Source organism: Agelaius phoeniceus, chromosome 18, assembly GCF_051311805.1.
Source record: "Agelaius phoeniceus isolate bAgePho1 chromosome 18, bAgePho1.hap1, whole genome shotgun sequence".
Lineage (NCBI taxonomy): Eukaryota > Metazoa > Chordata > Aves > Passeriformes > Icteridae > Agelaius > Agelaius phoeniceus.
In genome coordinates this window covers 5192987-5314882 of record NC_135282.1, presented here as the reverse complement: position 1 = coordinate 5314882, position 121896 = coordinate 5192987, and the positions used below count along the sequence as shown (strand labels likewise).

The following is a 121896-nucleotide window of genomic DNA, read 5'->3' as shown; positions in this document are numbered from 1 at the left end:
CCGGGGCAGCCCAGGGTTAACCGCGATCCGCGAGTGAAGGATTTTGCTTGAAGCAGATTGTAAAAGTGTAAAAGGGAATTTTAGTGAGGCAGAGGAGCGGGCGCGCAGCGGCACAGCGCCAAGGGCGGTGTCGCCAGGGCAGCGGAGCCGGTGTGACAGCGGAACGGGGCTCCCAAAATTCACCAACTGCAGCTCCTCACGTCCCGCACACCGCGGGTGACCCCATCCGGCAACGGCAGCGTGAGGGCCCGGAGCGGCCAACCGGGGTGTCCGGCACCGGCCCGCCCGGCAGTGCGGAGGGTCCGTCCCGCTGCCCTGCAGGGTCGCGCTCGGTACCGGGAACCGCCGGCACCGCGCCCTAGACCAGCCCCATCCCCGGTCACGGCCCCGTTCCCAGCCCCGCTCTCTATCCCCGCTCCCCGCCGGGCCCCTCACGCCCCGCACCGGCGCCCGGCGATGACGTCACCCCGTCAGCAACGACGGGAGGGCGGAGGCGCACCGGAGCCGGCCCGGCTCGTTCTGATTGGCTGCCGATGGGTGAGGTGTGAGCTCGCGGGGGCTGCGCGCCCTCCGATTGGCGGCGCCCGGCGCGTGCGCGCCTCCGGGCGAGGCCCGAGCGCGATTGGGCGCGCGGGCGGGGGCGGGGCCTGGCCGGGGAGCGGCGCGTGCGCGGAGCGGCGGGAAGATGGTGCTGATCAAGGAGTTGTGAGTGGGGGCGGCGGGGCCGCGCCGGGGCTGGGCCGGGGGGAGCGGAGCGGGCACCGGGGCCGCCGCCACCGCCGCAGCGCCCGCCGCCGCCCCGCTCGGGCCGAGACCCGCCGGGGCTTTCCCGGCCGCGCCCGCCGCCGCCGGGGCCCGCCCGCGCCGCTACTGCCGTGTGGCCCCGGGGTCGCCGCTCCCTCCGGGGCGCGGGGCCGCTCCGTGCGGCGGGGCCGCCGTGACGGGAAAGGGCGCTGGGCACTGTTCGAGCGGGGCCGGGCGGGCCCTGCCCGCAGCGAGAGCCGCGGCCGCGCACCGGCTGCTCCGCGAGCTCCGCGCCGGGCCGGGCCGGGCCGGGCCGGGGCAGCCGCGGGGGCTCCGTCCCCGTTCTCCTCAGAGAGCGGCGCCGATGGCAGCGGGGACAGCCCCGAGCGGGGCCGCAGCCCTGCCCTGCTCCCGGCTCCCTGCTCGGTGGCGCCGGGAGCTCCTTGGCAATGGGTAGATCCGTGCCCAGGGGGCTCCTGCCAGCACCGCTCAGGCTGGTTTGTTCCTCTGTCCCACCTTTTGCTAATTATTTCACAGGACAGTGACTGTCAGTTGTAGTACAGGTAATGTGTAGGTTGAAAAGTTTGTAAACAAATTTGGCATAACACGAAGTTATTGTGGCAGAGCTGGAAGTAGATCTCAGATTTCCTGGCTCTCTTGTGCGGGTTCTAACACGTTCCATCCCTTGTGTTTCTTTTTGTGTCTGGCATTGAACTTTATTTGGGTTTGTTGGGTTATATCCAAAGCCTTCCTATCACAGAGATTTCTGAAGAGGAATTTTGAATTGGCTTCTTTTGACACTTCTTTCTTTAGCATCTGTGTTATATCTGTTATCTGCAGGTGAAGTCCAATCACTCATTTTACTGAGTTTTCTCTTTTCCTCTTTCAGCCGAGTGGTTTTACCTTGCTCCGTGCAAGAGGTATGTCCTGCTCATCCTCCCTGCTTTATTCAGGGCTGGGAGGGGGTTTTGTGTCAGAACTGTGGCCAGCCTGAGTCCAAACATTCCCTGTGCTGTGGCTGCACTGACAGAGATGAGTGACACAGGTGTGATCCCTGTTCTGAGCAAGGAATTTCCAAGGAAGCAAATGCAGCATTGAGCCTTGAGGTGTTCTGAGCCTTCCTCTGCCAGCAGTACAGCTGTGCCCTGTGGCAGCACTTTGCTGCTGATCCAGCACTGAGGGACTCCAAGCCTTTTCCTGAAGCCACAGGTGAAGGAATTGTCTTCCCAGACCTAAAGCCAGCAATTCAATGGCACTGAAGTGCAGTTAAATGAGAGTCATGATAGGATCTCTGTCATGACAGGTTGTTGAATGTGGTTTTGAGAGAAATATCACATTTGTTCTGTAGTGTGCATTTCCTGGGTCCTGTAAGGGCAGCATTTAGTTGGTTGAAAGTGTGAACTGGGAAGGCTTAGAGCTGGAAATCAGTCACTCCAAAATCTGTAAACTCAAAATTGATATTTCTTGGTGCAGTGAAGGACAACAAATACACTTAGGTCTTGGCATAGGAAAAATGAAGTTATGGTGTGCACCAAAGTGTTGGGTGGCTGTGGAACAGCTGGGGTGTAGACCTGGTGTTTGTGAGCTGCAGATATGTGTTGCCAAAAAGTTGTCAGAATTCAGTAAATATCTTTTCTATGCTCTGTTTTACTTTGCTAATAGTCTTTTTTGCACTACTGAATTGTCAGAGGAAACAGCTAATTGTTTTTAACGTGTTAAAAGGTTTTGGCCAACTTTGGTGCTAACATTTGACCTCTCTTCCTTTTGCAGTATCAAGTTGGGCAACTTTATTCTGTGGCAGAAGCTAGCAAAAACGAAACAGGAGGTGGGGAAGGAATTCAGGTCTTAAAAAACGAGCCTTATGAACAGGATGGCGAGAAGGGACAATATACTCACAAAATCTATCATTTAAAGAGGTGAGAAAAGCCTTGATGTATGTTGTAGTCCCTTGGTATCGAGCAAGAAATGGTGAAAGGTGAGGTTTAATTTGCTGAATTGTGCATGAGTGCTCTGGTGAGTGGGGAAATGTGAAATACTGTGGATTTTAAATATGGGGGATACTTGTTTGGGACAGCTGATGGAATTGTTGCTTGCTCTGGACAGGAGTCAGAGATGAGTGGGGCATAAAGTTCCTGCTGTAGGTCAGGAGCTGCTTGCCAGGGAGCTGGAGGTGAGGGCTCTGTGCTGTGCTCTTCCTCAGCAGGTGTCTCTGCTGCTCTGCAAGAGGAAGGATAGCACAGCATTCCTCATGGTCACACAGCTCACTCTCAGTTACCTTATCCTTACCTTTCCCATTTTTTCTCAAACATGTCGTGATCAGGAAGGTTTCTGTGTATTTCACTGCAGGTGACAACGTGCATCATAACCCCTCAAATGCTTGGGTAGAGTGTGCCTTTCTTGTTGGAGCAGGAGGAAGCAGTGAGGAATTTCAGCTGGCAGGATTTTAAACACATTGTCCATGTTTGTTTTCCCAGTAAAGTCCCTGGGTTTGTAAGGATGATTGCTCCAGAAGGCTCCCTGGTGTTCCATGAGAAGGCCTGGAATGCATATCCCTACTGTAGAACAAGTGAGTCTCCCCCTGTGTGTTCTTCTGTTGGTGTTTTTATATGTGAAACTCTTCAGAAACAATTGTATCTAATAACGATCTGTGTTTTCTTTTCCTTTGCATTGCACGTGTTTTCCTACAACTCCAGTTGTGACAGTGAGTATTTGAAATCCTACCAATCATATATTGGGGTTTTTTGAGATATATTTTATCTGTTAGTACCCATTACCAATTGTCTGGCTCCAGCCTGTCAGATGTGCCTTGCTAGGACTCCTGGTGTAGAATATAACAAAGTAACTCCCTTTACTTTATTTGTCTGCACGTGGCTATAATTAGAACTGTAATTCGTCAGAGAAATTATTTCATTTTTTATGTCTTCTTTTATGCCTTTAATTATGAAGCATAATGTCTGTCCTGGTAAGGCATAATGCTAAGAAAAGTGGGAGGGGGAAAGGTGACATATCAGAGGCTTCTACACTCCTGAATGCAGGAAGAGCAGGGAAGAGGAATCAGTTCCTGCCTGTCTGAAATGCCATTGCTGTAAAATGAATTCCTGCCCCAGTTAAAATGGGGTAACTGGGAGCCTAAGTGGATCAGCACAGCTCAGGATTTGGATTTGTTTTTTTAAGATGCATGGGAGACACATCATTAAGATTTTTTTACATGTTTTGGTGACCTGTTTAATGACAACTTTTAGTTAAATGTTAAACTGCTTTATCTGCTCCCTTGCAAACATGGTTTAGATTGTTACCATGTGGATGTGACACAAGTGAGTTTGAGCTGTTGAGCTTGACTCATCCTGGTACCTGTGCACACAGGTGTGTGCCCTCTGACTTTTGGAATCAGCAGGGCTCTGTCATTTTCTTTAGATGCACAACTTGGTGGCATCTGGACCACTATGATCCAGCTTTATGATTGTCATTGTGCTGTACAGTAACTTCTAAATGCAGGATTGATAATTTGAAAATTACTTGAACACTGAGGTAAAGAACTTCAGGGTTGAGGACAGCAAATGGCAGGGTTATTTCTACTGGTGTGCACAGGTAGAGCTGGATTTCTTAAACATGACTGGTTTTAATTTAGTACTCAGTGCTCTAGTTTAAGATTATCATATACTTATTTCTGTGTGTAGGTAAGGGGCTGTTTCTCTGGTAATTTCAATATATTGTGTTGCTAGTCAGGGATTAGTAGTGGTATGTATGTAGATACCATTTATCTAAACTTAGAGCAGAGAGGTGTAATCAGACTTGTGCCCTTTGCTTTTAATTCTTACAGAATGAATACATGAAAGATGACTTCTTCATAAAAATTGAGACCTGGCATAAACCAGATTTGGGAACAACAGAGAACGTGAGTTGGGGTTTGGATACCAAGGCTTAATGCAATTGTACAATTAGTACAGATAAAGTATTTAATACCTGGTGATGGTGAGTAATTACTGCATAGAGTCAATGCCTGACCAGTGAGTAAAGCAAGAGCATTTTTCAGTCCTTGCAGGGTGGTCAAGCTGTCTCATCTAAGGAGATCAGGAGAAGGGGTTTGGTTTTTATGTTTAGAAGTCAATACAGATGCTTGATTTTCATGCAAATACTTAAATAGCTTTTCAGCAGGTCCTTTTGGTGATTTCATGTTCTTTTACCATAGATGTGCTACTGAGAGTTAGGCTGAGAGATTTATTTGAAAACAGGTTTCACAAGAGCACTGGAGTTGATCTGTGAATGCTGTAGTTAAATATTGAAGCTGCCTCTGTGAATTGTCCCAGCTGGTGATGTTCTTGTTTTCTCCTCAGACAATCAGTTTGGTTCCTGTGTCTCTTCAGGAAATTTTTGATCTGTAGTGGCAAACATTTATAAACCATCCAGAGAAGAGTAGTTGTCAGACTGTTTCCAGTGCCTGGGTGAGCTGTAACTCTGGATGTGCTACACAGGAGGGGGATTGTTCTTGGACAGCTCCCCTGGCTGTAACTGAGTTTAGGTGTGCTGGACAGACCACAGGTGTGGAGCTGATTCCATCCTCTGACCCTCACACACCCTCAGACTGCACCTGCTCCACCTTCAAGGCAGTCCTGTGATTCTGGGAACCTGTGAGATCAGGTTCCTGTGAGATCAGTAACCAAGGTTATTAAAATCTGCATATTTGCACTTGGAATTTTTACACCTTCTTTCTAGCTCCAAAAGTTCATGCAGATTATAGAATGGGTAATGGTTGTAATTAGAGCTTGATTTCATTAGTGCTAACAAATGTGACAGATGAATAGAGCTTAATCTTAAATCCAGGTTTCCTGAATGCACAAGAAGTGAAGGCTTTGTGCTGGTTTAAAGTTGATTAGTGAGTGAATTAAACTGTAATTGTGGAGATCATTCCCTTTGAGAAAGGCAGAGGAAGAAGGGGTAGGTTTGGAGAATGCTGCCTTTACAGCATCCTGAATAACTCCCTGGCACACCCATGTACTGCACAAAGTGATTGCTGTGTGATTCCCAGCATGGGAATGATTCCTTCTTTTTTTTTTTTTGCAGGTTCACAATTTAGATCCAAACACATGGAAGAGTGTTGAGGTTGTCCATATTGACATTGCAGATAGAACTCAAGTAGAACCAGGAGTAAGTGAATGTTCTACTGTTGGGATTGGGGTGTAGCATGCAGCTGATTCCTTTTGTGCTTTGTGTTTTTGGTGAATAAGTTTAAATGGAGTGGATTTCACCCAATAGAGACATGAGAAGTGTCTTTGACAGAACCATTCATTTATGTGCCTGCCTTCCTTCTTTGGCTTTACTGCTGATTCTTTCTGCACATCTGGATCTGCTGGGGCTGTTGCCTGGTTTGTTAAATTGTAACAGCTGGACTGTTGATGTGTAATTTTTTTTGGACAGTAGGGAAATGGTAGGCACTAATATGGAGACTGTGTTTGCACAATAAATATGATTGTCTTGTTTTTGTACAGGGAGAGGCTCTTTATACTGTTTAACTGTTATTTTCTGAAAGTAGATACTTGGATATCCTACATTCTGGGAAGAGGACTCCTTTGCAGGAAGTCCTTGGAACTGTTTTCAGTACAAAATCCTCTTTTTTATTTTGTGTATTTGACCTACAGAGTATCAAAACTGAATGCAGAGTGGTCTCATCCAGAGTCTTAAGTCTCTTCTGATGTACATGTCTACATTGTTACATTTCTACATTTCTGTTTCATTTTTATAAACTTCTAACACCATTTCCATGTTTAGCAAATATTTTAGAGGATATTTGTAGATTCAAGCTCACAGTGTAGTCCATTTTTGTGTAGGAATACTTGGGATTCATTTTCACCATGTGATTGAATTTTTTATTTCCATTTCATCTCCCAGAAACTCGGTTTTGCTAAGTCCTGGCTTCATTAGCCAAAGCCTGGCTTTGTGATTAAACTCTTAACAGACCCTGGTAACTCTGAGTTACCTGCAGACTGACATCCTTGCTGGTTACTTGTTTTCCCCTTCTGGGATGACACACCAGGAATCCTCTGGGACCCACACTTGAAGTCTCTTCTGTTATAAAAGTCTGAAGTTTCTGGCCTTTGTCTTCTCTCTCTTTACTTCTTAGGACTTCAGGAGAGACACTTTCTATTTGTGCTGATATCTTTATCAAATTTAGGTAATGGAACTTGATTTTTTTTTTTCTTGGAAGTTCAGCTATATCATAACAAAATTGCCAAGACTGACATGCTGACTCGTGCTCATTTAAGTATGTATAGAAATAATTTGGGTGACAGTTGTGACTTTCTTTAGATACACATTTAACCCTGCCTTCTCTTAATCATCTCCAGCATGCAGTCTGTGCCACTTTATGTTGTTTGTATATAAAAGTGACTTGCCAGGAGAGAAAGACTTTTTAAAGTGTAAGCAAAAATGAGCACTTGATGAACATCAGGGGAGGCTGTGGTTTTGGAAATAATTTGTAGAAAAGTAGAGTGTAGTGAAAACAATTGAAATCAGGTTTATAGCTATTTTTGTACAATGAAGACATTGAATGTCTTGTTCATAGTGGATCTTTATTACTTGAAAGAAAGTTCTAAAATTACAGTTTTGTATGAATCAGTCAGATTACACATGGATTTGGATGTTGGAGTTGGCATTTCTGTGTGCTGTCCATTTTTCTATACTTTGAGGAAATATATTAGAATATAGGAATTGCTCTTTTGTAGTCTGTAAGGAAGTGTTAAAAGATTCTCAAGTTGCAGAGCTTGATAGGTGGATCTCTCCCATTTCAGACTTAGTTTATCACAATGGGCAGCTAAACAGCTCCACGTTGTTAGTGCTGAACCTTGGAATCATCATGCAATGACACATCCCATGGGACAGCCTATCTGTGTACAAATATGATGTGCTTTTAGTTTTGTAGCTCTCTTTTGATCCTGTTTATAAATATTCATCTCTCCCAGCCTGTTCCTAGTGACCTTTACCTCCTGGGCCTGGCACCACGATGTGTGTCCCTGATAGCCAGGCTGCTTCCATTTCCCATTTGAACCTTGGCATTCTTTCAAAGGTGATCTCAGGCAATGGTTCCCCTGATAGCTGTGCTGCAGCTGCAGGACTCCTCAGGAGATGGCAGTGATTGCAAGGCATTTTTTATTAAAAGCCATTTAGCTAAATCTGCCTAAAACACAAGTGCCTGTCAGGGTGGTGTACAGTGGTGCTGGTGACTGCTTCAGTTCTGAGATATGGGAATCATGCACTGAGCTGGGAGTATGGCATACTTGGATAAACCTGATTCTGGTCTTCTGGTGTGCTGTGAATGAGCACTCTCAGAGCTGTGGATGATGTTGGAGGGGAGTTCTGGTAGGTGGTACCTTCCTCAGGATCTGTATGTGAGTTTTTTGCTTCATAACACCAGTAGTATGTGCATTCTCTTGCTTAAAACACTAATACAGTACTGAGCTGGAAGCCAGTTTTGTATCCACCTGCCTAGTTAGTGTGATGCCACTCAATGTTCAGTTCCATTTTCATGGGTTTGAAAATCAGGCATCAAACTTGTGTAATTTTCATGTTAGGTTTTAAAAGTTTTCTTAAAATCCTTCTGTCCTGTTTGAATTTTTATACAATTTGATAGTGAACCATGAGTTCTCAGGAGCTCTGTTACCACTCTGAGCAGGTCTAAAGACTGAGAATGAGAATTGTAAAGAAGTGCCCAGGGTTTGTTGTGATACTGCTTTATTGTATGTGGCTCACAGTCTCTCTAAACCATTCTTTTTAATAGATGGTTGCATCCATGCATATTATACTAGATTTTGAGCAGAAACTGCCTGGGAAATGGTATTTGTGTATTTCTTTGAAATGGTTTTGCTCCTCTGTCCTGTTATGCTGCTGCAGGCTGATGTTTGCCTGTCCAGCTTTCCAGAGGGCTTCAGGGGTTTGAGCTGTAATATTTGCTCCAGCAGCTGCCTGTTTTTCTTCCTAAGAAGGACTTGTTGTTGTCAGGAGTTAAGCTCTTGCTGCACAGATATTTTCCTTAAACTCTGCAAAGAACTGTTGTTTATTTGTACTTTGGCTCTAGTCCAGTCTTCTTCCCTGCATGCTTGTAGGATTTGTGTGTAGAGATGAGTTCCTACAATGCTCTCCTGTCCATCTAGGCTTTAGTCTAGAAAGGGTTTTTCCTGTCCTTAATAGGATTTGGGTTAAGTGAGTTCTAAAAGGTCTTGGTTCAAAGCTTCTGTCTCTAGCATAGAAAACTCCACCTATTTCCTTGGAATTTCTGTTTTCACTCCTACATTTTACTCACAGACAACAATTTCTTCCCCAGTGTTTCCAGCTGTGGTTATTTTTATGTGGGTCCTAAATGCAAGAGCACAGTTGCTTTTTAGCAGTCCCTGTGCAGAGGGAGGTAGGATGGCAGGTAACAGCATCATGTGGACTTGAGTGTCCCTGGGGTAGCCAGACAAATCATTCCACTCCATAAACCAGGCAGATCAAGGCTGCACATGTAGCTCAGCTTAAATGCCTCATGCCTCACACCACTACAGTGAGCTCTGCTTTGGCAGGATGTTCACACAGTGAAAATAAATTCAGGCTTGTCTCAATGCAGTACCTGCTTTATTTATAAAACTGGCACTAAGAGGTGGAATTCTTGTGTTTCTGTTTGGCATGTTGCTGCCCCAAACCAGCAGCAGTTCTGCCAACAATTAGTTACAGAGAGCAGAATTGTTTGTCCATTGCTATATCTTGACTCACTTCAATGTCTTCTATCCAGTGGTTGTGTGAAATTTTTAAAAGGCAGTCCTGAGCAGGATTCCCTCCTGTTCTGTTCTGCCTCCCCAGCAGAGGCCATGTGTTGCAGCCTGAGTAGCTTTGCTGGTTGCTGAATTATTGCCTTCTCCTCCTGTCAGGGGTCACAGACCCAGAGGGACAGTGCAGATTCACAGAGTGCACAGCACAGGGCAGCCCTGGAGAGCTCTTGTGTTGTGTTGTGTTGGGAGCAGGGGTGATGGAGCCAGCCTGGCAGCTGTGCTGCACCCAGCCTGCTCCAGCAGAAGCTTTACACAGTGGGATATTGAATCTGGTGGTGTTTTCTGACTCTCAGAGTGGTTTATGTTGCAGGACTACAAAGCTGATGAAGATCCTGCATTATTCCAGTCAGTTAAGACAAAGAGAGGACCTCTGGGGCCAAACTGGAAGGTAGGAATACCTTCTATTCTAGGAACTGTTATTACAGCCTTAGGAATTCTTTATCAGCAGAAGAACAAAGTTCATGGCTCCTTCAGAGCTTGGCTCAGCTCCAGTTGAGGAACAAATTTTCTGTGGCCCAGCGCATCCCTCATGTGACCCCAAAAAGCAGCACAGAACTTGCCAATACCCCCTGCCAGCCCTCAGAATCTGTCCTAGGAGGGAATGGGCTGTGTGTGCACACCAGAGAACCCCACAGGAATTGAGCATCCCATTGCTGTGCCCTGGAGTGAATCACAGCGAGTCTTTCAGGAACAACCCCAAGTTACTGATTAGAATGTTGTTTTTCTGTAATAATGCTTAGAATCACATTTTGTTATCATAACAACATAGTTAAATGTCATTAATTTACTATAAATTATACTATTTATCATTCTAATGCACTAATAATAATTATAATTTCTAATAATTAAACTTTTAAAGTATTAAAACTTCTTTTCTATTATCCCCTAACAGAAGGAGTTAGCAACTGATGAGGAGTGTCCCAAAATGTGTGCTTACAAATTGGTGACCATCAAATTTAAGTGGTGGGGACTGCAGAACAAAGTGGAAAATTTTATACAAAAGGTGAGTACTTCTGCCTTTTGGGGCTGTGTTGATGTGGGGGTTTGAGCAGGAACAGTGGTGTAGTTTCCTATTCCTCACAGCCAGGAAATTCCTGTCCTTTTCCCCAGCCTGTCAAACTATTTGTGTCTTGGTTTGCTGCAAGTGGGGTTTCACTGGAATTACCAGAACAATTCTCTAGGGAAAAAAAAGTAAGGCCTTCAGGAAGTGGCTGATCTGGTTTGATTGCTGCCACCTTGGAGCTGGAACAGATTTTAACAACATTCTTCATAATTCTCAAGTAATGTGAATGGCTGAACTTTCTTGAAACTCTTTTTTGATAGTGAAATTTGTTCATTCTTTCCATGTTAAAGCATTTGAGAAATGAGATGAATTTAAATTGGATCCAGGGGTGTGAGGTGGCTGAATCTGTAGCAGTGTGAAGCAGCACTCACTTGAAGATTTTAACTCTTCAAACTGAGCAGCTGCTATCACTTCAGCAGCCTTTAGCAAGTCCTAGCTGTGATCTAATGCCTGTTTATCTTCTTAAAGCAAGAAAAAAGGATATTTACCAACTTCCACCGCCAGCTGTTCTGTTGGATTGACAAGTGGATTGAGCTGACTATGGAGGACATCAGGAGGATGGAGGATGAAACCCAGAAGGAGCTGGAAGCGGTAAGAAAGCTTTTTTTTAAGGCTGTGTGTGCTTCTACCTGCAGATATATCTGTGCAGAAACTGAGGCAAGTTGTGTGGTGTCCATGCCTTTGTGTGTGTGTTTGGGCAATGGCTGATGGTGGCCCCTTGGGTGCAGCCCCATGGGCTCCTGCATTCTGTGCTGATTTAAGGTAAGTACCTCTGATGTCATTAACTGCAGGATGTCTGCCCTGACTACCTCTGTGTTTCTGGCACCACACCCACTGCAAAAGTCCCACTCAGGGCCCTTCTGCCACTTGTTGGTTGGAACTCAAAGCTGTCACTGTCCCATTCCATCTCGTGTCCTGCTTTGTTTCATTTCTGCTCATCATTAGATCTGATTACTTTTTCTCTTCAAGCAAGTTTGTGTCACCTGTCAGCTGTTCCACTTCTGATTAGCACACCAAACCAAAGTCTTACTTCCAAAAAGAAAGTCAGTAAAGTCAGCTGAGATCATGTCAGTTTTCCTGCTTTAGTGGCTGTGAGGACCAAATCCACGTGGGCTGATGTCTGGGAGAAAGCTCAGCCTTAGGGCACTGTCCCTGCTCTCTCCATTCAGAGGTGGAGCACCACCACAGGCTGGGAAGGAAGCCTTCTTCTGTAGAGTCTTTACAGAGCATGACCTTTGGCATGAGCCTTTCCCATGTTCAATCCCATTGGCATTTTTGCCATTCTTGGATTTGCATTTGTATTTCCTTCCCATTTTGACAATTGCTTCATGCCTCAAACCCAATCAGGTTACCCAGACAGTTCCAGTGTCTTGGTTCTTCCAAGACACAATGTGTCTTCAGCTAAAACTTGCTGTTTGCCTGGTTTGAGCCATGCCAGACACCTCTGACCTGGCTGCCCAAGGCTCCAGACCTGGACAGGAGCCCTGGGGCACATTCTGTGCTCTGTGCATGGTGAGTCTTTGCTCTTGGTACCAAAGCAGCTGCAGCTCCTCCCTCCCCACTTGTGCTCTCCAGGGGCTTTCCAAGCAGTGTGGAACAGCCTGTGTTGTGTAGGGGTGTTTCCTGCATTTGGAAAAGTGTTTCTTCACGGTCCTGTGCTGAGCTGTAGCACCAAATGCTCTTTGCCCATAAGCTGGAGGGTTTGGGTCAGCAGCCCCAGAATGTGCTGTGGACAAGGTTGGTGTTCACTCACTCTTGTGAGCAGATCTTGTGCTCTTTCATGGGCATTTGGGTATTTTTGGCAATTGTTTTCTCAAATCATGGGGATTTCTTCTTGAATTCTAATTTATGCTTGATCCTGTTCCTAGAGCCACCAGTTCCCAGGTGTCTGTGGAGGAGGAAGCATGACAGCTGTCCTCTCCAAACTGACTTTTGCCAGAAGGGTTCCCTTTTGCACATCCATAGTTCTTAATTTGGACTGAAACAGACTTTATCCAGTTTCCCTGAGCAAGGGTAGTGGCAGTGAGGAGTGCACACCAGAGGTGTGCTGGAGAAAGGCAGCAGAATTTTACATACCTGTGTGCATGGTGAAATTGTTCCTTTGTGTCTCTGTGGACTGTGGATGTTTTATTTCACATTTCTCACTGGTAAGTAGCTCCTTTTAAATATTTTTTCCAAAATATTTGCTGCTCTTTTAGTTCTTACCTTAAGCCAAACCCAGCTCACATGTGTCTGGCTGTAACATTTATCCTCATTCTTAAACATCAGATATGTTTACTTAATATTTTCTCATTTTGCAAAGGCAAATTGTTTTTTACAAATAAATTGTTGTGTAAGATGTTAGTGTCAGGAATTTCGAATTTGTGTATTGTTGAAAAAGTTGGGTTGTTTTGGTTTGTTCTTTTTCACAAGATAAATGTATGATGTTACACTAACCCAGATTTCTGTGAAATGTGAGAGGAGTGAAGACCTACTGTCTTGGGGTTTTTCCAGTTGTTGCACAAGGGGTATCTACAAACATGTATAAATGATGTAATTTCCATGGGTTTATGGTGCAGTGCATTATTAGACAACCTAAGGGCAAAAATGTCACTGCCAAATAATATCAATGCTAGTTTTATCCAAAATAATTTGTCATCTTGTTTCATATTCAATTACTGCATCCATTGTGCTCACCAGTAACTGCCATTACATCCCCAGTGAAGTCTGTTCTATGGCCAGGACCTCTGGGCAGTGAGTGCTCAGGGGTGAGGTGCTCAGTGTGACACAGATCCGTCCCTGCAGTGGTCAGGAGTGGCCAGGGCAGCCCTAGGCAGTTCTGTGATGCTGAGAGCCAAACCTGGCACAAAGCAGGGCTGGCAGTGCATGTTCTTTCCCCCACAGTGTCCTGCTTCTCTTCCCCTCCTCATGAACACCCTTTCTTCCTTCTGCTCCGAGCTGATCTTTCTCTGGGTTCTGTGCACATTCCAGTTCTTTTGTTGCTCCTGTTCTTCATCTTCAGTCGATTTTTATAGTCAGGATCTCTGCTTTTGTTACTTTCTGTTACTCTCTGAATCCTCATCAGTGTTCTTCCAGAGTTCCTCTATCCCAGTCCATCTTTTTATCACTGTTTATGTTTCACTTGGTGGATTCTGTCTCTGGCTGCTGGAGATGAGAAGCACCTCTGCTCCATGAAACATGCATCAGCTCATCAGTGCAGAGTAGGAAAGCATCAGGTCCAGCCAGAGCCCTGTGACCAACCTCTCTCATGCCTGTCTGAGGGTAGAGATGCCACACTGGGTACCCTGAGCAGTGATTCCATACTGGAGCATCGTGGGCTTGATAAAAATTCAAGCAGCATTAGTTACAGCTGCTCTCCAGTTCCCAGGTCTCCTTGCCAAAAAGAAATACCATAGCCTGGCCAAACCCCCTGAGCTGTAGCTGGAGCTGGCCCTGGCCAGGGAGAGGCAGATCCTGGCCCTGCAGGTCATTCCTTGTCTCATACTAACCACAGCATGGCAGGTTCTGTGTGTGGAGCTCACCTTTTATTTCACTTCAGATGCGTAAGAAGGGTTCCGTTCGAGGCACTTTGGCTGCGGACGTCTAGAGGAGTTCTCTGTAGGTTCTGAGGCAAAGCGAGCTGTGTAAGTCAACTGCTGGATGGAAAAGGAGAAGAGGGATTAATGTTCTTTTGGATGGGAATTGCTAGCAGAAATCATCTTAATGTCCACATAACCCGTGTGGGCCTTGCCTTCCTCCTGCTCAGTAGCGGTGTGGTGGTCAGCAGGTGGGGCTGACCCACGGTGCCCAGGACAGCAGGTGGGCACTGATGCAGGCACTAAGGCTGGGATCAGAGTTCCTGCAGCGTTGGGCACCTGCCCTGGTGCCTGATGCTCGCCCAGTGCAGGCACCCCAGGTGTGGGATGTGCTGCTGTCGTGGCAATGCTCGCCCCTTCTGGGCTCCAGTCACACAGGCCAGCATCACTTTGCTGCACACACAGGAGCAAAGTGGTCTCTGGACTTGGTCCATGTCACACAGGGAAGCTGTGGAGCATCACCTTCCAAACACTTTCAGTTCTTAGAAATCCAGTTCCACCCAGAACACCAAACTGTGTCAGAGGTGTTACTTCAGGAGCAGCTTCTCCAGGAGTTAGAGGCTCTTGGTGCTTGTGCCCAGCCCTTTGGTGCTGCTGTTCCTCACAGGGACTGTTGTAACATCCCAGCCCAAGGGCTCCACATGCCACTGATCCGTGTGGGCTCCCCAGTGAAGGGAGCTGCTCCCAGCCCTGGGGGCAGGTCCTGACCAAGGACAGCTCCCACTGAGATTCCCTCAGGAGCCGGCATTGCTTTGGTGTGACTCTGAGGCCCTGTCCTGCTTTTCCCTGGAGATAATCTCCCTGTGTGTTTGGAGCTGTGTGTGAAGCAGCTGCTGATGCAGAAATTGCCCTTCCTCTCTCCACAGCTGCGTAACCAAGGCCAAGTGAGAGGAACGAGTGCTGCCAATGACGAGTGACGCCGGACGGACGCCGGTGCCGGATCCTGGCTGTGTGTGTGGGTGCATGACTCTGTATATAACTACACACACACATGCAGACACAAGGGGTGGTTACAGTGTCTCTCTCTGGGTGCTATACCTGTCCTAGCAAAGATTCCAAGGAAAACTTGCTTTCATTATGTATACCCCAAGCAAATAAAAAAATCAACTGAGTAGTGTCATTTAAAGGATGAATTTTGCTAACTGGTATGTTCATGAATGTCAATACTGGACCAATTTCTGCCCTACTTGTTTTCTCTCCTGTCCAAGTCACTCTGCTCTAACTTGCCCATCTCTCATTGTAAAGGAACACTCAAACAAGTTAATTTCAGTTTTATGTCTTCCCTATGTGATGAGTTTTTGGAATAGGAACAATGAATGTATTTATAGCTATTTATTTCTGGATTGTCATTATCCTCTAGTCAAATCAGAAAAAAAAATTTCTATTAGTGGAAATTGGAAGACTTTTACTGTTGAATAAATTTAACCCAAACTTTACCCACTCACTGATTTAAAAGAAAAAAATCATGTTTTATTGGACTTTTGTACATTGAAATGCTAACAGTTTTCTTCATTAAAATTGGCAAGACTAAGGAAAAATGGCTTGTGATTTATAAAGTAATTTGCAACTTGAAATTTTTCAGACCTGCTTTTTAGACAAGTACACTGACAGTACCTGTAGAGCATTTTCCAGTGTATCTTAGGCTGGGCAGTGAGGACAGGGTCAGCCCTTCCCTCCAGGAATTCTCCTGCCAGTGCAGTGGCTGTTTTCCAGAGCTTCTCTTTGGAAGCCATGCAAGCATTCTGGATTTCACACACAGCAATGGAATATAATTGTGATTTTAGCTGTTTTCATGTTGGAAATACACTTTGGGAGATGTAGACTTTGAGATATGCTGACAGTTTCAGCTGTAGCCCCTGACACATTCCCCTGCTGTCTGTGTGGGGCTGATGTGAGAGCCCCTGGGATAACAGATGCCTCCTGTAGGAAACTCCAAAGGGAAAAGGTCTTCAGCATGTTTGAGGAACCATTCAGAGCACATAACAGGGGGACATTAACCTAACGCTTGTTAGATCAAAGAAAAAGTATTTTTAAAAGCACTAGTTAGATAAAGATCTATTAATGCCTGGTTTCTTCCCAGCAGCCTTGGCAGGGCAAGCCTTGCCTGCCTTCCCAGGAGGGCTCTGATTTCTGTTACCATCAGTGACAAAACATTCCTGCACTGGCAGCAGGGGCCAGGTGTGCTGTGCACCTTGTCCTGGTGCTGGGCACGCTGGCACTGCCACACCTGCCTGGTGCTGTGCCTCACCTGTGTGCTGCACCACCCTCCCTCCAGCCCCACAGTATTTCATGTGCTTGGTTTCCTTTCTGGGTTAGTTCAGTGCTTATTTGTCCTGTACCACCAGGAGGTTGGGCTGGTAAATGCAGAGGTCATTGAAGTACCCCTGGAACCACACACAGAGGTCGTTCAGTACCCCTGGAACCCAAGAGCTCAGGTCTCAGTGCTGGAGTTTGTGTCCTGCCATTTTTAATGTGTTGCAATGCAGAGGGAAAGGGGCCCTGTGACTTCCACGGATTTGGACTAGTTGTGAAAATTTGAGAGAATCTTGTAGTGAATGTACAATGTTTTGTTTCCTTTGGCAGTCTCTGGTGCAACTGACAAGTAAAGCAGGCAATGAAATTTAATTAAATAAATTTGATCATAAAAAGCTCTGTCTCTTATCTCAGGCACTCACATTTTGCTCCTGAGCTGGTGTTTGGGGTCCCAAAGGCTGGGTTTGGTTTGGAATTTCAGGCTGAGCAGCGCCTGGAACCTCGACCCTGCTGAGCTGGGAGGACTCAGTGCTGTGGCTGCTCACTGTGAGGTGCTGGGCTGGCACAGGTGGGCCTGGGCATGAGGAGGGGCTGCAGCTGGGAAGTGCCTCCCACGGGGCACCAGAGGTGCTGAGGGGCTCCTGGATGTCCCTCCCTGGGGTCCCATTCCCGGGCTGGCTCTGGGGCAGGGCTCTGCCTGCTCAGCCTGTGCAATCACCTGCTGCAAATGAAGGCTTGCACAGCTCCTTTGGTAAATGCAGAATTGAATTCTGTCTTTACTACCAGCTTGTTTAGCTTCCAGATGGTGAGCCAACAGGAAGCAGTGGAAGTGTAACGTAGTTTTGATGTAATGGATATGTAAACGTGATAGTTACTCACTGCAATAGACTGCTGGGAACCATATTCCAGCAGTAACCTTTGAAATCCATCACTTGGCTGTACACAAGTGTGATCTAAAGGAGACTTGTAAGGAATTTACTTTTTATTCTGGAGGATTTTTAATCACTGAAAAGAAAGGAGAATGATTCCTGTCTTTTGCATGTAGACTGAGAAATATCAGGGAAAAAAATTCTGCTGAGATTTTCGGTCTTTTGGGATTTTCCACCCTCAGGTCTTTCTAAATACTCTCTGAGCAATCTGAAAATGTCCTGTAAGACAACTTACTCTGCATTTCCAAGCCTCATTTGATGCAGCCATGTTTAGGGGCTCCATCGTGTCCTTGAAATGCAGTGCCATGGTTTTATGGCAAAATCTGAAGCACGGGGCTGTTGCTGTGGTTTTTATTCAGTTCATACAATTCAAGAGTCTTCTCCGTTGAATTCTGTCTTGATAAAGTCATTGGGAAAAGATTCTCTTTGAAGTTTTGTAACTTTTAATGAAAGACTTTCTACTTGCTTGAATTTATATGAAAAATTAATTTTAATCAACAGCATATAATTGTAGGGAAGCAGAGATTATCCAGAGTGATGGCTGCAGACATTTTATTCCTGGGAGCCTCCTCTCCTCCTTGATGCCTGCTGTGGGCAGAGCTCAGTGTGCAAACCCTACCACAAAGAGAGCTCTGGCATGCACAGTAGTTTTAAAGATTATGGTGATAATGTGTCAAGCCCAGGTTTTGGAGGCAGATTTTCAATTACTTCCACCTGAGGCATCACCTGCACGAGGACCTTAATGAGAGTTATGTGAAATCCTGTGCTGCTGTCCCTGTCTCCTCAGCAGAGGCTGTTTGAGGTCCCAGCCCCTGGCAGCAGAGCCAGGAGGGTGCCTGGTGTGAGGGGAGGTGATTTCTTTGCAGTTCACCTGAAGACAGAGTCTGGAGGTATTTCTGCCACTGCCCTGTGCTGTTTTTTGCTGGTATGCTGGTGCTGGTTCTGATACTTGTAGTCATTTTGTTCTGGTGCTCTTTCCCCACTTTTGCTACTTATGCTGTATTTTTTAAAAACCTCTCAGCAGGCACCAGCACAGCCCCAGATGTGCTGCTGTTACCCTTTAGGGACAATATCTGCTGTCCATGCTTCAGAGCAGCCTTGGATTTCTTATTGCTATAAGCACAGGAAGCTCTAATTTAATTTAAAAACTTTATTCCTCAGGTTGGAGACATGTTTCTTTCCTGAACCCCATCTACCTTTATTCTTTAATTTTTCTCTCTAAAATTACATGGCTTTCTGGTTTAGAATTGCATATCCAAGACACACAAGAAATTTGAGGTATTTGTTGAACCTGAACTATAGAGCTTCTCCAATCCCAGCTAAAATCTTGATATGCTTATTTACCAAATTTCTGTTTTATAAGCTTGGCTTTAGCACCCTCTAGAACAACACCTAATGGTGTTGCTCCTTTTGCAAAAGGCTCTGTCTCCCTTGTTTCTCACACAGTCCAAGGTAAATTAAAGGAGTGTGATTATCAGGACTTCTGAAAAACCCAGTAGTCACTGGCTGAACTATACCATAAAAAGAACTGAGCTACACCAACATGGGAAGTCCCTAAAAAAGGCTGGGAGCAAAATGACCATAATTGAAATCTGAAAGCAGCAACTTCATAAAGAAGTAAGCGAAGAGGCGGCTCTTTGTAAATGATGATCTAAAAAGTGTTCTGGGTTGTGAGACCTCATTTCAAATGTATTCATTAAATAATATTTGAATCATTTAACAGTTTGAACTCTACTGCACTGCTAATATCTTCAGGGGATTTTTTTTTCTCCAGTAACAAAGGTGCCTTTGTTCCCGCTCAGTGCTCGGGCTGTGCCTTGGATATTAGTTGGAAACCTGATCACCCAATATCACTCCGAGGCTGCGAGTACAATGTGAGTCGTCTGCAACCCGGATTAAATCAGGCCCTTTGTACAGATGCTGAGGGGCCGTGCTGGTGGAGGAGCGGTGGTTGTGGGCAGCAGGAGATCGTTAACCCTTTGTGCCTCTGGCGGGGACATGGGAGGTTTGGGCGAGGCTTCGGCGAGGGCCAGGGGCAGCCGGGCCAGCTGTGAGGAGCAGCCAATAGTGCTGGATAATTCCTGCTGGAAAGCAAATCATTCTTTAGGCAGGGCAGGTGAATTCATGCTGCTGGACCGGGTGCTTGCTGCCTTGGGATGCCTCTCCCCCTGCAGTGTGTGGGCAGGAGCACTTGATTTAAATTGGAAAAGTCAGGACTGTGAGCCAAGGTTGACCAGTGGCTCAGGAACGCACGTTGTGCTGTTAAATCTTATGAAGTAACACGATAAATAACAAACACAGGAGCAGCTTTATTTGCCTGCTGGTTTGAGTTCTGGGCCCTGTGGACTCGAGCATCAGTCACCCCAGGATGTGCAGTGTGCTCTCCAGGAGGTCAGGGGCCGAAGGCAGGGAGCCCTGGAGCCAGCGTGTCCCCAGCCCTGATGGAATGGGAAGGATGGCAGCGGTCACAGGGCACCAAGGAATGCAGGGGATGCTCAGAGACACAGCCCTGGGGGAGGCTCTCCAGGAGCAGCCAGCCTGGTCCCCAGGGATGGGGGTGACCTCCTGAGAACCAATGACTTCCAAACCCACACCAGTGGCCTCACTGTGCCCTGCACTGTCCGGGCAGGACGGGACCGCGGTGTGTGACATCCCAGGGGATGGCAGGAGAATGGGGAGAGGAACCACCAAGGCAAGGGCTCTCCTGATGCTAATACTTAGGGGAAGTTAAGTCATCAGGACTTTATAAAACACCCTCTGGCTCTCTCCTTCCACAGTAATTCAATTTATAAGATGATGAAAAATGAATTAACTTTGGTGGTTTTCTGGCATCACCCACAGTGAGCCAGACTTTCCAGATGCTCAAAAATTGTTCTTGCTCCACCACACTTGTATAAATTCCCACCTGGTTCAAGTTTAGGAAAACAGCAGAACAAAGTTGGTCACACAAACTCCCACCATGAAACTCTGTATGGATAAACACGGTTATCCATACAGAGAGGTGCCATTTTGTTATTTATGCTTCACTGAGCTATTTTAGGAAACATAAAACTTTTGCTTTTCCTGCAAACTAATTCACTACTTCTGTCTATTTCTGTTGTGATATATATATATATATATATATATATATATATATATATATATATATATTTTGTTTGTTTGTTTGTTTTTAATATCCCCTTCCCAATACCTGATCCTACATGTGTGTTTTAGGGATGGGAATTTGAAGAGGAAAAATAAAGCCCAAGACTTGTGCTATGGACTGGAAAAATTGCTTTAGGGTTTCCTATGTTTTTACTTACACACACTCTCAGTGTTGTATGATTTTAGCACTATCCTGTTTTTCGGTCATCCAAATTATATGTTCAATCAAAACATATTTTTGGTGTTCATTATATATACACCAAAGTGCCCTGTGTGCTGCAAAAGTTTTCACCTAATGGGATAAAGGGCACCCAATATATCAAATTGGTTAAAAAAAAGTGTTTGCAACAATGGAAAACTCTACTGATATTGTGAAAATATCATGATCCACACTGAGGCACCTGTGGAACCCAAACAGGAAAGATAAACAGCTTAAGGTTGTAGCCATGTAAAGGAACTAAAACAAATTGAACCAACCTTGCAGAAGAACCAAACAGGAAAATCCCTGTGAAGGGCTAAGTTCTGAAATTGCTGTCTACCCCTATGGGAAATGACTGAGGTGGTTTTAGTCCCTTAACTCTGTTTATTCAGCTATGCATTTTTAAAAATGGGAAGCAGTCAAGTGTCTTGAAGGGATTTGGTTCAGTCTTTTTAGAAACCACATTGTTGGTAAAACTAAGCATGAAATTTTTACACCGGCAAGGTGAACTTCCCAGAAACTGAATGCAAATCAGGTTTCGCAGATGAAATTGTCTTTAATCTCAATTACAAACCATGTCACCTCCAGACACTCAAGCAGGGAAGGAAAAGGAGTGGCAGAGGTCAGATCACTGGGAGTGCCTACATGTCTCTTTGTAGCTGGAGCCTCCCAGCTCAGCAGTGTGACCGTGCTGGCAGCAAATCCCTGTGAGGCACCATGTGCAGGGAAGGTCTGCCTGCTCTGGGCACAGCTGGGCCTTGGGACCTGTCCAGAACAGAGCCCTTCCATACCCCAAACCCTTCTGTTCTCAGGAGCTTGAGCAGATGCACACAGACAGACAGACACATCCCCTGTGGAGTGATGCCCTCCCTCGGGAGCTGGCTCTGCACTCCCTGCACTCACAAGCTCGTGTAATCATTTTACACATTTTCCTCCTGCATCCGTCCCACCACCACCTGCGCTGTAGTTTGAGAGACAGGACATACAATAGTTTCCCTAAACTGTTCCAGGCAGAAATGCTGAAAACTTCCCTGAAAATGTCAGCTGCCAGATTTGGAGACCTGTCCTTCAAAATATTACAATTCCTTTCACCGAACATCCCTGCTAGGAAAGGAAATCCCTGCCAGGAGAAACCCCTCAGCTCTTTAGTGCAGTGGCTGTTGGGAGCCTCAGCTCCAGGGACAGAGCCCATCATGGGGTGTGTGACACGGAGCAGGCGTTGGTGGCAGCACAGGGGACAAGGGAGTGGCTGCAAATGAAGTATCTGGAGCTGCACTGAAGACAGGACACCTTTGGAGAGCTGGGAGTGCAAACTGAGCTTGGGTTGGTTCCCTCCGTGTCAGGGTTTAAGAGGCTCTTGCTAAGGGCTGGCTGAGCTAAAGTGTCTTGAGCATATGGGCTTATTTTGTGCAGTTTCTGTGGTGGTTTCTTCGTTAGATTTTCAGTGGTAATGAGCCCACACAGTAGATTGCTGGAGGGAGAAAAAATCATTCTGAATAGGTTTGCTGAATAATTATGAACTGAGCTGAACTCTTACATTTGCTTACTAATTGTATGGTCCGTGATGTTTTATGTATGATGCATTCATTTTGTTAAAAAGGAATTTTTTTTCTTTTTTTTTTGCTGAGCAGCAACTTTTCTAAGTGCAAGTTAAACTGCCACAGTGGAAAGAGCTGGATTTAAGTCTGATGAATTGATGTTGTTTGAATTATTTTTTTAAACATCAGTCCCACTATTTGGTTTTCAGAGCTTGCAATATGAAACCCAAAATTGTGCTATTGTCTGGAGAGTTGAAATAAATGAATCCCCTCAACTTTGGATTTGGCAGGCACAATTACTATTGTTAATTTAGAAAATAATCCCCAGCAGCTACAACTATTTAAATAATGCCTTTCCTTGCTTCCCCCAAGATGACCAAAACCCCAAGAATGAAAGTAAAAATATGTTTTAGAAAATACACTTTTCACTGCTTGGTCTGATTGAGAGAGGTTTCCTTCTCCTTGGCTGGGGACTGTGACCCTTTGTGACACGGGTGACCCGACAGTGCTGGCCCCAGCCCAGGGCCATGCTCCCACCAGTGCTCCCAGCTCCGTGCTGGACCCCGGGAGCTGTGGGGCAGGTTGGCAACCCCAGAGCTCATCTCCGGTTAGAAATGGGCTGAGCCACCTTCCCACAAGCACACCACGGGACAGCAGAACACCCCGCAGCTGGTGTCCGACCTTGCCATTCCAACAGCTCGGTTTTTACTGTCAGAATACTTCGGCTGAGATTATTTCCATGTTTGCCATCGTCCAGCTATAGACACCATGTAGCTCCCACAGAAGGAGCGGTGCTGGGCGAGCTGGGCCAAGCCCTGGCTGGGGATGAGATTTCAGCAAAATTGACTCTTCCAGCGAGGCTGGGGTGGCTCTGGAGGGAGCGGGGCCGAGCCGCTGGTGCAGCGCACGGACTCGAGGTGCGGGGTGCAGCCCCGGGGCCGACGTCGCCGCTGGGCTAAGGCCGTTCCGTGCCCACGGCGAGGAGAGGCTCGGGAGGGAGCGGCGGCATCCCGGGGCTGCCGGCCCTGGGCCCCCAGAAAAGCGGCAGGACGGGCCGAGAAGGGAGAGGCGGCGGCGCCGGTGCCCCAAGACAAATCCGGGCATCCTCTCCCGGCGACTCCGCCCGACATCCCCCGCACCCAACCCTGCCCTTCCGCGGCCAGGAATGCGTGCGGGTCCCGGCCCGCCCCGTCCGGCCCAACTGCCCGCCGCCGGAGCGGATCGGGGACACGGACCCTGGGCCGGAGCGGGGGCTCTACGACCGCCGTCGGGGCGAAGGGGGGACGCAGGCACGAACCGGGGCACAGAGCGGGACCTCTCCGCCCGGCGGGGACACGGAGCGGGGACTCTCTGCCCGGCGGGTACACGAACCGGGGCATGGAGCGGGACTCTCCGCCCGGCGGGGCACTGAACGGAGCTCTCCGCCCGGCGGGGACACGGAGCGGGGCTCTCCGCCCGGCGGGGGTGCGGCGGGGCGCGGGCGGGCGCCAGGGGGCGCTGTGCCCGTTCGGAAGAGCCGCTCCGACGGCGCGCACGCAGGCGCAGAGGGGGCGCGACGGCGGCGGCGCTGGGGGAGCCCCGGGCGCGGGGCCGCCTCTGACCCGGAGCCGCGCCGGGTGCGGAGCCGGGGTGCGGGGCCCCGGCCGGTCCGGACCGGTGACCCCATGCAGGGACGCGGCGCAGGGGCCGGCGACTTCGAAGTCCCTCCCTCCGTTGCCGCCGTTCCCGTAGCGAGGAGCGAGACATCCCTTTCGTTCCTTTGTGCCGCGGTCGCGCCGCGCGTGCTGCGTTTTCCACCCCGGTGCCCGCCCCGCAGCTCGAGCCCCGCGCCCCCCTCTTCCCCCCCTTGTCACTTCGCTAAGTAATAATTTCCACGTCCAATTCCATTTCTTCGCCAGTTCTGAAATCTCCAGGCCATCAGCAAGGAGGATAGTTCACATGAAAACTAATTACACAAAATCAATATTTAATCACAGCGCAGCATCCTGATCCTGCAGAAAAAAATCCCGTTAAAACTCTCCTGCCATATACAAACAGTCTTCAGCCGCTTATTTATAGATCTCATTTTTTTTCGGTGGGAGCAATATTCATTACTATTTCTTTAAACTATCGACATGTGCATCCGCGAGCACCTGAAGCACCGTGTCCCGCCGGCGATCTGTGGGCTCCCTGGCCTGCTGGGTGTTTGTCCCTCCGGGGGAACGGGGTTGTGACTCTCCCCCCGCTGCCGCAGCGCCCGCTCCCAGCGAGGCTCCGAGCGGTGCCCGGCTCGGGGCGGGCCGGCGGGGCCGCTCCTGTTCCCCCGGCCTCGGGGCTGCCGGGCGGCTTTCGGCCCGGCGGGCAGTGGCTCCCCACACCCGCCACTTGGTGCCAGCTCCAGTGCCCCCCGCCCCGTTTCAGGACCCCGCTCCGGGACCCCGCGGTACCGCGCACCTCCCCGTCCGCCCGCGCTCCGTGCGCCGCGGGAGCAGCGGCGCCGCCGGGCACGGGGGGCGGTGCGGGGCGCGGTGCGGGCGGGGCACGGGGCCGGCGGCGGAGCCACCTTAACGGCAGCCCCGCCCCGGACCGCGGCGCTCATTGGCGCAGCCCCGATGGCTGAAATTCATCGCTGAAATGCAAAACTTGTTGCTGCTCCGCCAGCGCTGGGTGAGAGCGCGGCAGCGCGCGGGGAGCGCGGCGCAGCCCTCGCAGCGCCCGCCCGGCCCCGCGCCCCGGCCCCGCCGCCGCCGGAGCGCTGCGAGCCGCGGGAGCGCACGGCCGGCCGGCGATGCGGCGCGCAGCTCCCGGGCGCCGGAGCCTGTGAGCGGCGGCGCGCCGCCCCGTCGGCTCTCGGGCAGCAGCGAGCGGCGAGCGGCGGGGTGAGCGCGGGCGAGCGGCCGGTGCCGGCGGCGCGGCAGGATGTGAGCGGGGGCGGCCGAGTGGCGCGGAGCGGAGCAGCGGGGAGCGGCGGGCAGCGGGACGGCGGAGCGGCGCGGAGCAGCCATGCCCTGCTGAGGAGCCGCGCAGGATGTTCGGGCTGGAGCAGTTCGAGCCGCAGAACAGCGGCCGGAGCGGCGGGCAGGCGGAGCGGGGCTTCGGCCAGCCCGGACTGAGCATGAGCGCGCACTTCAAGGCGCCGGCCTTCCCCGGCGGCGGCCCAGCACCGGCGGACCCGGCCCTGGGAGCGCTGGGCGAGCCGCCCCTCCTGGGCATGAACATGAGCCTGGCCGGGGACGGCTACGGCTTCCCGGGCCGCGGCCCCGCCGAGCTGCACGGCGGCGGCATGCAGCCGCCCGTGCACGGCTTCTTCGGCGGACAGCAGCCGCACGGCGGCCCCGGCGGCGCCCCCCACCCGCACCAGCACCCCCCGCACTTCGGCGGCGGCTTCGGGCCCGACCCCGGCGCCTCCTGCGTGCACGGCGGGCGCCTTCTGGGCTACAGCGGTGCGCTGGGCGGGCAGACGGCGTTCGCCGACGGCTACGAGCACATGGCCGAGGGCCAGAGCGGCGAGGGCTTCGGGCAGCAGCGCCCCGGGACCTTGCCCGATTTCCAGCACCACGGCGCCGGCGCCGCCAGCCACGCCGTGCCGGCGCCCTGCCTGCCCCTCGACCAGTCCCCCAACCGCGCTGCCTCCTTCCACGGGCTGCCGGCGGCCGGCTCCTCCGAGCCCCACGGCCTGGAGCCGCGGCGGCTGCCGGCGCAGGGCGGCGTGGACTCGCTGGAATACAATTACCCTGGCGACGGCCCTGCCAGCCACTTCGAGCTGCCCGTCTTCTCCCCGTCGGAGCCTGAGGGGCAGCTGCCGCACTACGGCGGCGGGCGGCAGGTGCCGGCGGGCGGCAGCTTCGCGGGGGCGCCCGCCCTGCCCCGGGCGCCGGGCATGGCCGTGGCCAAGGCGCACCCGCCGCAGCAGCACGGCGTCTTCTTCGAGCGCTTCGGGGGGGCGCGGAAGATGTCGGCCAGTCTGGAGCCGGGGGCCAACGCCAGGCACCCGCTGATGCAGCAGCAGCAGCAGCCGCCACCACCACCGCAAGCACCGCAGCAGCCGCCGGGCTTGCTGGCCAGACAGAACTCCTGCCCGCCAGCCATCCCTAGGCAACAGCAAACAGAAGCCAACGCTCCCAACTCCAACCTGCAGGACAATGGGCCCATAATGCAGAACCAGCATGCACAGTTTGAATACCCTATTCACAGACTGGAGAACAGGAATATGCATCCCTACACCGACCCCGTGTTTAATATGCAGCACCCTCCTCCGCAACAGCCACCAAATCAAAGACTGCAGCACTTCGATGCCCCCTACGTGAGCGTCGCCAAGAGGCCGCGGTTTGACTTCCCCAACACTCCTGGCGTCGAGCGCTGTGCCTCCTGGGGCGGCGGCATGCACGGCCCGGCCATGGAGAGTCACCTTTCCCCGACGGCCTACCCTGGCCTGCCGGGCGAGTTCACCCCGCCGGCACCTGAGGCCTTTGGGGGCCCGTTGCCACACGGCGGCCCTGAGCACCCGGCACTGGCGCAGCGCCAGAACGCGGCCCTGGTGATGAAGCAGATGGCCTCGCGAAGCCAGCAGCGCCTGCGGCCGCCCAGTCTGCAGCAGCTGGGGCACCATGGTGAGGTGGGCGCACCCGGCAGCCTGCCCCCGCCAGCCTTCGAGCGGGAGGCTGGTGGCGGCCGCAGCTTCGATGCGCCGGCGCCGCACCTGGCCCCCGACAGCGCCTGGTTCGCAGGGCCACCGCCGCCCGGGGAGCTGCTGCCGAGGCGCTTGGCAGCGCCCGGGCTACCAGCCGAGGCAGCCCCCCACGAGCTGGGCCTGCAGCCGGGTGGCCCTGCCGTGCTCTTCCGGCCGGGTGCCAGTGGGCTGGGGCTGCAGGAGCCCTTGCGGATGGCAGGCGAGGGGCCAGCGCAGGCCCTGCCGTCGCCCGGCGTCCATCCGCCCTTCACACCCACGATGGGCGGCCTCTCGCAGCTGCAGTCGCCAGGCAGCGGCGTGGCACTGCCCAGTGCCCCTGCTGAGCGCCGTGGCCCCGCCGACTTCGCCGCTCAGCCTGGCTTCCCCTTTGGGGCGGCAGCGCGGCAGCCGGCGGCCCACGGGGCTGCACCTGCCCTCAGCGCCTCGCCAGGTGCTTACCCACCGCCCCCGCCCGAGTTTCCCCCGCCAGCCCCACCGCGGCCCGCTGCCAGCAAGCTGGGTGCCCTCTCGCTGGGCTCCTTCAGCAAGGCGGCCAGCAAGGACAATGTCTTCGGGCAGAGCTGCCTGGCTGCCCTCTCCACTGCCTGCCAAAACATGATCGCGAGTCTGGGCGCTCCCAACCTCAACGTCACCTTCAACAAGAAGAGCCCGGCCGAGGCCAAGCGCAAGCTCAGCCAGGCCGAGCCTGACCCGCCACCTGCTGCCCCGGACTACTTCCCAGCAGGCCCGCCAGTAGGTGGGGGTGGCACGGGCAAAGCAGCGGGCGCTGCCCCGCTGCTGCCTGCGGAGAGCAGCCTCTCGCCCGGCTACGCGCTGGAGCCGGTGGCCGGTGGCGAGGGGAAGGCGGGTGGCGGGCGGGGTCGGGGTCGCCGGAAACGGGACAGTGGGCACGTCAGCCCCGGCACGTTTTTTGAGAAGTTCTCAGCTGCCGAGGGCGGGGGAGCCGGTGTGAGCCCAGGGCAGCCGGCAGTGCCGGTGGCGGCGGGGGCCCCGCCGGGGGCTGCGGGCGCTGAGCGCGGCGGAGGCACCCCTCATGACAAGCCCCTGACCTCACCATCCTGGGGCAAGGGCAGTGAACTGTTGCTGGCGGAGCAGCCCGACCTGATGTCCTCCCTGGACAGCGGCATCCAGAGCGTGACCAAGTCGGACGGCAGCTCCCCGCACGTGGACTTTCCCGACGAGGTCAGCACCAGCTACGGCAACGAGGACGAGGTGTCCTCCAGCTCCGACAACGCCACCTCCAAGCCCACCCGTAGCCCGCTGCTGGGTGGTTCGCCCAAGCTGCCCCGTGGGGAGCACACACTTCTCAACGGACAGAAGCCCCTGGCCCTTGGCCTTCTCAGTACATCTACCTCGACCCCCGACAGCTACGGGCTCAGCACCACGGCGGGCGCTCACCCTGGCACGCCAAGCATGGAGCAGGTGCGGACCCCCACGAGCACCTCGGCCCAGGATGAGATCCACCCCCTGGAGATCCTGCAGGCACAGATCCAGCTCCAGCGGCAGCAGTTCAGCATCTCGGAAGACCAGCCCTTGGGGTTGAAGAGCAAGAAGGGGGAGTGTGCGGGGCAGAATGGGGACAGTGACCTGGGCAGCTGCTGCTCGGAGGGTGTCAAGGGCACCATGAGCACCATCGACCTGGACTCCCTGATGGCAGAGCACAACTCCACCTGGTACCTGCCTGGAGAGAAGGCCCTGATGGAGGGACAGGAGGAGGACAAGCCCATGGCGCCCTGGGAGAAGCCCAAGCCCCCGAACCCCAGCAAAGAAGGTATCAGATGTCCCACAGGGGTGCTGGCACAGGGGTAGGGGTGGTTGTGGGCTGCTTAGGGAAGGGGACATGGTGAGGCTGCAGCTCTGGTACTCTGGGCACACACTGGTTCCACCCCTGGTGGGTGCCAGGCACCTTCCCAGTCGGGCTGCAGGATGCTGGGATGCTGGGTGGCTCTGATGGGGGGAGCAGTGTCAGGGACAAAGTGCTTGCTGCCTGACTGGCCCAGGTGACAACTGCACCGTGGCATCTCTGCTGCCATCCCTGTCCCCATCATGCCTTCTAGAAAATGGGTAGATGGGGGTGCTGAGCAGAGGGGCTCCCAGTGAGCCTCACCTGAGCTCCTGGGCCTGGGATGCTGCAGAAGGGAGCTCCAGCCTGAGGTTCTGAGGAGGGGCTCCCACAGAGCCTGGTTCCAGCTTAACCTTCCAGACACTTTCCCAAAACTGTGACTGAGCTTTTCCCTAACGACAAAAACATGAAATTGGTGGTAGTTCTGCCCCTTCAGGTCCAGGTGCCCCCTGCTTGCATTTGGAGCCCACAGCAGTGTGATACTGAACTGAACGGCTTGTAACAAATTATTTTGATTTAACTGAAAGGCAGTTTAAAATAAGGCTCTGGGTCTGTTAGTGTAAAACTTGCTTAGTTGACAGATGTTTAATTTTGACATTAGTTGTCATTTTTGATCCTTCCTTGTGTCCAGAGGGCATCATAATTCCCCAGGCTTAGGAAAAAATATTTTAATGGAAAACTCTCCATTATAAAAGCTGTTTAAGATAAGGATGATTATAGATTCAATTGCTTTCTATTTTATCTTATCAAATCCCTATTTTACAACCTGCCTAGCTGTATGTGTGATTGTTACAATGGGTGCACATGCTGTACCTGCTATCTGAGGGGAAGCGGGTGGGTTTTGGTGTGCTAGAAATACATGTGTGCAGTTTACACAATATAAACTCATTATTTGTGTCTAGGAAAGGTGGTGTTTTGGCACTGCAGTGTAGTTTGAAATTGTTTTCATTATCTCTGGTAGTAGAAACTGACTTTTTGCAGCCCTTCACATTTAGTAATTTTGCTAAGAAAGTTGTTGGTGAAATTAGAAGGGAGCTGGTTAGGAAACTGGGCTGTTTCTTAACCTGGTTCTGGTTGGCTTTGCAGCTTTGGCTTTCTGAAGCATGAATCCTAGCCCCCACGGTTTGTCTCTTTGTTCATGTTTAATGCCCAGCGCAGGAGACTCTCATTTCGAGCAGAGTGTTTAGCATGCACGGCAGACCCGAGGAAGCCCATCAGCATTCTCCATGCTTCACCCAGGCAAGGACATAAATTGGTTTGTTTGGGGCCCTTCTTTTCCATTTTTAAATGGAGTTGCACACAGCATCCTTCCTGGCCCCTTCTCTTTTATTGTTTCTTGTACACAACATCTAGATCTGACTGGATCAATAGCTAGTTAGCACAAATCACAGTTCCTGTTACTTCTGCCTTGGCAGGCTCAAGCACATACATACGTTCTCTCACACCGCACGCACCCCGTTACGTGTGCACTTTCACACACACACAGATACACACATCTCACACCGTGCTGTGTTTAGAAATAGATTTTGAAAGAATAACTTCTTCTGTAGATCTTCACTTCCTGGATGAAAAAAAGAAATCCTGAGCAGCGATTTAATTTTGAATAGCACATTTATTAAAAGTGTAATTTGGTTTAAAATGATCTATATTTTGTGTGTGTGTGTGTCATATGGAGCGATGCTTCTGCAGCGTCTTTTAACAGCACTCCTCCAGTCACTTTGATCACAGCTATTCTTAGTAACAGCTAGTGAAAGAAGTAATTGCTTTCTGGTCGCGATAACCACAATGTTGGTGTTAAAACAGTTCATCACTTGGAAGGAAAACCATTTAATCAGTGTTCCTATATAAGGATATGTTTTAGTATTTCAGAGGCTTAACATAAAATAGCAAACCAGTTCCACAACAATGCAGAGGCGCTCGGGTTGGTTCATGCTTTAGTCACTTGAGGGATTTGAATGGGCTGGTTCCTCGGATGAGGAAATTTATACAGACTCACAGAGAATTTACTTTAACTGTTGTTAGAGATGATAAAGATACAACGGGTGAGACAAAACAGGCTGTTCACCTCGGTCAGTAGAAATAATTAAACTTAACATTGCCATACCCCTGAGTGTGTGAAACTGTGTTTAAGAAAAGGCTTCCTTTAGTCATGGGCTGAGATTTGAAACCTTCTCAGTCGGCTGGGATTTGCACTGTGGTGTTTGTTCCGGCAGAAACCCAGTGTCTGGGTGGATGCGCAGGCTCCAGACAGTGCTCCTCCGAATTCAGGCAGCTCCTCTGCGTTCCATGCTGGAAGGTGGGCACCGTTCTGGGGCTGGGGAGCATCAATGTGAGCAGCATTAGACCCGGGGTCCTTCCCAGTGGAGGCTTGTTGGGCCTTCTGATTTACACCTGCCGTGAGAGCGGCTGGGGATTTATTCCACTGTGGCACTGCTGCGATTGGCACCGGCGGCTCCTCAGGTGCGGGGAGGTGGAGGAAGGGGAGGTGGGTGCCGGGGGGCAGCTTCCCCTCGGTGCAATGCTGGGGGACTTTGTCCACTGCCTGCCACTCTCCAGGACCAGAGGGTCCGACTTCAGTGCTGGCCATGAAGGAACAGCAGACTCCCCAAAATACAGCAGGATCAGGAACTTCTCAAATACTCTGTTAGTGCGCAGGTTATGGGGGAAAACAACTTGAGTTGTTTTAATGGCTGCTCACATTCCTGGGAGCTCACCTTTTTTCCAATAACGGCATTAAAATGATTTGCTGATCTCCGGCACTTGTGTGAGCTGTGGGTCTGGAGGTTGCTGGGAGCAGACACCGGTGCTGTGAGGTGTGACACCTCCGGCGCTGGCCTGCCGCGAGCTCTGAGCGTGCGTTCGCGTTCCATTCCGGAATGTAGTGTTAGTAATGCTGCCTGGACATGGCTCTGCCCTGAAATGTGTTTTCTGTAAGTTTTCTCTGATGCATCACTTCTTGTACCAACATGTTTTATGTGAAGTAGCTGGTAGGTTTTGGGGTTTTTTCCCCTGAAAATGCTTTCTAGTATATCGTGTTTTCCTCTGCCTAGCAGCTTGAGCTGGGAGTGAGAGATAAATAAAACTGAGTCTAGAGGGGTCGTCTTGACTTCCAACACCACAGCTCTAGCTGACAAAGAATAACCAGTCCAAATTCACTTAAAAATCTGGGGCCAGTTTAATGGGGTTTTGCTTTTCCTGCTTTGACCAAACCAGAACAATTTCCCCTTCAGTGAAATGTGTATTAGTATTCTTTAGAAACCCATTAATTAAGTGCTGGTGGGGTTTTGGTTTTTAGTTTTTAATTGAAATTTTGAAAGTCCCGTACTGCTGATGTCAGGTGAAGACATCAGTATGTACCTAGAACTGTGCAGGTGGAAAGGATGGGAGTATGTTTTGCTGCTCCGTGGCTGTTGGGCTCGTCAGTCCGGGCTGACGGGCACGTGCCACGCGGCACCGTTAGCCTTCATCTGTGAGTTTTTGTTCATATTTCATTGTTACACCGAACCTGTCACTGGAATGAGCCCACAGGCCAACCCTCTTGCTGGAACAGTGTGTAACATCTGTGAATTACTAGAAATACATTAACAAAGGTCAAATTTGGTCCAGATGCGGCCGGGAGCCTTTGTTTTCTTTCCCTTTCCAGTGCATTCTGCTGCTTGCTTTATTTTAAATACTGCTTAGCTCTTTTAGAGGCTTTACCAAGGGACTGTGTTTGTTTACCGGGACTGAGTTTGTCAGACCTCTCGTGAGGTTTTTCAGGCACTGAACCCTCACTGCAAGCGATGTGCTGTGAGCGGCTGTGTTGTAGTGAGCGCTGTGGAAGCGAGTTCAGCAGCAAAGCTCAGCGCCTTTTCCAGCGAGGGGGCTGTGATTCCTGATGCTGCTTTGTCTCACTGGGCTGCTGAAACTTACACAATTTTAGCAATTTAGTGAAAAAAGAAGCTATTGCCTTTGTCTTGAAGTTACACAATAAACTCCACATATATCAAATCTACATCTTTATTAAATCATCTGGATTAGCAATCAGAGTGACGAGGGAAGAACGCTCCTGCTGCTTATCCTGGGAGAGAGTTTGGTGTGCCTTAGATTTGGAATTAATATGATGCTTTAAACTTTTCTAACCTGTTTAAAAAAAATAATTGGAAGGGTTGCCCCTGCTTGGCCTCATGTGAATGATAGAAATTCTCCATTGTTTACCTTGACTGACTATAATTTTTAATACTTTTTACTAGAAAATGCTTCTGTTTAGAAATATTTTCCTTTGTTTTATAAACATTATGTAGCAGTGTGCTTGTCGACCTTTATGGCATATATTAGAAAAAGCAAGGGACAGAATTTTCAGTAGTATTTCCTCTTGCTGTAATATACTAAAATATTTAGTGCAGGAAATGTGTAAATTTATTGGCATTTCAGTAACAACTGTGGCCAGTGTTTGCCTTTGCATCCACCGTCTGTCTGGCTGTTAATTTTTGGTCTCTAGATTTACCTGTTTTCATTTCAGTGGACAATCTAGCTGTGTTTGAATGAATGCAGATTACCTCTCTGGTTTGCATCCTGGTGCTTCCTGGCCCCAAAGTCTGTTATTTTCTGATGCCCACTCAGTTGCAAGGCGAGTTTTAATGGGGTTGTTTTGCACACACTTGGTGTGAGGATCTACATGAGACAGACTTTGAGGGAGATGTTTCTTGAAATTGGTGTGTGAATGTGCTTCAGATCTTTATGTATGATGTAAAAGGAAATGAATTAGACTTAGTATTTATATATGAGCTTGGATGACAGCATAGATTTATTTTGATCTGTGATGTATTACACCAAGTCTCCTCTTACTTTTTATGGTACAGTACCTGTTTTTTTTTACCAATCACCTAGTGGAATGCTCGACCATAGAACTGCAAATAATATTTTGATAAAAAGTGTTACTAATTAGCAATGTCTATAGATACAAATTGTTGTTACTTGTGTAGAACAAAGAATAAGGCATCAAACAAAAGTCTAACCTGAAACTAAATAGGCTGCTTTTATTTGAACCAGCTGACTCTCAGCCTCAGTAGTATTCTATACCAGGGAAAGGTTTTGGTATAGTAAAATGCCTTTATGTGGCCATATAAAATTTTAGTACTAGACAAATTACTGTACATTTTCAGTCAGTGGTTTCTCGTGTATTTCTGTTAAATCTGAGTGTGAGGAGAGTCTCCTCAGAAAGTGCACAGCCAGTTCTAAATTGGATCTTCAGGTGGCCTAACGCGTATGCTTTGTTAACGCTAAATTTACCGAAATATCAGAAGCTGTTTCGTGACATAATTTCTCAAGCGCATTGAGAATACCGAAAGAGACCTGTCAAATTGGAGGCAGAGGCTCATTCCCTGTTTTATCCCTAGTGCAGAATGGGTTGTCCTTGTGTGTGTTTCGGACTGGAGCGTGTTGGATGCAGGCAGCGCGGGCGGTGGGTGTCAGGCGCTGGTAGAGCCACCTCGCGCCGCGGCTCCGGCCGGCGTCCGCCTCCCTGCCCAGCAGCTCCAGCTTTTCCATTGAAAAACCTTGGAAAGAACGATGTTTGCACCTGTAAACACATGATTAAGGTTTGCTGGACACGTTTAAGATCGGTGTGTTGTTTATTTTTAAATATGAAATAGTTTTGTTTTTTGAGAGGCGTTTTTAAATGAGAGCCTGTGTTAGTGAGGGCTGTTCAGAACATGGCTGGCTGTGCACCAGATCTTGGGTAAGGGACATGGGGAGCCTTATGGAAATCAAATAGGTGAGGCTGTGGAATCACCCAGGAAATTCAAGGTCTGCCCTCACCTTTCTGGTCTTGGTTAGATTTCTCAGTTTTTAAAATGTGATTCCGAATTTTTGCTGTTCTGTAGATAGATCCAGTTTACACATAGTGATTAGATGACTGGCTTATATAAAAATACTGTGATTCTTTGTAGTTTGCTGCTTTTCCTTTGCCAGATGCTTTTGTGTTGGTGCAGTTCAAACATTCTGAGTTATTAGTGGCCTTTTAATACAAACGATTTTAGGGTTTTTTTTACAAATTTAAATATATTTAATGGATTATGTGCCAATACTCCAAAGTCAAATACCATCTAAATTTAAAGCTGAGAATTGAACAGCTGGAGGTCTAATCCATTAATTTTTACAAGCTGACTTTCTTAATACTTCAAAGAGAACATCTTAGATGATGCTGCTTTACTGTTCCCCTCTTAAGCACCCCTTCTCCTCTCCCTGCCAGTGCCCTCTTCTCTAAGGCTACATGTTCCGCTCATCTCCTGGCAAGTGACAAAAGCATCTGGATGGGGCGAATGCATTTTCCTTAGTTGATGTAAGAAGTTTCAAGACTCGTTGGTCTAGAAATGTGCCTTAGTGTTGCACTTTCTATCCACACTAATGCAAAAATACGTGGTCACCACTGTTCTGTCTTTCTTTCCTGTACTTGGGTTATTTTTTGTAGCAGCACGGGCATTGCCATAGGAGTACTTTAGTTCTGTGCTTGTGCCCTTTTGAGACGCCTGACTCACACGTAGGGCACATCCCTCTCTGTAGGACTGGGTCTGTTCCATTTGGAAGTAACATTTTCCCAAGTTTTGCCTCGCCCGTTTGGGCAGGAGCTGCTCTGGCGCCGCCGCCGGTGCCGCTCCCCGGGATGCACGTGCGCATCCATCAGGGGCAGCTCCCGAGCAGGAGCTGAGTCCTGGCTGCAGGCTGAGGTGCTGCCCAGACCCTGCAGCAGGGCACTTTGTGTCTGTTTGTTTTCAATTCCAGCAAATCTGTTTGTGTCTGTTCAGTGTTTTAACGTAACACCACCGAGCATGACGCTTGGGCGGTCTACATTTTTTTATTAGCTTTTAACATTTGTCAGAAAAAGCTTTTTTTGGTTTGGTAAGCAGAAATCTGGTTATGTTTAAGTGCTGCTTTGATAGATTTTTTACATTGAAATAAATACAGTTTATTTGAGTTTAAACACGGACAACACGTGTGGGAGCTCGAAGGGCTCTGCTAGCTCTGACTGTGAGCGATGGGAGAGACGTGCCACAGTCCTGCTCCCGCCGCCACTTTGTGTGAACTTTGGGATATTTATCTTTTTTTTTATCCCCCTCTGTGTTTGGAGCATTTAAAATACAAAATGAAGAACTTTGTGGTTTTTTTTTTCCTTTTAACTCTCTTACCTTCAGTTCTGATTGCTGGGCCTTTAGGACTTGATCCCCTTGATCCCAGCAAAGCCTGTGATCGGTCAGTAGTTGGAAGGCAGCAGGGTTTTTTGGTGGTAAAATATATGTTTTCAGAGTTAAGTCTGCATTTAATTAATTTTGTGAATTAGTATTCACAAAATACTCAAAAGCATTCTGTTGCTAATAGAAAGATCATCCTGAGGCTGGGGAAGCACAGTTAATTGAAAAAGCAGCCATTTGTAAAGTGAAGAAAATTTTAAAACATTTCATACCCTAATTAAGAATGTACTCCTGAGTTAAAATTGAGAATATTAATTTGCTGTGCGAAGCAAATACATTACAAAGCCCTGGAAAGAGTCATATCCTTCCTTCCTCCTTAATCCTCTCCCAAAATGCAGTTTCAGAAGAAAGGCATGACTTTTTTCTTTTTTATAATATAGCCTGAAACCATTTTGCTAGAAAGATGTAAATTGATCTATTAACATAGGAAATGGAGGTTGGGCTGGGGTTATTATCTGGTCAGAATTTTAGGATCTCTTTCCTAGAAAAATCTTCCACTATTTTTTCTTTTTTTTTTTTTGGAGGGAGGGGTGGGTAGGTATAATATTCCTCCATAATGGCATTTAAAAGCCTTTTGGTCTCAGGTGAGAGCAGTCAGAAGAGGCAGAGGATGCTGTGGCACAGCTGTGCATCACTGCAAGCAGTGCTGCTCCCTGGGGAATGGGGCTGAGCCTTCCCTCCCCTGCACCGTTGGAGGTGAGGCTGCGAGTGGGAACGGGCAGGGAGGGAATGTGTGCAGAGCTTTTCTGCTCCTGGCTGGATGGCTTGGGCAGGGAGGGAATGTGTGCAGAGCTTTTCTGCTCCTGGCTGGATGGCTCAGGCAGGGAGGGAATGCCTGCACAGCGTTCCTGCTCCTGGCTGGACGGCTCGGGGAGTCCAGGCATCGCCGTCGTACTGACTGACATCGGGGTCTACGTGTGATTTAGAGTGCAGCAGAGTCCATATTCAGGTCCCACTTTAGGATTATTTTTTATTTAAGATCATATTTATTGCACCATAAATTGCCACGGTGCTTTAGAAACCTGGGAGATGTTCCCACTGCTAAAGATTTACTGTCCAAATGAGATAAAAGAGGCGTTGTTGGGCTGGGCAGCTGCTGGTTCATCGCCGGAACACGGGCGGTGCCACCGGGGCTTGGGCAGAGGATGCTGGTGAGGTGCAGAGTGGAACTGGAGGGCACTTGGGTACCCAGCAAAGGCTGGCACACTGGTGCTGAATGATGCTGGGTTGGGAAGCGTGTGTGAGCAGGGAATGAAGGGCTGAGAGCATCTCATCCCACCTGGTGATCTCATTTCTGAGTGGATTCCTTGTTTGGTGAGGATGGCGCGGCTGTACTGCCCTCTCCGGGGCAGCATTTCTCCTCTCATGGAAAAAATAAACCCAAACACCAGATATGGCACTTCTGATCTGTGTGTGAGTGAATTTCTAAATAGGTTTGTCAGTCTTAGCAACAGGAAAAGAGACCTAAATGTTGCAGAAGTAGTTTGGTGCAAGGTTTTCACCTCTTCCAGGTGCCTGGGGTTGGAAGCATCACCAAGGGAGGGCTTCTCCTCCCTGCTCCCCTGGATGATGGGAGAGCAGCACCCAGACCTCAGGTCTGAGCTGCCCAGTAGATCACAACCACCTGGTGTGACTTATTCCTGGAGTGGTACTGAGCTGATAATTAGAAAAAGGGTGTCTCTTAGACCTGCCAGGCAGCCCAGTAACTGTCTGCATCTAATAATACTGGTATTTTTGATCTGACTCAATTGTTTTAATTTTTATTGGTGCCAAATATTAGGCTGAAAAATGTTTTTTGCCTAGTCTGAAAAGTAATCCAAAATTTCAGACCAAATACAATTTTAAAAGCAAGAAGATAACAAATGGGCCTATTGATTGTATTCTACAAAAGAAAAAAAGGAGTTCCCCAGTAATTGTAATAAAAGCTACCACAATCTATGAGACAATAATTCTGAAACTCTTTAAAAATAGTATTATTATTCAAAGTGCAAAGCAGCTGGTATTTTATGATAGAACAGATTTTATTGTTGCTGGATATAGGGTCAAACACTTGCAGCACATTTTTGATTTAAATAAACCAAAAACACAAATGCTTTTTTGAAGATAAAATCAGTAAGATTTATTTCTTTTTTTCCTGGATGCTATAGCTCCCTTGTCTACCTCTAAATATAGGCACATACTTTTCTTTTTGTGCTGGGAGGAACCACACGCAGCCCAGCTCCCTGTGCTCTCCCTACCATACCAGTTCTGGAGGCAGAGGAAAAAAAGGGCTGTCCCAAGTACAATTCAAATCTCATATAACCTACTTTGAAAAAGGCAGATCACAAAAAAGGGAGAATAGCAAAACATTTCTTCATTCTGGATTATTATTATTGAAGTTTCATCCCATCATTTGCCAGTTCTTTGTGCTGTTGGCAGGGTGGGTGTGAGGGTGATGGCTGGAAAATGTTCAGGGGAGCAGGGGAAAGCTCAAGGGCAGCCCTGGTGATTTAGGGTGATTTTAAACTCTGTGCATCAAAGTTGTGTTGTATGTTACATGACAAAGTGGTGTGTCCTGTAGATAAATCCAGTTCATGATCTGTATCCTGATGTTACTTATTTTAGCTGAGGTGAGAATGGGAAAGGCAGAAGGGAATTTGCTGCTCCCAGTGCTCCGGGCCCCAGGGCAGGTGACCACGGTCCTGACTGTACCAGGCTCCTCTGCTCCTGTGGACCAACAAACACCACTTTGGAAATGTGAGGTTTTAACAACACAGTGAAGTCTTACTCCAAATAATTTTCCAGATCCTCTAGTGTTTTGTGTAGTTTTCCTCGAGTGGCTGATGCCAATGGTGCTGCAGTGTTTCTCTTAAGGAAAAAGAACAGATAAAATATCTCTTTTTTGAGCCAGACACGTGTGAGCCTCAGAGCTGGGAACGTGCTTTGGGAGATTGTGATACAATTATGTTTTATGTCTACCTATTAAGCATAATGAAGGGTTGGTTGCTGGCCTTAAATTTGGAAAGAACTTACTGTAGAGCTTAAACCAGAAGTAGATTCCTGTAATTACTGCTTTGCTGTGCGGAGTGTGGCGAGGTAGAGGGAATAAAAACTGTTCATTGTCCAATTGTATTTCCATAACTGCTGCACTTTTAAATGTCTGTTTTGAAAGATAAAATTTTTGTTATACTAATTTTCTGAAGTAAGCTAATAAAAGCCAATGCAGGGGGAAAAAAAAATAAAAGAGGTGAAGAATGTCAAATGAACAATGCTTAGAAAACACGGAGCTTCAGCTTCTTCAGTGAGCCCTGCTGCGGTGCTTGAAAAGTCAGTGGCTTTGTTTGTTAAACACAGGGCCACTGTGCTGTTGTGGTTTAGATTCGCTTGAATACGAGATCCTTGATGATGAAATGAAGAATTTTTAAAACTTTCAATTTTATGGTTGCTTTTCTTTGTGCTAGATTAGGCAAACAGAGTAAAGCTCGAAGCAGTCAGTTCCGAATCTGCTTTTGCTTTTACTTGACGTTGTTCTTGCTGTGTGATGGCAGTATGTCAGGGAAACTTGGATCCCAGCATCAGCTGTTTGGAATTATTGTTTGGATTATATTCAGTTTCAAATGGTATGAAACTGTAGTGAGAAATGAGCATTTGTTTATGCTGATAAAATGAGTCTTTCATAGCATACACTTGTTTTGGTTGAACATACTAGAGCATGTTAGAGCTCAGAATGTCCATTTTTTCAGAATGATAACATGGCCCCATTCTGCTCTTTGTGTGCATTTGGGACTGGGAACTGCATCAAAGTCGAGGTGTTTCTGCTTCAAGTGAGGAAGAAGAGAGGGAAGACCAAAACTCTTCTTGGCCCTTCGGGAAAAAAAAACACCCTAAACCACATCCTTTTTCCTCTCCCCCTCAAAAATTTGGCTTACATCCTTAAGAGGGACGTTTTTTCCTTTTATTTTCCAACCATCCTTTAAGGTGTGCTCTTCTGGCCTTTCTCCAGTTTGTGGAGCTTCTCTTGGAATACGTTTTAAGGGGTTGTATTTGACATGTTACTGAAGGCTGCCTTCCACAGTGGTCTGGCTCAAATAGAAATGTGAAAAGTTCCCACTACTGAGCTGTAAAAGAATACTGGAAATGGGTTATGCTGAAAAAACCATTTAGATAAAAATGCAATTTTCCCTTCCACATATACTGCTAAGAATTAATAGCACATTCTTCTTAAATGGGTAGTTCTGTATTATATTTTCACCTTAATTAAATTCTTTCCAAAACAGGAGAGTTTAGTTTAAAAATGTAGGGCAAAATTGATCTGTCTTTATCTGCAGTGCTCCCTGCTTTAAAATATCACGGGATTGAGTTCCATGGGCTGTCTGGGCGCTCCTTGGAGAACAGATGTTGGGTTCCAAGGCGGGTGTCCCATCTCAGGGTGTGCTCCTTCCCCTGCTGTCACAGCTGGATTTGGGCTGTCACTGTGGTGGTGTGTGCTGTGTGTGCCAGCTGTGCTTTCACGGCTCCACTGCTTGGCCAGCAGCCACCACGCAGTGGGGACATGAACGTGGCACTTACCAAGGCGTTTCTGCCAGAAATACCCAAAAAGGGAGAAGGGCTAAGCCCACTGTGGCCTTAACCTGTGTTGGTTCATTGTTGCACTCCTGGGGCACAGGTGGTGAGCCCAAGTGTGGCATGGCCTGGAACAACGTCAGCAAAAACACAGAGACAGTGTTTCAATCACTTTCAATATGTTCCTTTTCTGCAGAAGATATATAAATGTCTAATGAAAGAAAAAAGGAGGAATCCTCTGTGTAACTGTGAAACAGAAGTGGAGATGCCCCCAGGAAGATTTGCCAGTTCCAGCTAAGAGAAAACCAAAACATATATTCATGCTTTTTAATGGTTTCATTTTTGGTGGAAGGTTTTTAATGTAATGGTGAGAACAGAAATGTGTGGAAGAAGTAGGGCTGATAGACTCTGCTTTAAACAGCTTTTCACTGCTGAGTTACAGTGGAGAAAATGCTTTTATTAAATGAATTGTTTAGTGTTATCATGGTTTTAATAAAATGGTTCCCACATATAAGCAATGCTCATAATGATGGAGAAATGGACAGGATTGATATAACTTGAAGTTTCCATGTTAAAAATATGAATTTTGGTGGTAGTGATGCTGCACAGCTTTTGAATAATTTTTGTGATAAATTGCCCTTCAGGGGGACTGTGCTTGGGCTTTCTCCTAAAAGGTGAGATACAGGAGAGGTGTGAGGCAGTCTGACTGAGTCTTGCACCCAGCTAACACTGAGCTTAATCCAGATTCTGTTTTTGAAAGGGTTATTTATAGTCATCTTCCAGTAGTCTCCTAATCAAACAGCAGCAAATCTGATACTGCTCGTTAGGTGCATTACAGAACAGGTGTTTTTTTAGTCACCAAACTTGCCTTTTGTGATTCATTTTCTGTGAATCACACTAGTTCAGCAAAGAGCGCAGATCACGACTTTTACAGCCAAATATGCAACTTCCTGGAAGCAAATGTCAAAAATTTAAATATTTTAGTGTAGTGCCTTGTAACTTGCAAGTTTTGTATTAATGGGACACTGGCTCTTCGGTAGAACTTCAATCCCTGGATCAAGCATGGCCATCAGTAGGAGTGTTTGCTCCCTGGTGTGAGTGGTTCACACTCAGAGAGTATTGCCTGGTTCCACTTTAGGTGGGACTTTCTTAGGTGTCACTATTTAATTTTTTCATGTCTTTTTGTGTTGGTGCTTAGTGTATCTGCAGGTACTCAGCATGTTGAGTGATGCATTTAAACATTGGCTGCTACAGTAAAAATCTTGATGGCCATTGTTTCAATCAAAAAAACCCTTCTCATCTTCAAAGTCACTGTTGTTACAATAATTTCCTCTTTGAACATGTCAGGATTCTGTCTTTGATTATAGACTGGATTATCTCTTGTCATTGCATAATGATTTTTTTTTTTGGGTAGGCAGAGACCTTTTTCAGTTCCTCACAGTTCATCCCCCATCCCAGTACTTCTTTAAAAAAGAGATTATGTTGAAACCAGGTATTTAAGAATATAGATCCTCAAGAAAATAACTGGTTTTGACTTTGTATTTTCCTGGGAATTTTATAAAACTGATATGAATTACAGATTTATTTTACAATTTGAACTTAGACTTTTAAATTTTCCCTTTCCCCCCACCCCTTCTTTTGCTTCCTATTGGACCAGAAGTCATTATTACAGAGATTTTTCTGCTACTTTTTCATTTTCTCTTTTTGCAGGAACATAAAAAGAATTGATCTCTAATTCTGCCATCCCTTGGATGTTTGCTTGGATGGATGGTTGGGTGAACGGTGGTTTAGGTGGCTGACCTGGGGGCCTGAGCAGTGCTGCCAGACCCTCCCTGCCCTGTTCCCTGTTGAGGACTGATGTTGAGCTTTGGGAAGTGCTTGCTGAGGCCTTTTCTGCTGGAAGCTGTTTTAGGGTTTGGTGGTCTGTCCACTCTATAGGATCCAGAGTTTCCATTGCTGTTACAACCCTCAGAGACCTTACAGCTCTCTGAGCATTGTGGTGGGATGAAGGCACCCTGGAAGCAGAGCTCCTCTCTTATTGCTGCTGAGGTGTGGAGTGACTTTCCAGCTTTGTGGCCCTTCATGGCTGATGGTCTAAACTCTGGTGTTCTGCACTAATACAGCGTTCACCTTGGGTCAAAGGGCAGGGAACCTCCTGAAATGGAAGGTGCCTTGGAAGGTCCTCCAAAGCCTGACAGCCCAGAGACAAGAGCATTTGCAGTTTGTCTTGCTTTATGTGTATGTGCAGACTCTTCCATTGCTGGCATGGGAAAACTGTACAAAAATGGGTGACACTAGTACTGCATCAGGCACTGAAGAGACTTATCCCTTGGGAGATAGGTATTGGGAAATGTGTAAGAATGGCAAAAAGAGTCCAGGTGAGATCTGCAGATCCGTGCCTGGTTGTGATTACGTGTGTGCTGGCTTCCAGCTGGTCACTCTAAAGCTGTCACATGATGGGTGTATTGCCTCAGAGGTATGACTGAATCCAAGATGCTCCCTCAGTGGGGGTTGCCTGCATGTGTCCGTGCAATGGAAGCCTTTGCCACAGATTTAGTAAATCCTGACTGTGGTTTTGCCCTCCTGTTTTGTAAGGAAGGAGCTAAAAAGGATTCTCTGTGTCTTTAAACTTGCAGATCCTCAGAACCTCCCTGGGAAGTAGAAGGGGGAAGGGACCCTTTCAGGATTAATTAAACAGAGATGTCTTGCTGTAGACTTCAGGGTTTACTGATAAATGCCAGCCCCTCACCCACGTCTGGTGGTGCTGCTGTTATTTAATCAGGGTCTTGACAAGGAATCTGAGCAATCTTCCCTTTCTCCTCCTCTGTTCCATTTATCTGTCCTCCCAACCTGTTTGTTTGTGTATGGTTAAGTTTTCCATGCCAGGGAGAAGCAGAGTGGAAATGTCAGGGGTCAGGCTGCAGGCAGGGCAGGCAGGAGCAGGCAGGGAGCAGAAAGCCCAGCTCTGCAGCCTTGGAGTTTCTGAGAAACTGGAGATAGGTTGTTCCAGGCAAGATTAACTCCTTCAGCACAGCTGCCTTCTGCTTGAGACCTGCAGGAAAGGAGGCAAGGTGGGTACATTAGGACACTGAGCTCAGACTCCATCCCTCTATCCTTGCAGTCCTGTGGGTAATGGGTGCTCCTGCTGCCATTTTGCTCACCCTCTTGTTGAAGCCTTGCTGGCCCATCTGCCTTGGCAGCTCTGCTGCTGGGGGATGAAGCTGTGTGGATGCAGACCTGAGCAGGATAGCAGATAGCAGAATTCATTACAGTACTGTTACGGATACCTGAGTTATTTGGCACATTTCCCAGTGCACAAAATGTTCATTCATGGAGGGCATGAAGCTGCTGCTCAGAGACATGCCTTTGAGTAGACACATGACTGGGGTTTGTCACTCAGAAGTTAGCTAAAGACCAGTCTGGATACCCTTGGCTTCAGAAAAAACAATTTTAGTGTTGTATCAGTAGACTTGGTATCTCCCAGGCTCTCAGCTGTGTGCTCTGTGGCTCACAAGTGCATCAGCCCCAGCTGATGCTGCCGTGGTGGCTGGGGTTGGGTGAAGTTTTGGCTGTATGAGTCAAGCTGTTGAACTTGCACTTCACCCCACCTGTGCGAGGGAAAAGCCTCATCAGGGTGGAGTGGAGGATTTTGTTTGTTTGTTGGGTGATGCCTTTGCATTTGTGCTGTGGCAGCAAAGCAGGTGCTGCAGAGCTGAATCCTGCCTGGTTTGGCAGTGTTTGCCTTGCAGGCAGTGCCCTGCCTGGCACAGCTGCAGGGAGAGATGACAAGGTCCTTGCACCCTGCTGGTGGGATGGTCTGTGCTTCTGCACTGACCTGATCTAGACCAGGTTAACAGCTGTAGTTACAGATGGGATAGGAATGAATCACAGAAGAGAATCAGAGAATTGGGTTGGAGGGGTCATCTCATTGCAGCTGTGGGCAGGGACACCTTTCACTAGACCAGGTTTCTCCAAGCTCCATCCAGCCTGGCCTTGAACACTTGCAGGAATAGGGCAGGCACAACTTCTCTGGGGAATCTGTACCAGTGCTTCAGTACTTGCTGAGTAAATAATTTCTTCCCAATATCCAATCTAATCCTGCCCTCTCTCAGATGGGGGATATTCCCCCTTGTCTTGTCACTCCTGGTTAGAAGTCCTTCTGCATCTCTCTTGGTGCTCCTGTGGGCTGCTCCATGCAGGGAAGTCTTGGGAATGTGCTGTGTTCCCTGTGCCAGTGCTTGGGTGCTGCTCAGCCCCGTGTCCCTCCCCTGCCCTTGCCAGGAGCAACTGGGGCTGCTGGCCCTCACTCCCTGGGGAGGTGCTGCAGGGCAGAGCCCACACAATCCCCAGCAGAGTGGGATGAACTAATTGTCTGCTGTTCTTTCATTTTCCAGGAGTATTGAAATTGTTGTGGGTCATAAATCACGTGAGCATATGGCCGGAAGGAGAACACAGGCCCATATTTCAGCTTTGGGCTGGAAGATGAGACTGTTTGTCCTGTGTTGTACAGGCCCATTTTGTTGATTTACTGGCCTGTGAAACTTTAGAGTTAATTTTTTGTTGAAGCAAGGAAAGTCTGTCTACCTGTGACTTTCCTGCTTCAACAGCTGTTTGCTCCTGATTCGTTGCTATTCTGAGAATTTCATGAATACTCTCCACAGTGATGTGACAATTGGAAGTAAAAGATGAGCTTATATTTCTCTTATCCTAATAGTGGCACTTACAGCTGTACCTAAGAATGCCAGGTTTCTTTGTGTGTTTTTTTTTTTTATGCTGAATTTCTCTCACTGCCATTGCTCCTCATTTGGTCGTGCATTTCTTCTAATAATTTTTTTTCTTTCCCTTCAGATAGATTTAATTTTTAAACATGCTATTCTATCAAACTCTGTTCCTCCATCAGACTTCTGGCCCCCAGCTCAATTGCCACACCTTATTGCTGCTTTAGGGGATCTTTCTGAATATGCCAAATCCATTATATGACGACATTTCTATCTCTTTCTGTAGTCAAAACTTAACATATACCAGAATTTGGGATTTTTTTTTTAGAAGAGGTCTAGTAAGAATTTGCCCAGGAGGTGTTGGGTATCAGCTCTCAGTCTGATTTGCCAGCACTTAAATGTTTTCCAGCAGAGATTTTGACCCTTCTTTAAGAAACTCAGGCCTCCTGACAATTCTGCTTTTTTGTAGTTATTCCTTGCAGATTCTTTAGAATTTGCCTGTGAATTACTTGCAAGGGACTTGCAAGCAGTGATTTGGAACCCCCTGTTTTTGGAGTGTCAAGCAGCTGGTGCTGCTGAGCACAGTGCAGGTCAGGGAGTGCCCCATAGCATCACAAAATGGTTTGGGCAGGGAGAGACCTTTAAACTCATCTAGTTCCACACCCCTGCCATGGGCAGGGACACCTTCCACTAGGCCAGGTGCTTAGAGCCCTGTTCAGCCTGTTCTGTCCATCTCTGAGCTGTGTCTCTGCAGGTGCCAGCTTTGACCTGAGCACTCTGGGCTTCCTTTTCTCTTGAAAGTGTAAGTGGTAAAATTCTTGATTCTTCTCTTTTGATGTGTGAGTGGTAAAACTGCTTGAGCACCTTTTGTTTTCATGATCGCTGTTTCTCAAAGTCTCCTTATTCACCCCTGAGACAGAAAACTTCAGCTGGAGGTGTCCTAAAGAGCAATGAGATGTTTCAAGGTAGGCTGTAAATAAATGGCATAAAAGAGCTAATGATCCTTGATACTGGTTCTTCTCACTAATGTTAGCCTTTGGTAAACTCCCACTGTGTTTTCAGGGATATCCTTGAACTTGTGTGGTTTAACCCCAAGCATTACTGCACATGATCACCGTTTCTTGGTGTGCAGGAGCCTCAGATGTGTGAGGCCCCTGGGAGAGATTGACTTTGCCTGTGGCAGTTTTGTGTTACGGGCTCTCGTAATTGTGAGTTATAGATGGGGCAGAGGCACCTCTGGGAGCTGTGGGCAGAGGCAGGGAGGAGACAGAGGGACCCAGCAGATCCCTGTCCCAGCCCTGGCAGCCAGGCTGGATGCAGATGTGGCTTTGGGGTGTGAGAACACAGGGGAGCTCTTGGGGAACAATGTGACAAAATGCCTAAAAGTCTTTGGCCGAGCATATCTGAGCCTCACGAGAGACTGAAAATATTTCAGAGCTAATTCCCTTCTTTTGCTTGGCTAACAAGTGCTCATTTAATTTGCATCCTGAAACTAAATGACTATGAACAAAGTTCTTTGAAGGGAATCTTCATCTTTAATTCTGTTTTCACTCAAGGAAAATAGTTTCCCATGTATGTTCTGCAGAGCTTAAATATCTTACTTATTACTGTAATATCTATTTTCCCCGCCACAATTGTGTCAAAACTCTTGCACAAATCTGATGGAGCGCTGGAATTTACGTGTTTCTGTTTGCTCTGTGCATAATCATGAATTATTCACTGCCTTTAGAAATCCATTGGTACACCCCTTTTGACATTTTACCTTATTTTTTGAATGTCCAGGTGGTGATTTAATGCAGAATATTTAAGTAGAATCTTTTTTCAATTTTGGCCTGCCCTGAAATAATACTAGACAGTGTCCAGAACTGGTTTTATTTAAGTGAGAGCTTACTGAATGGTTTTGTGTGACTTCTTTGCCATCAGAAAATTCCACTTTGGGTTTTATTGGAGATCTTTTGTTAGCTTGTGCGTTCTGGCAGTCAAGAGATGGGTTTTGAATGGGCTGGAGCTGTGTGTAAAACCGTCATGTGATAGTTTGCGTACATATGAAATAAATTTGAAAGCAAAACCCAGCATTTCCTTACTCATCACGGATCTGTCATTTGTCATTCTTGGTGAAAATAGGCTCAGAGCATTTAGTTAGTGCAAGCAGGTGATGTATGCCAGCAGCATGAAAACACAGGATCAGTCAGCCAATATTCTTTCCTGCTAAGGAAGTGGTCTTCTCACACTGGGGGCTGGATTCAGAGGCAGGGCCATGTCTGAGACAGCCACAGCCCTTCAGAAGGAGGGGTCATGTCAGAGAAGCTGCTTGTTGTAGCCTCTTCCAGTGCCAGGTCTGAGTGTCAGGGTGATGGAGCTGGTGGCTGGGGCTTAGGCAGTTCACTCCTTTCAGAGATGAGCAGAAGTGTTCGGGTTTTTTGAGGGGGAAGAGCAACAGACCCTGGAAAATAACTTGGAGCTCCCTGAGGCTTCACTGGTGTTGGATGGCAGCATATGGATGTTGTGAGTGTTGGGTCAGCTGTGCTGGAAGGGGCTGCAATTGCTGGACTCACGTTTATTTTCTGTTGGAAGTGTCCAGACATTATCTGGCTGTTGTTGGCAGTTGGTTTGGTTTGATTTTTAATGCCAGTTTTCCTCGCTTGGCCAGGGCCACCGTTCTCACACTGTGCAGAGCTGAGGAGAGCACAGTGTTGGTGATGGCACCAGAACTGACCAGCAGTTTGGAGCTGTGTGGTTGGGTTAGGCCCTGGTTGGAGGCTCAGATTTCCATGGCTGTCACAGACAAGCAGTGGTTCACCTGCATGGGGTGGGCAGGACCAGCCTGGCAAACAGCAGCACTGCAGCTGGGGTGGGACCTGGTTTGCCAGAATGGTCTTTTGTTCTGTGAGAACCAAACCCCAACATCAGCCACCTCACCAGGGAGGTAGGCAGGACCCCCCTCTGTGGTTTTTGTTTTGCAGGGAAGCCAGCCTGAGAGTCAGTGTGTCAAGCTGAAAAGAGGAACTGAAGGTAGCCAAAAGAGAGGAAGGATATGAGTTAGAAACAGTCCGTTGTCCCTGTGGCCACCTAGCAAGGTACAGGAGCTGGTGCTGTCCCAAGGCCTGGAGCTTCTGGCTTCTCCAGGGATGCAGAGCTTGCCTTTCTTCTGGGAGAGTCATAGAGCTGGAAAGCAGTGATTTAACAGTAGCCTCCAGAGAAATAAATAGGTGTAGGCAGTTTCACACTTGCCTGTGGAGCCATGGTGGTGTGTTGCTCTCCTGCAGGGCAGTGGCAGCAAGGTGGGGAGCAATGAGTTCCCCATCTCTTGTCTCCTCCTGGCACAGTGGATTTTACAACAGCAATGTCATTGTCCTCATCCACACATCCTTCATTTTGTGTCTTCAAGGTCATGCTACATGTGAGATGAGTGCTGCCTTTTCCATTGATAGGGTTAGCATTTTTCCTACTTCACGTTTTTTTCACCAGTTTCTTCTGTTTCTTTGTGTGAGCATGTGGCTCACAGTCTGACTGTAATCCTACAGCCTGACAGCAAACTCTTAACGCTGCCGTGGGTTTGGGCAGCCTCCCTGTCATGGCGTGCACATCCTTCCATTGCTCCTGGTGAAAACAGGAGCAGGAAAAGAGGTCAAGGGAGAAAAAAGAAAAATATGTATTTGCAGCAAGCACTATGTGTCTCCTGTTATCTGAATTCTGTGCAAGCAACGAGCTCTGATGGAGCCCCATGCCAGCTTGGAGACCACTGAAAACAAAATAAACATCTCTGTAGCATGGGCTGATACATGCTCCCTTTAGAGCCTCAGGCACCTCTAATTAATCAAGCTGTCTGTGGAGGAAGGGCCTGTGAGGACCAGAGGATGCTGCCAGAGCTGATGGGCTGATGACAGGGTGGGCAGCAAGCAGCATTAAGGGTGAACAGACTGTGTGTTAGCCTGGGTGTGCCATGCCTTTGGGTGAGTCTTGTCGATATTGCAGCAAAGTCAGAGCTTTAATCCTGGTTTGCAGGATATACGAGTGCTGTGGGAGGGTGCTCAGCTCTGTGCACGCATGTTTGATGAAGAGCCCTTCCTCCTTCCGTGAGAAAGGCTCTCAGAGAGCGCTCAGCTGGCTGGGCATTGACAATAAATTGAGGGGCTGACCAAGCCAAATGGCTTCTTGAAATGTCAAGGAGTGAAATGTGGCCCATACCCTGGAGCTGGGGTGTCTGTGCTGAGTGCTTCTGGTCAGCAGTGTGAGGAGTCACCTGTCCCCATTTCCGCTGAGTGAGTCCTTGGCATCAGCTGCTCACCTCAACCACCAACACTGAATTCTGTGCCTACAGAGCAGAGAGCAGCAGGAGAGAGCAGCACCTTTAAGTGTCTTACAGGCAGGGATTACACAGAATAAATGAAGTAAAATCAAATTAAGAGCAATGTTCTAATAATGGGTAGTTGAGGCTCTTCCTTGAGTGCCAGCAGAGCTGGGCACTGCCAGTCTGGGCTTAGAGGCAGTCTGTGCCCTCCAAGCACTGGGAACAGCAGAGACATCCAGCCCAGAGCAGACACAGATTGTTCAGGGGTTAAGGCACCTGAAAGCCATACAGGTTTATGGTGTAAGCAGGTGCCATGTTTGTGTCTAGGAACAAATGCAAGCCCTTGCCTCCTTGTATTCCAGGGTCAAGAAAATGCCTTTGTCAAGGACTTTGTCAATGCTGCAGAGGTGAGGAAGGAGATTGTTCATTTGTTTATCAACACAAATGAACTAGTTGTGTTTAAAAATAAAATTTTAAAAATACAATTTCAGGAATAAATTAATCTGTGGAGACTAGGTCCAGTGTCCAGGGAAACATGAAATGTTTTCAGACCTTATTTTTCTCAAAAACTGGAAAGAGATGCTTCTGTGCTGTGTACAAATGCAGAGCTATGTGCCTGAACCAATATGTCAAACTGTCATGTGGGAGATTTGGTGAAAAACATCTTGTCCTAAGGGAATAATTTTAAACACTATATGTAGGTTTGCTGCCTCATAAGGGATCATTACTCAAATCTATTCCCTCTTACGGTAGCTCGGCCTCTGCTTAACGGGCACGGAGTGAAGGGAAGCCCATTAACGCGTCCTTTAAGAGTGGTTATCAGATGGTGGAGGGGAAACAGATCTCTGATCAGGGAATATCGTGTTATTGGCCAAATCCTGCGATTCAGCCTTAACAAGATGAGTAGCAATGCAGGGCCTTCACGCTCGGCTGGCCATCGAGGGCGGCGGCGGGGCCGTGCTGTGCCGGGCAGCCGGACCCTGGGCAGCGCAGCCGTGTCACGGCGGTGAGCAAGTGTAAGGGATGAGCCCTGGGGCGAGGAGCCGGTCTAGGGATCTTCACCTCCTGTTTGTCACTTCAATCTCCAAGGAATGCTGACATGTGGAGTGGAACCCACTCCCAACCAGACCCCTACCAGACTGTGTCTGTGCTCTCGCTCCTGTGTCTCGCCGCTTTCCGTCCTTTTGTTGGTGGTGATTTTGGTAAAAATGAGAAGGATGGCTTTAGCAGCACCTGAAGAGCAGCATCAGCTCCTGGTGTCTCAGCATAGCATCTGCAGTTGCCTTGGCTACACCAGCCCTCCCTCAATTAGCCTCCTCTCTGACAAGAAGATGCACTCAATGTGTGGTAGCTGTGCAGGTGAACTCGTTTTTAATGGGATTACTTTACTTAAAAACTGGGACACCTCTGGGTTTGCAGAGTGCTCGGTGGGGTTGTCACAGTAAAGAGAACAAGTTTGTTTTTTCATAATGCATAAGAAGATGCTACATGACAAAAGAGGCTTTATATTGAGCAGCTTAACTGCTCAGGGTCTCATGAAAAAGGGAGAAGGAAGCTGGAGGGGACTGAAGGTGTGTACACATGCTGTCTGCAGAGTAAGGTGAATGCCAGGGTCTAACCTCACTGAAGAAATGTGTTTTTTCTCAGATGATATGGAAAAGCAGCCTGTAGTGTGCGTATTGAATTTTTTTGTGGTGCAGAACTCCTGGTTCTCTTCCTGTGTCCCCAGGCTCCAACGCTGCTGGCCAGGCTCCTGGGTTAGTCACCACGCTGCCTTTAATGCTGTGTAAACAAACAAACAAACAAACAAACAGCAACCTTTTCTTTTTGAAGGCTGTGTGCCTTTGCAAAGTAGAGCAGAACGAAAGAGCAGCTTCCCAAATGTGCAAGGTCAGAGCAGAGGGTCGGGCCTGGAGGGAGGCTGGGGAGCCTGGCTGGGCACTCTCTTCTTGCTGTTTGTCTGGGGCTGAATGGCTGGAATGTGTTTGGCTGGGTAAAGCTGGTCAGAAGCTCTTGTTTAAAAGCAAACTGTCTCTTGAGACCACCACAGCATCATCAACAGCAGTGGGGAAGGACACCACCATGGGGGAGTATTTTCCAGACTTCTTTTGGTCTTTGGTCACTTTACTGCTTTGAGTTTCATGCCTTTCACATGAACATGATACGAGCTTAGAGATGATGTTTGATTTCTTACCTCTGCTTCAGCATTTGCTGTTTCCAAGTGGCACACGCTGTCCTTTGTGCAGGGTGGTTGTGCTTTTGTCAGTCCCGGGTTCTGTGTCATGTCCTTTGGCTTGGAGGGGAAGTCTCCACCCAGACCATCTCAAGATCTTGGGTGTGGAGGATGGCCCTTACTAGCAGCGTACTGCTTTTTTTTAATAACACCAATTTCTTGCAGGAGTTGCTAATAGAGGCAGTTGTGAAGTTTAAAGATAATTTGTTTGAAAATTCCCTGCTTTCAGTGAGCTACTTTGTGACTGACAATGATTTATCTGGAACTTGGCAGCTGTGAGGCAATGATGTGGTGACACCATCTTGCATTACCTGACTAATTTTAACGTGCCGAGTCACGTCCCTCTCAGCTACCAGAACTGCTCTGGACCGTGGACACTGTGCCTGGGGAGTGCCAGGACACTGTGGCTGTGACGGAGGAGGCAGACAGGATGGCTGGTGAAAGAGGTCTGCTGGGAGAGTTACTGTTCTGGACAAGCATCAGGCAGTACCTCATGCTTAAGAATATAATTCTCACCAGGTGGATCAGCACAACTTTAATTTTTTGCTACAAAATTTTTTTCCTGGAAAGCATCATACTTTTGTCAAGACAGAAATAATGGAAAAAAGTAAATTGCACTGAAAATTTCCATCCAGATTGGCTTTGAGAATTCTTGTGCCAGCACAAGCTTTGCTGCAAGCTCTCTTTGTTTTGGATTTGAATACGTCACTTTCTGTGCTCATTAATGACAGATAGGAGAGCTGGAGCTCTCACAGTGGTGTCCCATGGTGAGCCAGGCTTGTGTGGACAGTGTCAGTCAGTATTGGCTTTGCAAACTGAGGTGAGTTCCTGCTCATCTCTTTTACTTTCCTCTCAAGCCAAGGAATCTTGTTCATCCATGTGGGACAGATTTTGTTTTGATTTCTTTATCAATAGTTTGCTTATGGATTTTATCCACAGCAAATGGCTTAGAAAGAATTTGCTGATTTACAAACAAATAAGCCTAATTTTTCATTCTCTAATTCCCTGTGGCACGTGAATTTGTTTATGTAGTCGTTGCTGAGGAGCAGCTCTGTTCTAGGTGTCGGGGTGCCTGCACAGCTGGTGCAGGGGAGCTCTGACTCCAGTCCCAGCCTGGGAATGTGCCACCTCTGCCTTGGCTGTTGGGGGTCCCCTGCAGCCCTTGTAGAAACACTGCTGGGACCCCTGGGCCCCTTGTGGCAGCAGTTCAGCTGTGGGACTCTTTCCTCTTTCTCTGCAGGAGAGGAAGAGAGCTGCTGTCACAAGGACTAATCTCGAGGCGCTGGCTCTTCCTGTGCCGAGCCCAGCATGTCCTGTGCAGTCAGGGAGACCTAAGAATAAAAACAGTGGGTACTGCGTGTCTTGTGAACAAATACAAGTAAGGAAAACATTTCCTGTTCACAATTTTCTGCGCAATCCCATCTGAGCTTTGAATATTTTATAAATTAAAAATGTCTTAGGTATACTTGCATTCTGGACAGTAAGTTTAATTGAACACCTGATCAAATAGTGGTTATTCAGGGAGTCTGGGGTCTTTGCCCTGTGATTTTCCCAAAGCTGTAGGACTCAGGGGTGACAGGAAAGAAGAGTAGAAGCTCCATGTGCTGGGAAGGGATCTGTGCCAACACCTCTTTGCCTGCCGGAACTTTGGTTATCACGCAGCAGCCTCTGCTCCATGCTTCTGCTGAGCCCCTCAGTGCTGCCTATTTATTAAAACTGATTAAAACCACCCATCACCAACTGCAGGGGAGCTGGAATCCCTTTGGGTGTAGACAGTGTGAGCACCTTTGCCCTGCTGCTGCTGGATCCTTGACTGGAGCAACACAGGAGGGTGCCTGCAGTAAAGCAAGCAGGGGGCCGGGCTGAGGAGTGCAGCAGAGCTCTGTGTGGATTTTGCACATTGCAGCACTAACCCAGAGCAGGGCTGAGCAGGCAGCAGTGCTGCTCTGGAGCCTGGTTCCTTCTCCCAGGATTGATGGCATCACATCCTCAGATTCTTGGTAGTTCCTGTGTGGTGTTACACTGTTTTAGATATAAGCATCCCTGACATCCTGTGATAATCAAGCATTGAAAGCCTTTTCCAGTTTAAACCAGGGACTTCTATGCTAGTTTAGCATTATTTTTTAATATTATTGTGATTGTGTAACAAGCTGTTCAGTTCTAGTATTGTGTCTGGTATAGCAGGAGGTTCAGTGAACGTAATATGAGTTGCCCCTTGAAGTGTGGTATCCCCTACACTGCTTGGGGAGGAAAAGGTGATGGGAGGAAAAGTCCTGGGATGTTAAACAGTTACAGCTGGTTTTTGGCATCTTTGTCATGTTCTACCCATTTTAGCTACTCTTCACATGAACTGTAAAAGCTGGAGGAAAAAGTCTTAGAGACATTGTTTAGGATGTTTCAGTTAAAGTCTTACATTTCTGTGGTTAACAGAAACTAATGATAGCTAAAGATCATACCAAGTCCTAAAATGAACAAATTCTTAAGAAAAATGTTATCACGGTGCTCCTTTAAGAGGAGAGAAGGGAGACTGATGCTGGGACTGACCATGAGGGCATGGAGGGTTTGGGGTTGGCTTCCTGCTTGGTGGTGTTTCAGCATCCATTTCCAGCAGGGAAGGAAAGTTCCCAATTGTGCTGCGGTCTAGGACGCACTCATCGGTCCTGGGTCCATTCAGACACATCACTGGTTTCTCTCAGGTTCTGGGTGTTCTTCTGGCCTGGTGAACAAGATCTCCCTTCAGAGCGGGCAGGGGGAGCCATACCTTTGGTGGTGACTCGGAGATGCAGCAGAGGGGCGCGGCCGGGGGGGAGAGAGGTGGTGGCAACACCACTGGCAGGCTGTGAGTGGCTGGGGTCGCAGGCTGTGAGTGGATGGGGCTGCACATCACAGGTCTCCTAACCTCTCTCTGTGAACCCTTTGCAGCCCACGACCTTCCCCCGAGCAAGACCTCGGCGGCGGCGGCGCAGACGGGCGCCCACCTGCAGTGCCTCTCGGTCCACTGCACGGACGACGTGGGCGAGGCCAAGGGCCGGACTGCGGTGCCGACGTGGAGGTCCCTGCACTCAGACATCTCCAACAGATTCGGGACTTTTGTGGCTGCCCTGACTTGAACAAAAGAAAATTTTTTTTTTCTTTCTTTTTTTTTTTTTTTTAATTTCAAAGGGCCGCTACTGCTAGGTGGACTATTTTTCTAGGTTGGTACCTGCTTAGTGGCATATGGACTGGAAAGGGTTAATTTAAAGTAAACCTCAACTTTTTTTTAATCTTCTGCCACAGTATGTTACCAGTGTTAACCCTTCTGCAGTTAGCACACTTTTGCTTAAGATTTTCCTGCTAGACCACTTTTTCCCATTATTCTGTAACCTTGGCATACATTTATAGATGAGGCCTTTTCCTTTTTCATCTCAGTGTGTGTCCAAGTCACGTATGTCATAATAAGACAAAGATTCTCCTCTTCCTCCTCCTCCTCCTTTTCTTCCTCATTTGCTTTGTTTTTCTTTTTTTTTTTTTTTTGTTTTTTTTTTTTGTTTTGTTTTGTTTTGTTTTGCTTTGTTCAGTGCTTATTAGGATGGTGATCCTGAGGAGCAGCAGTTCAGGAATAAACACCAGTGAAAGTGAAATGGTCAGCATTAAATCATATGTTACAGTGACACCCAGCCTTTGCCAGTCTCATACCAACCAAGCAGCTGATGCTCTGTTGAATGTTCAGGCATGGACCTGCCCTTTCCTGAGAGAATGAGGCTCTGTTTTCAGCCTTGTTTTGCTCTGTGCCTCCTGGTGAGGCCAGGATGCTCCTTCCTCTGTGTACCCTGGGATGGAGCTCTGTCATGAATGGGCTGGTTCAGGCACAGCAGGGAAGGTATGGAGAGTTTTTTTTAAATAAGTTTTATGTCATTATCTCTTCCTCCGAAGGCCCAGGCTCCTTCTTGCTTGCCTGGGCCTGATGGTGCTCCTGCATTTCCCACTTTATTGATAGTGGAGAAGAAAATCCCCTGCACCCTGCCCACTTTTTGCCCATTTTAAACTGCAGAAAGATGCTGTTGATTGGCAGCAGGTCCAAGTCCCCTGCACTCGCCTGGGTGTGCCCCAGCCCCTGCCACAACAGCTCCCAGTGCCATGGCAGGGGTCAGGGATCACCCAGGTTGGGAGATGCAGGGGGCTGTGTGCCCAGGGGTGGCATTTCCTAATCTGCCAGGGCAGGGAGACCTGGTGTCAGAATCCCCCAAACTCATTCAAGGCCTCATTTCTGCCACACACTGAAGAACAGCATTGCTGGATGCACACAATAAAAGGAAAGCCATACTTTCCTGCTCGGGCCAGATAATGCTCATTCAAAATGAAAGTTGGAAGCAAACCAGATAAAGCCACAGCTGACACGATGGGCTGATTCTCCAGTGGTTTTATGTCACATTGTCCATGATTTGTGTGTCCCTGTGCCCAGGAGTAGCCCTGTCCTGCCCCATGCCTGCAGCTCACCTCCCACAGCTCCTGGGGCTCAGGAACAGCACTAGAGGGTTTGGTTTTGGTTGTGAAATAAAGGTTGGCCTCTCTAGGATTATTTATTCATGATTTCACAAATGTGTCCCTGCTGAAGGGACAGAGTTGAAGACTGCTTTATATTTTATCTTTGATGATTGTGCTGGGTCTTTAATTATTTTGAGGTAATATTCTTGGTAGACACCAACAGAGAGGAAATTCTGCCTAAAAAGCCAAGGGAGGTCTGGAATCCTCACTCTCAGTCCTATGTGGCTTCAGAGAGACTCACAGTGTTTGGAAATGTGATTTGAATGTGCTCTTATTAACCATGCATGGATTGATTTATGGGTCTGGTCAATGAATTGACTTTGGATAAATTTGGATAGTTTTTAATCTTGGTTTTCAATATTATTTTACTTTGTATTAAAGCTGGAGCTTCCACGAGGATGAGGATTTTTGCCCATCCTGGAGCAACTGGCTGTGGAGCTGCCTCACACCCACTTGGTTTGGATCAAAAAGCTGGGATGGTTTGTACCTCTTGTCAGGGTGTGCAACCAGGAGTGCAGAGCTCCTCCTGCACCTGCAATAAAATGTCACCATCCCCAGTAAAGTATCTCCTAGCAATCACTGTCAGCCCCCTTCCAGAAGGTGCCTCTTTGCCTGTGATTCCTCAAGTCCTGGCTTACCTAAGTATGTGTTTGATTTTAAATCCTGTCAGCAGAGCACATTTGCTGCTGTGGAGGGCTCAGTCTGCAGCAGGGGGCCCTGGGGTGACACCAGTCACTGAGTTCCATCACTTCCAGCTGAAAATTTCGGCCAAGTTCATGGTCTGGTGGCATTCCTGCTCGCAGTGCAGTCCCTTGCCTTGTGCTTTGTTTTTAGTCTTTCCTGCTGCACTGAAGAGAACAGGTTTTTCAGGCTTCCTGAGGTCAGGGATGCACACCCTGTGCCACGGGAAGGAACCTGTCAGGGAACGCCGAGTTCAGATGCTTTTAAAGAGAAATCCCTGTTTGAGTGGAGCTGTGGTGGCTTAGTCTCACCACCCAGTTCTGCTGGCTCATTCTCAGCAGCTTGCACTTCTCTCCAGGAGTGTTGTTCTCATCCCCTTGGAACTTGCCTTCTCACTTGCTTATGGAAATGCAGAGCATAAGCAATTCCCTTAAAATCAGTGGAATCCTGTGAGGTGAGGAGGTGCCCTGAGGCCAGGGGCTGTGTCTCCAGTGCTGAGCTGTGCAGCCTGGAGCCCTGGGTGTTGTGGCACTTGGCCACCCCTGGCTCTGCCCCGGGCAGTGTGTGCAGTGCAGGGTTGGGACTGTCAGAGAGGGAGGATTTGAGGCAGTGGCTGGCTGTGTGCTGGCCTCACTGCCCATGGAGTTTAACTGAATCATACAGTCACACACAGTCCTCTTGCTGACCTCCTGTCTGATCTTGATTGAAGGAGCTCTGCTTGAGGCAGCTGTTAGCCAGGACCAACTAAACCTGTGCTTTTAGGGTTTTGTTGCTTTTTTGCCAAAGATCAGAACAGAAACTCTACATTCTGACCAGGACAGGCATCGTGTCCTGCTCTTCACCTGGGGATGTGGTACTGACAGCATATACAGAAGGTTCAAGCTTTGTCAGCATGGCAGCACCTGCAGTAATTTCATTGTACCCATTTTCTCCATTGATTTTACACTGAATGCACTGATCAGTTTTTTAAACACATATAAAGTGTCAGCATGGCCTGACATGGTAAGAATGGAAATTATGTCATTTTCTAAATAATAATGTTCCAACTGAAACATGTTTGGGAGCTGTAGGTAAAAGCCAGTTGTGGAAGAGGTAAGTTGCACTCTTGTGGGGAGGGAAACTGAGGCACAGACAGCAGTGGGAGCCTGAGGGAACAGTGGCAAGGCTGAGCTGCACTGAGGTCTGACCTCTGCTTGCTGCAGAGCTCTGTGCCTGAGGCTCACTTCCCTCAGGGGCCAAGTTGGGTCAACAGGGGGAGAATTTTATCAGATACATGTTCCCCAAATGCCTGGGAGAAACCTCCAGCCTGTGTGTCCTACAGGGCTTCCAGATGGGGGCAGCTGGACAAGAAGGCAAAGAGGGGTGGTAGGATGCACAATCTGCCTTGGATTGGGAACAGCAGCTACAATGTGGCTTTGCCTTTTGCCCTGGGGATTCTCCCTGGCTGGCTGGGCTGGGGGAGCCAGGACATCCCCCATCTCCTGGCCCTGTGTCCTGGCTCCCTTTGTGTTCCCTAAAAGAAACCCTCTGCTTAGTCTGCAACTTGCAGTGTCGTAGCAAACCCAGCAAAATTCCCTTTGCATTTCAGTTGGGAGGAGCGATCAAATACCTCTTTGCCAAAAAAGGACAGAATAGGCCTCGTTTATTAAATACTCCTGCAACTTTTCTCCAGATCACATTCTCCTGGGGTTACTTGCTCTCTGCTGTTTGAGCATCAGTAAGGGGCTTTAGGCTTGTTACTTAGTTAAGGTTTTCACGGTGTCTGAGGGTGGAAGGGGATGAGCACCAGAATTCTGTCACTTGGATCACCTGGGGAGTTGTGCAGGTCCTGTGGTCCCCATGGTCACTCTGGGGCTGGCTGGCCCTTGGGAACCTGGGGTTGGGACTGGACTTCCAGGCACCACCAACAAGGCAAAACGTTCCAGTTTTGGGAGGTGGAAGGGATGAGGTGAGCACAGCAGTGGGATGGGCACTGGGTGGGTGGGTTGGACAACAGAAAAACTGGTACATTTGACTTATTTTTGTTAGGCTGCAGTGTAAGGTTTTGTCAGCTACTGGATTCACAGCTGTTCAAGGGATGGTGTGTAAGAGCATAACCCATTTTTGTAGAATTGTTTCTTCTTTAATGCTTAAGGCTAACGGAGGAAATAGTCTAATTTTGTCTTAGAAATTCTCTATTAAAATTGTTGCTTTGAGTCCATCCGCTCATAGGTTCTGACTGATGAAACTGCAGGTTCTGATTTCCGGCAGTTATAACTTTATCACTATTCACTACCCAAGAATATTACAGCTTTAAAACAGCCTTAAGCAAAAGGATATTATTTCTTTGTACTAAATTTGGTTCATGGAAAAGAAAAAAAAAGAAACCTCAAAACACTGGTAATCCGTACTGCATTAGCAAACTCTTCTGAAAAATGTTATTGCACATGTAAAATATGAAAACTTGACTCTGCTGTGTGTTAGGCAATCCTGTAATCTTTTTTTTTTTTTTTTTTTTTTTTTAATTCTTGTTAAATTCATTTCCTAAATGCTTGGTTGGAAGACTGTGACGATAGCTCATGAAATTGAGTGTTATTTTTCTTTCTTTTTTTTTTAAATATGTAAAGTGCAGTCTTCTGTATTCCTGCATATTGTACATATCTGTATATGTTTTACTGAGCAACTAAATAACAATAAATATGATGTTAATGGTGGCTACTCTATATTTCATACCAGCTTTGTTGATTTTTTTAGCAACTCCTTTTTCCCATGGGTGTGAAGAAGTGAATGGATACTGCTCATATTCAGGTAAGCCCTGGACCTTGTGATGGGTACAAATTTGCCTATGATCTCAGGAAACCCTCACCCAGGATGGTGGCCCTGTCTGTACACTGAGGTTGTTGATAGCCTCCTTGCTGCTGGGGGGTGGAGATGTCTGTGCAGCTCTGCCCAGATGCTGCCATGGGACCTTGGGGCTGTCCTGTTCTCTGTGTCCCCTCTCTCTGTGGCAGTGTCTCTCTTTCTCCTCTGGTCACTGGAGCTTGTCCAGAGGGGCCAGACCATGCCTGGAGCTGCTGGGCAGTGGGAGCAGCCCCTGGGGTAGCTCCCCAAGCCCCCAGCCCTGCACAGCCCTGCTCCTCCTTTGTCCTAGTTGTTCAGTAAAACTGCCCACGAGCTCTGTTAATGGTTGGATTCACACAGCTCCTCCAGCACACGAGGCCATTTCTTGGCTCCCAGATCTCCCACTGTGCAAAGGCTCCTTTGCTTCTGCAGCAGCTGGAGCAGCCCCTCCTGCTCCAGCAAGGCTCCACCCCAAGCTCTTGCTTCCAAAAAGGCAGCAGGAGCTCCCTGTTCACTGCACATCACATTAACAGATGAAAATCAACTGACTGGGCTTTGATTTCTGCTCTTGACACTGGCTTTGCTTGTCACCTGGTAGTGTCACCTCTGCTGATGCTGGCATGGTGCCTGCCTATCCCAAACACTTGCCTTCATTCCAGGGCACTGTGCTCAGAGGCTCACCTGGTCCATGCCAGAGTTAAGCATGGATTATAGTTTATTAAGTAAAGAAAAGCAAGTGGTTGGTCCTGAAGCTTTTACAGTTCTTGCTCTTCTAATCTTTTCCTGTGGCCTGTGATTGTGCTGAGAGCTGAAATCTGTCTGTAGCTGCATCTCTCTGCCCAAGCCATTTAACTGATTTAATTACGTCCTTTGAGTTACTTTCTGCATGAGGCTTTAGAATTCCTGTCACGGAGGAGACTCTGTAAATATGTCTTGTATGTGCAGCAGTCAGGAATCCATTGGCAGTGCAGCTGGATCCCATGTGCTGAGATCTGCTCGGCCCCTCTGTGGCCACCATGTGTGGCTGCTGGGCAGCTCTGCCCCTGCAATGCCAGCCAACATTCCTGCAGTGCTGCCTGGGGGCTCCTGTGTGTGATCCAGAGCCGTTCAAACCCCCTCTTCCCCTGCTGTTTGGGGGAGCTGCTTGCAGATGGCTGCTGGTGCTATGAGAGTACAGCAGAAGGCACCTCTCGCCATAAAAACCAAGGTAAATAAACACAGGAATGAAAGTTTGAGTCTATGGCATCCTTTTGGCTGAGAAAGTTGTTAGAAAGTAGAATCCCATTATAATGGATTTCTTTTAATATCAACCAATTCCAAAATCCCTAGGTCATATTCCTGAAGTGGTTACTCTCCTGCCTGGGAGACAATTTGGAGCTCCCCCAGCAGTTTAACATTATGGCCAATAACATCACATATATTTTGCTAGTAAAATGTTTATATTTTGCTTGTAAAATGTTTAAAAACTCTGCTCAGGTGAGCTTTGTAAGGCTGTGCCTACAAGGCAGAGGAGTGGATGGGGGTGATGTCTCTTTTAAACTTTCCTTTCTTAGGTGTTGCCAGAGCTCAGTAATGACAGTGCAGGAAGTGGAGGTGACAAGACCTGAAGCAAATCATGTAGGTCATGTTTGGTTCATTAGTGCAGGGCTGTGCCCTGTTTCCTAATGTCCAGAGCTCTGACCAGCACAACCAAAATGAACAGGGTGGTGGGGGTCCTTAACCTTTTAGTGAAAAAGAATAAAAGCAAGCAACCAAACATCCCTTTATTCCAGCTGTGGAGTGGGGATGATGTTTGGGGTGATGGAAGGGGATCCATGGCTGCCTATTTCCAGCACTGGCAGGTAGCAGAGGGTTTGGGCCCTTGCCAAGCCTGGGTGGGAGGTGCCAGGGGTGCTCTTACAGGACCCTGGGGGTCCCTGGTCGTGGGACAGCATGTGGTGGGATATGGGAGGTGGGATCTGTGGCTCCTTTGCGTTCTCACTTGGCCATGGACACGTGTCACCGTGTCACCATTGCTGAGCCTTGTTATTTCCTTTTAGATCATGCTTGTGTCACACCTGTGAAACAAGGAACAGAGGAGGAGCCCTGGTCAATGTTTGCTGTGTCCTCTTAGGGGTTTCTGTTAGCAGTGCACAGACAAAGGAGCTGTTGAAGTGTCACCCTAAATGTGATATTGAAACACTCATTTCAGCCTCCACCTCGAAGGAGGCTGAGAAGTTTGATGCTGTGAGGGCTCATGTTCTGCCAAAACATCCTCCTGCTTTGGGGTTAACTGATGGAGAATATTCAGGGCTGAGCTTCAGGAGGTGGGAACTTTTCTCAATTTCCTTTTATCCTCTGCAAAATGCCCCTGTCTCCCTTCCCCCTTTCTTCCCCCCACCCCCTTTTCTCTTTATAAAGCTGGAATTCTTCCAGACTCTGCTCTGGGCTTGCAAGAAAACTTTACTGTGTAAATTTGCTCTTTGTGTTGGGAGTCCTTTGTTTAAACAGCATTGTGAGCTTGCTGGGGAGGGATGGAAAGAGGGGGAGCTGGGAGGAAGAATTTGAAAAGCCCTGACCCCTGATGAATAAAATCCAGCACATTAACACATTCTTCAATAAATTCATGATTGCAGATAAGGTGGGAGTCCCCAGGGCCGGGCTTTTCATTAACCCCCTGCTGACTAACCCAAACAGACGGAGTGTTTTGTCAGCGCCAGGACAAGCAGAGCCCTTTTGTGGTGGAGGGGCCGGGTGAGCATGGGGAGCGCTCCTCCAGGAAGCCAGGTTACAAAATGGGACTCTATTTCAGAACAAACTCCTTTTGGTTAGTTTGATGAGATTACAGAAAGGAAAAGGCTTTAACAAGGGGCTTATTGAAGCTAAGTAACTGTTCTGAATACAGTGAGGACCAGGGCAGAAAACATATGATTCCCAAGTAAACAGGCGCCTCAACAGCGTGGCTGAAACAACAGAGCTGGACATGGTCCGTGGGGTTCTCCTGAGGGAATGATTGGAGCCATGAACCTGTCTGGGAGCCCTGCAATAACCTGTGCACAGCACCCAGCACAGCAGGGCTCTGCTGGCCAGGGCTGCCCTGCACTCTGCACTGCAGTGCTGGGCTGGAGAGTGGCCTTGGAGGGACACGAGCGCCATGCCCACAGTGTGAGTGAGGTGTGCCTTGTCCAAGGTTTCAGCCTCTGAAACCTTATTGGTTCCTCTGGTGGAAAGCCTGCTCCAGGAAATGTTTTGCTTTTGTGGAAACTTATCCCCAGAATGCTTCCCTCCCACATTAGGGAGGTCTTCTAGGTTAGAATACCTACATTTTTGAAAGATCTTAATTCTGTGCCTTGTGTTCTTGGTCAGCCAAGTAACTCAGAGTATCACTCAGCCCAAAGAAGAGTGTTTTGGGATGAAATGCAGGAAAATCCTGAGTTTGTCTCAGGTTCCTGCTGCCTGCTGGTGATGAGGCTGTGCTTTTCCTATTCTGCCCACCCTCTCAGGAGGTAACAACTTGTGGTGGACCCCAAGCTTTTCACAGAGCAGAATCCTGTCTTTTGGGAGTAAACTCCTGCACACGTGCGCCCAGAACCAGGTGGGCCATGCACGCCCCTCCTGCAGACGTGCACATCCCACTGGAAAGGACATGAGGGCTGCAGTGCTGGGGCTGGGGGCTGCAGGCAGCATCAGCCCTGCCAACTCCCACCTGAACTCTGCAGGCTCAGCCTTCTTCCTCTGCTGTGTTTTTGGTGTGCACTTTCATTTACCTGCAAGATACGATTTTAAATTATTTCCCGTTGCTGCTAACAGATGCTTTTTGCTAATTTCCATGGAAAATAAATTCCTCTCTTTTAGGGGAACTGAAGCGTTCCAGCTGACTGCTCCTGGCCCCATCAGCATTGTGTCTCCTCTCCTAAATGCATGGGTAGGTGCTGGGTTTGATGCCTCAGAATGTGACTGGTGCAGCCTCCACTCTGTGCTGGGCTCCTGGCCTGGGCTGCCAGCAGCTCTGTGGTGATATTGGGGAAGTGGTTGACAATTTAAGCCTACAATCCCTTGTAAACAAACACTGTGTCTGCTGTGTCCTTCTCTCCCAGCAGCAAACATGGCAGGGGCTCCTTTGCAGTCTGTGTGGAACTATTTACATTTCTGATGTTAATGAAGATAGAGAGAGAAATATTGTATTTGTATTAAAATCAAATTATCTCAATTCATGGACCCTCAATGTCCCTTATTCTTGATGTAGTGAGATTAAACATTGTCAGTTTCCCTAATTAATGGCCCACACCCTCATCTCTGAGAAATCTCTGTGTCTGGCTTAATGCTGTGTGTGGGTTTTGGCCTGAAATAACCCAGTGTAATAACCTCTAACCCCTAACCCATGTGCAAACAACCTCCAAAACATGCTGGCCTTATAAGCCTGATCCTCCTTATCAAGGCTCTTGCTTAGGAGCCCAGGTGAAGGCAGTCCCATGTATGAGAGATTATTTCTGCATTAATGCAATTTCATATTTTACTGTTGCTTCATCTCATTGACAAGAAGTATCTGGAAGAGAAAAACCTTGTAGTTTGGGTACATACAAATGATGGGTTCAGGCTCTGGCCGTGGGTTTCTGTGGCCTGTCTGCCTTGTGCCAGGCTGAGGAGCATTTCCCTCTGAATATCCCTCCTCCAAGCCCTCTCTCCCCTCGCTGCTGGCAGAGCAAAGGCAGCAGTTTAATGGTTTGAACACATGGCTCTGCTGGGCTGACATGTTCAACTGGAAGGAGCAGTCACAGCTCCTTCCCATGGAAAATCCATCTGTTCCCCTGCATTCCCTGGTGTGTGGGGTCTCACTGCTGGGGCAGGGGGACAGGGGACTGGGTATTATTTGCTGTGCACCCTGCTCAGCTGAGTGACGCTGTGCATGCTGGAGGTGCTGAAGAGGGGGTGCTCAGGCACGTTTCCTCCCCTTCCTCTCCCTTCATTTACTATTTGAGACTTTGCTTTGTAAGAAAATGCTGGTTTTTTACGTTGGGGCTGTTATTTATTCCCCTCAGCTGTGCTCATGCTTGCAGAGGGCTGTGGAGCCCCTTGGAAGAGCTCCATGGCAGCCTGTGCTGGAGAGCTGGGGCTGGGCTTGGCAGTGGGGGCTGCAGAAGGGGTTTGTTCAGGGTGGAGGTCCGGGGATTAATCTGAAGACAAGGTTTTGTGTTTCTTTTCCCCGGGATTTAAGTTTGGCTCTTTCCAGGCACTGGAAACCCTCCAGCAAAAGTTGAAGGGATGGTTGTGGGGCAGAGGGAGTGTGCTCACCGTGCCCCAGCCAGGCCCAGGACTCCCAGTCCCACAGACACCCAGGAGTGGGGTTTTGTGAGCAGTGGCCATGCTTGGCTGAGGTCTGACCATCCTGGCAGGATTTTTGTTTGGGGTTGGCCTCCCTTGAGCACTGGTACTGTGCCCATGCTGTGAGCTGGGATGTTTTCTCTTCATCCTGGGCAGGCTGTTGTTGGACAGTCATTATCTGATCATCCCTGGCCCATTGCTGGCCTGCTTGGATGGGGGGACAGCCTGGATGCTGCATCCTGGTGTGACAGCCTGGATGCTGCATCCTGGTGTGCTGCTCTGTCCACTGTGGCTGCTGTCCCTGTGGCTGGGGCATCTCTGCAGTCACGCACAGCCAAGGGAATGGCACAGGCAGCTCCCAGCCTGCAAACAAAGGCATTTCATCTTAATTTGAGCTGTTCAGAAGTATCTCTTTTCCTGTGATTTATGGAGCAGGATCAGGCTGGGAGGCCCAGGTGGGTCCTGCAGAGCCCACGGGGCGTGACCTGGGTCGGAGCCCGGTGGGGCCAGCCCAGGCTGCGATGGGGCTGCCTCAGCCTCCCAGCACTTTGAAGGCTGTTTGTGTTTGATGGGCTGATGCGTGTCAAATGCAATCCAGCTTCCCACTGTCTGCTCTGGCAGCCCCCTGAGGTTGGCCTTTGACAGATAAAGCACCCCCTCCCCGAATTTCTGATTTCACACTGATGCACAAACATTCTTTGGCAATTTGAGCCCATTGTATTAAAGTAGTTAAATTCCTTAAGCATGTGCCTCTGAGATGACAGTGGTGATATTCATTACAGAAATTCTGGGGTGGTGGCAGTGCTGGCTCTCTGGCGGTGCCAGACCTGTGGCAGTGATGGACCCTGAGCCAGTGGGAACCCCCAGAGGCTGTGGATGAACCACAGATCCACAGAGGTGAGGACACTGTGACACTGACACACAGGACATCCATGCTGTCTGCAGTGCTGCAATATCTCTGCTCTCCCTCATCCTTCCTGAGCTGGAGCAGCCACACTGGCCACGAAAGCAGGAGCTCTGTGTGTGTGTGAATGTCTTTCTTGCATAGTGCCTTTGTGCTGGATCTCAGAGAAATCACTCTGCCTGCCCTAATGTCAGTGTATTGTAGGACTTGGCTATTGGACCTGGTCTGGAAGCCTCCTTTTCCAGCCAGGAGTGCCCAGTGAGTCCAGGAATAGCCTGGAAATCAGGAAAAAAGGTCTCAGAAAGGGAAGTAGCTTTGGCAAATGCAAGAGTTGAATTGTTCTTTGCTAAGTGGAAGAGCTGGAGGAGGCACCATTTCTGGGATGTGTTACAGTCCTGCCTCTCCTCTGCGAGCCCCTGCCTCAGAAACTGCCCCATGTGATGGAGTCACTTGTGAGTTAAGATTTTGTTTCAAATGTCTTAAGTTATTATTGATGCTTGAAAAGGTTACATCTGCAACCCATTTTCTATGTCATTGACGTTCTTTTCTGACAAATAATTTCAGAAATATGCAGCAAAATGTTTTGGCCCACAACCACTGCAGCTCACCAAGTGTGCAGCCCAAATCTTTACACATTTTGTACAAAAAAAGCTTTAACTCCTCATGTTCTCTCACAGCTCTGCCTGCACAGGCAGGCACAAGGAGCACACAAAGTGCTTGCTGCTGACCAGACCTTGCTGCTTGTGCAGTGCCCAGGTGGGTGATGAGGGGCACGGTGGGCACAGGGTATGGGCACAGGAGCTCTGCTCCCATCCTGTTCTCTGCCATGGGTTGGGCTGTGAAGGGCTGACCATGTCACTCTATAAGTGCTCAGTGCAGGATGGAAACACAAGGGAAAGAAACTGGCAGGTGACTGGGTTATAGTCACAGCCACATCTTCAGTTCCAGAGAAACACAGATGGGGAAGGGAATACTTGGTGGTGGTGCCAATCCTTTATAGTTTTGTTGATGCCCAGGATTTGATGTGCAGGTGTTATGTGGTTGCAAGACCTTGAAGAGCTTCAGTCAACAAACCTGAAAGGGTGAATTCAATCATTTTCCTGGGGCAGTCAGACCCTGTTTGCCACTGCTCCCCACCATGGTGTCAGTGACTGCAGCCAGGCACGCTATTCCTGGGCTCACAGGAGCATCCCAGACTGCTCCATGCAGAGGGACAGGCTTCCCAACTGCTGTCACAGCATGGGGACAATTTCAGACACGATCCAGATTTTTTGAATTGAGAAAGCAGTTAAGTGTCCTTGACTTTGTGGTTAATGCCCAGGTGTGTGAAGGTGAAATGTGAGCCTTGCCTCCTAGGAATCATCATCAAAGCCAAGCATCATTCACGTGGTTTGCTTTGGAAGGTGGAACTTGTCTCTTTACCATGCACTGCCACTGTCCAGCATAGCATTTGTAACAGATGGGGGCTTTAACAGTGCTGCTCAGACAGAGCTGTGACCTCCTTCTGGTCTCATTAAGTGTTAGGCAATTGACACATTCTCTTCTGTTATCTGAATTTCCAGCCTGGCTGAGAAAGGTGCTGCTGCAGGGAGCTGGGTGAGGTTAGATGTCATCTGAGTGTCTCTGCTTGATGTGCCTTTGCAGGCAGAGCCCAGCAGGGACTGAGCTATTGGGATGAAAGCCACAGCTTAACCTATGGGCGGTTTGAAATAACTTCATTGTGGAGTGGTATCCAGAGTGAAGATGGGACTCCACAGGAACGCTTCCCTTTCCCCAGCTTGCCTTTGTTGTTGCTGCTTTGGTGAATATTAAGAGGGGTTGCTGACCCTTGCAAGCCCTCGACCTTTGTATCTAAAGGCTGGTGGAGAGGAGCCTTCTTCTCAAACTCGCCCAGCCAGTCTTTCCCCAGCGCTCTCCTTTCTTTGCCAGCGTGACCCCATGGAAATGGGAGCTATGGAAATGCACCTTCAGAGCTGCCACCCTGGGAGCAGGCTCCTGCACTGCCACCGTGTGTGGCTGACTGCTCTGCTTTGCATCCCTCAGGCAGGGTCCTGTCTTCCCTGGGATGGGAATCTGCAGGTGGTCTGGCTCACATCCTGCAAGACAGACCCCGTTGGTCAGGGTGATAAGAATGATGGAGAAGCGCAGAGGGGACTTATCTGTGAGAATGTGGGAGGGATATGGCTAAAGGGTGCACCTAGACCTAAGGGAACAGCACAGGAATGGCTGTGGTGGCTCTCGTGGGTGGCTGGTCTGTGCACAGCATTGCTGCTTTCCATTTGGAATGCAGGACCGTGCAGGGACTGTCTCTGAGCTGAACAGTGCCTTCAGGAACAGGGGGGACCAGAGCTGGATGTTTCCCAGAGTGGGACACGTGTTTCCTACAAAGCCAGACTGTCCTGCAAATGGCATGGGAAAGGCAAAGAGCAGTGGAGCAAATCTTTTGCCCCTTTGCCCCCCTGTTCTTGCCACTGATGAAGCAGTGAGGTGTGAGTGTGATGTATCTTCTCATCAGTGGCAGATATCAAAATCTCAGATATTTACTGAGAACCTTTGCAGTGCACTGGGAGCTGGAAGCTCTGGCTTCAAACCCCACGCTTTAGCAGCTTGGTTGTTTCTTTTTGTGTTTTATGAGAAGGTGCTTAGTGAAGCAAGACAATAACTTTAAAAACTGGATTCCTTTGGTTAACACAGCTGTTTTGAGCCCTCCAAGTCTTTTTCATGACTCTGAGGAAGCACAATGTAAGGCAGATTGTGACATAACAATACCAGTAACATAACGATAGCAGGCTGTCCCTTTTGTCTGTATTTTGAATGCTTTTCCTAATGACAGTTAATATTTCTCCTTCAGCTAATAGGGGTTTATTTTCTTAAAAATTTCTAGCTTACTGTAACTGAGTTCACCTATTTGTATTTTACACTTGTATTTTTTCCCTTACTTTTCTTCTTGTTCTGCAGTGCTGAGAGTTTCACATCGCACCATCTTCTTTTCATGTGGAATCATGTCTGCAAGTGGAAATGTGGCTCCTGTTCCTGCAGCTCAAGCTGTGAGAGCTCTTTGCAGAGGAAGGCATGTCATGCACAGCCTCTCACAAGGTCTCTGCCCCGTCAGGTCTTGAGATTCTTTGAACTTCACTCCCTTTGGGGATCTGTGCTTTGCTGCCTAAGAACTGTCAGAGGATGTTACTGTTTTCCTCTGGTTGGTGAGGATGTTCCCTAAGATGTGTTCCCATTAATCCAGCTGCATTAGGAAGCACAGTGCAAGGCTCACACTGCTGAAGTGAATCTGGTCCTGGTACTGGAGCCCCTGTGATGGACAGTAATGAGATGCCAAGTGGATTTGCAATGAAAACCCAACTGGCTGTGCATGCAGGGCAACAGGACAGCGGCTGCTGTCATCTCTCGTTTTGCAAACACTAGCAGCTATGAGGATTTTTTAATGTTTCATGATGTTTAAGGAGGTTTTGTTTCTAAAATCTGGTAAAACATCTCCCAGGCTCCCTCCTGTGCAGTATCTGTCAGCCTTTTGGGATCAGTCAATATTAATTTGAGGCCCTTGGGAATTTGTTTGGATGTTGTGGTGCTGAACACAGTTTGTGTGTCCAGACAGACAGACAGATTCACTGCCTATGTTCTCCTGCGTGGAATCACGGGTGTTTCTGTCTGCCTGCTTAAGAGTGTCATTCAGTGGGTGCCCATGAGACAGATATGCTAATGAAGGGGTAGGACTTTTTGAGGAGGAAGTGGTGGAGATGAATTCCTCTTCCAGGCTGTCGGAAGAAGGGACAAAAATTATATTCTGTCTGGAACATTCTCATTCTGGTTGCTAGAAGCTTCCTGCTGATCTGTAGCCTGGGTTTATTCCTGCCCTGCTTCTTCCTCCGTGTTCCCATGACAGTTTCCCTCCCTTCAGTTTCCATAAGGCTTTTCTTTCCCAGTTGTTTTCTTTCTCTGTACTGTCAGTGAAGCATCCAAACACACTTATTTTGGAGCCTGAGCAATGCTTGCATCTCTCGTGGGGTTGCCTCTGCAGAGCTTTGTGGGTCCTGGTTGCTTTGCCCCTGTTCTGGTTGGCCTCATTTTCCCCAAGCCTGGGTGAGTGGCATCTGGAGGTTTGCAGGTTTGGTTTGCTGCTGTAGGAGATGAGGAAATATTAAAAACAATAAAAATGTGGGAGATAGTGGAGTGAAATGTCTGTGCAGTCTAGTGAAGGTAGAAGGGATCCTCCATAGGTGTTCTTAGGGTGACATGCTCTGCTCCTGGTGTGTGAGCACACAGCACTTCCCTGCAGGAGTGTGTCCCCTCTCCAGTCAGCACTCAAGTGTTTTAGAGGAGGGGAATTAATTAAAATGACTTGATAGATTTCTTGCTTGGGTGTAATATGAACTGTATCCTCTGAGTAAGAGGATTTGTGATCTGCTGGTGGGCAGAATTGCCATCTATTTCCCCTTGTTGTTGGAGGTCTAATTGAGCTTTCTGACTGTAAGGAGATCGATGCACACAGGCTTTGATGGAGCTCATCTCACAGAACGCCTCTCCCTGCCAGAGAACACCACATGGAAATGAGTGTCAGGTTCAGGGCTGAGCTCAGCTCCTGGCAGGAGCAGGTGAGAGCCAGGTTTGCACCCCTGGTGCTGCTGGAGCCACAAATGCTGGGGAGCAGAGCAAGGGCAGTGCTGACTCCAGTGGCCCATCTGCCTGTCCCAGGGTGCTGCTGCATCCCCAGGGGTCACAGGGGGATTAAAGTGGGGAATTGCCCAGATGAGGAATGAGGAAATGTCTTAATTTTAAATGAGACTTCTATACTTTTCTCAACAACTAACTATAGTTTTCCCTGGTATTCCCAGGCTACCTTCCTGAACCATGTCCTTATAACCATATTTTCTGTGGTATTTTTCTCAATGAGATAATGTAAAATGTAAAATGTTGCTGCTACCTCAGGTTAGCTTTATGCTTGTGGGAAGATCATTAAGTTCAAGCTATAACCACAGCTAAAAAATATATTGCTCCTTAGACCTTTGGTTCATTGCCCTCCACAAAAAAAATGACAGCATGAAGATCATCTTCCAGGAAGACTTAGATCAGGGGAGTGCAGTGCTGAGGTGCAGCTCTCCCCTCTGTTGGGGGAAGCTCCCACTCAGATGTTGCATTTTTAATTCTGGTCATTTCTTTGTAATTTGCAGAGTAGGGGCAAGATCAATAGAGTCGCTTTGTAAATTGGTGATAGGAAACATAATTAACAGTGTTAAGGATTTAGCTAACAGTGTTGGTTAGGAATCCTAAATGACCTAATTTGTGACATGGCTTTTGGCTGGGGATTTGGCTGACATAACCAGGTGTCAAGCATGACACCTGTCACTCATTCATGAGTGGGAATATGGATTCATCTGAAAAAAGGAAACACCTGTGAAGGGCATGAGGGGCTCTGAGGTATGAGTCACTTTCAGAGCCTTAAATTCAAAAACCTGCATGGCAGGATGTGGGGGTATTTTGTGTGAGCTGTTGATGTGATGATGATCCTTGGCAAGAAGTTGCATGTTGAGGCCTGAAGCCTGCCAGGAAGGTGGGTGAGGAAGGTCTCAGGGGGCACTGGGGCAGAGTGGAGGGCTGTGGTGATGTGCTGGGAGGGTTTTCCCTGTTGCAGGCTGCTGGGCTGCAGCAGGGAGCCACTGTCTGATGTGGGCTTGGGGATGGCAGCACATGTATGGCTCTCCTGACACTTGTCTCAGACAGCTGTGGGCAAGCCCTGAGCTTCTGGAAGGCCTTCAGGAGACATCCTGCAAGGAGCACTGTGCAGCCCCCAGCTGAGGAGAGCCAGCACGGCTGGACCTGGAGAATGTCTGCAGTCTGGGTGTCCCCATTGTTTGACAAACCACTCAATCTGCATGTTCACATGTGTGGAAGCAGAGCAAGGGAGGCTCCTGCTGCATCTCTAGGCTGGGAGTGTTTGAGCTCCCCATACCTGCTATGGGGCTGATGTTCTGGAGGATCTTCTTGGCCCCTACAGCACTGGCTGGGTGCTGTGCTCACAGCAGGGCTGCTGTTGGTATTTTTGGGTCAGTTTTTCCCTGCGTGTGCTGCTGAGAGCAGGGAAGGCCAGAGCTGCTTGGGTCTGTGGCCACGAGAGCCTGGGGGAGGGCTTTCCTTGTGTGGGGCTGATGGCTGGGCCAGGAAGGTGTGCTGCTTTTGGGCCAGAGGGTGCTGCTTTTGGGCCAGAAGGTGCTGTTTTGGGCCAGAAGGTGCTGCTTTTGGGCCAGAGGATGCTGCTTTGGGGGCTAGGAAGGTGTGCTGCTTTGGGGCCAGAAGGTGCTGCTTTGGGGGCCAGGAAGGTGTGCTGCTTTAGGGCCAGAAGGTGCTGTTTTGGGCCAGAAGGTGCTGCTTTAGGGCCAGAGGGTGCTGCTTTAGGGCCAGAAGGTGCTGCTTTGGGTCAGAAGGTGCTGCTTTGGGACAGAAGGTGCTGCTTTGGGGCCAGAGGGTGCTGCTTTGGGGCCAGAGGGTGCTGCTTTTGGGACAGAAGGTGCTGCTTTGGGCCAGAAGGTGCTGCTTTAGGGCCAGAAGGTGCTGCTTTGGGACAGAGGGTGCTGCTTTGGGCCAGAAGGTGCTGCTTTAGGGCCAGAAGGTGCTGCCTTGGGGCCAGAAGGTGCTGCTTTGGGGCCAGAGGGTGCTGTTTTGGGCCTGCTGGTGACACAGGCCGGGGCTGGCCGTGCCGGACCTCCCTGCCCACCCTGCCTGCTCGGGCAGGGGCTCAGTGCCTGGCCCTGTGGCTGTCTGCTGTCATGGCCACAGTTTTATTGGTGCTGCAGCTCGGCTGTGGCCCCTCTGTGGAGGGGCTGTGCCCATCTTGCCCATTCTTTGCAGGCACGGTGGGGGATGGCACTGGTTGCTTCCATGCTGCTGCCTGCTGGGCCTGGATGTGACATTTGGCTGGTGCTGCCAGGCCACCAGGACTGTGGAGTTCTTTCTGTGCAGCTTGTTCTCCTGGGGCACAAATTGCATCTCTTAAAGCACTTAATAAACGAACAATGGCTTGAAAGGAGGCAGTGAACAGAGTGACATCCCTGGGAGGCAGTGAAGGGCTGGAGGAGAAGAACCTGTGAGGAGGGTGGGCACAGAGCTGCTCTCAGGAAGGTGCTGGCTGCTCCTCTGGTTCCCTGTGACCTCACACACTCTGAACTGGTGGTGTGTGGTGCCAGTGCTGTTCATGATCCCACTGTACACCAGGGAGCAGGGCCTGAGCTTTAATTCTGTGCTGCAGAGGGAGGGAATGTACTGAAGCTCTTCCCTGGACTGATGTGGGATGGGGACTTTGGGCAATAAATAATGTGATGACACCAGGACTTAGGTGCTTGTTGAGCTGCATTGATTTCATTCAAAGGGCCTGGCTGCTGTATTGATCTGGGGCTTTCTGTACCTGCAGAGCCTGGGGAGTGGGCAGGCTGGTCCCAGGCACACGTGGGTGCATGTATGACGTTTTACCAAAGCTTTGCATGCACTTGCTCAGCAGCTCTGGGGTGTTTGCTCAGGTGCCTGTGTAGGGGAAGCATCTCCCCAAAGGGTCATGCAGTTAATTGTTGCTAGCTGCCCATAATGGATGAGTGAGCAAGAACCTCTGTATCTGCTTATAGACTTTAATTACTCCCCTGTAATTGAGCCAATGCACAGGCTAACCTAACAGAAGTAAAACACCATTAACTGCCCCATCCCCACCCCAAACCAGTCTGTTTTTTCCAGACATTTGTCCCAAGCCAGAAGCACTTGCCACTGTAATAAGGGAAGCAGCAGTCTTCAGGGTCACTTACCCTCCCTGGCTGTGCCAGGCCTTGTTCCCCCCCTGACCCTCTTGGCTAACCTCCTCATTCTTAACGGGGGGCTCTCCTCTTGTCTCTCAAGGGCTAAACTTGTTAAAATGAATCACATTTGGCATATCTCCCTGTGGTGCCTCTCCAGATAAAAGTGGTCCCAGCTCGCATGCTCTATTTTTGTTTTGTTTCTGTATGTGGCAATTTTCTCTATACAAAACCCTCTTTTGTCAGTTTGTAGAAGAGATTATGGGGAGACAAGAGCCCGCCTTTTTTATATCCATCTTGCACTTTCTCATGGCTCCACGGATGGTATTGTTCATGGCCAAGGAACAATGACATTTTTCTGTTCCCATATCTGATGTGATTAAAGGAGCTGCAGAGCAGAAGTTACACTGAAGATTATAATGAACAGAGGAGACCTTGCTACTGGACAGGAGATACAGGGGAAGATTTTAGCCCTGGATTTGCTTCCTGTAAAAAAAAAAAACAACCAAACACCTTTTTTCTAATCTGCAGAAAATGTCTGAAATGATGCCCTGGGTGAGGCTTTAAGTGGACAAAGTGCACCCTGCCTGTGCTGTGCCTTCCCCTTGGGCTCAGTGTGTGAGTGGCCACCCTCACTCCCCAGGGAGCTGCCTCACCACGTCTGGGAGAGTGCATTTGGACCAAAAAGCACAGGGCAGAGGCTTGCCAGCAAGCTCTTAGGCTGGGGGCTGTACCCTTTTAGAAAGACCAGAGAAGATGCTGTGCTTAAAAATTTTTATCTGAAAGGACCAGAGATGTCTGTGAAAGAGCAGGAGCTGGGAAAGCTGGTTCTGCATGGCTGGGCTCCTTCCCATGAAGTCCTTAACAGCCAGGAGGGACCTCCTGGGGAGCTTTGGAAGGGACTTGAAAACTGCTGAGGGTTTTTAACCTTATTTTTTTGGGAAATACCCGTCCTGGGTATGCTGGCTGTTCTCTGCCATGAGAGTGGGAGCCCTGTTGCAGGCTGCAGAGGCTGCTGAGTTAATGGGAGGAGCAGTGACAGGCCTGCTCATGTGCAGAGGGGGTGCACTGGAGCACCTGGGGCTGCAGGCACCAGATAGACAGCCCCACACTTTTATTTCAGTTTCCAGAGTTGTGCAAGAAGGGCACCTGAGGCATTTGGTGACTGGCATACATGCACAGAATTAGTCACCCCAGAGCTGGCATCAGGAGGGAAGGACATGCTTTGTATTGCAGCTGTGCTCTCCACACACTGTTTGCTGTACACATTTGCTTTTCCTCTTGATAACTTCTCTGTGGACTCTTGCAGCAGAAGCAGTATTTACCAATGCATATTGGATCTGCTGTGGGATGCTGGGATGCACAGCTGGAATACTAAGCTGTCTCCATCATGAATGGACAGAGAGCACAGCAGGCTCTTGCAGGAGGCCCAGTTTCATAGCAGCACGAGCACTGCAGCTGCAGAGCCTGTGAAATCTGCTCCCAAATGCTCTTGGCTATGCCCACCCATGCCATGGCTGTGGGAGGCCTTGGAGGTCTCCAGTTGGGGGCCTGAGGCTCCCTCTGGTCTCCCTGCTCTCATCAGGAGATAGAGTTGGTGGGTGCACAGGAGCAGTGTCTGGCACTGATGCCCTGCCCAGCATTGCCAGCAGGCTTGGGTACCCTTTGCAAAGGGATTTAGGTGCTCACATCAGCTGGGTTTGGTTCTTTGGGATTTGCTTTTGCTTAGTGTTTTCCTTTGAGGTCGTGTAGGCAACTCAAATGACTGCTCCTGTGTAAAGAGGAGAAGGTTTATTAGAAAAAACTGAGTTTCTGGTGACAGCTGCTGTTGCCATGCTCAGTGTTGGATGGCCAGAACAAAGGGGATCTCTGTCTTGAGGTCCATTTGCTCCTACTGGGCAAAAAGTGAGGTGCTGGGCAGGTAGGGCTGTGACAGGGGAGACACTGTGGTAGTGGGGCCCCCTCCAGCTCTGCTCACCTCTGCATTTCCTCAGGCATGCAGCTGACTGCACTGATTGTGGGAAATGTGTTTGTGCTCTGCCCTGAAAGGATAAACCCCCCATGTTTATTGTCTAAAAAATAAATCCTTGGCAGGTTTCCAGATTACCTGTGGTCCTGTGTTACAGGGGAGGGTTAATTCTGGCTTGAGGGGCAGGGGCTGGTCTCAGCCAAGCAGCACAGCACACAACATGTTAAAGTTCTAAAAGGAGGGAGAAAAGCTTCTCTACCTACAAGGTTAGGCAGGGATCAATGAATCAAAGACATAGGTATTTCATAAAGCAGGTGGCAGGAGGCAGCCCTTGGATTACTAGAAATAATGTGATATATTAGCCCTTGATTTGGCAAAGTCTGCCTTATACTAAAGAGGAGGAGAGTGTAAATTGTGATGATTTGTGTAGAGTTTCTGACATTATCTTGGCATAAAAAGGGCAATCTATATAGATAAATGCACTTGATTGAAACCGTGCATGAGAATTTTTATATGCACTTTTTTCATGATTAGAGAGGTCTGGGATGGACATGTGGAGGGAGATCTGTATGAAATTAGGGTTTGAAACTTTCTTTGAGGAAATTATTTTGCCAATACCCAAAACCTCAGGATTATTATAAAGCATCCCAGGCTTTCTTTATTGTTGATGGACCTTTTTTCTGCATTAGTTGATTAATACTTGTTCCACATACAAATGCACTTTACTCTTTGTGCATTAGAAATCCTGCCTGCACATAAGCTGTTAAAGCCATCACTCCAAAATCAGCCTGCTTGAGACTTAGGCTTTCCAGTCAAAGGGCTTTTTGTTTCCAGTTTGTGGCATTGAAGGGCTCCAGGTTTTGTCTTTTCTGTGTCAGAGCAGGCTGCTGGGATCTGAAGTCTTGGACCAAGTGTGTCTAGGCTGGCAGGAATCCAAGTTCATTGCTCTGAGTTAGTCTTCACAAGTATCTCTGTGTGAAAGTCAGGTCAGTGCTGGGTTCAGATCATCATGCTGGGATTTGAGGGCTCTGGTGCTGTGCTGAGTGTCCCTGAGCTCCTGTCTGTGACTCTACAGACCAGCAAATTCTGTATGGACACAAAACTCCTACCACAGCCTGTGCCCTGGGGACTGCTGGATCCAGAAATGGAAGGATTCTTTCATGTCAGTGCCTTGACTCTGCTGAGGACAGATACTCCTTCAGATCTTCTGACAGCAGAGCTCTGCATGGCCAGGACCCTGGCCGTGGGGAGGGGGAAGGACCAGCTCCATCTCCCAGCTCTGATGGTCCTGGGAGCCCAGCACTGCCAGGGGCAGGCAGCCCTCAGCTGGGGACGGGCAGGTGGGCTCTGTGCAGGGTGCTTTGGACAGCTAATGTAACTTCCCTGGCCATAATTCTTTCTCCTCCATTATTTCATTGGCTCTAAGTGTTCCTGCTTCACATAACCCTGCAAAATCAACAGTTGAATTTAATATGACTGAGTAATTCATATGGCACAGGTACCGACAGTGGTAATTCAGCCTCTAAATTATGATCATAAATTTCCGTGGCATGGCACTGCTGAGGGGGGTGATGATTTTATTGGGCAGAGCAGAGTCACTCAACTAATTAAACAGGGAAGGAGCCTTTGGCTGCTGGAGGAGCAGCACAGCCTGCACAGTGAGCACGGGGCTGGCTTGCAGCAGGGCAGGGTGTGCCATGACTGTGCCAGCCTGCTCAGACCTCCAGTCCAGGTTGCTGCACTCTCTGTGCTCCTCTGCAGAGGTGACAGTGGCAGCTCTGTGCCTGGGCAGAGAGAGCAGCTGGCCAGCCTCAGGGGAGGGCAGGGGAATTGAGGGCAGCTGTGCCTCCTGCTTTATCTGCTGTGATGCCCATCCGTGCTGACCATTGGCTCTGGAGCCAGTCTCCAGTACCCCTGTCTACTGGACTGACTGGGAAAGAGGAGATCTGAATTTCTGTCTCAGACCAGTCAGGTCACTTAGTGCTCCTAAGGAGTGTAATAAAAAGGTCTTTTAGTCTCAATTTCAAATTATAAGCTGTTTAAACATACCAACTGCCTCCTGTTTCTGTATTAGGAAAGATCAGCTTCAGCCATTGTGTTGTCTGCTGAGCTCAGCTGTGGCCTTGTGTAGATAAAGAAATAGTGGAAGCAGTGGGCATCCCAAGCTCTCAGCATGAGTCTAGGTCATGTGTCTTAGTGGCTGGCATGGGAAATTAAATGACAGGGAGTGCAGAAGCAGTGCAGGCTGCGTGCATGGGAGACAGATATCTGGCTTCTTGGAGCTAGTGATGGCATTCACACTTGTGGAGACCCTGCTGCTCCTCCTCCTCCAGAGCTGCCACGGCTGTGATGCAGCTGGCTAACCCTGCCATGGGCACTGCCAGGGGTTTGAGCTGAGGGGTCTGTGAGTGACCCAAGGAGTGGGAAATGCTGGGGTGCCCTGAGCACAGGCTTTGTGGGGTCCCCAGCGCCCACCTGGCAAGCAGAAGCTCCAGGGCACAGTGTGGGCTGTGCTCTCCCCTGCTCAGCCCCAGCTGTGTGACAGAGTTTGGCCAGCTCCTGCTGGTGTGAGGAGGCCCCTGCTTGCTGGCTGTGGCACCAGTGCTGGTGCAGCTGCTCTTCACCAGCCACCACACCAGGGCCCCCTCCTTGCCTGAAAAGTACAGGTAGGCTCTAAGTCACTGAACCGTGGGAGGGGTTTATGAGCCAGACATGCAAGAATGGTCCAAAGTTAGAGAAAACGTATTTATTACAACACTTTTCATGGGCAAGTTATCATTTTGTCAAACTTTATTAGAGAAAGTAATTAATGGGCTGTAAAAGGTGCTAGTGCGTAGCCAGTAAAAGAGCTAGTCCTGTGCAAATTGGCAGTTCATAGATTGATGGTTCCTTCTTTCCCCATTTATTAATATGGAGAATGCACATGAAGTGTGTTATATGTGTGGGCTGGTGAGCTCTGTATCTGTGCATTGGGACTGTGCTCCTGGGGCCTGGCCACGGCTGCTGGGGTGCAGCAGCTCCCAAATCCCTGCTGGGGTGCAGCAGCTCCCAAATCCCTGCTCCCCTCCAGGTTCAGGTGGCTCTGAATGGTGAGCAGCTCCAGGGATGAGTGAGATTAAGCACACTGTGCCTGCTGTGGGGGGCTGTGGCCCCTGCCCTGCAGTGAGGGCCAGTGTGGCATGGCCCAGACCCTTGGGCACAGCCTCTGTACTCTCTGTTGGGCAGGGTCTGGCCTGGGGGATGCAGTCAGGCTGTGGAGCTGCCACAGGGGTGAGCCAGGCTGGTCTCAGTGCCAGCGCTTCCCGAGGCTGCACTGCCTGTGGCACAGGGCTGGGGAGATGATTTTTATTCTCTGCTCCTGGCTGAACTGGAGCCCCTGCCTGGCTTTTCCGCTGGGGCACCTCTGTCCCCGCTGGCTGAGTGCTGTCCCAAAGGTCCCTTTCTCCTTGGCCTGATCTGCTCTGATCCCAGCTCTGTGTGTGGTGTCTTGTTTTCTCCTGGGGATTACGTTAATGCCATCGATTGGTTTGTTTTAAATAGCGTTGCCTGCTAGGTCATTATTACTAGATGCTGATGCATAATTTATTGATAGAAATATTGGCTGCCTGGTAGAGGGGCATTGGCTTCCACCTGTTAACCCTTCACCTGCCCACATGGTCTCTCATCGCTTCTGTGGACTCATGCAGCTTTTTCTAGGATGCTGAGAGTGATTTTATTTTCCCTTTGGAAAGGGAAACAAGCAGGTCTGCTGCTGGCTGCCTTACAGCCAGGGAGAAAACAGTGTGGATAAGTGGCTGGGCTGACAGCAGAGCATGTGTTGGTGGCAGCTGGCACTGGTTTGTACTGGTCTTGCACCATGCCATTGCAGGCTGCTCCTCGTGCCTCTGCTGGGGCACTCGCGGGTTTGCCTGCAGAGACAGGCTGGGAAAAATGCCTTGGAGCTGTGAGCCTTGGCTGCAGGCGAGTGGGATGGTGCTGCTCTCCTCCAGGGAGGGGGCTCAGCTGCTCCTGCTGCTGGGGGCTGCTGCCAGCCCATATGCAGTGGGGCTGGAGCTCTGTCTCCAGCCTGGAGCTGGCAGTTTGGAGGAAACCCATTGGCACAGGTCAGGCTGCTGGCAGAGCAGAGTGCTGCTTTAGGGAGCTGTTGGCCAGGCCTGGGGAGTGCCTGATGTTTAAAAGATCAGAAACATGAAACCAGAACTAGCCAGTGAAAACAAGGGATTTTTGCTCAGGCTCCACAATTGCTGCCTGCTGCTCTGCTTCTGCTATTATAGCACTTCCTACAGTGCCAGGAGCTAATCCAGGCTTCCCTCTGTGCTGGGCTCTCAGCTGCATGGAGCTGCTGAGCCTGCAGCCAGCGTGTCACTTGCTGGCTGGGCCCTTGCCCTGAGGGCCCAGGACAGACTGCTGGGTCACCTTGGTGGACAGACAGACACCAGGCAGTGCCTCCATCACCACCCTGCACCGGTGGGGAGAGCTCTGCCCTGAGCATGGCACAGCTCGGGGCCAGGCTTCTGCCTGTGCCATCACAGCCCTGGTGCCAGTGGCTCTGCAGTCATGGGCCTCTGCAGATGTAGCATGTGATAGCCAGGTCACTGGGCATCTGCCTGAGCTCCTAAGCAGGTTACTGTGGGGCAGGGATGTGCCTGAAACCTCCTGGGGACTTGGTGTCTCCTGCCAACATCTCACAGCACCCCAGCCTCTCTCTCTGAGTTATGCCTTGGCTTTCAAATCAGACAAGCTGAATCTATGGAGTTACTTTCTATGAATTATGATTATAGGATCAAGATTTTTTTATTTCCTAAAAGCCTTTTTTCCAGAGGCACAGCAGTGCGTGCACTCTTGCTGTCTGCCTATCCTAAGGAACATCTACCAAACACCCCTGAGAGAAGGCACACACAGAATCAATTCAGCTGGAAAAGACCTGGGATCATTGAGTTCAACCTTTGACCACCTTGTCAACTAGACCATGGCTCTCAGTGCCACATTCAGCCATTTCTTGAACATACCTGGAGTTTGAATCCCTTCAAAGCAGGGAGTGAGTCCCTGGCTGCTGCTGTGTTCCTGGGTGAAAGATGGGTGTCCTCACCTCTCTGGGATGATGGGAGTTCCACATGGTGAGTGTCCCTCAGAAACAGAACTGTGTAGGAGAGATTTCCTGAACCCTTCTGAGCACAGGTTGTGGGGTGCTGGGCTGCTGACTCCTGTTCCTTGGTGCTGCATTGCCACAGAAACCGGCTGTGAGCCTGAGCGCCTTCCTGCGCTGCCTGTGATGTGGTTAAAGCCCTGGAGCAGATGCCCCTGTCCTGGCAGGAGCCAGGCAATGTTGTACAGCATGCTGGTTCCTGCTCTGCTCTGTGGAGACAAGGGCATGAGTGGCCACTTTCTCTGCAGGCCACGGTCAAGTCTTTCATCCTGGCTTTGTTTGCAGCGCTGACATTCACACAGATTCCAACTTCTGCCGCCAGCGTGGCAAAAGTCTTGCAGGCACCTCTCCAAGCACGTCCTTGGTCTTGCCTCATCTTGTGTGGATCAATAGGCTGCTTGGGGTGTGCTGCTCACTGGAGCCTTGCTGCTGTCACTGGGGACCCACCCATGCCCACCCTCTGCACTGGAAGGAAGGCAACCAGATGTTCCTCATGGGCTCAGGAGACAGGAACATGGAAACAAAGCTTGGCCATTGTTCACGTCTCGTACTGCTGGTGTGCTCTGCTGGGCCAAGGAATGCTGCTGAAGCACAGCATGATGAAGGGCCTTGCAGCACTATTGTGCTGGGACTCCACTAACCAGCCCCAGAGAAATCCTGCTGTGGGCTCAGCAGGGAATGGATGGACATCTTCCATGCCAGACATTAGCTTTTGACTGGGATGTGCATGTTAATGAGATGCAAGGGCATCACAGCCCAGGTCTGAATGTTTTCTGAGTTTTTTTTCTGAAGACCCTTAGCACTCTGTGCCAAGAAAATGCTCCAAGGAAGGCTGTATTTGTGTCTGGTGCTCCCAGCCAGAGGAACGGAAGGAGGATATGAAAATGAGTAATTATCTTTAAAAGTTATCCAGATGCACTTGCTGACCTTTCTTTTGTGCACCCTGAACTGGTTTTCATCTTCCTTGCTGTAGTTTCTCAAAATCTCGGAGAAAATGAATTTGCAAAGGATGAGGGGAGGGGAAAGCAGTGAAGCAGATGTTAATTTCACAACATGTGAAATGTCTTGTTTAACTGACAGAGCAGCAGCCAGCCTGTTTCTCTTGGCGTTTTTGCCCACGGTGATGAAGCTTTGCAGGGCAGCAATGGGGAGCAGCTACTGGGGCAGAGATGGGCATTACCCTGCTCCCAGCCACTGTTCCTGGCTGCAGCATGCTGAGATCCTGGCTCCACTGCCCGTTTAGGAAAGAAAAAATGTTTGCCTTTTTTTTTTCTTTATTTTTTCCCCCAAATTTTTCCTGTTCCCCAGGAAAGTGGATTTTAAGCCCTTCCCAAGGTTTTAATGAGTGGGTTTGTTAGTGCTGGTTCAGACTGCTGTCCCCCCCTGCAGAGGGGAGCAGTGCTGGCCTGGAGCTGTGCTCTGGGCTGGGAGCAGTGCTGCTGGAGGGGTCTCTGGCTGGGCCAGCTGCTGGTGGGATGAGCCATCCTCCCTGGAGCTGAGGGAAGGCACAGAAGCAGGGGCAGCTCTGCACAGCTCCTGCAGGCACCTGGCAGGCTTCAGTGTGTCTGGGCTGGGGGATTTGTCCAGAGAGAGCAGCAGGACTCTGTGCTCCTGTACAGAGCAGTGTCCCAGGCTGGGGGCTGCTGCAAACCACTGCCCCACCCTCTGTGTGTGTGAGTGGCTTTCTTCAGAGATGGCACTTGAGGGAGTGAACTTTTTGTCTGTCCCCACTTCAACCCCCAGCCAGCTTTCCAGCTCCGTGTCAGGCACGGGACTCCTTTAGCACACAGTGTTCATTTGCAGAGAAGCCTCTGGCAGCTGTTTTCCTTGGATGCATTCCCTAGATCAAGAGTCAGCACATGTTCACTACGAGACCTATTTGGTAAATGGGCTGAGAACAGAGATAATCTTAGACTAGTTTGGTTTGCTGAGGAGCACTGACACAGCTCAGTTTGTGCTTGAATGCTAATTTAGAGCTGAAGTCTGTGCTGGGTTCAGCCGTGCAGCTCCTGATCACATCATTGTCACATGAACATGTGCACATATCTGGGAGATTGCCTGTTGTCTGTGTGAGGATGTTGTACCATGGGTAGGGAGGAGAAATGGGAGAAATTCAGTCATTCATAAAAACGAATAAATGAATCTTTGTTTAACGTGTACTCCAAGATCATTTTACCTACATCTTGCTTGTTTGTCCTAGAGAGACCTGTGTGCCCGTCTCCCCTGGGGGATCTTGCCCTTTTCCCAAAGCTTGTTGTTATGAAGAGCTGTGGATCTTCTGAATGCATTCACTGTGTAAAAGGGGAGTCAGTTTATCCCCTCTCCTGTACAGGTGTCCCCTTTACCCAAAGCCTGGCCATTCCATATCTGGAATATTGCAGCTGAGCTGCTTTGGATGCTTTTCACCAGCAGCTGTTTAAATCACTATCAACAGAATTCTGCTCTGCCTTACTCAAAAGATCACATTAGGTGATTTAATCTGATATTCTGGGTTTAGCAGGCAGATTAGTGGCTGTTAAAATGCAAAGTCATATGCCATTGATAATCTATCACCAGCAGTGGATCCCGGGTAATTGTCACTTAGTTCAACAGAACAAGGCAGGTGCTGGAACACATGGACACAATCCTGCTCCTTTCCAGAGCTTTCAGAGGGTACTGCTTGATGTGTTTCTGACTGTGATGGAGGCAGTGGTGGTGTCTCAAACTGAGCCCTGCCTGGCCCGTTTGGGGATTGGCCCTTGGTGTGAAGCAGTGTAGTGATACTGTCCCAAAAGCCCTTCTTTTTCTTACGTTTCTCTGATATAAATTCATTTTTCAGAGCATTGCAGCTGCCAGTTAAATCAATTAAGGCAATTCCCCTGTATCTTAAGGAAGAGCTGAGTGTGAAGTGGAGGAGAAGGGAGGTTCTGTGCTGGATCTTGACCCCCAAGCGCAGGTCTTGTGCTGGCTGGGGCAGTCAGGCTGGCGATGCCACAGAGCATCCCCCAAGACTTTGGCCTCTGGAGACAGCTGCACATTGCCAGGCACAGTTCTAAAGCTCCATGCAAGAGTCACTCAGGGAAAATCCAGCTCAAGAAGGCTTACAAAAAGGGCAAGGATCCGTGCCTAGACACCCACACAGTGCTTTGTGCCTTCACCAGCTCTAATAGCGGGGGATTGGGCATCCCATCTAGCCCAATTTGTGCTGCCTGGGATTTGTGGGTGCTAATAGCAGCAATCCAGTGCTCCTGTGCTAGCAGAGATACAGCATGAAGACATGTTGTCCTTGCCATGTGCTACTTGTAGGGAAGAATAATCCATAAATCAAGATATTACAAGGCTATTTAGTGACTCTTCTACTGTTATACATGTGTCAACAACAAATAAAAGAAGCATTTGATGGCGTTAGTCCATGTGCCAGGAAATCCTCCTGGTTCCTTTTCTTACCTAAGGAAGGGGGGACCTAAGGCTATTTGGCTGAGCAGGCTGTGCTGCGATGCTCCTGCACAGGCAGCGTGTTCTTCCTGAGCTCTGCCAAGAATTTGCTTGTCACAGAGATGTGTAATGTGATTGCAGTGGAAAATACATGCAAATGTTTACCCGCCTCTTTTTTTTTCTTTTTTTTTTTTTTTTTTTTCTAGAGGGGAAGAGATCTTGATTAAACAGTAATTAAGAGTGTTTTGGACAACGTGAGGCAGTCTCTCTCCCAGGTGCTTAATAAGTGCCAAGACTGTTGAGTGAAGTGTTTATTTAGCATAGTAATAGGAGGCGGGTTTGCCATGCTCACCAGAACACAGGCTATTGTATGGGCAACCTTGGGTCCCGTGGAAGGCAATGCAAGGGCAGAAAATCCTCCTCTGCCTCTGCCCATCCTCATGGCTGCTTCCCTGTGGCGTGGGGGACAAAGCTCTCCCTCCCCACGGAGGTCTCAAGGTGAGCCCAGAGCTGCTCATTCCTGGGATAATGAGTCTGTCCCTTGTCACCTTTGTGGATGGGGGACATACAGGGAGCTGCCTGCAGTGAGCTTCCCTAAATCCTGTCCAGCACTGCATGGAGCAGCCTCTTCCTTCCCCCTGCTCCTCTCCTAGACTTTTCCCACTGCCATGAGCTTCATGGGTCACCCCTGTCCCTGCCACACTGCAATAGATGCTGCTAGAACTGGTACCAGGCAGAGGTTTCCTGCAGCATCGGGGTTAAAGGGTGGAAGAAGCATCCTGCCTTGTATTGCTGGTATTTTTTTCAAAGATGCTGTTTGCATTGATAGATTTTTGGATGATGCTCTAGAAAAAAAAAAAAAAGGAAAAAAATCAATGTCCCAGTGATTGTACCAGGAAGGGCAGTCGATTGGTGAAAAAGCTGCAGCAGGCATATTGGGAAATGGATTTTTCTGCCCTCCAGACATTAACTTGGAATTCTTTGAAATGAGGAGAAAACAGTGTGTGTCAGAAATTAAAAATTAAGGAGGTTAATGTGATGCCTTTTCCACTTTTAATTTCTTTGAGAGAGTCCTTGCTGGAGCTGTGCTCTGCCTTGCCTGTGGCAGGAGCACTGGGCACTCCCTGCCCTGCCACTGCAAGGCTGCTGCAAGGCTGCTGCAAGGCTGCTGCAAGGCTGCTGCCCTCCTGGGTGTGCGAGGCCGTTGCTGCTGGGTGTGTAAGAGCAGACAGGGGACACGTCATGGCTAAGTGCACTCCGAGTGTTGCAATAACTGGATCTCCGTGGAGATCACTGTGGGACTGGAGCCATTTGCTCCACAGAGTTAGTGAGCAATAAACTGGGGTCTCTCTAAGGGGAGGGGCAGTGAAGTGTCTCCTGTGCCCAGGGTGCTGCCAGTTTTTCCCTAAGGACACATGTGTGTGCACGTGTGCTCCCTGGTACCTTCTCCTGTGCTGGCAGCTCTGTTGCCCATGGCACAGCAGGTCCAGAGCTCCTGTCAGGGCTCTCAGAGGGGAAAGCCGAGCAGGAGATTTCATGCCGGGCTTTTTTTTTTTCCTGCTTTGGGTAATTGTCTGTGCTTCAGCCTTTCTAAACAAAATGCCTCTTTCTTCCCTCTAGGGACCACTTTCCCAGTCCCTTGGGTGGTCTTTTTATGCGGGTTTTTATCCACTCTGTGGTAGGCTATAGGCAGCTCTCCAGAGAGCCGGAAAAGCCTCCGCTCGCCTTACTCTATTGCAGAGGAGAAAAATGAACTCCCAGGGACTTGGTTTTGGGGAAATTAAAAAGCAAGGCAAACATTAAAAAAGGACATAAATTACAGGAGGTTTTTTCTTTCCCCCTGTGCCCCCAGGGCTGGTTGGTGTGAGCCCCCCTCTCCCTGCACTGCAGCAGCGTGCCCAGGCTGGGGGATGCAGGCATGCTCTCATTGCAGAATGAGTGCCTGCAGCTTGCTCTGCCTCCATGCAGGGCACTTCCCACTTCCCAGGCCAGCATGCTGGAGTTTTCCTTGGGATTGTGGCTGGGGTCACAAAGCAAGAGGATCTACTGGTTTCTCCCCATGAGAGGTGTGAAGGGACAGCAGTGTTTGGTGGCTGTGCATGACCAAAGCACATAGAGGACCAGACAAAATTACACCGTGGAGAAGCTGCAGTGGTCTTTGCAAGCACATTTTGGATATAGCAAGTGATGTGCTCAAGCCCTATCTTGCAAAAAAGGCAGAATAAACCTCTAAAGAGGCTGAAAGGGGGAGAAAGTGGTATGAAAGAACTTCTGTGTGATGCAGGCTGTCCCTGTGGGAAAGGAGTGTTGGGTTGGTCCCTGGGGGTGCTGGCCAGCCATGTGCAGTCATGTGTGGAAGGCAAAGGTTCATTAGAAAATTAATTGCTTTCTTCTAGGGCAAGAGCTGGGGGTATGTAATGAAGTTAGCCAGCAGTTTTGAAGCTGGATACCTTTTATATCATGGTGTTCAGATATATCCCTGAAGTTAATGGGTTGTTGTAGAAGCCAGGGCAAAAATGGATTCAAAAGGGACACAGGTGAATTCGGGATACAAAAGTCCATTTGGTCATTGGGAATGAAGGTTTCATAGATAGTTTGGCTCAGTCAGTCCCTAAATAGGTAATCATGAGGATGGAGGGTGTTTTCCTGTCCTAGGGAATGGAGTAATCTCCAGTTTCTTGTATTTTTCCCTAAACATTGGGATGGTTGAGGCCAACTCTGGCTGAGCAACCACTCCTTGCCCTCCAGCACGGGAGTGGAGCCATGCTGGGGACCATGGCCTGCTCCTGCTGGGAACAGCTGGGGGTTGGCAAGGACACACTACAAGAGTGGATCTTTCCTCTCTTCACCCAAGCTGGCTGAGCCATGTGGGTGTAGTCCAGGGCAGGATTTGGCACATTAAGTTTATATGATGTCTCTAATGAAGAGCAGGCGTGTGTTTCCTCACCTCCACTGTCATTATTTATTGTGCAACTGGAAAGCAGAGACAGTGGCTACTGCACTTGTTTCACATCTGCATGAAAGTTTATCATTCGATTCATTTCTCTGGTTTAGCTTTGCGGAAGTGAAGGAGAAAATCACCAAAGTTACCCGTGAGGTAGCGGGGAGCAGCCAAGGACATATGGGTATGTAAGGGAAGCAGATGGCCTATCTGACTAAACCACATCATATAAGTTTATGAGTCAGGCAGGTGCTCTTTCCTGCTGTTTTATAGTGATGTCTTAAGGATTTCCCTTTTGATATACGAGGGCAAATCGTCAGCCGAGCCCTTCTCTATCAGAGGCTAATCCAAAAGTAAATCACTCCAAAGCAGCAGGAGCGAGGTCTTGCAAGGCACCCACTATAGAGATATTCTTTTGTTATAAATCATCAGTCGTGTTCTTAAGGGATTATGCTGGAAAAAGCAAACAATATAAAAAGGTCAAATACAAATAGTAAAAATGAAATAGTTTGTTGCCTTATTCTGTCTGCTCACAGAGGAGATACTGCTTGGCCAGGAGAAGAGATGGCTCTTCAATCCCAGTGGAGTGTGGCTGGGGCTGGGTGGAAATAGATAGCAAGGGATGGTCTGGGTGTGCCCCTCTGGACCTTGGGGGATTTTTGTTCCCTGGCATCCATGGAACCCCCTGAGCTGTGCAGCCCATGCTGCCTGCTTGCACCCCAGGCACTGGTGGTGGAGAGGGGGAGCAGCCATTCACAGCCACTGCCTTGCTTGGTTCTGCTGACAGGCCTGGGTTTACTTCTGTGGGGAGTGTGCAGGTGTGAGGCACGTGGGGATACCTGTGGGTGCCCCTTGATGCATGGCTGGAGCAAGGTTGGAGGTTTTACTCAGACACCTGGGCCTGGACTGAGCTCAGCACGACCTGGCTAATGTGTGATGCTGTCTCATTTCTGCTTGGAAAAGCCCTCTCACCATGATCTGGCTGCATGATCACCCTGGGCATTAAACTGCCTTTCTACACCTCCTGGTGTAGGATCAAAACTTGAGGGAAATGTAAGTGAAAGAACATGCCCACTGCTGGCCAGCCATATGGATGTGCTGCAGAGAGCTGGTGCTGGTGTCAGCTCAGTGGCACATCCTGCTGTGCACTGAGCAGAGCTTCCCTGTGCAGGAGAGATTAATTCCTTGTGCAGGAGAGCAGCCTGAGCCCCTGCCTCGCCAGGTAAGGGCACAGATCCAGGCCTTGGGCTCTCCTGCTGGGAAGGTGCTTGGCAGTGATGCCCTTGGGGACCTGGGGCTGTCTGACAGCTCTGTGTTGGCCATTCAGCATGCCCTGGTCAAACCTGCAGTGCAGGGCTGAGAAGTGGGACCATCACCCTGTTAATAACTGCCTGCAGTTCGCAGTGCTTCCAGAAAATTGGGCTTCTCATTTGGAAAATAAGGTAGCAAACAAAATAAGATAGCAAATCCTGCTTGGAGATTCTGGGAATCCCAGCTCTCTCAGACATCACATGGCAAACCCTTCTTGGGGACAGCCACAATGGGAGGGAGAGGCAAGAGAGCAGAGAGCAGTGCCCCAGGTTGCCCAGATTTGTGCAAATACTTGCTAGGATTCCCAGAATCTCAGCCCTGCAGGAGCAGAGGTGATGCTGGTCTCCTTCCTTTTAGGTCATGGGGGAAAGGTGTGATCCAGGAAAGGTGCAATGCCACAGAACGGCTGTTGCCATTGTCCTTTCCAGATCTCAAAGTTCAATTTGTTAACGATGTGAGTAAAACCACCCGAGCTGCTGTTGGGGGCTCTGACATGCTTTGGCAGTTTAACCTGACACCTCAGCACGGCAGACGCAGGTATAAACACTGCTTGGCTGCCCACAGGCTGGGGGAATCCCTTTTCTGTGGCATCCCTGTTTTCCCTGCCCTCTGAAGCAGGGAGAGGAGCAGCTCCCCGGGCTGTGCTGCTGCTCTGCACGGCAGCTGGAGGAGCCGATCCTGGGTGGCGGCTGCTGCCGTGCCCTGCTGCCCATGGCAGAGCAGGAGCAGCCGCTCTGCTGCCGGCTCGCTCACACTCACACCTGCGCACACCGCTCACACTCACACTCACACCTGTGCACACTGCTCACACTGCTCACACTCACACCTGCGCACACCGGTCACACTGCTCACACTCACACCTGTGCACACCGCTCACACTCACACCCGCTCACACTCGTGCACACTCCTGCACACCCATGCACACCTGCTCACACCCTTGCACACCCGCTCACACCCGGGCACACTCGTGCACACCCGTGCACACCCGCTCACACTCGTGCACACTCATGCACACCCATGCACACCCGCTCACACTCGTGCACACTCCTGCACACCCATGCACACCTGCTCACACTCGTGCACACTCATGCACACCCGGGCACACTCCTGCACACTCATGCACACCCGGGCACACCCGTGCACACTCATGCACACTCCTGCACACCCGTGCACACTCATGCACACCTGTGCACACCCGCGCACACTCCTGCACACTCATGCACACCCGCTCACACTCGTGCACACTCCTGCACACCCGTGCACACTCACGCACACCCGCTCACACTCGTACACACTCCTGCACACCCGGGCACACTCACGCACACCCGTGCACACCCGCTCACACTCGTGCACACCCGTGCACACCTGCTCACACTCGTGCACACTCCTGCACACCCGATCACACTCGTGCACACCCATGCACACTCGTGCACACTCCTGCACACCCGTGCACACTCATGCACACCCGTGCACACCCGTGCACACTCATGCACACTCCTGCACACCCGTGCACACTCATGCACACCCGTGCACACCTGCTCACACTCGTGCACACCTGCTCACACTCGCGCACACTCATGCACACCCGGGCACACTCGTGCACACCCTGGCACACCCTGGCACACTGCTCACACCTCACAGCCCAGCCCTGCTGCCCTGTGCCCGTCCCCACAGCCCTGCAGCGCAGCTCCAGCGTGCAGCAGGACTCGCCCAGCCCAAGGCAGCCTGGGGAGGGTTCCTGGGTGTGCAGGACCACAGCACAGCCTTCCAGTGAATTCCAGTGAAGCCCCGGGGGCCGGGGGCTACTCCCCTGGCTCTGGGGGCTCTGTGCAATCCCCTCTCCAGCCCCACAGGCTCATCTGCCAGTGCTGAGTACAGCAAGCCGTGCTATGTGGGGGCACCTGGCCTTCCCTGAACCATTTTTGTCTCCTGTACCCACGCTTCCCAGCTCCAGCAGGCCAAGCTGGATTTTGATGGCATCAGTGTCCACCACTTTTATTTTCAGTTTGTTCACAAAGCAGCTCCAGCACCTGCCTGAGCTTCTGGGAGGAAAACCAGTGCAACCCAAGTCTGTCACAATTGAATGAAACGGTCAAATGCAGGTTGCAGAGCCATTCCTAACTTCTGAATGCTCGATTTGGGACTTGGGAATAATGTCCTTTTAACGTAGTACTTAATGTTTAGTACAGTTTTATGAGTCTATGGGAGCACAAATGATCCCCTTCCAGAGTTTAACATTTATAACTCTAAACTGATGCACTGATTTTCTTTGAGTTCAACTTCACTTTAAAGCACCAACTGTGTTTTCTTCAGCCTTGGTCCACTCCGTGGGTTTGGTTGAGGCCTCAGGAGCTCTGAGCCCTCGGAGATGGAGAGCTTTGAGGGCTGTAGCTGCAGCCAGCTGTGGGCAGGTGTGGAGTGGAGGTGGCTGTAACGCTGCTGCTTCTATTGGAGCTGCTTTCACTGCTTGTTGTTTAGTACAGTAACTATGTGACAGCAATAAAAAAAAATCTGTAAATCAAACTCATGTTTTTTTCAGAACACGGAATGTGCCTTTGCCCTCTAAAGTGAAAAGAGTGGGAGAGATGGAGAGTTTACAAGAGAAATATTTCTCAGAAATAACCAAGAAATTCTGAATTAAATCTTCAAATCAATATATCCAGTCCAGCTGATGTATTTGCCAAGGAAAATTGGGGCTGATCAGTTAATCCTCGGTAAATTTATAAGCAACTGAAAATGAGATTTGGTAGTTAGACATTTCAGTCTTGTCAGTGGATGGACCCATTGCCTCTGGTGCCAGTGAGGATGTGGCATCACCCTGTCTGGGCTGGGGCTTGGGATTGCTCCTGGGCTTTACCCTGAGGGCTTGATGGAGGCCAAGGAGATCTTCTGTAATGTTTCCTTTTCCTCTGAAGAGAAACAAACCCAACAAGTGTCCCAGGAAAGGAGATGCAGGAGGCCAAGTGAATGTGGTGAGGTTGCACTGCCAAGTGTTGAAAAATTAAAATATGCATAACTTTACCTCAGGTGCACAACTCTGACTCTGCCCCCTTGTGCATATTCATTAAAATACAGCCTTTAATTACCTGTCCTGAGTGGTGCAAACCATGTGTCCAAGCTGCTCTGGGGCTCCTGTTGCCCCAAACACTGCAGTGCCACGGGTGGGTCATGGTTTGAGGCTGCTGTGCCCAGGCTGGTGTGACCTGCCCAGCACCTGGCACTGAGCTGGGCTGGAATTAAAGAGATTTTGCTGAGGAGCCACCTTGGAGCACAGGATCCAGGGCAGGAGGAGATCAGGTTAAAATGTGCTTTTTCTTGCAAGGTGACAGTGCAAACACGATGTTCCCAGGAAGGAGTTAATATGGGTCTGTCTGCAGATGTCCTGATGGAGTGAAGGCAAGCAATGATATTTTGTATCATTTTGATATCCGGTCTAAATTAGGCCCGAGGGAAAGACTGTGGCCTATTTAACCCAGCATCTGTCAGTTATCATTATTTTCAGCCAACTTTAGTAGGTCCAAGTATAAAATTTATATCTGGGGGGAGGAGAGGGAAAGAGGCTAGTAGAAGCTGTATTTGGCTACCTCAGCTTTTGTTGTAAGGATTTGCCTTTTAGGAGTTGTTACATGAGGGAAGAAAGCAATTATTTGGGGGAGCACTGTGGGTGAAAGAAGCTGGCTGGTCACCAGCCAAGAGCTGTGTGAAGGGGATGCACAGAGGGAGAGGCAGGATGTAACTGGGGTTTCCAAGGATGGGTTTCAGATCTGGATAGTGGTATTTGCTTAGTTATGGGTGTGATAAAACTGGAATTTGCTCATAATGTAACCTTGAAAAGCGTTCCCACAGATGTGGGTGGCCTTCCCACGGAGCAGACTGTGAGCTAACAGGTGGGTGGGGACGTCTGTGACCTTGCTGATGGGGACATCACTGAGAATGTGGGTGTAGGGCCCATGGAGAGCAGGGCTGGCGTCCCTAGGTGAGAGGAGGATGCTGGTGGGATGCAGCTGTGGAAGAGGCAGATCTCCTCTTGGTGGGACTTTCAGTGGAGATTAAATGCTCCACACCAGCCACGAGCTGGGAGGACCTCAGGGGGATGCTCAGAGCCTCCAGGGATTGCATTTCCATCAACCCCTGCACAGGCAAGAGCTGCTGGAGCTCAGGCTGAGACAGTGGCTCCTGCAGGGACCTGTGCTGGCTGGGGGAGACCCTGGATGAGCCGAGCTTGGTGCTGGCAGCTCCCAGAGCAGAGGTGTTGGTGGTGTGGCACACACAGTGTGTTGGGAAGGGACGTGCCTGGCCTCCTGCAGGGCTGCTGGCTGCAGTCAGGCAGCTGAGCAATTTTTTTTTACCTGCTGTCATTGAAACCAAGCAGAAACCCTGAACTCCTGATGACTGACTAATGCAATTGCCCTTTTATTTCCTGATACTTCCTTGAGAAGCAGAGGGACTCTGAAGCTGAGGCTGTTGTAAATCCTTGCTCAGGCTGCAGGCATCTGGCTTGGGTGCAGAAAATGGAAACTTTAGTGGCTGGGGAGAGCCAGCCTCTAAAGCCTCATCCTTCTTAGCAGCCTTCTGTGTGCTGTGTGGTGTGGTGGATGCTTTGTTTTTCACACACTGGGATGTACTGGATGGATTTTTTGAAACAGAGACCAGGAGTTCACACCTGCTGTACATGGCAGCACCTGGCAGGGTTGCTCCTTCTTGCAACAGCTTGGGGTAGAAGCTACAAACTGTGATGACCACAGTGCTGCCTTTGTCACCTGCAGATACATGGAACTGCAGCTTGCCCCTTGTGCTGGGCTGGCCCTGGATGATCTCTAACAAAATTTACTTTAAATTCTCCAAAAGTTACAACAATTTCTTTGTGCAGCAAGAAAGAGCTCCCCAGGTCCTGTGATTTGGGGTCAAATCAGTGTTTTCCCAGGATGTGGTGAAATAGCTCCTTCTCTTGCCTCCTGGTATCACGTTGTGATGCTTCTTGTCATTGTGCTGGGCTGCCTCCTCTCAGGAATGGCCTGGAAGGGCCAGTGGGGAGGCAGCATGGTGGGAATGTGCTTTTGGGTGACCAGTGGTGGGTTTGCTGTCCCGGCACGTCGCTGTCTCTGGGGTTTGGGGTGTGCCTGGCCTTATGCAAGGCGGGGAAGAGCCGTGTTGTGTAACGCTGTTGTGTAAGCAGGGCACGGGCGGGTGGCGGGGTTTCGGCACACAAACCATGCTCTGTCATGCTCCCTGCATTTCCCCACCTGCAGCCTGGAGGGATCTGTCCCAAGAACTTCCAATCCACTTTCCTGGGGGTGTCACAGGGACAGATAGAGAGCCCTTTCTCAGATGGAGCTGTTGGTGGAGGGGTTGTCTTTAGGCTGTGAACAGCTGGCACTTGTGTCTGACTCCTGCTCCCGTGTGTAGCTGCACCTTTTACAGAGATGGGGCAGAGTGCAGAGCCATCTTTGCAGGATGTGAAGCTGCTGCTGTGCCTGGACACTTAATGAGAGTGGCTTTGCAGGAGACTCCTTGTTCAGGCAGCACTGCCTCCCTCCCTGTCCTGCTGTTCCCGCTGACATTACCATGGCACTGTGCTACCTGTTACAAACCTGTCTTGTGGAGCGACTGCCAGGCCTTCCACAGCAGTGACACCTCAAAGGGGTGCTGGAAACAAGCTCAGGGGGGAAATGTATCCCCCTGCCCGTGGTCTCTGTGCAGTGACAGTGGTTGGGAACATGGTGAGCAGGCTCTGAATGTCAGCACATTGTTCCTGGTGAGATTCGTGTCATGTCGCATTAGCTCAGGCCAACAGCTACCGGTGGGAAAATATTTCTGGGAGTTCCTCGAAGTGCCCCCACCTCCTACAGGCAAGGACTTGTGCCCGGCAGCAGAGCTGTGCCCAGCCACACTGGGGGAGCAGGGAGATCATCTGGTGCCTGAGTAGGTGGAAAGTCACCCGAGTGTTGTGTCCCAAGGGAAGCTGCCTGTGCTGGGAGCATTCTCGTGGAGAGTGTTTGGCTGTTCAGAAGACAAAGCTCAGTTTTATTTCTTGGTAGCCTCTGCTCAGGGAAGAGGAGGTGGGGTTAGCATGACTTATTAGGTGAAATTCACCGTGCCCAGAATGAAGGGAGCAGCTGACAGTGCTGGGAGCTGAGGAAACCCTCTCGCTCCTGCTGCAGAGGTCAGGAGCTGGAAGTGTGCTGCGTGGTTCAGGAGCATTTAGAGGACAAGGCAGTCTCTTGTGAGTGCAGGGAGCCACTCAGCACTACACAGCCATGGAATGGTGCAAGGATGGAGCTGGAACAGGGCTGCTGTGGGGTAGGGATAATACAGATGGGAGGATGTTTGCTCACACACGGGGAGGGACTGACTCCAGCCCGAGGGCAGAGCCCCAGGGCTTTGCTGGACTGAGAAGCTTTTGCTGATGGTCCCTCTTTAATTTCTCACCTGCAGAAACCTCTCTTCACCCATCCCTGGGACTCCTGTGTGCCCCTTGCAGCTCCCTCGATGTTCTCAGCTCCCTCCTGCCTGGGCTGGCCCAGCCCAGCCCTGCCCTGCCTGCTGTGCTGGGGGCTCCAGCCTCGAGCTCTGCCTGCTCTCCTGACATTCTCACTTCGGCATCAGCTTTTCTGAGCCTTCCCTCTTTATTTTCTTCCAATGTCAGAAAGGTGAGGAGGTCAAACGCTAATGCAGTATTTCTTTCCTTTTGTAAAGTGTACCTAGCAGATGAGGAGTGTCAACACCGATTTGTTTTTCAAGTGTTTCTGCAGGATTATTTTCTTGTTAAAAGTGACAAGGAGGTGCAGAACTGTCGGCCTTTAGCCAGAGATGTCATCTCGTCTTTGTGTAGGTGAACAGGCACGAGATGACAGAGCACCTTTTTGTGGGAAAGATGAAAAGTTGAGCCCAATTTAATAATTTCCTTAAAAACCAAAAGGAGCATATTCTCCTTCTCTTTTCCTGATCCTCAGTAATGAGAGGCTGGAGAGAGGAAGACCCTGTTAGGCCCCAGTCAGTGCAGTGTGTTTGTGCAGAACTGCTCTCAGTACCAAGGGGATGGTTTGAACAGCATTATTCATCTGTGGCCTTTCCAAGTTCCTCTGCATCTTTTGGCAGCAGAATCTGATGATGGTTTTGGCACAAATAAGGTGCTCCTGTATAGCTGGCAGTATGGACCGTGGGGAAACCATTCTGGGCTTCAGCTGTGCTCTCAGGACCTGCCCAGGAGCTGCCCTGTGCTGGGTGCTGCCAGCTGCACACAGCTGAGCCCCCTTGCAGCTCCATGGAGGGGCTGGCTTTTGTTCCTGCTTGCAGGTTGGAAGCCCAGCACGCGGCTTTCTGTGGCCAGGGCTGAGAAGAAGGAGGGAGCAGGGCTGGGGATGTGATCCCGCTCCTTGTGTCCCTGGCCATGGGCTGCCCTTCAGCTTGTGGCACACTTCCCTGCACCAGGGAGTGGAGGAGACACTCAACACTCACTCGGGTTCCTGGTGCTGATGTTTTCTGGCAGTTTAAGAGACCAGTAACTGACTTGCCACTTGATGTAGTCATTAAGGGGCTGGCTATGGTTTTGAAACCCTCTCCCCCTCGGCTCTGCACAGCCTCTGATGCCCCCCAGAACAGGGAGCATTGCTGAGCAGTGTCATTGAGTCTGGGTGGAGCTGAGAGGGCTGAACTCCTGTGGATGGCTCCAGCACATGGACTGAAGCTTGGGTGGTGTGACACAACACAGGGCCACTCCTGGGGCTGGTGTGGGACCAGGTTTGGTGTTTGCCATCTGGTCAGCAGAGAGGCAGATTGCAGAGTCCAGGATGGCTGGAGATGTGGCTGGGCTCCAGCTCCTTTGCTGGATCCATACTGGCTCACACTGGTCACCCTCCCTGTGGTGAGCTGTTCCAGGGAGGTGTCAGCCAGCTGTGTGCAGGGGGGTGAATCAGTGCATTCTTCTGTCATGCTTCCAAGTCTAGAAATTCAGCAGCTTTGGAGAAAGCTGTATTTAGAGGAGCAATAAAAAGGCGACTGACTCACATGGAAACAACATCAGTGGAATAAGAGGGGAGAGGCTTGGATTGCTGCAGGGAGACTGGTGGGGGAATATGTTTAGATTTGTGGTGGTGGACATGGAAGTATTGAAGCACCCAAGATGAGTCTGGCCTTGTCCAGAAATGAATTAGCAGAAGTAAGTAATGTATATCCACCTTCCCACGAGTTCTGGCTTTGTTAACAGTGATATCATGCTTTGCTTTTAATAGCTTTTGTGATCTCGGGGCAAAGTGGGTTTTTTTTTCGAATCGAGATAATTCTTTTGTTTGAAAAAAACACCCTAAAAGCCCTGAAGTGACCTTTCATTCTAAGTGAAGGAGCAGGCGGGCTGATGGCTTTTTCAGATAGGAAGAGTCAGGGCAGAGCAGCCCGTGCTGGCCAGCACTCCAAGGAGGGAGCACTGCCGGCAGCGCACACTTGGCCCTATTGTCTCTGCTTGTATGGACTAGTCGGTGGGAAATGAGGTATTTCCTCCTTGCAGCCTGCTCTGTTGGAGCGCTGGAGGCTGGATCCTGCCCTGCCCTGAGCCACGGTGCAGCTCTTGCAGCGCCGGGCTTTGGGGAGGTGGTTTCTGTGGGAGCAGGATCAGCCTCTCCACCAGGTGTCTGGGAGGCTGTGACCCTCTGGGGCTGCTGGGGCATCGTTATTTAAACATGTTCTGATTAGACTGCACTGCAAATCCAGCATTTTAATTCTTTCCATATGTAAGATCCCATCTAATAAGCCAAAGTTTAAGACCATGCAATCTATTTGGAATAACCATATGGATTAGGAGTCAGACTGTGCTTTTCTGCTTCTTGTATTTACACTAATAGAGAGACAGTTGCTAATGTGCATGTAGCTTGTGCTGGTACCCATTTTTTTAAAATATGACACCAAATGGCTTGCATTAAAATATTTGAAAAGCAGTAAAACTGTGAAAGTTTCTCTCTTGCGCAGACACAGACACATCTGTGAAATGAGGCGTCTCCAGGCAGCAACATTCCTGTCCCTCCCTGTAGGCTTATCAGTGGGGCTGGAGACCCCTGCAGGGTGCTGGGCCAGCCCAATTCCCCCTCAGCTGCTCCTGCTGGGTCAGGGTAGCCCCCCTGGGCATGAGGGAGAGCAGCCTTTGGGGCAAGGAGGACCTGGCTGGATCCAGACCCCTCCTGCAAGGTCAGGAACTGGAGGAACTTGTGGCTGTGGAGAGCCTGGTGCTGCCTGTGCTTGGTTGGTTTGGCACATGGTGCTGACTGTGGTGGTGTCACCCCTGACACTCAGGGCAGATTCAGCTGGGCTTCACCCAGGTAATGCCCTCCCATGGGCCAGAGAGGTCTGGAGAGAGGAGCAGCACAGCTTGGGAGCTGGCCACTTGCTCAGTTACTGAGATCTTTGCATTAACCAGTCATTTATTTCAAATGGTCTTTTTCTGCCATTTCTGGGTTCTCTTGGGCAGATCCCCCAGTCTGAGTATTTCTTGGTCTTTGTGTTCCCCTCTCTTTACATTGAAATATCACTTTAAAAGAAAACCAGCAGTGCTCTGCTTTTGAAACTTTGTTCTTGTGCTCTGAAGTAAACGTCCCTCGGGAGGGAGGGAGCTTTTGATGGTCACCTCTTCTGCAATGACCTGTGAGCACTGGGGTTGGTGGTGGGGTTTATGGGCTCTCACAGGATCCCCAGCCCCTGCCAGCGTCCAGCAGGCTCCAGAGCTGGTGTAACCTTCCTGTCTATACTTCATCCACTGCTTGTTTCTTGTCAATGAAGTGATCACCTCGTTGTGTCCCTGAAGCTGGGGGCAGCAGGGACATTGGGAAGGAGGCTGCTGAGGAGGCTCCAGTGTGTGTCCCCGAGGTGAGGGCAGTCACTCTGCTCGCTGCTCATTGTCTCTGGCTTTGTCTGGAAGGGGGGCAGGCTGGGCTTCTGAAGGTCCTGCAGAGTTCAGGGGGAGCAGCCCCAGTCCCTGCTGCACTGGGGGAGTGCTGGGGCAGGGAGCAGCATCCTCTGTCCTTGGCTTGCATTCCTCAGCCTTCTGCATGGATCCAGTGACCAAACGTGGCCAGAAGCCTCTCCCCTCTCTTTGAGCTGTTTCTTGGAGAATGTGTTCTAGCTGAGGGCAGGAGCCTGTGCTGCTGGCTGTTTTCAGGGTACTGAAAGGATCTGGCCCAGGTTTCCAAAGCTTGTCATGGGAGCTGGAATCGGACTTGGGTCTGTGTGAGCACTGGAAAGCATTTCCGAGTGGGAGTTGCACTCTGTCATCCTTCACTTGCTCAGACAGAGAGGAGGGAGTCAGGGTGAGACATGGCAACTTCTCCCTCCCTGTCTCCAGCATTAATCTAAATGCCAAAACACAGACCTTTTGGAATGCACTGGTGCTGTGGAGAGCACCAGGGCTCAGAAATATCCCCAGGTGGGTTTCACAGGCACCCAGTGCAGTGCAGGGCAATGCTGTCAGCACTGCTGCTGCTCCGTGCCCCTGCTGGGCCATACTGAGGAGCTGATGGGCTTGGCTGCTTGAGGTGAGCAGGAAGCCTGGAGAGACATTCCCAGTGCTGGGCTGGAAGTGGTTTATTGAAAGGAAAGGATCATATTACACTCAATTTTTGCTGAGTTTATCTTGGTTTTTATCAGATTACATGCAGGATAGCTCATCAATATTGTGATCCTGCTGACATGTAAGTGAGCCACTGCATAATTCATGGCTGCTGCAGGGCTCCAGCACTGGGAGGCACATATTTAATTAGGCACCTCACCATTCCAGTCTTCAGCCCCAGGATTGCACCCGTGGAGATGGATGTGGTGGCCCAGCCTGTGCAGCTCCTGGCTGCCTTGGAGGAACCATGCTGGCACTGTCCCTGGTCCCAGCTCGGGGGCTGACACTGTGTCATGGCATCATGGTGAGCAGCACTTTCCAACAGGCTCCCAGGGAGGGAAAATGTCCTGGCAGAGATGAGAGGTCCTCTCTCTTGGGTGCCCTTTGGAGAGCAGGGGTGGTGATGAACAAAGGGTGCAGGATATTTTTGCACTCCCCTGAGCTGTGACATTTAACTCTGAGAATCCATGTTATCAATGAAAACACTTTGTCCTTTGTCAGTCTTTTCAAGTTCACATTCCTTCTACAGTGAAATCTGGAGCTGAATTATGTGTTTTGTGGCAAAGTCTTCCTTAACAACAACACTCTGGTTCCACTCATCTCCTTCATCTTGGGCTGGAGACCCAAAGTCCCTGGCTGGCTCTGCTGCCCCTCTCCAGACCAGCCCAGATGCTCTCTGGGATCATCATGAGACCCCTGCTCAGAACCTCCCTCCCACGGCAAGGAGAATCCAGCAGGGCAAGGACCCATCCCTGGGGTTCAGCAATGGACCCTCCCCAGCACTGGCCTCTTCTCTGGCTGTGTCCAAGGCAGTGTGTGTATCTTCCTCCTCTCACAGTGTGCTTGAAAATATATCTGGGATAGGAAGAATTCTTTTCCATTTTTGTGGTGCTTCCCTCCATTAATTTTCTGGTTGTAGTACATTACTCATGGATAATTAAGAGTGAGCTATTAATACAACAGTTAATATTCAAGTGCAGTGAAGAGGAGAGAACAATAAGTCAAGGAATCATATACTACAAGACATTTTAGTTTAGTGATGCAATTTTTTTTTGCTGGCTTTGGCTATCAGAGCATAGTGCTGCTTCCATTTAAGTATGGTCCTGAGAACTCCATTTATTGATAGAATACAAATAGGACATTAAATCAAGGGAAGTGAATTTGAATTGCTGGTCATATATACAATTATAAACGGGATTGGCTACTTCTATCTAGTATCTTGTATCTTAAGTTAGGAGAATTATGTTAGGGACTGCTAAAGAGAGCTTGAAGTGTCTTAAAATTAATGAGATTTAAGTCTGTCTAGGAATAAAAAAGAATTAATGTTAAAATGCAGCTCTTGCTTTAGGATGAAAAGATGGCTTTAGAGAAGTGGTGATGCCTTGTCCAGATGGAGGAATGTGGGGAGGATGGGCTGTGCACCAGCATCAATTAACACATCTCAGCCTTAAGTTTTCCTCCCTGGGATGGATGGAGGGATGGAAGGGATGGATGGATGGATGGATGGATGGATGGATGGATGGATGGATGGATGGATGGATGGATGGAGGGATGGATGGATGGATGGATGGATGGATGGATGGATGGATGGATGGAAGGGATGGATGGATGGATGGATGGAGGGATGGATGGATGGATGGATGGATGGATGGATGGATGGATGGATGGATGGAGGGATGGATGGATGGATGGATGGATGGATGGATAATGGATGGATGGATGGATGGATGGATGGAGGGATGGAGGGATGGATGGATGGATGGATGGATGGATGGATGGATGGATGGATGGAGGGATGGATAATGGATGGATGGATGGATGGAGGGATGGATGGAGGGATGGAGGGATGGATGGATGGATGGATGGATGGATGGATGGATGGATGGATGGCTGGCAGCTGCAGAGAGGAGAGGGGGACAATGCCCTGTGCCTGGCTGGAGGGTGGCTATGATAGAGCTCACCACCCTGCTCACCACCCTCCTCCCTCTGCAGTCCTGGCTGGCTGCTCCCAGCACTGCTCTGCACCACCCAGCCACGCCTGCAGAGCCCCATCACGGAGTTTTGGGGGGTCACTGGGAGCATTCTCCTGTCCCCCAAAGATTTGGGCGTCCTCTCTGCAGTGTGGTGCCCTCTGGGGCAGCTTTCCCAGGGCATTTCAGACCAGCCTGAGCAGAGAACACCTTGCTTTGTCCTTGTGCCAAGGGTCTGTCTCTGCTTTGGAGATGAGGAGGGAGGTTTGGGTCCATGACTGTGACCATCAGGAACACACAGTGGGTGGTGGCACTGGCAGCACACACCTGGCCAGAGGTCACCACTCCCTGGCACAGGGCTTGCCTGGGCTCCCAGCTGTAGCGGGGGCACAAGGGGTGGGCACAGAGGAGGGGAGACCCCCCCAGTGCCAGGCTGGGTGCCCCAGGAGCACTGCACAGCTCATGGCCCACGTGTGCTGACTGAGGAGCAGTGTCCTGGTGTGGAGCTTCTCCATTTCCAAAGGCTGAGCAGAGTGTGAGTGTGTGAGCACGGGGAGGGCTATGGGTGCAGGAGCCCGGGCTGAGAGCAGGGATCTGGGGGAGGGGGAGGCTTCAGCAAACAGCTCCTTACCAAAACAGCCCTGACCTTTGCAGGGCTGGAGCTGTCTGATGCAACAGGCTGAACCTTTCCAGGCTTCAGCTCCAACTTGAAATGCTTCAGAGCAAAATGGATGGCAGCAGCACTGGCTCCAGAGCTCACATCCAGTGCTTGCCCAGCTGCTGCTGGGGATGGGGAGAGGGTGCTAACAGCCCAGTGTGGGGCCACAGCCTCTTGTTCTCATGTGTAGCCCCATCAGTGCTGGCTGATGCCTGTGAGGGTGCTGTGGGTGCTGTGGCATGGGCAGCTGAGCTCCCCTGAGCCCTTTGGGGCACAGAGGAAGGGGCTGTGTTGTGCACTCTGGAGTGCCAGTGTGGTTTGGAGGTGTTAATTTTGACCAGAGGGAAGAGCCAGGGTGTCCCTGATGGGGACTCATACCCAGTCTATTGAAGCCAAGTGGGAGGTCATTTACAGCCCCTCTGGTGTTCAGGCAGGAGCTGCTGTGCCCTGGGGGATCAGTGCTGAGAGGGCTCCTTGCTGCCTGGCTCTCTGGCAAACCAGCTTTAGTTACAGGGATGCTGTTGTTTCTGTGTCCTGTGGTGAATAAAATTCAACAACTCTTTATTTCTGAATGACAGCCCAGGGACTGCACTTCTGCTCTGGCTTGGTGTGAAGTGGCTTCATCCCAGCGCAGCTCCTCTGGGGCCTGAAGCCCTCGATTCATTAGTTGTCAGGCTTGTAGGTGGATTCTGCATTAGGCCTTTAATTTAGTGTATTGCCATGGGCTACTGACCACATGACACTGCTCAAATGTGAGCAAATCTAACGAGGATCCAGGACTGCTCTTTAATTTGGTGAGAATAACAGAGTGAGCATGGGCCCGGGGAGTGTTAATCATGAAGGAAAACTGGCTGAAACCAGGTCAGCTGGTGCTGCTTCCAGAGCAGCATGATGGAGAGGGAGCACGGGGGGTGGAGGACTGGCAGTCCCACGCCTCCGGTGACAGGGAGCACCATGGCCACAGCAGCCTTTACTGCTGCCCTTTTCCTCCCTGTGGCTGAGCACTGTGGCCTGTTTGGGCTCTGAGGGGCTGAGGGACTCAGGTCCCCAGCCCAGGGAGCTGCTCCAGGCTCTGGGGGCCCCTTGGTGCCATGGGAAGGGGCAGGTGCTGCTCCCTGGCTGTGCCAGTCCGGGGGTGCTGGGTGTCCTTGTGGGAGCTGATGGCAAAGGCCAGTCCCAGCTGCCACCTGCCTGTCCCTCTGTCCTGTGCTGGGTCATGTGGCACAAAGGCCCTGCAGTCACCAGCTCCTCACGGGAGCAGCAGCATGTCCCCATACTTAGATTTGTTCTGTGCAATAAACAAATCCCCACTGCTCTCCTGCTGGCTATTCCTGCCTGGGGCTGGCTCCCCTCAGCACATATCATGTGGATTTACTGTGTTATCCTGGAGTGCTGCCTGAACTTGGCTGGCTTCTTTAAACCATCCTTTTTGGAGGGGTGGGCTTTGAGAGAGGGGCACAGGAACCCTCTGTGGTAATTCCTGTTGACTGCAGTGACCAGCGAGGCAGAACTGATCAACTGCAGGCTTCCCTGCTGCTGAGCCCTGCCAGCAAAGTGCTTACATCTGCTTTTACACTAATAGGAACTTTATGGACTGGTGTGTCCCCCCCAGCAGCAAATTCCAGCAAGGTCAGAATTGAGAAAGTTGCCACTTGACACCATCTGTGAAGGCCTGAGCCAGCCAGGGGAGGCCAGGTTGCACAGAGGGCTTTCTGGGGCAGCAGATCTAATGCTGTCACCTGCAACTGATAGCCTGGAGGGCCCCCAAAAGCCACTGCTGCCATCCCACTCCCCAGGGGCACAGCTCCTGTGTGCTGGGCCGTGCTGCTGCAGGAGCTGTGTGGATGGGTGCCAGCACACAGGGAGCCCTGGTGGCTGTCCTGGCAGAGTGGGCTGCTCTCTGTGCACACCCAGAGGTGATGATGTGGCAGTGCTGCTCCTGCTGCATGGTCTGGGAGCGTGGGAAGTGGGTGCCACATGAACAGGGTGGCTTCGGGCAGCAGTGGCCCAGGACATGCCATGCACAGGGAGCACAGGTGCTGTGCATGACTGCCCCAGGTACTGAAACCGTGGCATGGTTGCTTTGAGGCCTTGTATTTTCCTGAATTTAATGAATGACCATTACACATTAATGGCTATTAAGGTGATTAATATTTAGTTTGTGTGGAAGAGAGTTTGCAGAAACATAACTTGCTTCTGTGCAAGTTACTGTTCGTTTTTCAGGACATACAATCAGCCTGGACAAGGCCTGCTGAACTGTGGCTGCTTTGGCAGCCTGAGTGTGAAGGATTATGGAAGATCTCCTATTAACTGTCTCTTTTTAAATATAACATTGCAGGGCCCTAATTGCTTTGACTTTGAGTAAGGAGAAGATAGTTTCTGTAAGGGCATCCTGTGGTGCTGTGTGGCCTCTGGCCCTGGACTGGGCACTTGGGGTTGGCTCCCCATCCTCCCTGGTGCTGCTGTGTTTATGTGCTGTATGTCACATATTGCTCTCCTGGGATGTTGTGTGGTGCAGGTGAGGATGGAGCCACCTTCTCATTGCCCCTCTCCTGAACAGGGACCAGCCAGCAAAGCTGACTGCCCCATGGGGCACCTGTGGGTGTTCACCCTTTGCCAGTTTCTGCAGGTGGCGAGAGAGGCAGGAGTGCTCCTCTTGAGCTCTTCTTCTTGCACAAAGCTTTGTCTGGCTTCAGCTCTTTGAAACAAAGCCTCTACCACCTTCTGGGTGCCCCATGGCACAGGGATGGCTGGGATGAGTGATGGTGAGGACCCTTGGGGCATAGCTGTGGTTCCCAACCCTTGTCCTGTCCCAGGCACAGCTCTGGTACTGCCATACTCAGGACCCCTGGCCACAGCAGGGGATGGGCAGCTCCTGCAGTTCCTCATCCCTGGAGCGGTGACCACCAGGTTTCAGCTGCTGGGAGCAGGTTCAGGTCCCCCTGCCTGATGCTGGGAGATGGATGCTGCTGGGGATGCCCAGAGAGGCCGAGGGCTGCTGTGCCAGCCCAGTTCCCCGGCTCCTGCCACTGCAGTTTGCAGTGGTTTGTTAAGTGAAAGGCGATTTCAGAGCAGGCAGAAGTGAATAAATTCTGTTTTTCTCAAGCATTTAGTGTTGCTTTCAGTTTGCTTTGATGATGTCTTCTCACAACTAGTGTAAACAGACTGCGCAACGGGGAGCACTCACATGTGTACAAGAAGCTGCACATGAAAGACAGAGGCATCTTGAAAGCCATAATAACGCTCTGAGTGCCAGTTAAAGGATTTGTCACTAAGAGCACTTTACAGATAGAAAGAACTTATTAACTAGTGTGACTAACAGCTTGCAAGGTTTAATTGATGTGTGTTTGTTGTCCTTTTATATCTCTCCCCCTTGTCTTCCTCTTGGCACTGATTCCAGCAGTTGCTGGTGCAAGAGCAGCAACCTCAAAGCAGCCTGAATAGGTACCAGAAATAAAAGGGAGGCCAAGCCCTGCCCTGAGTGCCCCCGGATCTGGGGCTGCAGCAGCTGTGGGAGCTCAGCCCCAACATCTGGATTTCCCCTAGAAACTGGGGCTGGGCCTATTTTCTTGCTCAGGGTTCTGTTATTCCTCCCTAAGTGACGCAGAGTTTTTGAAGATAAAGCTTTTCAATGCATGAATAGGATGGATAATGAATGTTTCTGCCAGACAGACTGCTCGTTGCAAGATTGATTGACTATTAAGGTCATAACGCAGCAGCCACCCACACGAAGCAAACAGGCTAATGTTAGACTCCAGGTTAAGCCGAGAGTTGGTCAGCTGTCCACGGGCACAGTAGGGGCTTCCAGTCATCTGTCAACAAGTGATTGATTGATGTGGACACCTTCCAATCTTATTCTGATGATTCTCAGCAGCTTGCCTGCCTGGTGGCCATTTTTCAGGAGTTGGCAGCGCTCAGACCTCCAGGACTCCAAGCGATGACTGCGTGGGGGTTAACCCTTTCCTTTGATCCCAAATGCCTTTGTTGTGCATAGGGGAAGGATTGTGTTTGTGAGCCCCAGTTAGGAAACACACCGTGACACTCCCTGAGTGAGAGCAATGCTTTGACTTTCAGACGTTTCTAAGTGAGCTGGCCTGAGTGAAACTGCAAGTGGGGATCTGCTGAGCATCATCTGGAGCAGGGCAGGTACAGCACTATACTTCATGGGCATTTTAATGTGCACTGGGTAAACTGTGTGCATCAAAGGTCCAGCACCAGCATGGCAAATCCAGGTAGTAGTGAGTTTGATATTCAGAAGGAAAAAAAACAATAAGGATTGGCTTATTTTAATATGGACTTCTTCTGGCGTGAGAGACACTTAGTTAAGAGAGCTCTTCTGGTTTTAGGGATTTCTCCTAGTTCAGGGCTTTGAATTCAGCAGAAGTTTGTTGCCTGGATGCTGGCTTTACGTGTGCATGAAGAGGACTTAAATATATCTCTCTGTATTATTTTATGTACATGTTATACTTGGTGTGTGCCCACACACGTGCTAGTGGGAAATGGAAGTTATGCATGCCATGTAGTGCACGTTTGCCATCTGTAAACAACTTCAAGGGTCCTCTGGCTGCAGCGTGTGACCTTGTATGCTTCCTTGTCTGTTTTTCAGCAGTTTTAGTTTCACTGTTTTGGAGGACCCTGATGCCTGACTTCACCTTGCCATGCATTTTCCATCTATGGTTTTAGCATTCCTAACGTACCCTAAAAGCCTGCTGGGGGGAAACGTCAAGAGCCTCTTCTCCACGAGCTGGACCTTTATGTAACTCAAGTGCATTGTTGAGTTTTGATGGTGTGATCCAAGCACTATAATGTGGCAGAGCTGGCACAGAGCTGTTAAAGGCAGCAGGAGAGCTGTGCTCAGCTGCCCTGAGTGCTGCTGTGCTGTTGTGCACACCCTTCCCCAGCCCCAGCAATGGGCTGCAGGCTGATATTTTTCCCATGGAAGATGGTGCCTCAGGCCCATCGTAATGCCAGTCTCTTTCCTGGCTGAGCAGGGATAGGGTCTGAGCCAGGAGGAGCTGCTGGGAGCTGGGCTTCCATGGCTGTGGCTGAGCTGCTAATCCTCTCTTCTCTCCATCCCTTGCAGATGGTGATTCCCACTCCGACGGTGCCCCCACGCAACACCACGCTGGCCTTGCTGCTGACTGTCTCCTGGATGCCAAGAACCATCTCCCACTGCCAGGCTGGGCATTGTCCCATTCAGAGCTGCTGCCCTGGGCGGGTTCCGTGGCAGCAGCACTGACCTGCACCTAAGGAAGAGTCGTGCCCAGTGCCCAGGACGTTTGGTACAAGGTGAACCCATGGGCAGGCTCACCATGGCAATGCTGGTGGAGAGATTTCTCCATCAGCCTCTTGGCCAGAGACAGCAGGGCTGTGCTGGGGAGGGAATGAATGACCTGTGCTCCTGTAAACTGAAACAGGGGACTGAAATGCCACGTGCCCGCCACAGAGTTTTTCCAGGGCACAGCAGAGCCATGTGTAGTGCTTCAGCCCTCTTGTTCAGGGCACTGAGGGCTGTTGGTCTGAGTGCATGAAAGATCAAGAATTTGTCTCTGGGGCCTTTTGTAGCAGCACCATGGCCTTCTCCTCTCTTCCTTGCACACTCCATGCTCATACCTGTGCTCAGTTCTGCTTGGTGGGGAAAAAGAACCTCTGTGGACCAGGGGAAGGTCTTTGATAGTGGAAGATGAACCATGAAAAGCAAGCAGTCGGTTCTGTCCATGGAGTAGTATCACAAATTGCTTTTCTCCCCTCAAGCATCCTTCCCTCCTAGGCCTTGGCCAAAGGGCAATACCACTGGTTGCAGCGTAAGTTCTGGGCATTTTCAGTAAAGCTCTCTGCCATCATTGCTCTTAACATGTGTGGGCAGATGCAAAGTGCTCTGGGACTGCCATGAAATGCAGTGGAAGTGTAGAGGTTGATGAACATGCTCCCATTTTAGCTTTTGTCAAGCCAAAAGTGGCTTGTTTGGGCGTGGTCATGCCATGGAGCAGGGGTAGGGCTGGCAGAACCCAGCCTAGGTCATCCATCCCTAGCAGCCTGTGTCCTCTGGATGTTGAGTATCAGCCAAGAAGGGATGCTGCTGAGTGCTTTTCTGCAGAGTGCAGGTGGTAAAGAGTTGAAAGGCAGCAGCCCTGCTTGCTGACAGCTCCTGCTCAACAGGGTGTTTGGGATTTCTGTGGAGCAGCCCCAGACAGACACAGAGCACTGCTGGTGGTGCATGGAGAAAACCTTCCCTGTGCTCAGGGAGGGGCATCAGGGCGTCTCCTGCAGCTCATTATGTAGAAGGGAGAGACCTGTAGTTATTTCTCCTTGACTGATCTCTGATTTGGCACTGATCATTAAAATGGTTTTGTGTATTGGAGAGTCACACTGAGGGGGGTGTACCTGACTTGAGCCTCCCTCCAGGCTTCCTGCTGCCCACAGTGTGCAGCCCCTCGGGCAGAGCTGCCCCCAGGCAGAGCCTGAGCGAGGGCCAAGGAGCCTGGGAGTGGAAGTGGCAGCTCTGCCAATGGACAAGGGCTGGGAACGAGCAGCTTGGCCGTGCTGCCTGCTCCAGTGTCCCCATGGTGTGAGCCCAGCCAGCGTGGCCTCGGGGCTCCTCCTGAGGCAGCGCTGGTATAATAACACTGATGAAAAGCTGATTAATCCTTGTGAACGAGCCGCAATAGCTTCCCTCTAGAACTGAAGAGATTACCACTGATTTGTCATTCTGATTGTTTCAAAGAGACGTGCAATTAGTTGCTCTAATTTAGCTCTGCTCGGGAGCGGCGTGACAAGGGCGCCGCAATCAGTGGGGCTGCGATGGCAGCCACTGGTGGTGCAGCTGTGCCGACACCATTTCATCTGAAACGGGCGCAGGGCGGCCGCCAAAATGGTGGAGCATCACCAAAATGGTGGAGCATCACCAAAATGGTGGAGCATCACATGTGTTCTGGTGCAAAACCAACACATTTTCGATGGACCAGGTCCCCTCAGTGCTGTGTGGCACTGGAGCAGTGGGGCAGGCCTGGCTCAGGGCGTTCTGAGCTGTGCTGGTGGAGCTGGAGCTCCAGGGCTCCTGTGCTGTGTCTGATCAGTGCTGGTTGTTCAGGAGACTCTTGGGAATTCACAAGGAGAGCAGCAAGTGCTGGCCAAAAACCCCTACAAGGTGCTGGGCTGCATTGGATGGTGGGCATGACTACACTTAGTTTGATTATAAAATAGAAAGTCATGAGGAAATCTTGTTTTCTGATTCTGCTCCCTCCAGCTATTGGCCCTCTTTGCCAGGTGCAGTAAAACCAGTCCCAGGTACAGGAGAGGGGGGGTATTTGCTTGAGGTTATTCCTTTCTGAGGACTGTCTTTTCTTTGGAAAAGGTACAAAGCTGCCACAGAAAATGAGGAGCTTGTGCTCAGCCCCCCAGCTCGCTGCACTGGGTCAGCAGCCAACCCCCTCTGGGCAGAGAGGAGGGAACACATGGGATTTCAAAATGTGTCCATTTTCAGTGAGACAAATCACTTAAAAATTCAATTCAAAATGAAGAAAATAAAAATGCTTTAAAAACAAAACCTGCCTGTGGCTATTACTTGGTTGAAGCTGTCTCTTTTTTTTTTTTTTTTTTTTTTTTTTCCCTGGGAAGGCATTTTGTTTCTGGATCGAGCTGGCCATGCTTGCTAGGGAGGGTCTCTGAGGGGCCTCTGAGCAGCTCTGGTGCTGGCCACCAGCAGCCCGTGCACCTCGGCCCCTGGCCAAGCACCACCAGGCAGCTGCTCAGCTCATGTTCCCGGCCACAGCATGGCACGGCCAGGCCCATGTCACTGCAAGGTCGTGGTTTTCCCCAGCCCCTCCAGCTCAGCTGTCAGCTGTCATCCCCCACTGGGCAGCAGCTCTGCACCCTGTGGCACCCAGGGGACCCAGCCTGTTGTGTGTGTGGCTGAGCTTAGGCTGGTCATCCTGCCCAACAGCTCCACTCTGCTGCCCCGGGCACAGAGCAGCGCCCAGCCAGTGCTGTGCCCCCAGCCCTCACTGTCCTTGCCATGGGTGCTGCTCCCCCAGTGCAGGTGACGTCTGGCTCTGCTGGTGACAGCTGATCCAAAGGGCATTCGGGGTCTTGGCAGTGCCAGCTGGGCCAAGCAGGACAAGTGCCATCGCCCGGGACACATTCCCCTTGCCTTTCCTGGACTGGGTCAAGGTTGGCCTCAGTGAACCGGCTGAGGGATGGTCTGGCACAGGGAGCACCAAGCAGGACATTTTGGAGTGCTCCTGCTCCCCTCAGCTAAATATAAGCCCCAGTGGGAAGCCTACCTCTCACTAGTTTCATGTTTCTTGCCCCTGCGCTTCCTGAACCTGGCAGCAGGCCCAGTTGTCTCCAAGTCTAAGATGAAAATACCCTTGCAAATCCCACTCATAAAAATACCTGCTGTATTCCCAAAACATGCCTGAGATAGCTTCCAGAGAGGATGGGGAGCTAAAATAAGACGCATGAGCTCAGAGCCCCATTTTCCACTGGCCCCACGGATCCGTCGCCGCAGCACACCGCGCCATGGACTGAAATGGAAGTGCTGCCGTGCAGGGTGGCCTTGGGCTGGACCAGATGAGCCACAGCTCTCCCAGAGCAGGTGCTGCTGCAGCCCTTGTGTGTGCCAGCAAGGCCCTGTGCTCCTGGGGACAAGCTTGCAGCTGGTGGCACCACCTGGGCAGTCACCCTGAGCAGCAGAGGAAACCTGGGTGAGAGTGGGGCACAGAGCTGTGGGGAGTAAGTGAGGGGCAGAAGGAGGCTGCTGTTCCCTGGGAGGTCTGCATGGCCAAGTGTCACCTGCCCTTGGGATGGGATGCAGGTGCTCTGCTGTGCACCTCAGCCACCCCGTGTCACCCCTTGGCCACCTCTGCACTGGTGAGACTGAGGGGACACACAGAGCTCTTGTCCTGCTGAGGGGCACAGGCCTGCAGTGTGGGCACAGCAGCTGGGGACTGGGAGGGCAGTGAGCCTCACTCTGCATCCAGGCAGTCCCTGGGCAGAGGGGTGAGCCCTTAGGGAGGTGACATGACCCGGTCATTGGAGACCAGCTCCTGGCAGGGTCACAGCCCATGGAGCAGGGTGTCAGGCTTCCTGGGAACTGCAATCTCAGCCTTGTCCTCTTCTGAAATGCTCTGCTGCAGCCTGCAAATGTATCCCAGATCTTCTTGCAATCACACATCTCTTTTTTTACTTTTTAACAACCCACTGCTCCCACTAGATGCCAAAATGTTTCCTGGATCAGGCACAGATGTCCCCACAGTCACGTCCTGCCATTGTCTCTGCTGGGCTGTGGCCTGAGGTGGGGGCAGACACAGCCCCAGGTTTACTCCAGCTGTAGGCAGGAGTGTGGTGGCCATGAGCCCTTAGCAGGGACACTGTCTGCCTGTCTGGAGTGGGGTCTGGGGCAGCAGCAGAGACACTGGCTGCTCCAAGCACCCCAGCTAGGATGGTCACAGGGCACAGAACACTTGGAAGCCATGAAAGGTATCCTGGACACAAACATCTGCTCATGCTGCTCACATTGGAGACCCCCTCTTGTACCTGCCATGCTCTGAGTTAAACTCTTGGGGTCTGCTCTTGCCCTCATGGCTCTTCTGTTCTGTGCTGCTCCCAAAGTTTTGGAGGGATTTTGTCCCCACAAGGCTGATCACCTTGCAGCCATGAGCTCAGTGGGGAGGAACCCCTTTATAAAAAATATTTTAGGCTCAGCAATGGTGGTAATGGGCCCTGGGCAGCCTTCCTGTCCTCTTGGTGGTGCCCAGGCCATGTGGGTCCCATGGATCCACCTGCAACTGCCTTAGTGCTGGGTGCTTGTGTGGGTGCTTTGAGATGAGATTTGTATGGGAGGGCACGACTGTCCCCCCTTCTTCAGATGATTACATCCTGAATCTCATTGACTGAGGGGCTGGGTGGCAATATTCAAAGTTCCCCACTCACTTGCATTGCCTTGTATGTCAGCAAGTGCTACTTAATGATCTGTGAATGGAGGGAATGCTGGGAATGGGCTGGACCTCGTGTGAAATATCCATCCAGAGTCTATAAATAATGCAGCCTCTTTATGCTGTGCACAGTTTGGAGCTTCATGGGAGGAGCATCTCCCTGCTATGACTGGAGGAGCCTGTAAGTGATTTGGGTATGAAACAAAGGCGATGAAATGTAAAGAGAGGGACTGTTCAATTTCTGAAATATCCTGCAAATGTGCCTCAGCCACTCCTGCCAGCTTTTGAGCTGCTACCCACCCTGTGGGTAGTGCCTTGGGCTGTGCCACATGCAGCAGGACACAGAGCCCAACACTGACCATGGAAACACCTGGGAGAAGGGTGTTGCTTGCCCTCAGGGCTCTGCCTCTCATCAGTCACCGTGATGAACCTAAGGCTGCTAGGCAAGGGCTGTCCCACTGGCACTGGCTGCAGTGTCCCAGTGAGTGGCAGCTGCCCCAGCCCTGGCTCCTGAGCTGTCCTGCTGCTGACAGGGCGTGTGCTCCCAGACCTCAACTGCCCCTGTGGTGGTCTGTGGCTCACAATGCCGAGGAAACAACCTGGCATTGGGGAAATACGGGTGGATTTCTGCTGGGGCATTTCTCTGGTCACTTTTCTAGGGCAATATATGGGTTTCCCTGCATGTTTGGAAATGCAAGCAGAGGCAGCTGCACAGTGTGGGTGTTCAGAGCCTGCACTGGGCACCTTGAGGGGGTCAGCTCAGAGACAGCTCCCAGCCAAGGAAAGCCAGGCTGTCACACTCAGACACGAGTGGATGGACAGTCCCTTTCCCTGGCACGTTCCACCTGCCCATGAGCAGGGCTCCAGCCCTTTCCTGCCAGTGCCACGACCAGCATGGGGTGGCTTCCTGGGCATGGAGGGTCCACCTTGCGGGGGCAGGAAGGGTTGCGTGAATTTGACTAATTAAAGGATACATTTCTGTCATGAATATTCTGTCACTGTTCTGCACATCTTAAAAATGTGCTGTGCCAGTGCTCACAACAGCATTTGTGGATTAATAGCAGCAAAGCAGGAAGGAGCTGGTGCTGCACCAGCATGGCAGCAATCAGGGCACAGGGAGCCCAGCCCTGGCATGGCCCTGCTGTTATCTGTGGCAAAGCAGGTGGAGCAGCTCCAGCGTGGGGATCGCAGCCGGGGCTGTGCCTGGCTTTTATTTTTAACACCCTGCTCCCAGGCGGTGACAAGCCTTCGCTAAGTGAGGTAATAGCCAATTGATTTTGTTCCGTTTTGCAGTGGGCAGTAATAAATCACACGGCTTGTCAGGGGGTGTTTCATGTTTTCAGTGAGAGTGTGCCAGCAATTAACCATCAGAAAGCTCTTGTGGCTCCGCTCCTGAAGACGTGGCTGCAGTCTGAAACTCAGGAATGTGGGGCCCTCCGCCACCAAAACAGAGCGGTTGTGGCGGAGTTAAAGGGGGTTTATTTCCAGGCTCCAGAGTGGACAGAGCGGGAGATTGATGACAGGGAGGAGCAGCCACTCCATTCATGGGCACAGGGAGTGTGGAGCTGTGGGATGTCCCCATCCCCATCCCTGTTCCCACTGTAGCTTAGGGACCTGCAGCACTGGGGCCAGCAAAGGTGTGAGACCCATCCAGCTGCCTGCTCACAGCCACACTGGCAGCGGGGTCACGGGAGGAGGACAGAGTTGAGATGGAGCTGCCAGGCACTTTCTGGCCCTGCTATAGCTATGGCTGTGTGCTGCTGCCATCCTGGGCTGTCTGTGCCTGGCTCTGGGGCTGCAGAAGTGCTGTGTTGGGGTGCAAGGAGGGATGTGGCAGCCACTCTTCCCTCCAGCCCCCTTCAGTGGGGTGCAGGGTGTCACTGGGTTTGGCTCAGCCTGGTTCAGTGCCCCTCACACCATGCTGCTGGGGTCCCTGCAGCCCTTGGCGGGCTGTTGGGGTTTGGGGGGTGCTGAGGCACACATGGGTGGTGGGCTGTGGGGTCAGCCCGGTCTCTGCAGCCTGCTCCATCCCTCTGGGCTCTGCCTGATGATTCCCAGATGGTAATCGCTCTGCTTTTATTTCCCGTAACCTTTGTTACTCTGGGAAGGCAGAGGCAGAGGCTAGGCTAGAGGCCGGGGTGAGGGATGTGGCAGGAGGGTCGGGACCCTGGGGAATAATGCTGGTTTCAAAGCAAGGCCTTTCACAGAGGCATTTGCATTTGGAAATAGGGAGCAACTGCTTTGCATGCAGAGCTGGAGCCTCTGGTCCTGGGGGAAGGAACGGGAGCAAGTGGCCAATTGATCCCCGACTGAAATCAGGAAATTATCAGGAAATCATCCCCTGCTCTGTGCTGAGGGGTCTGTGACAAAAGAACCTTCTCCAGCCCATGGTCTGGCTGCCCACTGTGCCCTCACTGGGGCTGTGACTTTGCCATTGCAATGCTGTGGATGAGAAGTCCAGGATCACAGGAGAAGGGGGTGGGCACTGCTGGCCCCCAGCCCTTGTGTCACTCCCGGTTAGATCAGAGCAGCAGAGCTGCCTCCTGCCGGGGCCTGCTCTCCCCTCTCCCCAGGACTTTGCTGGAGGCAACACACAGCAGCTCCAGCGTCTGTCTTAGGGAGCTGATAAACACAAAAGCTCCGGAATGAGTGAGACTGGCACGCATGGGCTCTGCTGCTGCTGCCCAAAGTGGCATTAATGAGCTCTGTCCCAGACCCAAACAAGCTGCATACACGTGTGCATGTTTGTGATGGCTGGAGAAGACCCTTGGGAAGGCTCCTGAGGGAAGGGAAGGGATATGTCCCCTATACCTTCCTCCCTGCAACCTGACTGTCCAGTAAAACCAGTTTCCCTGTTGGCAGCAGTTGTTACAAGACTGTGACCCCACTGGAGGTTCTGGTGCTGGCACCAAGGCACTGGCACTGCACTGCATGTGCCCAGGCATAGCTAGGAAGGGTGCTTTCATGGAAATGCATCTGGGATTTCATGGGCTTGTTATGGGTTAAAATTCCAGATTTGACATTTTTGTCATGGAGCTTTGGCTGGTGAAAGCCGTGGAGAAATCCCAGCGAGTGCAGGCTGGTGCCATGCTGTGCCTTCTTCTGCCCAGTCTGGGCTCATCTCGTGTGTGCAGGGAGTTCATTTGACCTCCTTGGGATCACCCCATTAGAAAGAAGTTCCTAACCCTGACTATGGGGTTCCCAGTGCAGTGTGTTCTCACCACAACCCTGTGAGCAGGACTCGTTCTGCAGCTGCCGCTCACAAGGCGCACGCAGACACAAGGACAGTTGTTTTCAAACCTCCTCCATGGGAGGAGAGGAATGGATGGAAATGCAGTGCTTCCTCCCCCAGACCCCCAACATTTTTGTGATTTCATGGGAACTCGTAGGAAAGGAGTGCACATTTCCCGTGGTGCTGGGCAGAGGAGCACGGTTCATGGGGTGTGACGGAGAGCGGGGTCATGGGCCCCTGGGCAGGCAGGAAGCAAAGGCTCTCCTCCCAGGGAGGAACCTGCCTATGTGGGGGAAACCCTGCCTCATTACACACCAATTGAAAAAAAAATTATTTTTTCATCATTGCTTTTATTTTCCAACATCCCAAGTGACTTCTTTGTTACATGATTAATATGCCTTGTGAATTACAGCCTGGAGTGTGATGCGTTGCTGGGATCTCCATGGGACCTGAGGCAGGTGATGCTCCATCTCCAACTCCTGCAGACCTTTCTTTTACAGACTTCAGGGTGGAAAAAAAAAATTCTGTCTCCACTTGGACTCTATTTATTGCCACAGTGTGAGACTGATGAGGGGTGACACAGCTCACACGAGTCCAGGTAATGCCTCATACAGAAACAAGTGACCCAGAAACATCCTGGAAAAGTGCAGCCAAGGAAAGAGCCCCTTGGAGTCAGCTGGGGGTTTGCTATCTCCTGCATCTTGGTGCCCACTGTGACTGGAAGGGAGGATTTCTTCCCTGCACCTCAGTGGATGCAAAGTCTGGGCACTAGTAGGCTCATGGAGCGGAGCTGTTGAAAAGTCTGAGATATTTTTATAGCTGCAAGAAGCTGTTGTTTAGCTGCTTCACAAATACCTAAATGAAGGTGCTGCATGCCAACCCTGGGTTTTCTTTGCCTGGATTACAGGGCTCTTGCTCCCCAGGTCCAGTTCCTCCTCCAGAAAGAGGGAACTGCAGTGCTTGGACCCTGCTTTGGGTACAAACTTCTCCACCTGGAATCCAGAGAGGTCCAGTTCCTTGTCACCATGGCTGTCACACTATTGCACAGGACTTTGTTCAGACAAAGCCTGCTCATCTCTGGGGCATAGGGAACCTTGAGGCTTTTCCCAGTATGAGGGCTGACGAGGGGCTAGTTTGGACATTTACATTTCCCAGTGGAGGAAATTCTTATACAATCTAAAGTTAAGATGGACTTCCTAGAGGCAGTGTGGTGGCCCTGGGCTGAGCAATCAGTGCTATGTAGCAAACAGCAAATTTTTTAGAAAAGGAGCAAAATTGCAGAACCTGTCCAGAATTACTGCCACACTTGTCAGACCATGGGCACTCCCACTGGCCAAATGGCTTCTGCTGGCCTCCAGAAATGGGGTATGAGAGCCAGGAGCCAATGCAGCTCCTGGTCCACATGCCCCATGGCCAAGATGGGTGACTCTGAGCACAGAGGCTCTGCCAGGGACGGCTGCTTAGCTCAGAGGAGCTGGTGTGAAGCAGCCCTGGCAATCTTGAGCTACATTTCTGAATCATCACTGCACATGTCTTGTTTCTATAAAAGGAAACCAAGGACAGATTTGAAATTGTCAACGTCTCCTTTGTCCAGCTAAAAGCAGAGATTTTTCCAGTTCTTGCTGTCTGTGTTAGAGAGGAAGAATGTGTGAGTTTTCTAAAGACTGGACCTGGCACTGTCCCTCATGCCCTGCACTGTGGGTGATGCACCTTGGATTGCTGGAAGGAGGTGTCTAAAGCCATAATCAGGGCTGGCACTTCAGAAAAAAAATACATGCAGGCTCTTCCCAGGGCGGTGTGATTTTTAAAATGAGAACACAGTGGCACCCTTGTATGTGGAAGTGGTTGTTTCCTTTCTTCCTTCCTCTCTCACTAGCGCTGGTCACAGAGCTCCCGCGGCTCCGAGCGGGGCCTTCAGCCTCCCTTCCTGTTACAAATTCTGTGGGACAAATCAACATCTTCCCATTAGGAAGTGATGACAAACCAGTCCATTTGGGGTGATTAATTGACATCTTAAATTAATCACGAACACTCCTCTTAATGCTGTGACTCAAGATATTAACTGTTCCACCAGCCACATGAGAAAGAGCAGAGACCATTACAAAGCCCATTTGTCAAGCAGTCACTTACACAGCCATTGTGGTGGCTGAAAAAAGGTCAAGTGACTTTGTTATTGTTAAGTAGAGAGCAGACCGAAACTCCTAATTCCTTACTCTGTGCTTAATGTGCCAGTTAAGTAGTGGTAATTGGCAGCAGCTGTGCCCTGGAACCGATGGGTCCCGTACTGGAGCAGGAGCCCTGATGTGCTCAGTGGTGCAGTGGGGAGACTGGGGCGTTTACAAAGCAGGAGATGGGGAAAGGTGAACCCCAGGGAACTGGAGGTGTTGGGGGCAGGTGGCTGTGATCAGAAGGAAGCGGGTAGGAAGCGAGTCTGTGCTAATTTGAACATTTAAAAATCAATAGACAAATCAAAGTGTGGTTTTCATGGGGGTGAATGCTGTGGTGGTGATAAACTGCTGGGACTTGTGGTTATTGTTTCTGGTCTCAGCCCCCCGGGACTCTCCTGCCTGTGCAGGTGTGTGTGCTGGCAGCACAGAAATGTCACCTCAGCGTCACCCAGGAGGCTGGGCTTCCTTGGAGGCACAGAGATGCTCAGTATATGGACTTGCTTTTGGCTCTGTTCCAGTTTTTACACCCACCTTGCTCTGGGCCAAGCCGTGCAAGCTGCTGCTGGGCTGTTTCTGGCTCAGGAGGGTGGTTGCATAAGGGTTTCAGTCGCGTTTCCAGGCCTACAGTTTGCACAGCTTTGGATAAACAACGGATCTTTCAGGTGTAAACGCAGGGTGAGCAAACTTCCCCTGGGGCTGGGGCTGTTTCCATCCCAGAGCGATTCGAGCTGAGATAAGCTGTGCTGGAGGCAGGTCAGGAATGCTGAACAAACTGAACATGGTGAGGGCACCCAGAGCAGCCTGCCTGCGACCTCAGCCACTCCCAGCATGCTCCCAGGGATGTCCCTCTGGGGCTGTGGCTGGAGCCTCTTGGTCCATGTCCCCAGACCAGAGATCTCCCACCCCTGCACGTCCAGCCTTGTGCCAGGAAGGAGCAGCATGCTTGGTCACTGGGATTGGAACCCTGATGGACCACGGTGGCTGCCGTGCAGGTGTTCTGGAGGGTGTGGGGGCGAGGGGAGCACCAGCCAGACCCATGCTGAGGATCCTCCCCGGCGTGCCCAGCCCTGCCTCGCTGGCAGCCAGGTGGGGCTCAGCACCTTTGCTGAGAAAAGCACGGGAATCTGCAGCACTTCCAGTGTGAAGTGGAATTCGAGAATGGTCACCTCCTGCAGCTGGATGGAAACCTCCTTCCAGCAGAGGCTGGAAACCTCCATAGCTCGAAGTGGTTGTTTCCCCACTGTGAACCTGGAGCCTTCGTATTTAAGCGCTTGGAATATTTATTTTTTCACGTTGCTTACTGACGGCGGGGAAGGGGAAATGAGTAAATCTTTATGCACGTTTAATCACCTGTTAGTGGAGGAGCTGCAGGGCACTGCTGCTTTGTGTCTGCAGATAAAAGACTGCGGCTGGGCTTGCCAGGGAGAGGCGCTGGCACCAGAGCTGTGTGGGTGCCTGCGGTAGAGGCACCCCAGGCAAGGGGGCCATCAGCCACGAGTGCTTTGATGGGATTATAACAAGGAGGGGATGATAAAGCAGCTTTGTCCCTGGAGTGGAAAGGGGAGCTGATGCCCCTGGAAGCAAGGACTGGGGGGGATTCAGCCTGGTGCCGTGCAGGGTTCCCTGTGCCTGGATGTGCTCCCAGGGCTGGATGTGCTCTTCAGGCTCTTGGGAGCACTGCATGGAATTCCTGTCAGGACTGGTCCCGTCAGGAGAGCTGGAACTGCAGCACCCAATGTCACCAGCATGGGGTCACCCAGCACCAGTGTGGCAGAAGGAGCTGGAAAAGTTGGGGGCATGTGAGGGCTGCTCTGGGGCTGCTGTGCTCCCACCCAATCCTGGCAGTGGTGCTCATCCTGGTCATGCTGGTCAGGCTTCTATTGAATGATGCTGGCAGTGACCCTGAATGGCCAGGCAGGACCCTTGGACCTCTACTGCACCTCTTTAAAACAAGAGGAACTTGAAGAAAAGGAAGGGTCTTCCAGAGGAAGCTGCATTCAATCAATATCCTTGAGGGCCTTGGCTGAGGGTCCCAAAGTGTTGTGGTATTCTCACTAGAAAGGACAGTGTTTAAAGTGAATCAGCTGACAGGCACAAAAGAATAGCAGCCACTTTAATATTCTCTGTTTCATTCTGTACTTAAACCCCCTGTCAGTCTCCAGTGAGGAACAAGGAGAATTTATGATGAAAAATCAAAGTTGTCCATGAAAATCAAGGATGAGATCAGTGGGCTGATGGATGACTGGCACGCACACGCCCGTCGCCGCGGAGGTGCTCTTGGCAGGGATGGGAACTATGGATTCCTGTGCAGAATTGCAATGCCCTCCTCTACCCTCACTGCTTTTTGTTGGAATACAGGGTGGCTTTGCTCCTGGGACACCCTAACTTCCACCCACGGTTCTCTCCTGAATTTCAGGGAAGGTTCAGCCTTCCTTTCCCCCTTCACCCCTGCGCTGGCCTGGCTGCCTGTAGGATCCAGCTAAGGGAAGGGAAGGAAGGCAGGGCAGCCCTCCGGGTGCCCCCGGGCGCTGCCTGTCCTGGGCAGAGGTGACAGGCGGGTCCCCTGTCCCGGGCAGCGGTGACAGCCGTGCTCCGCCGGCGCGGCGATGCCGGGGACCTGCGCTCAGGGCTAATTAGCGGTGCCGCAAAGTTCATCAATAATAGATCTCGTGGCGGCAGCTGATTGCCGGCTCGCGGCGGGTGGGCACGGGGTGGTAAATCAGCCTGATTGATTGTTGACCACTCCAGTTTTTCCAGCAGTAATTTAAAGCAATTAAAACGCCTCCCTCGGAAATTACCAAGGTAAATAGTGCCCCCCGCGGAGCCGCCTGCGGCAGAGGGTCCCTGGAGATCCAGGGCTCCTGGAGACCCCGGCCAGGCATGGCCTGTGGCCATCCTTGTAGTCCTGGAGAGCCCTTAAGCAGGGATGCAGCCAGGGATGTGCCTGGAGCTCACGGTACCCAGAGCGGTGTTGTGCACACAGGTTTGCAGGATGTGGAGCAGTGCTGATCTTGGGAAATGGCATGACTGAGCTTTGGGATTAAATCTTTGACTCTAGGGCTTCTAACCCAGAAGATATTAGGTAAAAATACCTAATTTTGAGGTACTGGAAAATACTGGATTTTCCCTTCATTAGGAATTGTGCCCAGCCCTTCTGCTGCAGCTCCTGCTTTAATTGCACAGCCTATTCATCCTGCTGCAGTGGTATAAATAGAGGCTCCTTCACCCATGAAGGGTGATTATCTTTTATGAGTGTGAGGGATCTATAACTCTTGAGGTGCAATAGGAAGAAAGTGAGGAGAGATGGGGAGTCAGTCTGCATGGATTGGATACTCTGTTCTGGGTATGGGAAATGTTGGCTTTCAACTAAAACCTGTTTTTTCAGAAGTGAGGATGAGGTACAGGTTCATTTCACACCAACTGCTGAAGCTTCCCCTGAGACTGGTCACCCCACAGGTCATCCTGGCCTGCTGCTCTTGGGTGATGCTGTGGAGGGATGAATTGCAAGCACAGGTCAAGGTGTTCAGGTGTGCCAGGTGGCTCTACTGGGGCACCTGTCTGCCAGCATCATCAGGCTGGATTGAATCCCTCCTGCTCACTGCTGCTTGCTGTTGCCTGGGTTTGGGTGCTCTTTGTTCCTACAGAGTGCTGGTGAAGGCACCTCCTGCTTGTTTATCCCCAGGAGTTCAGCAATATTTTTGTGGCTCCAAGTGACCACTGTTGTGTATTGGCAAACCCCTCTTTACCTGAAGGCATCAGCAGTGTTTTGGGGCTGTTGAGGCTGTGCATGCTGCCGTGTGCTGCTGCTCCTTGGGGCCATGACTGAGGATGATTGTGGTTTTCAGGCATCAAGGTGTGTGACAAATAAGTGAAACTGGAGTGTTCCTTGCAATACAAATGGCATCAGCCTTGCCCAGCCTAGGGAGGAGAGACCAGGCCTGAAGTGTCAGAAGTCCTGAAACAAAATGCTGATGCCCATTAGTAGATGTGTGCTGATCTCCCCTGTTTTTACTCAGTGTATTTTTCTCTTTGGAGAGGGTCACAGAAGGGAAGTCAATCCTGCCCAGTGGAGAGGGCATTCACGGGATGCCATTTATTTTGAATAATCTACAGAAAGTCAAGGGAAGTTGTATGTTAAGAGTAATTTAATGAATTTAAGCTGTAATGCCCTACCTGCTCCAGTCAGATGCTGAATAGGAAGGAATGAAGTGCAATTTGTCAGGGCCTTGGTAACGGCGGCGTTGCCATTAAAAGAATACGATCTTACAAAAGAGGTAGGATGCGAAATCCAGCGGAGTAATTAAGCTACTCATCTAATTGAAAGATCTATGATTTATTGAGCCATAAACCCCAATTCTTTCCACTTACTGACCAGGACCTACAATATATGCTATTGCCTGATGGATTCTCATTTCCAGCTGGGCAATATGCTCCTTAAAAACAGTGTTAAAAATGTCACCAAGGAAGGCATCCTTCATACCAGGCAAGTGATTTAGCCCCATCTGAAGTCTGCAGCACATCAGAGTTATTCCTGCAAAGGACCCCAGGATCCCATAATGGATGTGTGTGCTGGCACCTGTGGGAGCAGAGCTCTTCAGGGCAGGAGATGATGGCAGGGGGGTTCAGCAGATGGTTTGTAGAGGTCACAGGGGAGATCAAGGTGCAGCCACCTGCTCACACAGCAGTTAGTGAGGTACAAATGCATCTGCTGGTCACCAGAGCCTGGCCCTGTGCTGGTGGGACAAGGGCAGTGTGCTCCTGGAGGGGTGGATGCTG

At 50.2% G+C, this 121896-nt stretch overlaps 2 protein-coding genes across 3 annotated transcripts; both read left to right on the top strand.

Annotated features, from left to right (window-relative positions):
• The first annotated feature begins 589 nt into the window (after nucleotides 1-589).
• Nucleotides 590-16828, top strand: PITPNB (phosphatidylinositol transfer protein beta). Its single transcript, XM_054645722.2, has 11 exons — nucleotides 590-705; nucleotides 1634-1664; nucleotides 2515-2660; nucleotides 3219-3310; nucleotides 3438-3445; nucleotides 4565-4639; nucleotides 5806-5889; nucleotides 9853-9930; nucleotides 10435-10545; nucleotides 11074-11196; nucleotides 15047-16828. Exons 1-11 carry the CDS (start codon nucleotides 686-688, stop codon nucleotides 15095-15097), a joined length of 819 nt encoding a protein of 272 aa, XP_054501697.1. The 5' UTR covers nucleotides 590-685; the 3' UTR covers nucleotides 15098-16828.
• Nucleotides 16829-24828: 8000 nt separating this feature from the next.
• Nucleotides 24829-109325, top strand: MN1 (MN1 proto-oncogene, transcriptional regulator). Of its 2 annotated transcripts, none has more exons than XM_077187672.1 (2): nucleotides 24829-28683; nucleotides 106869-109325. In XM_077187672.1, exons 1-2 carry the CDS (start codon nucleotides 25251-25253, stop codon nucleotides 107033-107035), a joined length of 3600 nt encoding a protein of 1199 aa, XP_077043787.1. In that variant the 5' UTR covers nucleotides 24829-25250; the 3' UTR covers nucleotides 107036-109325. The 2 variants fall into 2 exon arrangements, with proteins under 2 accessions (XP_077043787.1, XP_054501909.2); XM_054645934.2 differs by lacking the exon at nucleotides 106869-109325 and adding an exon at nucleotides 54691-59677 and having other exon boundaries at nucleotides 24830-28683.
• Nucleotides 109326-121896: the final 12571 nt, after the last annotated feature.

What these genes read in the sequence shown, in the direction of transcription:
- PITPNB (XM_054645722.2), top strand. Translation starts at nt 686, where the DNA reads ATGGTGCTGATCAAGGAGTT. An exon ending in TGGAAAATTTTATACAAAAG is followed by an intron (nt 10,546 to 11,073) that starts GTGAGTACTTCT and finishes ATCTTCTTAAAG; the next exon opens with CAAGAAAAAAGGATATTTAC. An exon ending in CCCAGAAGGAGCTGGAAGCG is followed by an intron (nt 11,197 to 15,046) that starts GTAAGAAAGCTT and finishes CTCTCTCCACAG; the next exon opens with CTGCGTAACCAAGGCCAAGT.
- MN1 (XM_054645934.2), top strand. Translation starts at nt 25,251, where the DNA reads ATGTTCGGGCTGGAGCAGTTCGAGCCGCAGAACAGCGGCCGGAGCGGC. An exon ending in CCCGAACCCCAGCAAAGAAG is followed by an intron (nt 28,684 to 54,690) that starts GTATCAGATGTC and finishes AACCCTTTGCAG; the next exon opens with CCCACGACCTTCCCCCGAGC.